The sequence below is a fragment of the Archocentrus centrarchus genome, chromosome 20 (genome assembly GCF_007364275.1).
Source record: "Archocentrus centrarchus isolate MPI-CPG fArcCen1 chromosome 20, fArcCen1, whole genome shotgun sequence".
Taxonomy (NCBI): domain Eukaryota; kingdom Metazoa; phylum Chordata; class Actinopteri; order Cichliformes; family Cichlidae; genus Archocentrus; species Archocentrus centrarchus.
The window spans coordinates 25,034,157-25,177,941 of NC_044365.1; the positions used below are offsets into that span (position 1 = coordinate 25,034,157).

The 143,785-nt window shown below is 40.7% G+C and overlaps 9 protein-coding genes across 12 annotated transcripts; 5 read left to right on the plus strand and 4 right to left on the minus strand.

Moving 5' to 3' along the window:
* The first annotated feature begins 18,805 nt into the window (after positions 1 to 18,805).
* On the plus strand, positions 18,806 to 25,951 carry agtr1b (angiotensin II receptor, type 1b). Of its 2 annotated transcripts, none has more exons than XM_030756736.1 (2): positions 18,806 to 18,912; positions 23,846 to 25,951. In XM_030756736.1, exon 2 carries the CDS (start codon positions 23,972 to 23,974, stop codon positions 25,061 to 25,063), a length of 1,092 nt encoding a protein of 363 aa, XP_030612596.1. In that variant the 5' UTR covers positions 18,806 to 18,912; positions 23,846 to 23,971; the 3' UTR covers positions 25,064 to 25,951. The 2 variants fall into 2 exon arrangements, with proteins under 2 accessions (XP_030612596.1, XP_030612595.1); XM_030756735.1 differs by lacking the exon at positions 18,806 to 18,912 and adding an exon at positions 19,435 to 19,532.
* Positions 25,952 to 26,230: 279 nt separating this feature from the next.
* cpb1 (carboxypeptidase B1 (tissue)) lies at positions 26,231 to 30,018 on the plus strand. Its single transcript, XM_030756565.1, is given in 12 exon segments — positions 26,231 to 26,382; positions 26,730 to 26,805; positions 26,882 to 27,006; positions 27,103 to 27,202; positions 27,294 to 27,361; positions 27,363 to 27,393; positions 27,502 to 27,607; positions 27,694 to 27,803; positions 27,915 to 28,005; positions 28,106 to 28,308; positions 29,271 to 29,355; positions 29,650 to 30,018. Coding segments are annotated over 12 exon segments (1,248 nt in total). The 5' UTR covers positions 26,231 to 26,317; the 3' UTR covers positions 29,838 to 30,018.
* A 1,782-nt stretch (positions 30,019 to 31,800) lies between these two features.
* Positions 31,801 to 43,551, plus strand: gyg1b (glycogenin 1b). Of its 2 annotated transcripts, XM_030756856.1 has the most exons (8): positions 31,801 to 31,924; positions 34,739 to 34,874; positions 35,340 to 35,514; positions 35,607 to 35,769; positions 39,810 to 39,936; positions 41,069 to 41,285; positions 42,326 to 42,364; positions 42,600 to 43,551. In XM_030756856.1, exons 1-8 carry the CDS (start codon positions 31,918 to 31,920, stop codon positions 42,756 to 42,758), a joined length of 1,023 nt encoding a protein of 340 aa, XP_030612716.1. In that variant the 5' UTR covers positions 31,801 to 31,917; the 3' UTR covers positions 42,759 to 43,551. The 2 variants fall into 2 exon arrangements, with proteins under 2 accessions (XP_030612716.1, XP_030612717.1); XM_030756857.1 differs by lacking the exon at positions 42,326 to 42,364.
* Positions 43,552 to 45,340: 1,789 nt separating this feature from the next.
* Positions 45,341 to 50,899, plus strand: bdh1 (3-hydroxybutyrate dehydrogenase, type 1). Its single transcript, XM_030757134.1, has 5 exons — positions 45,341 to 45,677; positions 45,938 to 46,048; positions 48,682 to 48,823; positions 48,910 to 49,062; positions 49,769 to 50,899. The coding sequence occupies exons 1-5, from the start codon at positions 45,465 to 45,467 to the stop codon at positions 50,233 to 50,235; spliced, it is 1,086 nt and encodes a 361-aa protein (XP_030612994.1). The 5' UTR covers positions 45,341 to 45,464; the 3' UTR covers positions 50,236 to 50,899.
* Positions 50,900 to 54,323: 3,424 nt separating this feature from the next.
* On the minus strand, positions 54,324 to 76,567 carry nck1b (NCK adaptor protein 1b). Of its 2 annotated transcripts, XM_030756608.1 has the most exons (5): positions 76,312 to 76,567; positions 66,547 to 66,597; positions 65,985 to 66,225; positions 55,304 to 56,055; positions 54,324 to 55,213 (listed from the first exon to the last, which is right to left on the minus strand). In XM_030756608.1, exons 3-5 carry the CDS (start codon positions 66,208 to 66,210, stop codon positions 55,013 to 55,015), a joined length of 1,179 nt encoding a protein of 392 aa, XP_030612468.1. In that variant the 5' UTR covers positions 66,211 to 66,225; positions 66,547 to 66,597; positions 76,312 to 76,567; the 3' UTR covers positions 54,324 to 55,012. The 2 variants fall into 2 exon arrangements, with proteins under 2 accessions (XP_030612468.1, XP_030612469.1); XM_030756609.1 differs by lacking the exons at positions 65,985 to 66,225; positions 66,547 to 66,597; positions 76,312 to 76,567 and adding an exon at positions 63,337 to 63,485.
* Positions 76,568 to 78,506: 1,939 nt separating this feature from the next.
* Positions 78,507 to 81,643, minus strand: slc35g2b (solute carrier family 35 member G2b). The gene is made up of 2 exons (XM_030756738.1): positions 81,361 to 81,643; positions 78,507 to 80,195 (listed from the first exon to the last, which is right to left on the minus strand). The coding sequence occupies exon 2, from the start codon at positions 80,167 to 80,169 to the stop codon at positions 78,919 to 78,921; it is 1,251 nt and encodes a 416-aa protein (XP_030612598.1). The 5' UTR covers positions 80,170 to 80,195; positions 81,361 to 81,643; the 3' UTR covers positions 78,507 to 78,918.
* A 28,968-nt stretch (positions 81,644 to 110,611) lies between these two features.
* Positions 110,612 to 115,407, minus strand: LOC115799607 (Golgi reassembly-stacking protein 1-like). The gene is made up of 9 exons (XM_030756835.1): positions 115,208 to 115,407; positions 114,610 to 114,690; positions 113,859 to 114,062; positions 113,445 to 113,531; positions 113,219 to 113,349; positions 112,986 to 113,100; positions 112,470 to 112,581; positions 112,256 to 112,378; positions 110,612 to 111,606 (listed from the first exon to the last, which is right to left on the minus strand). Exons 1-9 carry the CDS (start codon positions 115,271 to 115,273, stop codon positions 111,347 to 111,349), a joined length of 1,179 nt encoding a protein of 392 aa, XP_030612695.1. The 5' UTR covers positions 115,274 to 115,407; the 3' UTR covers positions 110,612 to 111,346.
* A 1,149-nt stretch (positions 115,408 to 116,556) lies between these two features.
* LOC115799531 (elastase-1-like) lies at positions 116,557 to 119,172 on the plus strand. The gene is made up of 8 exons (XM_030756752.1): positions 116,557 to 116,781; positions 116,884 to 116,978; positions 117,166 to 117,272; positions 117,416 to 117,544; positions 118,290 to 118,426; positions 118,515 to 118,660; positions 118,857 to 119,006; positions 119,088 to 119,172. Exons 1-8 carry the CDS (start codon positions 116,748 to 116,750, stop codon positions 119,103 to 119,105), a joined length of 816 nt encoding a protein of 271 aa, XP_030612612.1. The 5' UTR covers positions 116,557 to 116,747; the 3' UTR covers positions 119,106 to 119,172.
* Positions 119,173 to 121,340: 2,168 nt separating this feature from the next.
* Positions 121,341 to 133,515, minus strand: csrnp1b (cysteine-serine-rich nuclear protein 1b). Its single transcript, XM_030756250.1, has 5 exons — positions 133,299 to 133,515; positions 126,908 to 127,106; positions 124,904 to 125,163; positions 124,513 to 124,809; positions 121,341 to 124,396 (listed from the first exon to the last, which is right to left on the minus strand). The coding sequence occupies exons 2-5, from the start codon at positions 127,086 to 127,088 to the stop codon at positions 123,404 to 123,406; spliced, it is 1,731 nt and encodes a 576-aa protein (XP_030612110.1). The 5' UTR covers positions 127,089 to 127,106; positions 133,299 to 133,515; the 3' UTR covers positions 121,341 to 123,403.
* Positions 133,516 to 143,785: the final 10,270 nt, after the last annotated feature.

The following is a 143,785-nucleotide window of genomic DNA, read 5'->3' on the forward strand; positions in this document are numbered from 1 at the left end:
CACTGCACTCAGTTTTATATCTAAACACCACTGGGTGGTGTTTCAGGGGCTGATTTATGTTTTATAGCACAGACAATCTCTTTCATAGTTAAGTAAATCTAACTAACAGTATGCTTTCTGGTGTAAACCACTTTCTAAAGGGTTTCAAAACGAAACATTGTGTGGGCTGCACTCTCTACATTCCTCTTTGTGTGTTAGTTTGCGTGTGTGAGCATGGCTGAAAAAGAGGAAAGCATTTAATTCTCCGCTCGCTCCATGCAACCGTCTAAGAAGCACAAAGAATTAATTCATTGATACTTTTATACGCTGCTAATATATTTGCACTGTTATTTTTTACGTCTCACACTGAGGAAACGGTATCGCATTTCGTTTGGCAGGACTGTTTGTTAAAATGTTTTATGTCATTACAAACTATCTAATTCTCTGGCTCAAGTTCTGAGCCACCCCGCTTGCTTTTGTTCCTCTTATTATTTTTTTTTTTTTCTTTCCTCCTCACTTCACTAAACGTACCCAGACTGGCTGTGATGTGTGTGCTGGAAGTTTTCCATGCATCATAATTGTTTCGCTAATTTACTATGAAGGGGGCAAAAATACAGAAAATAAATAAACAAGTAAAGCGTTGAGTGTTACCGCCGGGGCTACCGTTTTGTTCTGACATTAGGGATGCAAACTGACTCAAATACTCCAGCATGTTTGCTTCCTTTGCCCAAGGCTAGCTGGTTGATGTGCTTGGTGTGCAGGCACAGAGTTAGGATCTCTAACTTCTCACCATGGAACTCACACATATTCATCCACTAACTGCATGCTCCGACACGTCAATTGAACTCCAATGGTGTGGTCAAACTTAATAGTCATCACTGTGTACACATCTGAGATTTAATTGCCATTTCACTGCTGACACCTTAAACTGAACACATAAAGGAGGTCATTTGTGTGTCACAGCAATTTCAAGATTTCTCATTTGCGGAGAAATTTCATGAAGCAGAAAGATGGAAGGTAGCTTACTGTGTGTGACGAACAGACGGGAGGAAACACTTTCTCTCGCTGTATGAAAAAACATGCAGACTTTGCAACCTGGTATTTCACTACAGCAGAAGAGAAATGAGGCTAAAAATCACTGAAACATAAGTGACCTCTTTGTGACATATCTGTAGAAGAAACACATGAAGGTGTCTTTGGTTCAGATAAACAACATTCCTGCTACTCTACGCAAACATCTGGCCCACAGGCTTTTGTATGTTCTCGATCTTTGAGAACCAGCAAACAAAAAGTGTTAAAGTCAATTTAAGGTAAATTACATACTAAGCTGCATCTGGGACTGTTTTACATGAGGACAAAGGCTCATAAATATCTCTAATCATAAATTCTGGTTCTTCATTTCATAAAATGACCTTTCACTTCAAGGCTGTTGTGTAATTGAGACTGCAAACCACAAGATGGCACCCATACAGTTCACAACTTAACCCAGATGTCTGTTTTGCTCCACACTGAACAAAACATTTTGGGGGATTTTCCCACTTTGGATGAAGATTCACCCCAAGCAAGAACTTATCCTGTGTTTTAAATTTACTGAGTGGCAAACAAAAAAGATTTACATGCATAAAGTTGATTGCACTAAATCTAAATATTCTTGAATAACCATAATACACGACCGTATTGTAATGCTTTCTAATGAGCAAAAATGTCTCATTGGTTACACTAAAACAACTGAAGGAAAATAAATGTTTCTAAACATGAGACCTGTTTCATTAGGAACTACATTATTGAAATGAGACAAAATCAGACCAGAAGAGGCATTAAAATTAAGGAGCTTTTATTCAGCAGTTCATTTGTGTCTCCGCTATGGGGCAGAGTGGAGACATGGAAAAGGCAAGTGGTAAATAAATGAAAAGGCGTAGAAGTGCTTCGTTTTCCTATCATCAAATATAACAGTGCTGAGCAATTAAAAGCAGTGCTGTCCAGACAGAGATCATATGAGTTTTATCTCTTTTGCAGCAGCAGATATGATATAAGTGCTTGGAAAATTACAAATCCTATCAGTGGAAACAAGCACAACAAAGTGCCAGATGTGCCTGGAAGTGATCTGGTGCCCTACTGACCCCATGCCAAACAGCAGAGCTACTGCTACTGCTTGATCAGTTGCAGGAAACAAGCTCTGTGTTGTCATCATGTCTTGGTTACAGACAGTTAACAACCTGCCTGGTGATGGCTTTGTTTCTAGGTATATCTGTCCGATGAGTTGGTTTAATGAACGTACAGCGTATTTACTACTGCATGAGAGCAGCTGGCTCCTCTGGTACTAGATTTATGGTATATGAGCCATAGCAAGCATATTGTGATACAAAAGTGCCTGAGTTTTGCCTGAGAATTTTTTTTTAATTATTATATTTAACAACAACATGAAAAAGTAACTCCCAAAAAGCCGAACAATGTATGCGGTGAGATTTATTCTCATTTAAATTTATAATAGATTGAGTCAGTATACTAAGATACCCTATAATTCACCCAACAGGACAGTCGTGTGGAAAACATCTGTTTATAATTTTAAAACATAAAGACAGAGATGAGGTTTGTGTACTGAGTCATGGTTCTGCACAGCAGTCCAAGAAATTTAAATTCCTTCCTCTCCAGTTCCTTATTTCTTCAATTTTCCCTTCTTTCCTTCTAACATAACCTCCTTTATTATTTTTAGACTTACTGCTTCAGTGCCTTATTTGTTTTACTCTCCCATTCCTATAGGCTTCATTTTTTAATCCCTTCCTTCCTCAATTCCTATTTTAATTCCTAAATTTCTTTTTTCATTAATACCTTTATTCCTAACTTCCTTTATCCCTCGGTTCTTAATTTTCCTTTAGTTCATGTCTTTTCCAGAGTTAATTTAGGTCTGGAACATATGAAATTCTGTCTATATACAGACCTCATAATCATATAATGAATCTAACAGACTTTTTCAAATTACAGTCCTGTCTGTTAAGATTACACATGCGGACTCCGATTGTCCTTATTTCACTCCTGTTTGCTATTATCATGGCTGGTCCAAGGCACACTACAAGATCGTGTGCTTCACAGACTCCTCATTTTTCACAGACCAGTGACTGTGATCTTGAAAATTAATCTTTATCATGTCTGGCTTATTATCAGTGTTTCTGTTATGTAATATATTTTATCTTTTGGCAATTACAGGAGAATAATTTCACAAGATTATGGAGTGTGACTCGAAAGATATACCTAAAAGTAAACTGGTTATTTTTAACTTCTTTAATAAAAAAAAAATAAAGATGATAACTTTAAAACAGCACCTTTGTCAGACAAACTAGTAATGTTGTGCTCAGCACTCAAAAAAAAAAAATCACATTAAAACAGAAAAACAACTAGAAAAGAAGATGGAAAATGCTAAATGCAAAATCCATCCATTCATCCATCCATTTTCTTCCGCTTATCCAATTCAGGGTCGCGGGGGGGAGCTGGAGCCTATCCCAGCCATCATTAGGTGTGAGGCGGGGTACATCCCGGGCAGGCCACCAGTCAATCGCAGGGCTAACACACAATCATTCACACCATCAATTAATCCAACGTGCATGTCTTTGGACTGTGGGAGGAAGCCGGCATACAGGGACGACATGCAAACTCCAAACCCAGCCTGGATGTGCTCGCAGTGAGGCGACAGTGCTAACCACTGTCCCGCCCAATACCAGCAACAGAAAAATACAACATAACAAAAAGTCTATAAAAATCTGAAATAGCAGGAAGGTCATGTGAGAATCTGAGGGTGCACATAGTTCACGTAGGATCAACAGTTCTGCTATGCAGCATGGACAAAATGCTCTGACTGATCAGTAAAATATAAAAATCAGTTGTTAAACAAACAGAGGCAACTTCGAATGGGGTGACGCGATGTTGCCGCTAAAACCAGTAAGAAGCCAAGCTGTCACATTCTGAACTAGCCAGAGGTGTCAGGTGACTTTTTGTTTATGCCAGAAAAGAGAAAGTTAAAAATAAGGAATCCTAGAGAAAATGAGCATGTGAATGATTTTTTATTTTTTATTTTTTTCCCAGGTCAGAGTGTAAGTGTGCTGGTTAGATTCTGGACGTTTCCTTTGTTCAAACTGTATTGCACAATCTGCATGAGAAACAAGCCTGGGAAACTTTTTTTTCCAACAAAGGCAGTTTTACCATGGGGGGAAACAATTTCTCCTGAATGGATAACATATGTTCTTTAATCAGTGCAGAGGTCACTGTAAGAAAATCTATATGTTGCCTGTTCGCTGGGAAATAGGAAGATGTCCCTCAAAAGTTTCGTCAAAGTAAATTGCTTTAGGGAGTGTAGCTTATCCTACATATATAACATGAAACAGACACACACTAAAGGAAATGACAAATTAGTAGAAGAAAAGCACATTATTTTAAGTGGTGTTTTTTTTTTTCAGCTCTGAAAAAGAACTTGGCATAAAATGAGTGTGACACGTAAAAAAGAGCTGAAGGATGACTCATTTCTACAAAATTTGACTCCTTGCATGTTCTAAAACCATCCCTTTGAGAAATTAAAAAAACAAAATAAATAAATCAAAATGCATGCAGAAGAAAAATCTTTGGCTTTCTTCCTTAAGGAAACCACCTGCAGCAGGGAATCATCATAGAGTTAATTCAGAGTTCATCCAGGCATGTCACACATGTCCAATACGTAGAATTAGTCAGTGTTTAATTCACATACGTAGTTAGGCCAAACTCCAGACACACAACAATGCCAAAAAATCATTTACAGAGCAATCAGTGACCTTACTTTCCATGTTCTGCCTTGTAATAGCTTTAAATGGGTCTGAGTCATTGCAAGCAATCATTGTTAGCGCTGTTGTCCTTTTTCTAATGTAATTAAACAGGCAACAAGACAAAAGGCTAATTAAGCAGCGGTGTTGGGAGGGAGGTCAGCAGCAAACTAAAGCCTGATATTTGGAAAAAGGAAAAAGGAAAGGGTAGAGGCGTGTGCACGATCTGAACAGTGGGGCAGATACACTCAGGATTGATGTACCAGTGTGGCTCATGTCCATATCTATATGGCCCTTTTAATCCAATGAAAAATGAGAAGTGTGCCGTAACTTTGTTAGAAGTGGATAATGCAGCCAGGGGAAATGGAAACGGGGCCAGATTTGCAGGCCTCCTCTACATTCAGTGTAAGAGCTAACCTGATTTGCAGTGGTCACTCCGAGATCACTATCTGCCTGCATCAACCAAAGCCCATCAGGAGGCATTAAATAAACGTGATGGACAGTTTTCTGAGGGCCTATTAACTGTGGTGTCTGTTTAACATGGCTTATAAATGCATGTCCATCATATTACCATCAAATTAAGGGAATCGGTTTCCAAAAGGTGTAACCCTCGCTCACTTCTTTTCACTTATCCTTACAATATGAAATAGATGCTGTTCAGACATAATAATTCCATCTAATACTATAGAAAATATTAGGAAGCTGGAAAGCATGAAAATGAGATGAATGTTTTCCTCCAAGTATGACAAAGATTCATATGATATCCATCAGTGGTTTGGCCTCCACCAAGTAAAAGACAACTGGCTCGTGTGGAAACTCAACTTCATCAATCAGTATTACTGCCATTGGTAAGTAATGCTTTTCAAATAAACAGCATGACTGAAAGGGTTTAGTCTCTGGAAGAAAGACAGATTCAGCTGTTTTCTCAGCATGAGTGGCGAATTTCACCTGTCAAAGAAGGATTTGATGTGCAAGGGTGTATAATTTTTTGCTGTGCAGACATGAGTCCAAGTATATATCCTGAGCAAACTCAGCACATTATTTCAATAAACGAGTGTAATAATTCATCTTTTTGCAAATAAAAAAATTAGAAGTACTGTACTACTTTAGTACTGCCGTATCCCCTAATTAATCTTTATTAAAGAAAACAGGCTGTCTTATATACAGAGTAGGTTTCCCTGAATGTGATGCTATCAGCAGCATATCGCAGTGACCACTGATACAATTAAGTATTGAATGACTGAGAAAGAAAATATTCGGATTCAAGATTATTATTCACATAATAAAATACCTGTTTCACATGTGTTTGCATGTGAAACAGAAGCAGGTTCACTGTAAGTCTACATACACCAGGCATATCTTTATCTGTGTGTGCTTTAATGTTATAGACAATATACACATACTCCTGACATCATAGTTTATTATCTTAAAATACCTTCAATCATCATGGCCTACTCTCATCACAGGCTATACGCAGGTATAAAAGGAGGTGTGCTCTGGAGAGAAGAGGAATGAAAGTCAGTAGAAGCAAGACAGAATATATATGTGTGAATGAGAGGGAGACAGGAGCAGAGGTACTGAAGTTAAATGAGTTCAAATTCCTGGGACAGTCGTCCAAAGCAACTGACAGTGCACAAGAAAGGTGGAGAAGAGAGCGCAGGCAGGGTGGAGTGGGTGGAGACAAGTGTCAGAGGTGATTTGTGATAGAAGGACAGCAACAAGAGTGAAAGGGAAGGTTTACAAGATGGTAGTGAGACCTGCTCTGATGTATTATTTGGAGGCGGTTGCAGTGACAAAAAAGACAGGCTTCAGAGCTGGAGGTGGAGGTGGCAGAGGTGAAGATGTTAAGATTTTCTTTGGAAGTGACCAGGATGGATAAGATTAGAAATGAGTGTATCAGAGGGACAAGTTAGATGTGCAAGGTTGAGATGGTTTGGACACGAGCAGAGGAGGGTTAGTAGATATACTGAACAAAGGATGTTGAATATGGATCTGCCAGGCAAGAGGAACAGAGGAAGGTTCATGGATGTAGTGAAGCAGGGCATGTAGAGGGTTGGTCTGAAAGAAAAGGATGTTGGAGATAAAGTGAGATGGAGGAAGATGATCAGCTGTGGTGACCCCTAAAAGGAACAGCAAAAGAAGATGTTATAAAAATCCTTAGCTGAGTATTTAAATTGCTTGTTGTGCCTTACCAACAGGCCAAAATTCTATAATTTACTGTTATCTAAAGAAAAAATGTCAAATTTTTACTTCCAAGTGTCTTAACTACTTTTTTTTGTCATATATGAATCTATTTTTATGCCTGTGCTCATGTGCTCAGATGTGTATCTGAGTGAGGAGACTACAGGATCAAGCTGCATACACGGTCTTAATGTGGACAGTTTCCAAAAACAGCCTTGTGTCCACTTATCCAATTCCTCCCATCCACTGCTCAGTGATTAATTAGGAAAGTGAGGAGAATTAGTCTATCAGCAGGCTAAGGGAGAGGATGAAAATATTTACAGAGCTCCCAGGAAGGGATTTCATTAGGAGCTGCCTCGTGGTGAGTTGCCTCCTTTTTGTTCATGCCGACACAGAGTGGGAGTACTTTGAAACTTGACCCTATGTGTCCAGGCACTCGGTAACTGTGTTAAATGCCATAATGACAAAGACAATAACTCAATTACTTACAAATTTATAGTGACCAACATGATTATATCAAGTAGAGCACATAGTAAAAATGGGAATTGAAGTCCCTCAGAACACAAATGACTAAACCACACTACACAGGCTTAAAATATTCAGGGAACTAAAGCATAAAACCACTGAGACAGCACGACTAATGCTTCAGGAGGCACATTAACCAGTCCCTCCTCTCAAGGGCAAAACCATCCACCCACGCAGTCTGGGGAAATTGGTAGGCGTCCTTCATCTGGCTGATGTTTCTTCCTTTACTGTATGATGATTGGCGTGCGATATCCCACTGATGTGTTATTTCCTCTAGCTCTTTTCCTTATATCCACTCCAGCATTCTCAGCAGGGGTTAACTGACCTCAGAAACACACAGTTCAATCACAACTGTGGGACATAAATGCTTCTGATTATCAGAGACGAAAAAAAAAAAAACTACATGCATTATCTGATCAATTTAGAAGCCTTGGACTTTTGTCCATAAAAGCTATAATGTAAAATATGACTGCAAATATGTTAAAAAAAAAAAAAAGTTTTTGCATCTATAGTTAATAGTCACCCTTGGCTTAAATTATTTATTTAGATAACATTATAGTTTAATTATCTGATGTTTAATAAAGCCAGTCAGTGAGGCATTGGAGTTTAATGAGATATTCAATGTGAAACACTAAAACTGCAGGAAAGTTACAATTCATCTATTAAACACTTGCAATGTACCGTAAAAGAAAAAGTTATTACAACAATTATCTGTATTTTCCTGCATTTATATTAGTTTAGTAAAGTCTGGTGCCTTGATATTTGGGGGCATAAAAATGCTTGCTGCCTCTGAAAAAAAAAAAAAGACAAAAATTTAGATAAAATAAAACACTTCATGATTTTGGCTCCAGTTGGGGAATTCCTTGGCTTGAATCTCAAAACTCTGACAGTTATTCACTGAAAGGAGGGGACTTACTTCATTATGGTCAGCAGCATATTGTTTAAACTCGAACAATAGATGTCATCACACATGCATGTGCAGCCCTGAACTGTTGCAGACGTTACCCCCCCACACACACACACAAGCTCCCCAGTGCTCATGTAAGAATAGTGCAATAATAATTCACAGCGAGCGAACAGGCATCATGTGTCCTGCCTCCAGCATATACTCTGTGAAGGTAGCTACTCTCACCTAAACCAAACAGAATATTTCCAGCGTGACATGTGAGAAAGGGCAGCTTCAGAAAACATCCTTATCTCACTACTAATTAATTGTGAGTGGCGTTTTACATTAATTATTTGTAGCATTTATACAAAATGCCTCATTTTTTCATTTCACATAAGCAAACAAAAGTTTATGCAATCTAATCCTACTAATTACTGTATATCTTGTGGATTGCTGTAGTAATTTGGCTCACAAGTTTATGTACAGCTCATATGTTGATGACATTTAAATAAGCAAATGTAAGAATTGTTCTTTAAAAAAATAACTGTCTAACTTCTGATAAACCGAATATAATACCCTCAGGCACTATATTATTCCATTTTCTTCTATACTAGGAAACGGGTCACATTATGGCAGCTAACAATGCTCCCATTCCCAGATATTTATGTATCCACATCCAAGCGCCACACAATCAGCAGGAAAGAAGACTAAATTAAAAACCAGCATGAGTGCCTCCTTTCCGTGGACTATGTGCTGATTATAAGACCTTGGTGCCATCCGATGACTGGCACTCCTTTAAAACACAGTCGAGACAAACTCCCTAAGCAAGGCCACCTCAGCAGGAAATGCTCAGAATGGGCAGCCAGACAAATTGTTTTAAAATTGCGTTTAAAAAAAAACCTCAGCAGACACCCCAGGGATTAGCTGGAATTAAGTCGATTGCTCATAAAATAACTATACTATATTTTCTAATGTGCCTGTTATCTGCAGATCGGTGCAGTGGAGGGATGGAGAGATGATTGGAACAAAGTTCTTGACCTGTTGTTTACTTTAGGTCAAGTGAACCCAGAATTCCAGAGTATGCAGCAGACTTGCAGGAATAGGATGACGAACAGAGATGACTAAAAAAAAATTCAAGTGACGGCTGTTTGTCTGATTTTCAGATTGTACGCTGTTGTTAGTATAAAATATCATTGGTACAGCTCAGCTAACAGCAGTGTTAAAACAAAACAGTATGTTATCATAAAAAGGTTATTGCTTCCATTTACTGAGTCATGGCTCTTATACCTCACCTCAAGGGACAATGACGTGAAGCGTAAATATACCAGCAGCAATTCTATGGAGTTTGTCAAAGTGCAAAATGTTCAAACGCAAAAATACACAGAATCATAATCTTATTTTATTGCTTTCTGGGTATGCATTTGTTATTTTTTTTTTTTTTAATACCTTCCCATCCCCTCTTTTCCCAGCTTCCAGTTACTATTTCCCCAAAGGACAGTCCGTCACTGGATAGTCTTAACAGACTTACTGTATACACTCATGAGCACTTTATCTGGAACACCATATGGATACTGGGCAAACTGTTCCCTTGAGCTCAAAACAGCTTTAGATGGTAGCATGGACTCACACAATGCTGGAAACATTCACTTTACTTCTAACATGTTAAACTAATGACAAACTGTTGTTATAGACAAGTCAGTCGAGCACATTCACGCTGCAAATCCACTGTACCAAATCACAAGAGTGTTATAATGTACCCATAAGAAGATGGCAAGTTAAGGTCACAAAAGGATGCACATGCACTATATACAATATTCACATAGGCTGTGGCATCCAAACCATGACTGACTATTATTAAGATGCCCAAAGCATGTCAAGAAAACATGTGTTCTTCACCATTTCTAGTACAGCTGGTGAGAGATACCTCTGGGAGTTTATTTCCAGCTTCCAGCATAAATAGAAAGTGAGACTGTGACAGCTGAGAGTCCAAGTTACAAACAATGATGAATAGTTCAGCCTAAGATGTGTTAAGGTTGACAGGTCTCAACAACTGTGGCCGTTTACTCAAATCTTGTGCTCAGTCCAGTATTTTATTTTACTTTGAATACGTTTTTACAGGCAAAGCAGAATGTACTGCATGTAAAGATGCTGTGGTAGTTCCTGTTTCTAAATCCAGTTATCCTAAAACTAAATGATTTCAGACCAGTTTGAACACAGTGAAAATCCTTAGAAAACTGGTGAGGTCAGAGTTGTTGAGAAACAGAGTGTTTTTGACCCCATGCGGTTTGCTTACACATCAGAGGAGAAGATGCCAATTGTTAAACACTTGGAAGGAAAGGTTCTTATGCTAGACTCCTGTTTGTAGATTTTTTTTTTTGTCCAGCATTCCACACAACTCAGAATTTCAGAACAATTAGGCCTGAATATAAAATCTTGTTCCCTGGATTGTTAAATGTAATAGAACTCAAAAAGTATGGATAAATGGAATTCTGTCTGATCGGGTTTGCTCCTGAACTGGCTTCCCACAGGGATGCGTGCTCTCATCCTTGTTATTTATCCTGTGCACAACTATGTGTCAGAACACGTATGAAAACGGGACCATTTTAAAGTAAGCAGGTGACTCTGTTATTATTAGCCGGCTCCAGGATCATTGGAATAGCCATGGCCTGTTCCTAGATGATTTTTTTGAGTGATGTGATGACTCCTATCTTCAATTATTTATATTTAAGAAAAAAGATATGATCACCAATTTGTGAAAGGGTGAATGTTTCAGCCAACAATTTTATTTTCTTAAATATAACAAAATAGTTTCAATGCCTAAATCAAACAGCGAGTGAAAGTGAAATTGAAGTTTACAAAATAAAACAGTAGAAAGTCTAAAATATGGTTCCATGTTTTTTTTTTTTTTTCTCAATAGTGGTGACTTGACAGTACAAAACAGCAGCTTCCCAAATCCAAAGAATAAACTGTGTTTGAAAAGTAATTACCAACAAAAAAACCCCCACAGGACAGAGCTCTCAGAAGCAGGAGACTCTTTAGCTTCGCAACAAAAAAATTCTTGCAAGTTTGGCACAGTCACGGCAACAGAGAATATCTTGTTGGAAATATAACCGTTTGGAAGGCTGTCAACGAATATTGAAATTAAATTATATAATCGAATATTTTAGAAAATTGGACATCTGATTGTAGGGAAAAAAAAAAAACAGCACTATCAGCGACTGCCTGTCTCCCATGTGGCCTGGAATGGAAAGCCGGGCTCCACCAGAAAGGTTGTTTGACAGAATGCTGCTGGGGAGTTATCAGGGCAAGAGTTTCCACCCAAAATATCACATTGTGTGTTGAAAAGTCAGAAGAGCTGCTTGGCGTAGGCCTCCGGCGCAGTTCTCACTGCTTCAGACTTCAGATACACTACATAAAGCCTCCTTTATGGACACGTGTAGTTCGCTCCCTTGCGGTTTGGTGTTGGGGTAGACTCGTCCACATGGTCACAGACGACTGAAGGGCGTATAAATACCGACATGGAGCCTTGCACTCACCTTCTGATGATGAAATTTGCATCACTCATACCCAAGCCATCCTTGTATACTGGCAGATGCAAAAAACAGAATATTTAAAATGTTCAAACCCATAAATTCTGAGTAAATTTTAATACCACACTTGGCTCCATTCAGAGTTAGTAATAAAATTCAAAGTTTTTGTTTTTAAATAGATTCTATACTGCTTAAAATGTCTCCTCACATATTTATATGACAGAATCGTCAAAGGCTGAACCATTTCTTCAAAACATAAGTCATATACTGATCTGTTTGTACTACAGAGATGAGGACTTGACAAAACATTATCAGCACAGTTCGAGTCACCCTCTTCCTGGAGGAAGGGGGTGTTTATTCGGTTGGAAGGGGCCCAAGGCTGTTGACTCAGCTGAGCCCAAAACTCCCAAGCAGCTCCAGAGAGTACAATGTGGCCTGACGGTGTTAGAGGGGAAGTGGGCACAAGCTGAGATACCTCACCTTCCTATTTATACACAAATGGATCTTACGAAAGCTGGGTGACTAATATTTTTTTTTTTTAATTTAAATTTTGCATGTAATTTGGGTTGCACGCGTATTAGCGTCTCCTTTTTGGTTAATGACTCTTTTACAAGAAAGGGTGATGTGTGAGAAAGACCATTCAAAGCTGTTAACATGCTGTTTACATAAGGAAGGCCTGGTAGGGGATAAGAACATGTTCCAGAACCTCAGTGCGCCAGTGTGCTTGTGAAACATCTCTGTCCTGCACGCACATAATCACACGCAAAAACACAAATACACACACAAAAACCCTATGCTTTCAGCACACATACATACACAGTGAACTTTACAATAGCAGCCAGAAAGCACACAACACAGCCTCATATGGCCACACGCCACAGAACTTTCTTCATTTTAGATTAGCACAAAGGAACAGAGAGACAAATTTATTTGTTTATGCTCTTACAATTTGTGTCTGAGATGTCTAAATGAAATAAAAAATCCCTTTAATAAACACAAACATTTAGCGCGACATACTCACTTCCTCGCTCGAAGGCAGCAGTACCTCATCCTTGTCTAGGCTACAAAGCTCCTTTGGCTGAACAGATAGCACTTTAAGGAAGTAGAATGCATCTGCATTACAGCTCACTGTTCTATTAGAGCCAAATGTCATCCAGCTGATAAACCTCAACGAACTAGAAGGAAGTATTAATGCATTTTAATCCTCCATAGATCTAATAAAAAGCTCAAAATATTCATGGGAGCGGTTACACTAAAAGAGTAGTAGCAAGCCTCCCTCCATTAGCCCCCCTTCAGTATTTTCCCATCCCTCCCTGTGTAGATGCAAAAAGGCAACCTTAGAGCACTTAGAGGCCTTTTGAAGGCCTTCCCATCACTTTCCCTCCAGTCTCTGATGCTTCCTGTTTGTGTAAAAGATTTGTTGTCTTTTACATATCTGTTCTTTTGCTCCAATTTAGAGGAGTGTGCAGACCACATCATTTTACATATCCAAGGTCAACCTCCGGGTGACCGATTTCCATGACATTAAAAAAAACGTGAAACTTAAGGGTAATGGTCAAACCGTGGTGGATACAGGTTATATAAAAGTTAATGTGACAAAACACACTTTCTGTACTGTTATTCTTTGCCAAGACCCCACCCCCCACCCCACTACTATCCTCCTACACAGCTTCTGAGTCAGGCTCATGCGGGCAACGACACTAACAAGGCAGGTCCATCAAGTGTGAGAGATGCAGTAAATATTTTCTGAGCCTTGACTGCCCCAGAGGGATGGTGTGAGAGCTGTCCTTGACACTTACGCAGCACACTGACAAAAAAAAGGCTTGTTAAAGTCACACTGGACAGGCCCCTCTTGGCCCATCTGAGGGTGATGTATGTAGTACTGGATGTTAAGGACTGTCAGGAGTTCAAATGTTAGTTATGAACAGATGGATGTTTGTTATATATATATATATATATACAAAGCATAAACACACTAAGTGTATACTAGATAAAAAAAAAATGCCATGTACTTTGATGGAGTCCAGCACCCTTCCTATCACAACCAAAAATCAGAAAACATCTTTTTAGAGATTTTGTAGCTGCTACTATCCTCCTACACAGTTTCTTTGTAAAACCATAATCAGTGCAATATCATAAAATCAGTCACTTATGTTAATTAGGCAGATAATTAAACTGCCCAATATATGTTCTGCAGTAAATAACACCCAAAACCAAAGTTAAATGGAAAGGTGCTCAAAAAAAAAAATACTGGTGTAGCAGAATGTATCCACAGAAGAGAGATAAACAGCACAACGATTACATGCCCTGCATACCGCGGTTTGGGGACATTAAGATGGTATAAATGGGATGGCTCTGTAGCCAACTAGTACAAGAGAGATTTATGATGTGAATTCAGAGTTCATATTTGGCATCTAAGTTCTGACCTCATCTCTGCCAGCATCCACGAAGTTCAGCAAACATGGATTGGAAAGAACAAAAATAAACTTTCTTCACCTCAAAAGGGAAAATTAGTTTGCATGCTTAAAAAAAAAAAAAAACACTGTTTATAAGAAGAGTTTGCAAAGCAAAACCACTGAAGCACGAAAGTTATGCTATGTAAAACTGATAAGCAGCACTCAACCATCAGGACGTAGTAGAGCTGGGCGGCAGCATAAAACTAGCAAAAGAATGTCAAAATGGTGAAGGTTATGCAGTTGAAATGTCTGTGACTAGTGGCCTTGTTTAATGCTCAGTACAACCAAGATTACATTTGACTATTAATTGTTCAGTGCACACTGACCTAGGCTTACAGGGAGACACTACAGAAAAAAAATCATCCAAGAATAACAGCAAAAGAAGGCAAATATGGTGCAATACATCCACACTGCAACATGCATCCTCATGGCAATCAAGACTGACCAAGCAAAAAACAAGAACTGAAGCCATGAACACTGGACATGCAGTGAGTGAAGGACACAGTAACAAATGCCAGGATATGGGCCACAAACGCATCTGTCGGAGAGAAATTCAACAACAAGCAGATATCAGGAGAGCGCACAAAGAAGAACCAAACAAGAAGGAAACTCAAGTTCTTACCCTGCTAGGGTGAAGCAGACTTCTGGAAGAGTCACAGCAGCCTCCACACAACTTAAGCCTCCCTTGGATTTGAAGATCAAGGTCAATGCAGAAAGTCAGGTCAAAAGAGGTGCCAAACAGTCATTTGCCTGAGGAATATGCCCTGAAACAGCAGAGATAGACCAAATACCATGTGACTTAGCTTCCAAATGCCTTATTGGAAAAAGCAAAGAAGCAGAGAGCATTTTTGTTTTTGTTTTGTTTTTTGGGGGGGTGGGGGGGCAGAATTAGCATCACTGCTCAACACCGGTGCCATTAATGTGGGCGTAGAATCACAGCTTAAATCAGAAGATGTCTTATTATTTGAAGACTATGCATTTGGTGTAAGTCAGAGTAGTATTGTTACTTGAAGTGGTTCTCTACATTATTTCGTAACTTGACTTCAGCTTATAATTATTTCCTGGCTAGCATATGTTACTCTTTTATGTTATCTTTACATTTGAGTCACAGAGCAGCTGTTTTTCTAAAAAAAAAGCAAAACAAAAAAAAAAAACAGTCCCAGCGGGTCACCCAAAGGTTTAGGTTTAGTCCGCCTTACTTTAAAAGGTAATGTTCAGCTCTTGATGTGTCAAGAGGGGTGTCTAATAACATTACCTGCTGCTTAGCATTGAAGTGATTGCGGGAATAAAGCTGCCATTAATATATTAGTTCCACCTGTGCTTGTCGTGCCACGGCCGGTCCAAATGTCCAGAGAAACGCTGAGAAACATGTCTTTGGACATTTTGTGATTACAGGTCATATGGGAATGATGGGGAAATTACAATTTCAAAACAAAGCATGGTACAGTATGGAACAATTTTAGAACAAAGAAAAAAAACGTGGTCGGGTTTATTAAGACAATATGTCCATCAAATCCCCAAACATAGAGGCTTGCACATATTGTCATATTGCTCTGCCCATGTTGTTTTGTTTTTAAAAAAAAAAAAAAAAGTATGATATTTTGGGGTAGTCTGGGTACAAACTGATGAGGAACATGTGTGAAAAGAAACATGTAGTTCTTGTTCTACATGTATTTTACTTTTTGATCACATTCAACTGGCTCCTTGTTGCTAGTGATTGGCTTTGATGGAAACATGCAGCAGGAACCCGTCAGAAACTGAAACCGCACACTTTGTTTTGGATGTTTGAAATATTTGTACAGGGAGATAAGGCACATGGGTGACAAATTAAAGGAAAATCTTGAACCCTTGACTCAGTATTGTGATGGTAGTTTAGTTTGAGGCTGCTTCTCTTATGAGGGATCGTTGCAAATTAAGACTCTACCTGGACTTCCATAATAGCAATCCATCTACACTCCAAGCCTTTGGAACTGACCACATTCCTCTTTCAACACAAAGAGGTGACAAAAAGTCTTAAAAAAGGGGAAACTATTTTGTATTTATAAACTAGAGGCCATTAAATATCCTAGTTTCAATGACAACTTTGATTTTACTTCCTTTTTCTAAACTTTATTTGCTTTTGAAGAAGCATTTCTGTTGTCTGTGGTTGCGTGTGTTTTCTTTCTTGTCTGATTTGGACTGAATTTAGTGAATGCTTTTGGGCTTGGTGTTTCTATCCTTTTCGGCTCTCGCATCCATTCATGTTTTAAAGATTCTTCATATTGATGGAGCTTTATTGGTGGGATATTCTGCTCTCACCACAGGTGGAAGCTTTCTATTGCTGGAACACCATATGTGGAAGGTCCCTGTTGGTGAAAAGATCCAGCGTGTTCATAGACTCTGTTTTAGTCCCTGATGAAGGTTTTTGTGCTGAAACGATCAGTTTTATCCTAAGAACTTTTAGAATCAATAGTAAGATGCATTTAAGTTGTTCTGCTGGTATGTGGACCATTTTCTTACTAAGACACCTTATGTCGTTTGGGTTTTTTTTCCTCCACTTTATCACCCATGTGCATTTTACGGCCCGAGCTCTGTCTTTAGACCTCACAGAGTATTGTCTTTCTTCAGCAGGTGGCTATGTACTGGTTTGGCATTTTACTGCCTGTGTTGCTGTGGTGTAAAAAATCTCTTTCCCCGCAGTGCTCTGCTACCAGTAATTACCTCAGTCATCAATTCATTCTACTGCAGCTTAAGTGCTAACACAGCTAATCTTGTTAGAGTGATTTGATTAGCAAGAACATCGCCCATGATCACACCTCCAGGGTATGAGTACTTGAGATGAAGCCTTGTCCTCTTTCTGGCCTTGTCTAGCCCCAATCAATGTATTACTCAGTAAACAACTGCATTTACTTGGATTTTACAATAGTTGCATGGGTTCCTAAAAGTTGCACAACTATATCTTAGTAATGATCTTGGATTAAATATTGAGGCATTTACTGAGTGAATTAAAGAGGTCACTGTCTAGACATGGAATTGTACCTTTTTTAATTCACCAACTTCAATTAAACACACCCTATTCATTGTAAAAAGGTCCCAAAACATTTATGATGTCATTTCACTTCTAATCTGTTCTAATTTTCTGTTTTAAAATAATCAACATCTGGTTCTGCTCGTACCCAGGGAGTGTAAATTATTGCTGTAGTGTGGGGTGTTGCAACAACATCCTGTCCCTACTGAGAATTATTTGTTTTGCGGAAAATACGTGTAGGGATTCTTTGCTCGATACATAACTCTCTGCTGACTTCCTGAGAGGTCTCAAGGGTCAGATATAGACTGTTGATAATTCTTGTAGCCGCGAGACCGTGAGTGTGAGGACAAAGTGATACCATACAGATGCTCATTGCTGTGACAGGATACACAATAAGATAACATTCACCTAATGGATGATTCTTATCATTTGTAGTAATTGAAGACATAATGGAGCCTGATCATAATCCCCTGGAGGTGTAAATGGCTCTGTTGCTGTGCAAAGTGAGTTACTCTCCTCCGCAGCCTGCCCTTCCTGAAAAATGGCAGTTAAAAAGAAAGAAGAGCCATTTGCCGCACGTCACGTATTTTCAAAATGTTTTACAGACCTTTGCACCTGTTGCCTTTTGACCCCTTGTGACCTTTAAAAGAGCTTCCTGCCATAAAAACGTTGGTAAATGTGATAATTCTCAAATGACCGGGTCACACCTGAGTGAGCTACCAAACAGGACTTCCACTTGGCCCAAAGTGTTTGTTTTTCCTTTCTTTCCTTGTTTGTCTTTAACCCAGGCAGTGACTTTCTTCACCGCTTGGATTTAGGGAGTGGCTGCCACATCGCCTCATCCATCACTTATCCATTTCAGTGACATTTGCAACGGGCTGCAGCGGAGAGGCGAGGATGTGACCTGCTTCTCAACACCTGTCAAGACCTTGAGAAAGAATAGGGAGAGATGAATCACTTTAGCACCAAGCTGTGTCTGATGGTTTTGTGCAATCCCTAAAAATAGACATTCCTTCTTAATGCAGCTGGATTACACAAGTGTAAAATGTGCAGGCAGTTTTTTTTCACTTTCATGCCTGAGGCTTTCTTTCTTTTTGATCCAGTATGAACGTAACAGTTTAATAAGTCACTTTCATCGTACTTATTGCCTCAATAAAGTCAGCTGGACCAAGTGGAACTGTAAGATCTGTGGCGTGCTTGCACATAGATTTACACAATGGCAACAATAGCTCCATATGTTTAAAAAAAAAAAAAGTCTGAGGCAAATGAATGACAGCTGAATCACACGCTGAAACGCAGGAAATGCTTTGAGGAACCCCAGCAAGGAGTGTGGAAAAACAGCAGTATCCCAACTCTCAGGCTCCACCCCACTGATTCCCCCCCCTCTTTTTGAGCCCCGAGTGCATACTCATTCAAGGGGATCTTGTGGCATCTATTAATAACGTGTGTTGACAGGCCCAGTCATAATCAGTGCCTGGCCATACCCTTCATGTTGCGCAGAGGACAAGTGTCGTAGAATGAGAGCTGACATAAGTGGAAGAAGAGAAGTGGCCAAAATATTGAAGTAAGAATTGACCAAAGTGCTATCTATGATTATGACCATTATTTTCCGCAGTCAGTTAAAATGCAGCGCTGAATTGAACACCCTTAAAGGATTATGCAACAGGCCTAGATTTGGCGCTTTAATCATCTCTAGCTGCAAAAAGTTGTCAATTTCATAAGACAGAAAAAAGTTGGTGATTAAAAGCAGACGTTAAGGGAGAGGAGAGAGATAGTGCTGGGGGAGTGGGGGGGGGGGGGGGGGGGGGGGGGGGGGTGGAGGGGGGGGGGGGGGGGGGGGGGGGTAGGAGTGCTATTGTGTAAGATCTTATGTGTTGGTTGTTTGTGTATCTGCAGAGTCTGTTGGCCAGAAGAGAGAGACAGAGATGGTCAGGACATATTAGCTGACTGGCTCCAGTATAACTCATTCATCATTGCAGTGCATGTGTGTGTATGTGTGTGTCAGAGAGAGAAGAGAGAGCAGTGGTGGGTGAGGAGGGTTGTGTTTGTCAGATGGATTCCTGCTCGTCCCCTCCACCGTTTAAGTTTAAATCAGGCAGTCAGTGGCAACGCTGTGGGGGTCTCTCTATCTCTGTGCCTGTGCTGCTCGTAAAGCATCAGCAATCTCCTGGTTCAGCACCACAGGTAAGATCTTACATTACCCTCACTTTTGGGAAGATGGTTTCATCACCAACTTTTATTTTTAAGGTCTTAGGTTTCATAAGTTTAAAGTTTGAGGTCTACCGATTAAATTAGAGAACTAATTAGAAATGTTGTGTTTTTTGGAGGTTTTATAAATATTAGCTTGTTGGAACATTACTAATATTACTTTCAGAATCTGCATGTGCGTGAAGAACATATAAAAAAAAAAAGAAATACAGCAACATCTGGATTTACAAATAATCAGTGCAACCTTTGCTTCTGCTTATGCTGTCTATGTGAAATCCTGGTGTGTTTTAGAGCCCTTAAAACAACTACAGTAGATCTGCAGTAGGACTGCGAAGAAAATCCAGAACTGTGATTATCTGGTCTACACACACTCAGGTCTTCTACGCCTGCTGAAAATCTGATCCACTTCCTGATAAACAGTAGCTCCGTGCGCTTTGAAAATTCTCACTTATAAGGAATTTAATCACAAAAACACACATTAAAAAAGGTGAGAATGAAAAGCAAGCAGAAAAAAGCTGCTTTGCAGCTTGCGAGTGAGGAAAAAAAGATAATACTACTGAAGGGAAATAAAGTGATAATGAAGAAGTTGAGGAAGAAAGTAAAGGCTGCAGACCTGTCGAGTCTTTAGCACTTTATGTTCTCAAGCCAAACACAAAGTTTTTACAAGTTTCTTTCCCCCCCCCTCTAGTGTTTCCATATTCAAGGGCACATGTGTTATCATTCTGCGTGAAATTCTTCTTCTCTTCTTACTGAACTGCCAAAAACAACTGGAACTAAGTAGGACAGAATGGGATTTATAGGCTGCTATGTTTATGTGTAATTAAAAAACATGGTACAGGAATGAATAGAAGCTGTGCAGCCATAGGTTTGTGCTGTTTAATTGTTAAGTCACGTGAAAGCTCAGTTCATATAAACAAAAAATGTAGGCATTGCGTTCTGGAGCCAATATTTCCATTAGCTGCCCAGCTGCAAGCCATAAGTCAAGGCCTTATTAGTTCATGGACATTGCTACATTGTCACATATACATGATTTCACATGCATATTAAAAAAACTATTTTTTATATTTTTATATTTCTGGCCTATTTTTAAATGAGAGCTTTACTCTATTTCTTCGTTTTAAATTTTTCCACTGGCATGAAGAGATTCTTCTCAGCATTAGGGAGGCTGCCTCCTTAAAGAAACCTCATGAGCTGAAGTAATACCCGTAAGCTGAGACGAAGGAGAAGTGAGTTGTAGGAGGCTACGGTTGAGGTGCACCACACAATAGACACCCTTGTATTAACCTTCAACCTTCAAGGTGTAAAGGTTCAGGTCTCGCTGTTGGTTTAATTAACTTGCTTGTATAATCTGCACTCCTATAACGACTTTAGAGATACAGGATGCACAAATGTTGGAAGTGCTCATTTTGCAGAGCAACCTTCGACCAAACAGGGTTGAAATGAGGAGTGGGGTGGGGTGGCGTGAATCCAGAGATGAACCTCACTTCGTAGTGGGCTGAAATAAATCATTAACTCCATCAACCCACATTTTAGTGGCTCTACATATGGGCGGGCCAGATGTGGTGCTCCGTCTGAGCAGCCAGGTTCTCAAGCTGCCCTGGATAGCCCTGGATCCTCAGTTGATGGGAATGTTGTTGTCCCAATTTTAACCCAACATTTCTAATCCAAACTAGAATTTAATTTCCTGTTTTAGTTGGGTTTTTTTTTTTGTTTTTCTTTTTAATCCGACGTTTGCGGGAATGAATCTACTTTTAATGCCCCAAAATAGGATTGAAATGGTTTGCTACTCAGAGTCAGCCAGTGAGCTGTGGGAGCAGAAATGTCCCAAACTTCCTGCAAACCCTGATTTTTATCATTCATGTAACATTTTGTTTTTGCAAAACCAGCTGAACTTGCAGTCTTTTGTCTTTTCTCAGAGGATGCAGCTTGCTCACGGGCCTTGTGTAGGAGCTGTTTACCTTCCTGTCTGTGCTCACCCAGTTTATGGTGGCCATTCAGTAATGTGCCATCTCCCTCGAGCTACAGCTCGCTCGACAAAGTCTTACTGTACCACCTTATCTTTATTATAGATATCGTCACAGCACATTCAGGCTTGTTTATTTTAGCTCGCCACACATTCAATTCTATTCTATTCTATTCTATTTGTACAGCAACAAATCACAACAGTCACCTCAAGGCGCTTTATATTGTAAGGTAAAGACTATACAATAACACAGAGAAAACCCCAACAATTAGATGACAACTGAGCAAACACTTGGCAACACTGGGAAGGAAAAACTCCCTTTTAACAGGAAGAACCTTCCAGCAGAACCAGGCTCAGGGAGGAGCAGCCATCTGCTGCAACCAGCTGAGGGTGAGGGGAGGGAAACAGGATAAATGACACACTGTAGAAGAGAGCTTAATAACAACTAATGATTACATGCAGAGTGGTGTATAAACAGTGCCTTACTATCGTCATCCCCTTCAAGGAAAAATACTGGTTGTTAATACTGCATCACTAATAGTAAAAGAGTGTCCATTTGTGGTAGTCAAAAATCTTCTAAGTATCAAGATTTTCCTTTAACGGTTTCAAATCCCCAAACAGTGAAACTAGTATTTTGTTGCCCTGTTTTTTTTTTGTTTGTTTGTTTTTTTTTTTTTTTTTTTTTTTTTTTTACAGGGTTTGATATTACAGTCGCTCACTGTTACAACCATTAAGGAACAAAACACATGCACTTTGAATCCAAGCTGCGACATCTGTGTTGGTGCTTTACCCTACCTGTTACACTGGGGCCTGTGCAGGAAATTCACAGAGATATTTCATTATTCTGTTGCCCTTGGCACCCACAGGTCTTCCACACTCGAGAGTCCCACATCTGCAACCGATAGGGTTGTTGCTTTAGTGCACGCAGACCTTTTTTTTTTTTCCCCCAAAGAATTCCCCAACTGAAACCTGCTGGAAAATGTGGAGCTTTTGATTCTGAGATAAAGTAGTTGTGCTGCTGGGGCTCAGACTGTCTGAGCTCAGTAGATGTGCAGATGAGGTTTTAAAAGTTCCTACAATAGGTTGTCCACAGCAGCTTTAACTATAATAAGATGTTACAGGAGCTGCTTTTAAAACATCACCTTGGCTGAATTCATCAGTAGTATTTCTCTTAAAATGTACTGCGTCTGTACTGAGTCAGCAGTGAGACGTAAAGAGTAAACTCTTAAAGCTAGAACGCCACCTTGTGGCAAAATCCTGCTCGGTTTGGCGAAACTGCTGATCAGAAGAATTCCATTTCTGTCCCGACAGCTGTATAACAAGAAAAAAGGGTCAATTTCTCATTCTAAAAAGACTTTATAATTTTATTCGCCCACTTATGAGCTCTAAATTAAGTGTATGTTTTCCTCAGCATCAGATTGGATTTACTGTAACCACAATTTTTGTGCAATTTTGTATAATCTTTTCAGCTATATTGCTGTATGAGGCTTTTGCTAATGTTATCACATCAGCTCCACAGACGACACCCACAAAGCTATTCTATTAAACATAAAGCTGATCAACAAGGAGGGGGATTTGTTTTTTATATTCCCATTTCACTCTAAGCTCGTACAAATCAAGCCAAAATAAATAAATAAATAAATAAATTAGCCCTGAGGCCAATTTTCCACAGCACGCAGGTTTGATTTTCTCACAGAGCAAAGTTTCCACAGAGCTGAATCCCTGCTGTCCTGTTTGTTTAGGTGTGTGCTGATTAGAAGTTCTCATGCTGGGTACAATGTATCTCAGCGCACCGAGGGTTTGAAACGTGACGTGTCTTTTACAGTGACTGGAGCCTCGAACCCCTTTTCTCGCTCAGCGCTTTAGTGTTTAATGGTGTTGTTATCCAAGCTCGCACTTTGCCATGCGGCCTTCATTAACTCAGGTCATAGCACAAGGCATAAATGTTCTCCTTCCGGGTGCTGACAGTCCACCCAGATGGACCGAGCATTTGATAAACACTGTACAGTTTTACTGTTGCCCTTCATTAGCCGAGGGACGATTTTAAGGAGAAGGCAGAATGCAGGCTGTCTGAATAATGACGTTTTTAAAGGGCATTTTTGGAATATTGAATAACATGCAACATCTGTTTTTCATGGCTTCTTATTTTACAGAAATAACATAAAGCGTCAGGATGGCTTTAATGTGCAGGTCTTTAATGAGCTGGTGTAGAGTGAGCACTTTCATGGGTGCTCGTGTGGATTAGCGTTTATGGGCCATGCGAGCAATAATGATGGCTCCTCTCCTGCGCTGCCTGTGACATTTTTTTGTTGTGTTTCTTTTATAGGACTCACTGCGGCCCTCTCCCAAGGCCTGTATCAGTCACCACAGACGCACCCTGCCGACAGGGCCCCTCCATTTAAAGGTGCTGGGATCTGGTGCCCCCCCAAAAAAAAAAAAAAGCCGGAGGGAAATGCAAAATCTAACGACAGAATCAACAAAAGGGATAGGACTGAAATGTGGCATGTCTGGAAGCCATGAAATAATTTTCACCCTGGTACCCATCGTCTATGGCTGTATTTTTGTCATCGGCATTGTCGGAAACAGTATGGTGGTGGCTGTCATCTACCGCTACATGAAGCTTAAGACAGTGGCCAATATTTTCGTCCTCAATCTTGCTGCGTCTGACCTCACGTTCCTCATCACTCTACCAATGTGGGCAACCTCCCCTGCCACAGGGTATCGTTGGCCCTTTGGAGGATTCCTGTGCAAGGCAAGTGCAGGACTGGTGATTTTTAACATGTACACCAGCATCTTCTTCCTCACGGCACTCAGCCTCGATCGTTACCTGGCCATTGTGCATCCGGTGCGATCACGGCGCTTCCGCACTGTGGTGTACGCGCGTCTCACTTGTGTGGTGATCTGGCTTTTTGCCTTTGTGCTTAGTATACCTACTGTAGTGATCAGGGATCTCCACGACATCTCAGACGCCAACACTACAGTGTGTGGCATTCTGCACCCCACCATTGAAAATGCCATATGGTTGGAAGAGCTCCGTCTGGCCAGCAGCCTTATGAAGATCCTGCTGGGTTTCCTGGTGCCCTTCGTCATCATCCTCACCTGTTATTGCCTCATAGGGCGGGCGCTGCTGGGCGCCAGACACATACAGAAAAGCTCTTCCTCACGCGATGACGAGGTACTGCGCATGCTGGCGGCAGCCGTCTTGGCCTTCTTCTTGTGCTGGGTTCCCCATCAAGTATTCCACTTTATGGAGGTGCTCACCCAACTGAAGCTTGTAACGAAATGCGCCATCGTGGAAATCATTGACACCGCCATCCCCTTCACCATCTGCATTGCCTACTTCAGTAGCTGTGTTAACCCTATTGTGTACAGCTTTGTGGGCCATAACTTTCGCAAAAACTTACTGCGTCTGCTGTGTTGCTCCCCGGGTGTAGGTCCTGGGCCTCACCCGAGCATTAGCTCCAAGATGAGCGCGCTCTCTTTTCGTGCCTCGGAGGCGCTGACCCTTACGGTCAAAAATAATGCCTCCTCCGATGTGAAGTAAAGAGAGAGAGAGAAACAGGGTACAATTTACCTCGCCCCACTCTTTCAGTTTGTGGTTAAAGTGCTGAGGTGGAGACATTCCATGCTTCTTTTTTTTGCTCCATGCCCGACTGTATTACTAAGCACTGAAACATGCACAATGACTGTAATGCTGTGTACATGTTCATCTGTAAAGACTACCGTGTACAATGCTAAGCTGCAGGATATTTATTCATATACATTCCATGTCACATAGCATGCTGGCAATTCTTCCCATCTAAGCCTGTGAAATGAATGAGAGTGTCACAAAAAAATAGGGGGAAAAAAGAAAAATAAGAAGCAGTATTAATATAGTATGGTTCTGCTAGTAAATATTATACATAACTACTGAATGCTTATCCCATTATTTATACAAAATATGCACATTCTGCAGAATTATGTCAGCATTGTGCCTTAATGATTCAGTGCAGTACTATGTTGTCTAGTGATAACTATTCTGTGCTCTCAGCAGGTATTTCACAAGTTGGAACAGTGATTAAAAAAAGGTCCTAATCCACCCACGCATGCTCTGCCAATGACTGTATACATGAAGTAATTGGAAGTGTATTACAAAATGCCATGTAACATATCTGACATCAGTAACTGTTTTCTGTATATGTTTTTTGTCAAATTATGTCCTCTTTGTGAAAATTCATGTGTTTGCATATTAAGACTGAAATACTACCAAGTCTGGGAGTGACATGCTATCAAAATCAGAGTGCTATGTAAACGCTCCAGGCTGGGAGATTATTGTCAGTCTTTGGTGGTTCTCTTTGTGGTATTTAAACTTGACAGATTTTTTTTTATATATATACTGTGTAGGTGTACATTTTGTGAATATGAAAATATAAATAAATAAAATGAAACAGTCCAAGGTTTATCTTTTTTATTACCTCAGTATGAAGTGACAGATCATCCTGATTAGTCATGAAAGCGTGTCATTAAAAAAAAAAAAACACTTCTAATAAAAACTGTTACTCTGCAGTTAGGAATCCAAATCAAATGACTTTGGTTTAAAGTTGCCCCCAAACACTTCTTGAATCTATTAATCATTGACCATACATCATCTATGCACTCATTTTTCCATGTGACACCTACAAAAAAAATAACTGGCACAGCAGAGAATATTTTAGGGAGGACGTGACACATCGTTGCATAAAAGACTGGGATTGGTGGATGAGCGGCAAGCTGTGAGGTATAAGTGCTGTCCACAGGTGAGGTCAACTTCACTGCCAACATGAAGGTCTTCCTGTTTTTCGGATTGGTGGCTTTTGCCCTTGCTGACGTCACTCGCTTTGAGGGGTAAATTTACACTTTTATTCACTTAAAACAGCTGCATTCCTGTCAACTACAATATGTGGTGACAATAGAAATATAAAATAATGACAAAGTTCTAATAATGGAAGTACTATATAAGCCAACATTCTGGTTCAATGTAATGTAATCAAACTGATTTATGTTGATTTTGATTTTAGTAATACCACATGGCATCATAACACGGCATATAGAGGATAAGATTTGTATGTTCTGTAAGTTTGTGGCTCATGCAGACAATTTTACTGTGTACTAAAGGAACTGCAGGAATGCAGCCAAAGTGTTTGTGGATGTTATTTATATGTGTGGTCTCTCCCCCTTCTTTTTTTAAATAGTGATAAAGTCCTGCGTCTGAAGCCTGTGCTTGATGAACATGTGAAAGTCATTAAGGAACTGGCTATTAGCACTCAGGTACCTATCTGCTTTCACACATACAGGCACGCGTATGTTTCACTGCTCAACTCTTTGACTTTGCTGCCATCTGCAGCTCGACTTCTGGAGCCCAGAGAGCCCTGAGCTGGTGACTACCAACACTGATGTGGATATCCGTGTGCCTGCCATGTACCATGACATGGTGTTCACCATCCTGCAGCAGAGCAACATGAAATACGAGTAGGTTGCTAGATAGATATGATATTAAAACATTTTGAACCCCAGGTTTACATTTTTTCACACAGCATTATGATATGTTTTAATTAAATTATTCAGGGTCCTTATTCAGGATGTTCAGGATGCTGTTGACAGCCAGGCTGACAGCAAGGGTTCTCCCAGAGCCCACGGCTACACCAAGTACAACACCTGGAGTGATGTAAGAGTCAAAAACCACATCAGTCCCAATCTCAATGCTGATTTTCTTTTCTGATTTTCAATCATTTCCATATTTGTCCTAATAATTTTAGATTGAGTCCTGGATCACCTCCATTTCTTCCTCCAATTCTGAACTGATCAGCACGGAAGTGATTGGAAACATATGAAGGCCGCCCCATGACAGTTCTCAAGGTATATCAGGCTTACTGAATGTATATCGATTTATTAATCCCCATGTTGAAGAATTTAAGGGAATTCATATTATAATTGCATGCAACTAATTCTCTTTACCTACCACAGATTGGTAAGAAGTCCAGCTCCACCAAGCCTGCTATCTTCATGGACTGCGGTATCCATGCCAGAGAGTGGATCTCTCCTGCTTTCTGCCAGTGGTTTGTCAATGAGGTAAGGAAGACACCCAGATGATCACAGCAAGCATTTGCATCTAACAGATATAACTGATTACATCACTGATTTATTTTTTTTTTTCCTCAGTGTCCACCTATGGCAGTGATGCTCAGATGACCAGCCTGCTCAACCAGATGGATGTCATCGTTCTGCCCGTCTTTAACATTGATGGCTACGTATACACCCACACAACCGTACGTTATAATCAACTCAAACTTAAACTGCTTAAAAGAAGCTATGATTTGCTGTTTATCTTAAAGAATGTGTTTAACGCACATGTGTCGTATGTACTTTGGGAACTTTAGGACAGGATGTGGAGGAAAACTCGCGCCAAGAACTCTGGAACCAGCTGCATAGGAACCGATCCAAACAGAAACTTCGACGCTGGCTGGTGCAGTAAGTACACATGATTTTTTATTTTATTTTATTTTATTTTACAACTTTAAAAGTTTAAAAAAAAAAAAACTTTCATTTGTGGTTTTCTGGATCATTACAGCCGTTGGAGCTTCCAGCAACCCTTGCAGCGAGACTTTCTGTGGCTCCAGTGTTGAATCTGAGATTGAAGTCAAGAATGTCGCTAACTTCATCCGCAAGAATAAATCCATCATCAAGGCTTACATCACTATCCATTCCTACTCTCAGCTGCTGCTCTTCCCCTACTCCTACACCTATGAGCTAGCTGCAGACCACAGTGAGCTGGTAAGTCAGCGTCATGTGCCTCAGTATTGTAGTGAGTATTGTAAGAAAACTTACCTCAGAGTCAGGCTATGTATAATTATATATGATAACAGTTTCAAATGCGGGCAGTGGTCAAGCAGCATCAGCAGGAGATATTTTTGACAAATCTGGCCCCTCTAATAATCAGTTTTAAATATAACTGTACTCTATATGAATTAAACTAACAGCAAATTTGTCATATGCTAAAAAAAAAAAAATTTCCATCTATGCCAGAATATTTTAGTCAGAGGCAGACTGTATGCTATTCCCTTATCATCGAGAGATTTTAACTCCATTCATGGAATACGAACAAATGAAAAGTTTTATAATAATAGATCATATAATATAAAATATAACCAAGAACTCTACCCAGCCCCATTACTATGTTACTCTTATCTAAGGGCCACACTTAGCTGCGGCAAATCATTTACTCCCTGCTTACACTGCTCATTCTCATGGCTCTTTTACCTCTCACTGGGGTGTCCGTGGTGCTGCACAGTTAACACTCACACCCCTGCTCCAGCTCTCGCACTAACTGAGGCAGATCACACATCTCTGCCTCTCTATTACTCACTTGTAATTTAGGCTCTCTTCTGACACTTTACAGAACAAAAGAACTCCGGGGATCTGTCATAACTCATCAGTCTGGCCTGAAATATCATTTCCTGCTTGTGCGTTTCTCTTGGGGTTTCATTTCCTCCTGCAACTCGCTGATGCTTTTACTGCTTTCTATAATATCAGGAAAAATGTTACTGAAAGCCTGCAGGGTGAAAGGCATATATTTATAACACCTAACAGCTGCATTTTAAAGGTTGTGCCGTTCCTGTTTGAGCTCCGTTTGCTTTAAATCCAGAATTTTTAATGTAAAAGTCTTCCACTTCTAAATCATGTTATTATAGACAATAACACACAATTTCAGTCTGATCTTGTATTTTGTGTTATAGTTGGAGGTCGCTGAGGGAGCCTCTGCTGCTCTGCGTAGTCTGTATGGCACACGCTACACCAGCGGACCCGGCGCTTCAACTATCTGTAAGTACAGCAAATATTCCTGCAGGAAGATGGTATATTCATTGATAGCTTGGTAGTCTATTTCCACCTCTGTTATTATGCATTACGGTGTATTCTCAATGCACCCATCTCCACTGAGAGATATGGCCTCTAGAGACAACAAAAGGCAATCAGGAGCCACAGCCATTTCAAGCAAAAGGATTATTTTTTGCCCCCCTGAAGCAATATGTGTATAAAAACACATCCAGACTGTCCCAGGTTGTCAGAATATCCACATCTCAGTGATCTCCCCCCCCTGTCCTCATCTGCCCTTAGACCTCGCTGCTGGAGGTTCTGACGACTGGGCCTACGACCTGGGAGTGAAATATTCCTACACCTTCGAGTTGCGTGACACTGGTCGTTATGGCTTCCTGCTGCCCGAGTCTCAGATCAAGCCCACATGCGAGGAGACCATGCTGGCCGTCAAGTACATTGCCGCCTACGTGCAGAAGAACCTCTATTAAAATGCGGAACTGCCAGGACCCCTGCCAACTCGGCTCCTCTGTACCAGCCCCCACCCCCTCCAACCTCTCAGCCATCTCCTGCCCGTATCCATGGATACGGGCACCACCCGCCATGTTTCCTCACTGTGCCTGACAGAATGTCGAGATGAGTGCAAACAATAAAATCAATGATCCATCCCCACATGCTGAATCAATTTTTTTTTTTTTTTGTGCATACGGTAATATTGTGTCTGGTACACAGATCCTTTACTTGTCTATGAAAATATACAAAACAGCAATAATAACACTTTCACTTTAGAGCTCATCATCTGCTGCACTGAATGCAAATTAAGAAGGAAACATTTTAGAAATGTATACCGCAACCTTTAAGAAAACATATTGCGAGACTGAAATGCAACCATGCCAAACACTTAGTGTTCTTATGGTGTCTGTAAAGGAGACGTTACCTCGAGAAAACAAAAGAAAGACCCACAAATTCATTGTTCCTGTTTGAGTCGCAGCGATCCCTCTTCAGATGGCACTGTTCCAGTAGTGGAGCTTAGGTGGGTGTGGGTGTCTGTTGTTAGGGATTTTCAAAACAGGGGCGCAGTATGTGACCAGCAAAGAGCACTTCTTGGCAGCATCTCCATTCTGCCAAGCAGCTGCCTCAGTGGAAAAAATAAGGGAGCCAAAGACCAGAAAGAAATGTTCACTTTTTTTATTGTTCCAGTTTTTTTTTTATCACTTTGTCAGTTAGTTCTTTCTTAATGATGTCACATCACTGGTTTCTATTTCTGCTTTGATTAGTGCTTTTGTTGGTCCAGTGCCATCTATGCAGTAAATGGAGCTATTTATTCAGTCAATGTTTGCCATGGGTCCTAAATTAAAGAGACGCTCTGTAAGTGATTTTAAAGAAGAAAGACTCCACTGCTGCATTGGCGTCTCATTGGTGAGGTGTTCCGAGCATCTAATGGAGGCCCTCACACACTGGAGAGCTCATGTCTCTGGGGTGGTTGGTTGTGTGTTGATTTCAGTTATTTTATTCACAGGTGGGTGATGGGTTTCATCATACAAGTACAACACAAATAATCTTGAAATTTCTGAAAATTAAGTGATGCCAGACTCAAAGGATGGTAATTATATAATAAGAATCTATTTTTTTCTTTAGATGACTTGATAACATAAATAATAATAATGCTTTTAGAAGATTTTATTCGCCCTATGACAGCTGGGATAGGCTCCAGCCCCCCCGCGACCCTTAACAGGATGTGCGGAAGCGAATGGATGGATGGATGGATGGATGGATGGATGGATGGATTATTTGCTTCTTGCAGTAAGCTATTCTTGATGGTTAATATTCCTATTTTTATGCTTTGAATTTTGCCACGTGCTATCATTATTTTGTTTAAATGTAAGCCATTAAGAAGACATATCACCTCCCCGCATTAACTATGACATCCAGCTCTTAAAGTACACTACTTGATCTGTTTAAAATAACTTACTGTTGTGTAATACAGTAAGAGCGCTGACCTCTTAAACTATGGTTTGTCTGGTAACTCTTGCTATAGCGTCTGCAATCCACATGGTGGCGACAAAATGCCAAATGTTTATTACAGGACATCTTGTTCTTGGACTCTTTACATTTTCACCGGCTTTCAGTTGTCATTATAACTAAAGATTACAAGAGTCAAGGGAGCTACTTGGCAGTTGTTTGAAAGGTCAAAGCTGTAGAATGATGCACTGGGAGTGTAAAGTTATCTCTGGCTCAAAGCCCCTCACTTTTTCAGAGTTGGGAACTTCCTGTGAATTTAGTGGGGGGAAATATAATGCATAATGTGTTCCGAAGTTGTTACTTCTCCATCTATATTTACACTGTTTACCTGTAAACTTCGTGAGAGTGGACCTTCCTGAACTGGTGCTGTGTAGAGGTGGGTCATGTTGAGAGCAGGTGGGTGTGTGGAGGCTGTCACGTGACGCTGCGTCTGCCTGCTGTCATCTCGGTATTTAAACCACCTCTGTATATTTAGTCGGTCCTTTTCGCCGCTCAGAGCTTCTGTCTTCAAGTCCAGGCTACAGAGTAGCTTCGACTTATTCGTCAGTCATGGCTGGTAAGTAACATTTTAACTCTTCAAGCGTCCATAGTCCATCTTATTTTTCAGACACATTTATGTTTTCCTCTAAGTTTGAAAAGTAGAAAGTAGCGCGGACTTTGGTGATATTAAATTTGATTATGTAGCCTATATGTCATAGTGGTCGTCCTTTGTTACTGTTACATGCCGTGAAGAGTTTGTTATTGGGTTATTATGTTAATGACAAATCTTAAAGTAGCTTCATTAGTAGTCTTTATTGTCTTTATGTCTGTACACTTGTTCACCAGCTAATGGTATGACATAATTACAGTGTAACTAGGTTGTGTGTGTATATATATATATATATATATATATATATATATATATATATATATAAAGTCTGTCAAAAGTAGCTGCAGTGGAAACAGTAAAGTGAAATCATTTCACAGGGTACCTTTTTTGGCCCCATTTACAGTCCAGACTTTAGTTTGAGACCCACTGTGCTACTCTATGTCATGATTCTCCATAACTCAACTCTCACTAGTGGTATAAGCTTACTGGGAACTGCCCCCTCAGTCAAAATAGAAGGAGTCTGCAGCCTGGACAGTGACTTCACTGTAACTTGGGTTGTGGCTGAGCTAATTCTCATCTTTTAAGTCTTTATTAGTCATCTGTTACTTTTTAAATATTAGATTTATACTAAAGTAAGGTTTCTACCAATTGAAAAGGGGGCGTGAGGGAAGGGAGGTGTGGCACTGTGTAGAGGCAGTGAGACAGAACAAATTTTCCTGGCGAGCCCTGGTATTTGGAGCCATTGTTCTCTGGCTGGCCCAAACTTATAGAAACTTCAGTCTGTTAACACGTCGGACATGCTCTACCTATTGTGCTGTCCTTACCCATTATTCGTAGCATACTGCCAGAGGGTTAGCACACAGTCCAAGTGGGATTGGTGTTGGCCGGATTCTACAGCCACACAACCATCCCAGCTGCCATGCTCATTTCGTCATCTCAGTTTATGTGTCCTCTCACAGGCAAGCCGTTGTTCCTAAGATTTGACTTGGCAGGTAGCTGACAGATTTTCCTTCCAGCAGCCTGAGGTGGTGTTACAGAGTAGATGCCACACTGCAAATAAAATTCACCTTAATGACACATTTAAACCTTTACTGGGTACTTTGTGAGAAAACTTTCATTGAGGTTAGATCATATTGCTTATTCAAAAGCATTTGAAATAATAAACATATGAATTGTTTGGAGCAGTTGTACTTCAGAGAATCCACACAGAAGCACCTCATCTAAAAGGGAACAGGCAATAACTGCAGTGTAACACTTGGCTAATGTTGCTTTTGGTGTTCATCCATCCATCCATCCATCCATCCATCCATCCATCCATCCATCCATCCATCCATCCATCCATTCATCTTCTTCTGCTTATCCAATTCAGGGTTGCAGTGGGGCTGGGCCAATTCCAGCTGTCATAGTTGGGGTACACCCTTGACAGGTCACCAATCTGATTCAGGGCTTGGGAGAAAATAGACAAACATATTTCAAGTGTTTTTCAAGGACTTTACTTTCCTCCCTGAAATCTCAATTCTTGGTTTTGCAGTCATTCTTTGAAATATTCTACATGCTAGATTACTGCTATTGTGCATTTGCAAATACAATAAATCAGTTCAATTAAAATAGCAGACACAGCCAACCTGAAAATAATAATCAAAAAAGACTATTGATAAAGATCATCACGTATTTGGTTGGGAAATACGTGATGATCTCCCCTCAGCAGATGACTGCCCCTCCCTGAGCCTGGTTCTGCTGGAGGTTTCTTCCTGTTAAAAGGGAGTTTTTCCTTCCCACTGTCACCAAGTGCTCATAGGGGGTTGTTTTGACTGTTGGGTTTTGCTCTGTATTATTGTAGGGTCTTTACCCGCAATACAAAGCGCCTTGAGGCGACTGTTTGTTGTGATTTGGCGCTATATAAATAAAATTGAATTGAATTGAATTGAAAAGTAATGGAGATTCTTTAAATGGGATGCATTTGTTAACTAACACATCCAGCCATTTTATTCCACTTATCCAAGGCTGGGTATGGGGGGCAGCACCCTGAGCAGAGAAACCCAGACCTCCCTCTCCACAGCCACCTCCTCCAGCTCAGCTGGGGGAACACTGAGGCGTTCCCAGGCCAGCTGAGAGATATAATCTCTCTGGCATGTCCTGGGTCTACCCTACCTCACCCAGGAGGTGCCCAGGAGACATCCTAGTCAGTTCCCCAAACCACCTCAGCTGGCTTCTTTCAATGTAGAGGAGTAGCAGCTCTACTCTGAGCCCCTCCAGAGTGACTGAACTCCTCACATATCTTTAAGGGAAAGGTCAGCCACCCTTGGTGAAAGGTCATTTCCGCCGCAGTCTCATCCTTTTGGTCACTAACCAAAGCTCGTGACCATAGGTGAGCATATGAACATAGATTGACCATGACAGTTTCACTTTTACACTCAGCTCTCCCTTCACCACGATGGACCAGTGAAGGCCACCAGCTGATGGAGCCAACAGAACCACATCATCCACAAACAAGCAGAGATGAGATTCTGAGGCCAACGAGGCAGAAGCCTTTAGCCACTTGTCTCTGCTCCATAAAAATTCTGAACAGAATCTGACTAACACATATTTTATTAAATTAAATGAGTGTGAGAGTGTTCATAGATTATACGTACCATATTAAGCAGCAGCTTTAACCAACTTTCGCTTACAGCACAAAGCACATCTGATCTTGTCTGATCTCGGAAGCTAAGCATGGTCAGGCCTGGTTAGCACTTAGATGGGAGCAGCGTTTAACTTTAATTCAGGTTTCTTTCTTTACAGATCAGGCCTTTGTGACGTTGGCTACCAATGACAGCTATGCTCGGGGCGCCATGGTTTTGGGCAAATCCCTCCGTAAGCACAATACATCCAAGAAGCTGGTGGCACTTGTTGGGCCGCAAGTATCAGAGCCTTGCCAGTAAGAAACCTTACACACAATCAGTGTCACCACATTTCTGAATCATACCTGTTACCATTCCTGTGAGCTCTTGTTTTCCACCTGGCTTGTTGACTGGGGTGGCTGTAGCTCAGTAGGTAGAGCAGGTCACCTACTGATCGGAAGGTCAGCGGTTCGAATCCTGGCTACTCCAGGCTACATGCCAATGTATCCTTGGGCAAGATACTTAACCCTAAGTTGCTCTCCGACCGTTCTGTCGGAGTATGAATGCGTGTGAATGCTAGTTAATTAAAAAAAAAAAAAAAAGCACTTAGCTTAATTAATGATGGAAGTGCTTGTATGAATGGGAGTGCATGGGTGAATGCAAAACAGGTTGTATAAGCGCTTTGAGTGCTCTGATTGAGTAGAAAAGCGCTATATAAGAACTAGTCCATTTACCATTTACCATTTGACGGTGATTCATTTCATAGTATTGTAAATCATTAGGTCTGTGCTGAAGAGGATCTATGATGAGGTGAGGGTGGTGGATGTGCTGGACAGTGGCGACACTGCACACCTGGCCATGATGAAGAGACCCGACCTGGGCGTGACCTTCACCAAACTCCACTGCTGGACCCTCACACATTACTCCAAATGTGTTTTCATGGATGCGGACACTATGGTGGGGAGCATTTTGCTTTTTTTTGCAAAGAAAATCCAAGACGCTGCACATTTCTGGTGTGTATAAACATGTGCTTTGTTTGTGCATCTTAGGTGCTTTCAAATATAGATGAGTTATTTGACAAAGAGGAACTGTCAGCTGCTCCTGACCCTGGCTGGCCCGATTGCTTCAACTCTGGCGTTTTTGTTTTTCGTCCTTCTGTGGAGACTCACGGCAAACTGCTTCAATATTGTACAGAACACGGCAGCTTTGACGGTAAGCCAAGAGTGATACAGTTTTCATTCCTAATATTCACTGCATGTTGTTTTTCCACTAAAAATTACCAATAGTTTGATCTGGTAGAAGATTAGTTTTTAAGTAATTAAAAAAAAAATTACATTTAAGTTAAATATCTTTGGATTTTTGGGGCTGTTCTTTGGACAAAGAAAGTAATTTGAAGACCTTTGACAAATACTCAGGTGTCATAATAATAATTGACTGATCATTACCTGCAGCCTCGGGGTGTTTATTCTAGCATTTTCAGGAATGCACTGATTTATGCATACTAACGACATTTAATATGTTTATTAATGTGTTTTGGGGGTGCAGTTAGTTAAAAACTGCATCCATCCACTTTTCACCTTATTGGCAACCATATAGCAAGGGTATAACCTCCTTTTTTTTTTTATTTGTTTTTCTGAGTAAAGCATTAAGGTTTTGAGAAAGCTCTTGGTAACATGATGTTAAACTAAGCTTGTTTGTCTTTTGCTCTAAGTACGGTCTTTATCAAACCCGGTGCCTGGAAACAAGGCCCTCCTGTCAGAGACTTTCTAGCTCAGCTGAGTTATTCTCAGGGGCTCACTGGGGTGGGGTGAAGGTTAAATTTGAGAGGCCCTGTTTTGCACAGAGCACCAATTGACATTAAGTGACTCTTTTCCGTGGAGTGTAATGTAACTGAATTGTAGTCATCGAATGGCTGCATATCTGGTTCAGTAAAGAGCGCCATAGTTCCATAGTTTGTGCAAAGAAACTGTTTAAATGTGGTTGTGGGTTATTAAAGGTTTCTATATACACATGCACAGGGTCTGGCATATTATAGCTATCCAAAGACAGTCTGGTGGACTGAGACTAAGACTAAGCTGCAGAGTTACTTTTGAACTTATTTATGAATAAAATTTCTGCCATGTTACTTATTGTCCAGCATGTACAGATGATATAATGCCTGTCCCTGTGTGTACCTGTGTCAAAATCATTTCAAGTCATTGTCCAGGAGATTTAACCACATGTGATTGTCTTCAGTGGCAAAAAGAGTTCATTTAAGAATGTGTATGACAGCTGCCTCACATGGCCAAAGTTACGTCATGTGCTTTCTAGGAACCCGTCATCCGAATCTTTGGGGATGAGAGAAAATCTAGAAATAGAAATCTATCTATCGATCTATATAAATCTTTTTGATCCATGCAAATAATGATGGATTTTAAAAAGCAAATTAAAAAAAACTCAGTTATCTTCAGATGATAGCAGATACTTTTGAGATTGTATTCCAGGAAATTCATTCCCTCCTTTCCTCTTCACTGGGGCTGTTTACCTACATGTATCCAAAGCCTTCTGATTGGCCAGAACTGCTTAGAACTACAAGCAGCTTCTGACTCCAAAAACCTCGTCCATACAAACTGACTACAGATTCATGTGCAGAGTAAGGTAATGTGATGAAATTACAATTTAGAAATCTCCATTAAGTGTTCTTGTTAAGGGCTATATTTTGATATGTGATATCCCCAGAAAAAGCTCAGAGTTTCATTCTGCTGTCAGTCCTCCTGATACATGGGCCAGACTCTAGACAAACTCATAGTTTACACAGCCCCCTCTGACCTCAAAAAAACCAACAAACAAAGAAAACAGTCGTGGGATAAACAAAAGAGGAAGGAGTTTATAGTTAGGCTCGGAAGTGCCAAAACATGTACTTGTTAGTGTCACTGAATCTGTGTCCCTTGTGATGCTGTGAGAGAGATTCCATCAGGGATGGGGGGCACTGGAAAAACCAATTAGTTTGCTCAATATGGGCCACTGCTTTCAAGTGCCGACTCATTCTGCCACAACAAGATTTCACATCACAGTTTCAATCACATACAAAAGGCATTATTTTATTTCTTTACAGGAAAGACTCCCTTTCTAAACTGAAACACGTTTATTCTTTAGTGTCTTTTTGTGGATAATTTTAAAATCAGTATTTCAGTCTGATGCCACTGTCTGAATGCCTGATGGCATGCTAATGAGTAAAGCTGTCTTATTTATAGCCATGGATGGTCTTTTAGTGTGCACTGGGGCTTGAGGTGATGCTACTTTGACCTTTAGCATCGCAGTTCTATTATCCTGCATGGAATGCGTGATATACACATGTAGCTCTCCGCCTCTCTCTGCAGAACACGAGAAGAACATGTATCGAAAAAAACTGCAGAGGAGGAAAGAAAATAAGTGGCCGAACCCAGAGGCTCTATCTCTGCATCTGTGGCTCCAGTGTTATCTGCTGCCAAAACAAACTGGCACCGGTTAGATGCACATTCTTGCTGCGTTCTGCTCATCCCCTCAAAATGAAGATACTCAGCTCCATATTAAGTTTTGAAATCTCCAGTGGAGGCTGAGGGTTCAGACAAACGGCAGCTATGTGTGTTATTTTAAACTGAAGCGGTCTGCGTTCCACAGACTTACAGTCCTCTGCTTTTTTAGGAGTTACATGTGAAAGTTTTGTTAACAGCCAACATCTCTTCTTGTGTTAATGTCGTTTCAGTCACTTATTCACTGATTTAATGAGCTTGTATCATATTTTCTGGCTTGTCATTTGGGCTCAGATCTGATCTGGTTGTGGACCTAACCTGTCACTGACCTACAGTAACATGACTGCAAAATGTATCCCTGCCTCCAAACTACTATAAGTTGTGTGTTTATGTAAGTTATCGCTGTGAGAAGGGCTGCCCCAGTTTCTAAACCAGCCAAACTGAGGGAGGGCAAATGGCTGTAACAGCCCTCCAATTGGACTCGTAGGACCCCAGGCAACTTAGATGCACCTTGCAGTCCATTTACTTAAACCCCAGAGGCCAGTGTTAATTCACACACCAGCACAGAGAGAGACAAAAGTCTAAATGCTAAATGCTTGTGTCTGTTTGTATTATTTAAAGTTGACCGGTCATGAATGGAGTGGGGTAAGTTTGAAAATAGTCAACGTAATTGCAGATACGGCGCCTCATTTTTCATACCGACATTAAAATGAACCCTTTATTAGGCCTTTTATTCAGAGAAATATAAAATGTTTATTTACAAACGAGGTTCATTTATGTAATAAAAATAATCCAAATGACATTAACATCCTGCCCCCTCATGGCCAAGAAGCTCTGACCCATCTGGGAATGAACATGGGAGTTCTGGGGGTGTCCCCTGGTATCTGGCAACCGGGACTTTGGCAGCAGATCCTTTGGGTCCTGTGGGCTTTCTGGGTGTCTCCTCTTTGATTGGGCTTGTTCAGGCGCATCCCATAGATGGTGATAAGATTGGGATCCGGGAGGTTTTCAGGCCTGGTTAATGCCGTAGGCTCTTTGTTGTGTTTTTTCAAACTGTTCCTGAGCAGTTTTTGCACTGCTGTGCTCTAATGACACCATCGACACTGTTCACATTAACTTCGGTGGTTTTAATGTTGTGGCTGCTTAAAAATCTGCCACAACCTGTCTGCACACAGTGAGGCAAAATCAAATCAACTTTATATCAGGTTGCAGTGAAAGAAGGAGCTCTAGTTGTGTGTATTAAATGTGTGAGAACATTTCTATAAATGCTTGTCCGGACTTATATCTCAGCAGATGAGCTGAGCAGAGAAATAATGCGGTTTGTCATAGGTGTGTCCTTCATTTATCTCACTCTTTCAGTGAAAAACAAAACCTGACCTGGAGCGTTTTGGTAGATCCAAATTTACTGTGATGCGACCATAACAGAGTTTCTCACAGCATACGAACACTACCCAGGCCATTGATTCAACACAAAAATGTGTTTTTTATTATCTATTTTAATTATCATTACTATAATTTGCTTTCATTTTAATCGTGTTTTTTGTTGATGTGAGTTTGTTTTATATTTATTGTGATTGTTAATACATCTGCCTCAATCTGGGAAGCACTTTGGGTCACCTGCTCTTGTTTTTAAATGTAGCCTATAAATAAAAGTGTCTTATTGTTCTGTCACACTTACCTTCTGCTTTTTCATAATTATTAAGTCATATTGATCCAGTGTTTTTTGTTTTGTTTTGTTTTTTTACAATTCTCTGTTGCAAGGAGGAGACCAAGGGGTTTTGAATGGCTTCTTTAGCAACTGGGCAACATCTGACATATCGAAACATCTCCCCTTCATTTACAATCTCAGCAGCATAGCCATCTACACTTACCTTCCAGCTTTTAAGCAGTGAGTGTCCATCTGCTAAGCACACTTAAACTCATGAAGTAATTGCGAAATGCTCAAAGTCACAGGTGCAATTTAAAATTTTATGTGACCCTACTATAATTATCTGCTTCCATGGGACATTTATATTACACAACAGCAGTCTGGCCATGTGACTAAAATCTTATGTCTTGGATACAACGCCAGATGCAAGTAGATACGTGTCACATGAACACGTAGTCACATCGTGACATGACATCAGGTTACGGTGAGATGAGCAGTGAGATTCCAGCAGCACAGTTAGCCCCCCCTCACAGCAGGCTCTCAGCTCTGGGTTGGATACCCATCCTAAGCTCGAAGCAGCTGATACCCACTCCTAAAATAGATCACTTTATTTAAAGACCTTTTAATGTTTGCCTCCAGGACCGGTCATTGTGTGCTGTGTCCTTAAGCTCCCCTCTCATCCTCATTGCATCTCTATGTCTTCACCTCTCGCCTCATCAGCAGGCTTTTTTGGTTTGGCATGTCCTGGCATCCATCTGGATGACAGTGAAGATAAACATGTCTTTAGCTGTTTGTAGTTGTCAGCAGTAGTGCTTAGAGGTCCGACCAACACAACAAAACAAACCAGACGGTGTCAGGTTCAGGTTTATTTGTGTACTTGTGCAGATTGCCAGTGCTAGGAAGACATCTAAGCCTGTTGAAACTGGGTTGAATTAATTTTTTTTTCATTCATATTTCCTCTAAAAGAATTTGTTTTCATCCAAACTAGCCCAGCTTTCAAACACAGATCCCCAAAATGTTTCCTGGAGCAATAAAAGTTATGTTAGCATGGCCAGTCCATTTAATATAGCCAATCCAAATACACAAGAGTGTTTAATAAGATTTTTTTAAACAAACGCACACTTTGGCAAAGTAATAGTAATCGTGCGATTTTATTTGACAGTTATTTCTGATGACTGATTTTGTTACAGTGTGGATTTTCCTTTGGTTCTCTCTAAAAAACCCATACAGGGTTTTTCTTCTATACAGAAACAACCTGCATAAAAAAATTTTATGAAAGGGTGGACTGCTAAGTTTCATTTAGTAAATCCAACCATAACCACATTGCATCTACAAGACAAATTCTCCAAAAATGGTATATTACTCATTTCAGATATGGTGGAAATGCCAAGGTGGTCCATTTCCTAGGGAAGACCAAGCCATGGGGTTACACATTTGATCCCAAAGCCAAACAAATTTCAGGGAGTGAGCAGGATGCCACCACACACTCTACCTTCCTTCTTGACTGGTGGACCCTGTACTCTGGTGACGTGGTGCCCATGCTGCAGGAGCAGTATGGAGACCAGCCTTTCCACTCAGGATGTGTGGAGGTGAGTCAATAGTTTAATTGAACCTGCACTGTTCACACTCTTTGTGACTTCTTATCAGTCATTTTCAATTGATATTAGGCTGAGTTGCAGATTACCTATAAAATAGAGCTGTTATGGTTTTCCTTATTTTCTGTCATTTATATGTACTGTTAGAATGGTGGATAGATCATAATTAAAAGGTACTTTTGGCTGCTTCCTTATTTCAAAAGGGATGACCAAAGATTTTACAACAGATGCCATTCCTGACACAACCATTTTTCCAGGCTTCAGACCAGCACTAGCAGCACACGAGCTTGTGACCCCCTGGGGCTGGGTGTGTGTCTCCTCCCAGTCTTGAAGCAAGGATCTTTTGCAAGTAATGCTAATGTGTTAGTCACTAAATCCATGGAGCCACTGGATAGCTCATAATAAATGTAACGAGTATGAGCGTATGTGTAAATAATCCCTGAGAGCCAAAAGTTGAGGCTTCAGACTGCTCTAAGTACTCTTGGATATCAGTGAGAGGGAATATCCCTAATATAGTCATCGCAGACACACAGTCTCACCCACCTGCTGATCTTTCACACAGTCAATCTCAAAAGAGTCGGCTTAAAGGAGCTAAAAGAGCATCTTTCACACAGTGAGTGAACTGAGACTCCACCGTGGCTCAGTATAAGATTAGGGTTATTCTGAAACATGAATCATGCAAAGCTACTCTAATACAGTACAAGAATAAAAATATAGAATTTTAAGTGAGAGTCGTAGGTCTTCTTTGTCTTTGAATCTGTGAATCTGTAAAATAGTTCCATTATTTTCTGCTGGACGTGCCCTTTTTTAAACTTTATTTTATGAGATTGGCTCCAAAGGACTAGTACTGCAAAACCAGTGGTAAGAAAAGAGCTGCCCTTGGAGTAAGTAATGATCTGTTGATTGCATGCCTAAAACAGAAACCTATGTTTGGAAATACAGTAGGCTATATATTCGTGCACTGCATATATTATAAGCACATAATAGGTAGAATTTTTAAACCTCTTTTCTGTCTTCTTTTTCATCTCACAAAGATCCAACACAGTGATACTGTCACTTTTGAGAGTGGACAGGTATGGAGACACATATTTGCTCAGCAGTGATTAAGCATTGATGCTGTTGCTGCTCTTCCCCTAAAATCAGAGCTTTCGCATGTGTTTGCCTGCAGCCATTAATTTGAAAAGGCTAAGGCTAAGTATGGCGGTTCACTGCTTCCAAAAAGCAAAAAGCACAAACGGCATGTTGTGTGCAGGCTGTGTCTGTTGTCATTTATTCATTTCCCTGCTATTATTTTCCATATTCCTTCAGGGCGTGAGCAGGTCTTCACATGCACATGCACAGGCATCCCGATCCCAGCAGATGTCCTCAGAAGAACGGAAGGAGAAATGGGAGCAAGGTCAGGCAGACTACTTGGGAATGGACTCATTTGACAATATCCAGAGAAAGCTTGATACTTTTCTTAAATAAAGGATGTCAAAAGAGCACTTACAGTTTAACAAACTGTTGCCAAGAAAATACTGCAAAAAAAACAAAAACAGATTGCAGTTTTCTTTCCTGCCTTTATCTCAACTAGAAATAAGCCAGGTCTCTCTTCCCACAAGCACTACCAACTCCATACTCCAAAGACAGCCCAATTTGAATGAGGAAAGTAAAGTGAAATATTATGAGTGGCTTTATTTCTCTCTGCAAAATTATCATGATTCAGTTTACCCAGGCACCGATGTCTGTTCTGCTACAGTGTGAAGAAAAGCAGGAAAGGATTATAACATGTGTGCTTGTTTAAAGATGATTATTAAAATTTTGTTTTCATGTTAATGCTTCTTTTGTAAAAAGGAGATGGCAACAAGAGTTCAACAGGGCCATTTGTATCAGTGTGGTTAAGATGTGTAGTCACATTGTCATTTTATTTCAGTATATTTTCCTTCTTTTTTGTACTCTGCAGTCACCTAACAGTTTTCTTAATATTTTCTTTGCTTCATTTCTCAAAAAATAATGTTGTTTTTAAATTAGAAGTCTCTCTTTTACATGGGTATAAAGATATGTTTACAGCACTTCTAAAGGCCATATTATGGTCAGTTAGCAATGCACACTAGATCCTTAGTGCCTTAATGCCTTGCTATCTTTACAACTATCAAATTATGTTATCTCACTCTTGGCCAGCAGCTTCTTCAGTAGGTGATTTGGTTTTAATTTTACTTGACCAGGATGTTGGCTGGAAATCTTTTATCTGGAAGCAATAAAAAAACATCCTTAAAAACTGTGGAGTCGCGCAGGTTTTTTCTTCAAAATCTAAGTTCTTGCTGGAAGTGAAGGGGTGTTGTGTTGCACTGGTATGAATAATAACTGTGACAAAAATCCCAAATAAAGATGAATTAAACTAAGTTCTATATTTTACATACAGTACTATGCAAAGGTCTTGAGCCATGCATCCTTTGTTTGTATTGTGCTAGGAAAATGGGAAATAAACCTATACAAACATAAATGGAAGTACAGTATTTAAGGCAAAAAGAGGGTTTGTAGAATTCTAATGAGACTGAAAGTCAATATTTGGACCATCTTTATTCCTCAACACATCCTGAACTCTCTTAGGCAGCTTTCTTGTCATTTCCTTAGGTAGTCTTCAGAAAAGTTTTCCAGGCTTCTTGAAGGACATTCAAAGTTCTTCTTTAGCTGTTGGTTGCCCTTTTTTCTGTTTTCTGTCAAGTTGATACCACCCTGCTTCAATGATATTGAGGTCCAGGCTCTGGGGAACCTCAATTCAGGTACTCTTTCAGTGCATTGGCCGTGTGTTTGGGATCACTGTCATGCTGAAAATTAAGTCGTTGCCAATTAGACGCTTTCCAGATGGTATTACATAGTGGATCAAAGGACATGACTTTCAGATGCTGTTCCTCTGCTGTGGATACTGAGATATGCCATGTTTTTGGCTAATAGCTCTTTGGAAATCACCCTGTTGGCACAAAAATACTATTTTATGTCTATCAAACTGTTATCTTTGTCATTTTTTCATAGATTAGAAATAGGAATAGTATAGAAATAGAAACTAATTATGTGTTTTTGTGACAGGCTGCTACTAACAAAGATACAGCTTTATTTATTTATTTTGCTAAGTTGTCTGCTATGTTTAGACACAACACTGGTTCGTTTCTTGAATTAGATGTTTTTTGTTTTTGTTTTTTTGTTTGAATGATTCATAGGTCAGTGTTAAGCACAATAAAACAAACAAAAATTCCTCTGAAAATGGTCGGGTACAAAAACTGGACTGAAAATGAGTGAAAAAGCAGCCAGTGTCCAAAGAATCCCATTAGAAAGCCTGGAGAAGCAATGAACAAGAAAATCTGGTTCCTTGGAAGCAAATGATTAAAGAAATGAGGCGTGGGTTAAGACTTTTGCACAGTATTGTATATAATATTATCAAGTCCTTTGGCCAGGATAATTATCTTTTCAAAGAAGGAGGAAAATTAGAGTTTTTTCATATATAATTTGTTTTTTAAAATACGATGGCAGGTAGTAAAATATCTCTCCAACTTATTCTGTGGATATATGCTCACCCCCACTTCTGCCCATATTAACGTACAGAATAACCCTACAACTTATTTGGGCTTTTGCGGTATTGAAGTCCAATACCACTGATTTGATGAGCGAAATGATGCTAATTCAGATTATTCTCAGATTTCCAAGTGTGCTTGCTCACTAATGGAGTCTTTTTTCAGACATATTTATTATGCGAGTGAGAAATCCCTTCAAAAGCGAATTTGTTTTATGGCAAGAAAATTCCCTCCTTGCTACTTCCGGTTTCGCATCAGTCCCGTTGAAAACCAAACTATTTTTTAAAATAAAAAATAAAAAAATCACCAGAAACATAAAAATTACATCTCACTGTGATTTGCAGTGAGAGCTGCTACTTGCTCCTGATATATATTGGCTGGGCATCGCTGAAGTCAGGGACTTGTTCGTGGACCTCAGCTTGCTCAGCTTAACTTCTACACGATTGAACACAGTTACCTAGCGGAAACACGAGTGTATGATTAGCAACCGGATGCGTTGCGGTTGTTTTTGTGGTTACATGTTAGAATAGGCAACTTCCCGTTTTCCGCGGCTTTTCGCTGGGGGCGTGCCGTCTGAAGTGGACCGCTGTAACAGGAAAGTAAACACACCATCCAGTCCGCCAAGATGGCCTCGCTTCCCGCGGTCCGAGTGGTACTTCTGGTTGCATTTTCAGTTTTTCTCACGGTTGTGTTGGGTTTTGGACTCCCTGCTCTGCTGAATGCATTCATGAGAGTCGTGGGGTTGCCGGAGACGAGCGTGACCGAGTGCATAGTTGCGCTGTATGGAGTTTTTGTGCTGTACGTCGCGACGCCTCGAATTCCAAGGGGGTTGGTGGAGGTAACGTCACAGTGAACACATCGTTGTTTTGCATTTTATCATGTAACACACTGAATTGTGAGACAAATGTGATTGAAACACCGCAATATACTTATACCTCGCCGGAAATTCTTTATAGATACGCTGCCGTAATGTGGGGCTTGGCAATATAACTTTTGCTTATACTTAAAGGCATACTGCATAGAGATAAGAGCTGCCTTGGATATGTTCAAGTGAGCTTTTTTAATTTGTTTTGCGTGTTTTTATGAACTGTACTGTAGGTGAGAGGGAAAGCTGTGCTTATTACAGGCTGTGACAGTGGATTTGGTCATGCACTCGCCAAACATCTGCACAACCTCGGCTTTACGGTCTTTGCCGGATGTCTTCTTAAGGTAAGGATACAGCTCAGTAGGTCTGCGTTGTTCCCAGATTTGTTAACATGAAGTGAGCATAAACATCCATTTATGCTGACTGGTCTTAGCTGATTGATCAACATGCTGTATGTATACTGTATACTTGTCACTGCTGCGCTGTTGACAATTACTTGTTGTTGAAAACAATAAATATATAATGTTAACATGAAGTGAGCAAAAGGTTTTCCCAAAAATCCCATTCCTAGGGAAATATGTTGATTGCACAACTTAGGTGGGAATCCAGCACACAAATCCCACCCACATGAAAATCAGACTGCTGACTCTAGTGCATCCTGCAGGAGTCACATTTTCACACTGTAGAAATCAGTAAAAACACCTTTTCTAACCTGACCTCCACTCTGCTTTCTGAGTCAAAAAGTGACACATATATAACATATCCTTTTAAGGTAAGATTTACTTCTATCATCTCAAAATATGTAAAATGATTTTGTCACAGCAGCCGGTGTCAGCAGAATAAGATTTGACAAATCAGTCGTTTCTTTAGATTTGACTTCTGAACTTCTGTGGGATTGAATAAATAATATTAATAAAGCTCATTCATGGAGCATTGTTTTAACTGTGTTACAAAGTGATTTACCTTAGGACCAAAAGAGGAAATGATCACATCAAGTTAGATTACAGAAACAGGATAAGTGGAAGAGGATGGATGGATGGATAAATGTCTTAAGAGGGTATTTCAGAAGTCACTGACTCTGCTGACTGGATTTTTTGTTTCTCCAGGTAGCTTGATTCATACCTTCAGGGGCTCAGTTGCCTCAGAAACACATAATCTACAGGCTCAGAGTTCAGATGTACATTCACCAGCAACTTCATTAGATACCCCTATTCAACTGCTTGTTAACGCAAATATCTAATCAGCCAATCACGTAGCAGCAACTCAGTGGTTTTAGACATGTAAACATGGTCAAGACAACCTGCTGAAGTTCACACCTAGCATGAGACTGGTGCAAGAAGGTGATTTAAGTGACTGTGAACGTGGCATGGTTGTTGGTGCCAGATGGGCTGGTCTGAGTCTCATAATCTGCTGATCTGCTGGGATTTTCCCACATAACATTTTTAGGGTTTACAGAGAGTAGTCTGAAAAAGAGAAAATACCCAGTGAGCAGCAGAGGTCACAGGAGAAAGGCCGGACAGCTGGGCAACAGTCACTCAGATAATCACTCATTACAACCAAGGTATGCAGAAGAGCATCTTTAAATGGACAACTCGTTAACCCTTGAAGCAGATGGGCTGCAGCAGCAGAAGACCACACTGGGTTCCACTCCTGTCATCTAAGAACAGGAAACTTGAGGCTATAATTGGAAAATATAGTCTTGATTTCTGCTGCCACATTTGGATGGTAGGGTCACAATTTGGCATAAATAACATGAAAGCATGGATCCATCCGGCCTTGTATTAGTGGTTCAGGCTCCTGCTGATTGTGCAATAATGTGGGGGATATATTGTTGGCCCAAGAAAATACCAACTGAGCATCTTTTCAGCACCACAGCCTACCCAAATATTGTTGCTGACCATGTTCATCCCTTTATGACCCCAGTGTATCCACCTTCTGATGACTGGTGTTGGGGATTATTTTTTTACTCAATGAATAAAATGACAAATGTTTAAAAGTAAACTCCAGTAAATTAATTAATAAACAGTGGCTGAAGCAAATAATAAACAATTTAATAATACATTAGACAGAGAGAGACAGATAGATAGTGCCGGACCAACTTCACGGCCTTTGGGCGATATGTTTATCTTATTTATGACCTTCTCAGTCTCAGAGAGGAATATGCTTATCTTATCCTCACAGGTTTTGCCAAGGTTTTTGCATGTGCATCTGTGTCTAAGGACGGAAGGGTGTGTATAGGTCATTGTACTCTGTTGCTACGGAGAACAAAACTGCCAAGTCATGATTAGGAATATGTGAGAGGGGAAGGTGTTTGTGAATTGATAGCGCTTGTAGTATAAATGTTATGTTTCGCTTAGAGCAGTGCTGTTCTGGGGAGGGAGCACAGGCAGCTGGTTGGGAAGGCCTGTGTCTCCCTCAACAAGATTTGCCCACTTGTACATGTGATATCTTCTGATTCTTTAATAGATTAAATGTCATAATTGTTTAATTAAAGTGTTTCAGGTGTCTTCCATCACAAACAAATCACACGGCCTCTCACTGGTTCCAGCAGAATAAGGCACCATGTCACAAAGCTCAGATCATCTCAAACTGATTTCTTGAACATGACAATGAGTTCACTGTATTCAACTGGCCTTCATGGCCAGCTCTGAATCCAACAAAGCACATTTGGGTTATGGTGGAATTGGAGAGTCTCATCGCGGGTGCAGCAGCTGTGTGATGCTATCGTGACAATATGCACCAAAAGCTCTGAGGAATGTTTTCAGCACCTTGTTGAATCTGTCATGAAGAATTGAGGCATTTCTGAAGGTAAAAGGGAGTCCAACTCAGAAGTAGCAAGATGTACCTATGAAATAGGCACTGAGTTTCTGGCAGACAGACAGCAGTCTTTATATCGGTTCTTGTTAAAAGACCTGAAGCTGATTCAACTGGACGCCTTACGTTAAGGCAGTGAGTTTAACTGATGTCCCTCTTGCAGGATAAAGGTGGAGAGGGTGCAGGGGAGCTTGAGGAGTTTCATTCAGATCGAATGAAGGTAGTGCAGCTGGATGTCTGCAGCGAAGAGCAGGTGAACAAGGCTGTGGAATACGTCAAGGAAAGCCTGGGTGACACAGACACGGGTAGGTCACTCAAACAGAACCTGTATGAAAGCAGATGAGTTCACTCATACATTTCATTCTCTCTAACTTTCTGCTCCATGTCTCAGTTCTTTGGGCTGTGGTGAACAACGCCGGTGTGTCAACATTCGGAGAGGTCGAATTTACCTCCATGGACACCTACAAACAGGTGTCAGAGGTCAACCTGTGGGGCACCATCAGGGTGACTAAAGCTGTTCTGCCATTAATCCGCAGGGCGAAGGGTAAGCCACACTGTGTATTACATTTTTCTTCACTCTGTGACATATAAACAGGAGTCGGTTTCACAGTGTCCAAAATGACGGGGTGAAAGTGCAAAAATCTAAAAGTGATGACCACCTTTGATTTTTGCACTTCTGCAGCAAACCAGTGATTCTGTGAAGAATCGTGGGTCACAGCTCACTGGTGCAAACACGGCCGGGACTGAAAGAAAGTGTTAATGCCTTATCACATTATGTTAAATAACACCTTTAATGTTGATGAGAATATTGGTACCAAGCATTCCTGAATGTGATTTCAAGTATTTTAAGAACCACAGTTATACTCTAATAAATATATAATACTGAGCTGGTGCTTAAGAGAAAATACAAATGCATGGGGCCAATAGTAACTGATGATGTTTTGAAGTGAAGCAAAAAATCTGCATTATTGAAGTTGTTCTCCCCAGAAGCAAAGAGAACAGCACCTCTGTCAACAAGTTTGTAATGAGTGACTGATTAAGAAACAGTGAGCTGGCCAAATTATTTGCTGACTAAACAAAGATCCAGGAAATGGTGCTAAAGACGGCTGAATTTTGGACCTGGAAGCTTAGCAACTTTAAAACTGCACCGAAGGCTCTTAATTCAGTTTTCAATCATGATGCATTTATTCAGAGATGTATTCCCAGAGCGTTTGAGTCTAAAATCTGATGCCTTGTGTCTCTGACTGCAGGTCGTGTTGTGAACTTGGCCAGCATGTACGGGAGGATGGGCAACATCATGAGGTCACCGTACTGTGTATCGAAATACGGCGTGGAGGCCTTTTCCGACTGCCTCCGCTATGAGATGAAGGCGTGGGGTGTAAAAGTGTCCGTAATCGAACCGGGCAACTTCATCGTGGCCACCGGCATCCTGACCCGTGACATCGTGGCCACCACGGCCAATAAGCTGTGGAATGAGGCGCCCTCAGATGTGAAGGAGGATTACGGAAAGACCCACTTTGAGCAGAACATGGCTCTGATGCGCTCTTACTGCGGCAGCGGGCAGAAGGATACAGTCTCCGTGCTGGATGACATCACAGACGCCATCATGTCCAAGCGCCCTTACACGCGGTACAACCCCATGGAGCCGCACTGGTGGATAAGAGTGCAGATAATGACCCACCTGCCTGGCGCCATATCTGACCTTCTTTACTTCTAAAAGAGAAGCTGTTCCTGTGTTAGCGCCCTCTGTTTCACTCTGAGCTCAGATAGCATAATATTCTATGTAGCAGTTACACAGATCTACAGACTTTAAGTGTAGCGCTGGCCATTTATTCCTCAGCATTTGAAATCATTCACTGATCGATAAACAGTTAAAACAAATTTTCTTAATTGTAAGTAAATTATTGCACTTTGCTTTATGTGTCTAGCAAGAATCATAACTTTATCTATACAGATATTCTGTTAAGTAGTAACTACTTTGTGTTTGGTATCACCAGAGCTATAAATGCTGCATCCATATTGCTTGCGGGGCCCCTAGTGGTATGAGGACCAAAGCTGGCTCAAGAGAAGGCTCTTGCTGTTCTGTTGTGGCTGACAGCGGAAAAAAACCAGGGTCAGCTACTGTAGGACCATGGTGAGAATTTGGCTCAGCTCGCCCCCGTGTTGCATAACGACAACACAATCCCACTTTGTCTCGCATGCTCTGCAGCCACCCTGCGTGGATTGGGTTTTGGAGCATTTCAACACCGACAACACTGTTTGATGTGATAAATGGGTACCCTGGGAATGAAAAGTGTTGCCCTCCCTCCTTTCCCTCGTGACAAAGTATTTTGTATAATGGAATGATCCAAATAAATAGAGAATTATATTTTAAAATATTACAATCATGGTGTCTTTTTTTTTTTTTCTTCGAGAAATACGATTGTGCTTTGTTGAACGTATTCTTTAAGATTGGTCTGGCTGGTTAGGGTTAGTGAGTGTAATTCTACTAAAGGCCACCAGGTGGCATAAGTGAATCATTTAAAAGTGCTTTCCTCATGCAATCATGTACCGCTGTTGAAGCAGTAATCACATTACAGCACAGCTATGACAAGAGAAAAATCATATAGTTATGGGTCATATTGTATGTTTTGATGTATTTTGTCCCAGATTTAACAAACGGTAACAGATTATAAACAGACACGATCATTTTTATGCCTTTTATTACATCTTTTGAACACTCTAATAGACTCTCCTAAATTATTACACCTGAAGACGCTCTCCCCTCCATAGAAACAGTATTAAGAGCATGACGTTAAATTTTCACAGCACTGCCTTTATCATCGGATTTCTTCACTCTCTCGTACAGGGTGGGGGAGGGAAACAGAAGAAAAAAAAAATAAGCATTGTGAGATATAGAACATCATAGAAATTTAAGCAGCACAAAGCACCAAAGTTTAACACGGGCCACTTGTTCTGAATATTATCAAGAAATTAAGAAAATTCAAAAAGTGATCTCAGGCTAGTTGAGCAGTCAGGACAACGCTTCTGCTGCACTGTAGTTTTCCATCGTTAATAGTTTGATAGACAATCTCTTGATAATACGTCACAACTGACTTCAGTGTCTCTTTATGCAGATTTCAATCCGTTTCTGTACAGCTACGAGGCTCTGCTCATGCAGCCTCCATTGTTGTAAAGTGAGAAAGATCCCAGTAACAATATCTATGCAGGGAGATACTGTAGTTCTGTATTGGAATATCAAGTAAAACATTTAAGTATTCAGCATTTTTTTTTTTTTGCCTTTTTTTTCCCCATATGTAAAGTGGATAAACTGTGAAAGTGGATGTCTTAACACTAGTTTTACATACAGACATTAAAGAAAAACTATATCCTTAGAAACAGAGTTTCTTCACAACCAACAATAATGTGATACCGTTTACTTGAGGTGCTCATACATGAGATTCAGGTCATGATTACATCACACCTGGTGTTATGTTTCTGAATGAACATCAGCACATATTTTTATACTGTACAATGTAGGCATTCACTTATGTTATACTTGATTAAATCAGCTACGGTAAGGTCACTTGAAACTACACACGATATCAACTAATGGGCATTTTATGCATGACAAAACAAAACAAAACAAACCCCCCCCCCCCCAAAAAAAAAGCGAGACAATGACATTTTCAGCCTGCGTCATCAGGAAATGCTCTTCCCTATAAGGAAGGACATCCCAAAACATCGCTCACTATCACTTTACTGATGCACATGCAAAGCTTTAACCAAATAGGTTGCAGTAGAGAAATGGGAAGCACAGGATGAATACATTAAGTAAAAGTTGGGGGGGCACGAGACCTTTGGTAGACATGAAGTTGTGAAGGCACATTTAAATCTCCAATCTTTCAAATTAGGGCACGCTGCATTTGTGTTTAATGCCGCGTAATTTCGCAGATGCTTACAGAACTGGAAGTTGGGGAGGACGTATTTGCCAAAATTGATTAAAAGTGTAGGGAAATGCTATTTTGCGTAAAGCAAAATGGCAGCTATACAACATATGGGTGTAATAAATGACATGTAACAGGATTCTTACAACCCACACACTAATCTGGTGGCTGAAAATGAAGCACATACAGGCACTAATGTCCCTAACACGACTTGGTATAAAAATAATTTGGGACCCAAAAATCACTCAAGCCACGCTGATAGACAATCCTGTGATGAACACTTTAAACCACGCATTCAGAAATCCTGCCAGAAGCTGCGTAATCCTGGAATGTTGTTTTTCCCCCTCCTAACATTTAATAATCTGACTTCAATTTGGATTTCAAGTGGTGCACTGCAAGTTCAAAATTAGCGCTTGCACTTTTCACCCATCATAAACCACACTCAAAGTCAATTGTTTCACTGTTTATAATTCATCTTATACAGCTCCAGAATAGAGGAAAGTCTGTACACAGTTCTCTGTATGAATAGCTCAGTCAATCACCTGGGGAATGGGGGGCGGGGGGTGTTCACACCCATGTTGTGTGTTCTTTGTGGCATGACTGATTTCTCCCCCCACTCCACGCTTGGATTAACTCGACCTCCAGAACCCTCCCATCTCAACTCCTTTATTTTCTGCTATGATACATCAGCGTTGGCCTCTGTTCATTTCCCTACCCATCTATAACGGAGTGTGCAATTCCAGATACCCTTATCCAATGGAAAAGATTCTCCAAGTCTCCTCCCTAGTTCCAAATTCACTTTTTTTTTTTTAATGTCCATTTTTCCTTTCCTCCTCTTCCTCTCTCTTTCTGTGCTCGGGTCCAACTGGCCACAGCTGGAGAACTCATCATCGCAGGCATCGTGATCACCATCATCTCCCAGAGCACACTGCTGAAGCGGCTCCCTGCCAGCACTGCTGCAGCTCTGATTGCAGGCAGCAGGCAGCAGTACTTAGCTGCCCCACAACATTCAGACACTACTTGGTCCACTTTCACTTAAAAGCACCCATTCGCTAAAGTCCTTCGCTGTAAATATACACCATGTGTGCTGCTGAAAACATTTTGATGTACTGTCACTGAACATACATTTGGTGAAACAAGCTTAATGTGCCAAATTTTGACCGTATGTACATTTAAAGCAGCTCTTCAAAAGAAAACAAGCATTTTCTTTTGACATTTCTCCAGCATTAGGAATTGTTCTCCGACAACCCCTGGTGCTGACTTAAGCATGATGTGTACGCTTTGCAACCACAGAGATGCGACCCCTGGGTGACCCTCAACTCCTCCATTCTCTCCAGTGATCACCAATTCAGGAGCAGTGACATCATCCTGATGGTCTGGACTGGCCGTTTCCCCTCTGAGCTCCAGTAAACCAGCACTGTATAGTTTAGAAGCTGCGTTGCTCAACCCAGCTCACTGCCCATCATCCTGAGAGCCGTCCCCTTTGGCAACACTGTGAAGACACATCTGCTGTCACCCACACACTGGGCCGGGGGTGGAGGAGAGACCCAGGAGGGAAAAATACTGAGTCTTCACATGACCTTTATACGCAAAGATGAACTCCCCGTCACCCCTGTGGACTGACTCCCTCTCCTTTCAGAGATAGACGGAAGGTGTTAGGACACTATTCGGTTTGTGCGCATCCATGCAAAGTTACAGGATTTAAAGCCCCTATCTACGCTGTATGGCCTTTGTAACATTCACATGATACGGATACAGCAATGTCAGACAAGCAGTACTGTTGTACAAAAAAGGAAGACCACTATCGAGCTGACCTTTTACAAGAAGAGGAAACCTTGAAATCCTTAAAAAAAAAAAAAAAAAAAAAAAAAAAGTACAGTGTGATATTCCAATCTCTACAACATTGATCATAATAGAACTGTATCAATAAATATATTTTGGTCACTTCATTTTTATTCGGGATTAGCAGAAGTTGTGAATAGTTTGTCCACAGCTACAAAGAACGCCTTAAGACAAAAAGACAAAAAGAAATAAGCTGAAATGTAGACCTACAGGCTCGGCTCCGAGTTCGCTAACATCTGAAAAACAATGCCTCAGTCAGGTGTTGGTTGAATATTGTGTACAGTTAAAAATCACATTTTTCTTTAAAAAGAAACCGTTAAAAAGATTATATATTAACAAACACAACAAAATAGAAAAAAAAGGGAAAAAAAAAAAAGGAAACTAAATGCAAGTAATAGATATCAAGATGGAAATACCATGGCATTGCCTATGACCTAACACATCTGGATAATTTAAAATAGGCAACCAAGAGGTCTGTAGTTACTCTCAGGAGTCCACCGTATTGTCTCCCTCCTCAATGTCTCTCCCATGCCCCCCCCACCCCCGACACCTCCTCTTGGAATGCTCACAAATCTGTGACAAATCACGTATCATTTAAGTCCTGATGATGTGTTAAGTCTTCAGGCTTGGAGCTGAAATGTTAGTGTGTGTTCTCATGTAAGTATTATATGTTGATGCAAATGTGTAGGTGTGTGTGTGTTTGTGTCACTGTGTGAGACAGATGGATCAGGAAGCAGCCAGGGCTTTAATCAGGTACAGTTTGTCTCCCTGCTCACTGGTGAAGATGGGGGCCTTTTTGTAGTGTTCAACAAGCTCTTCCATAGAGTTGAACTTGCGCTGTCCTATGCAGTAAAGGTTTTCCTTCAGCTGCACTTTGAAATGCTTGTTCTTGCTCTGCGCCTTCAGGGAGATGGAGAAGTCGTTTGGCTAAAAATGAAAAGAGAACCGGGGTTACTCACAGTATTTCAAAGCACCTACAGCTACAGATAAATCAAGGAAAAGGTGTAGGCTACTGACCGATGACTCGCTGTCTCGGATGAGGAAGTCTCCCTCTGTGCCTCTCTGATTGAGGGCCACCTCTGCCTGGTGGCGTGTCACCTTTCCGTAGTACCACTCCTTCCCTGCAAAGCGCCCGCTGCCTGAAGGCGAGATGTAGTCACAGTCAGGTGTGGGTGGCCCGGCGAGCCCCGCTTGCGGTTTATGGGAGGTGGACTCCAGCACAGTGACATAGTTCTTGGGCACCAAGCCCAGCTGTCCATCCGCTTTGCGGCACTTCCACCACTCTGGGTCATTCTCGGGCTTCTCCACCACCTCCATTACCTCGCCCTTCTCAAAGTTTAGTTCCTCGTCGTTGCCTGAGCTGAATGGGTAGAGCGCCTGAACCGTGTGCAGCACTCTGTTTCCATTTGCGGTGCTGTTCACCACAGCAGCCAGTTTCTCGGTTAGTGATCCAGCCGGGTCAAGCCCGCCCATGCCCCCTCCCCCCGCCGTCCCATCCACATCCTCTGTCACGTAGTTGGATGGAAACCAGCCCGACCGCCCGTTGTAGCTGCCGCGCCACCAGCCGTCGCTGCACTTCTCCATCACCACCACGCGTGTTCCCTTCACCAGAGACAGCTCATCCTCACGCTCTGCTGTGTAGCTGAACTTGACCAGGGCGGGAAGGTTGAGGTCATACAGCCTCTCTCCGTTATCTGAATTCATATCTGGGTCAGCATTAGGGGCCGGATCTCTCACACCCCCCTTTCTGCCCTTCACTTTCCCAATTCCTAATAAATAAATAAACAAATAAATGTGTTAGGATTTGCAGAGAGATTATCATTCACACTAAAATTAAAGCCAGTGAATTCAGTCAAAATCTGAAATGTTTCTGAAGCCAGTTCTTTGGAATTTTATTTTTCCACAGTGGTGTGGAACAAGTCTGAACAAAAAAGGAAAACTGCACACACACACACACACACACACACACACACACACACACACACACACACACAAAACATGAAATTTTAAGGAAGAAAAAAAGAAAATCCCAGACAAATACCAGGGAGCAATAATAAGCATTATGGGCTGGGTGGGTAAGCAGGGCTAAATATCATTCCTTTTCAACATTACATTCCCATAACTCCCCCCACACTGCAAATCCAAATACATTCTTGGGGATTAGGCCTAGGTGCTGAGGAAACAAGGGAAAAAAAAAAAAAAAAAAGCAATGCTAGGGTGCTGAAAACACACAAAATAAAACTGAGCGGGATTAAAACTTGTTTTGGCATGGACCTACAAACCCTGTGGAAACTAAACATTTTAAACTGCTGCTACCCAACACTGAGACTGCTTACAACTATTGGAGCTTTGAACTTCACATGCAAAAAGCTGTAGTTCATTCATTGCTACTAATCACACTGCACCAGAAATCACTGACTCAGCTGCCCCCACACCTGCGGTCTGGCTTGCATTGCAGCTTTACACAAAATAAAAAATTATTATTATTATAACAACAACAACAACAACAACAACAACATGTATGCTCACACCTTAGCAAGAGCATTAAAATATGGCCTAGAAAGCAGAAACAGCTCGCCAAAGGTGAAAATTTCTGCTAAGTGTGAGCATTACAAAGAACTCATTGGGTTCAGAAATCTCAAAATGCTCTGCTGTTTGTGGTGGAGGATGCAAGCTACACAGAAGAATGGAAGTTAAAGGTACTTCGAACCTGACATTCAAAAAACTTGTTGCAAGGTTTTAAAAAAAAAAAAAAAAAAGTTGTTTGATGTGATTTGTTTTGTCAGTGAAAGTCTTATATTTCTTTAGATGTATTTCATAGTTTTGCTCAGGTCCAGCTGGCCACGACGCTTCTCTGGTTCACTTGGGATTAAACTGGGCTGCATTTTGGCTATAGACTCAACAGAGTTCGTCTCCTTTGCTCTATAGCACTCTTTTTAGTCTCCATCCACACCATCACTCTCCAAAACACCCCATTGACCTGACCAGTGTGGACAATAAAGAGCATATTCACCAAGGCATTATCAACTGTGGGCTATCAGAGAGCAGGTTATTCCTTCCTGTATTTGATGGCAACCTAGCCCACACCACATTTCCATAGGTGACCACTGGCAAAAGAGCAACTTTTATCAAACATCCAGTCACTCTCTCTCATTGTCTAAGACCTACATCAATAATAGAGGCCCAGAGGGTAACAGCAGAACGGTCACCATGCCCGTGAACCTTTTCCTGGCTTGTGAATGCCTAAGGTAATTGTTTAACTGGACAAGAATTTCCACTTGGCAGCCATTTTGCTACTTTAACAGAGCCAACATGACATTACTGTAATCATGACACATCTATGCTCTTACTGATGATGTGAAGGCAAACCAGACCGAAGCGAAGACTAACCAGACACTGATATCAGAGTAAGCAGATGAGGGACCCCATTTCTGATTACGTTTGCAAGGCTTTTGCTTGCACAATCAAGACAGCTGGGTGAAATTATACACTAAGGCAGGGTGTAGTCTCTAGGACGCAGTGGAGAACGTGACTAATGTGTCACAACGCCATACTGAATATGCTTTACCACACATAAATTGTTACTGAAAGGTGTCTCCGACTCAAGAAGAGCAGACAAATTTCACGGTAGTGCTGAGAGTCCAACGTCAAATTGCTTCCAGGTAGACCCTGTTATTAGTCACACCACTGTACATAAGTACAGACTCCAGACAGGGTGTTAAGAGCTGATGTCTGTAGGTGGAGGTTAAGTGCTGCACAGATGCTAGTTATGCATCTGTGCAGTTTTTAGAATTTGAAGGCAAAACAGCAAAAAAAAAAAAAAAAGCCTCAAGGGCATAAATGAACTTCTCTTCAGTTTTCAAAAATGTACAAATATGACAAAGATTTACAACAGCTTAAGTAGCTGCATTTTTATTATTATTATTTTTTTAAAAAAACAATCACACAGATAGCAATCATGCAGATGCAGGCTCCAGGTGTCAACTCTGGTTAAGGGTCAACTCTGTATAAATAACGTATCTTTTCCCTCCGGCTGACACCAGAAAAAAATGAGTTTATTTATTTATTTATTTATTTATTTTATCTCTTTGGCCAGCTAACAGCCATTATCAGTGTCCCTGTCAGAGTTTTTATTTGCCGCTTCCTGCTCCTGTCGCATGAACGCTTTGCATTAAAAAACACAGAGCTATTAAATTTGACTAGATGCTCAATGTGTAAAAGTAGGAAGTCAGGATTTGCTTGTACAGCTACAGGTAGATGATACTAGAAGAAGATAAAGTTGTTACTGAGGGCCCATCTGCAATGCTGCTGCAGGCTGATTACAAAAATTTATGTGCAACTGTGTAAAAAAAAAAAGAAAAGAAAAAAAAAACCTTAGGGCACAATCACTGGACCTTTTATTATGCCACACACAAGGTATGTGCAGGGGAGCAAAGACACCACAACAAGCGTGTAGAGGTAACAACATCAACAGCAATAAAGTGTGTAGAAGTATTTTCCAACCTGTAGAAATTCCAGATTATTTTGACATAGATAGCAAGAGGTAGCTGGATGTAGTGCCTTATTTTTTATGACGTAATGGTAGCTTATTACATATTGGTAGCATAAGTTAGGGCAGCCTGAGGTCAAGCACTGCTGGATTATGAGGACTGAAACTGGAAATCTTTTATCTGACCAGCATCCCACTGAAACATCCAATAATGAAACCTTTGCCACAAAATGACCAACATTACGAGGAGCAGAATCATTCAACTGCAGACATGAAGTCAGAGTACCACAAAAATGAATCTTAAAACCCCAAAACAAGTTAGCACTTTCACCTCTGCTTCGCTCGTCCCAGAGTCAATTATTTTCTTTTTTTTAAGGGGTTTCTGGTTAGTTGCTGGTCTGTGTTTACCATGAGTTTCAGACACCTTTATGTTCTGCAATATGAAATATTACTGAAGCTTGTGTGTGTCCCAGAGAAGGTGCTCAGTGACTAAATGAGACTACAGAAGTTGTCAAAGCCATTTATCATCACTTGGAACACAAAAGCTTGCTGGTTGTGACTTCATGCAGCTGTGGTGAGATTGTTTATAACCTCAACTTAAGGGTTTTATTTTGGTGATAGCATTTACACTACAAAAGAATAAAATAAAAATCAAACATTAATATACAGTTTATTCGTACATATACTGACTGGCGTGTGTATATTTCTTTTATTTTCTTTAAAAAAAAAAACAAACTGCTTTTGGATTCAAATACATGTACACTGAGAGCAGCAGATTAAAATGTAGAAAGCTAAAAATAAACACCATTCCACCACCAACAGAGCAGTTTCCTGTCATTGCCGACATTTGTTCTCTTCACCTGAAGTTAACTAGAATTTCTGCCATCTTGAGTGTTGCTTGTGTACATGCAGTGCGGGACTCCCCACCCCCACCCCCCACAAAAAAAAAAAAAAAAAAAAAAGTGTTACTCTACTGCTACCAGTAAAAGGATAAGAGAAACTGATCCCCCCCCCCCCCCCCTTCATTTGACGTCACATGCTTTTTCCTGTGCATTTCCTTAGAGAAGGACCCAAAGGAAGGAAATCATATTGCATCAGATGGCAGTAAATAACAATGAGGAAGACTACCTCTGAAAAAGTTTTTTTGGGGGGTTTACATATGAAGTACACCCAGCAGGAGGAGAAGAAAGTGCTGGAGAGTTTGTCCAGCTACCAGTGGCAGACAGGAACTAGTTTTGTTTTTTAACTGTGGCCTCCCTTCGCTGGCTGGCTGTCCCATTGTCTGCTAGGACCCTTTCGACCTCTTTGCTTCCCTCCATTTCACGACTCTTCCTCTGTGGACAACAACACCCCGCGTCAGGCTGTCTGAACATCCTCCCGCTTTGACAAGGCGCACATTTTACATTTGAGCCCTATTGCTCTAGTCACTACACTTCTAGTCAGTAAATTATTGCACAGCAACATGTGGTAACAACACAGAGCTTCGGAAAGTGCTCTATATGCTTAAAGCAATTCAAATCCCGACAACAATGTGCGTACCGCAAAACAGCAACTCTCAGCCGTATGGTTTAAGCACTGAATGACAGCATGTGTCGTTGAAAATCAAACACACTAAAGGATAGACACACAAGAGTGAGTTGGCTGTTCTTTAATGGGGATGACTGGGGATGCCTTTTAAGACTACAGCTTCAATCAAGCTGCCAACGTGGTTGAAACACAGGAAACGTGAAAGCTTCTTTCAACTTCAGCTGATTCAGAGATCAAAAGCAGGCAGCCATCGATCTCTGTGACGGAGCAAAACTGAGCAGGAGTACAGCTCTCTGTGCTTTCGGCACCTGGACAGCGCATTGTTACCGTCAGGTTATTTGGTTAACATTTATAATCACCAAAATAAATAAATAAACTAGAAGCACTCAGAGAGCGCAAACCTCCACCAAGGCCATAGGGTCACTGACACTGTAATACGTGTATCTAAATGCTGTGAAATAAGCTTGCATTGTTCCCAGACGCTAGGATCATCTGAGCAGTAAACGATAAAAAAATGATCGTCGCCTCACTATGTTGTTTGATAGAACATGTGACTATGTTACACTCTAATCTTTTTCAGGCTTTTGTGCCTTGTGTTTCGGAGTTAGAAGCTAAATTATTAAAATCCCCTCTTTCCCGCAATAGTGAAGAATCATTAAAAAAATTCCTGGATCCAGATTGTGATCCGGATCACCGCCAAAATTTAATCACTTGTTCCTCTTGTCATTTTCAACCACTCCACAAAATTTCATCGAAATCCGTTCATAACTTTTGGAGTAATCCTGTTGACAAACAAACAAACAAACCAACGCGACCGAAAACATAACCTCCTTGGCAGAGGTAATAAAATCCTTCTGCCAATAAAGCAGCAAGTGTTATGATGCTGGTATGCAGCACAATGAACAACAACAGATCTTCAATTGTGGGCAGTGGAGGAAGGACAAAGAGATGCTCTACTGGGAGGTGATATTTATATTCATTCAGCTACCAATACCAAAATGATACTTAATATCAGCAAAGTTTAACAAAACTTTTTCTATGTAACAAAAAAGGAAAAAAAAATTTTATTTTGGCTAAATAAACTATCAGGATCTAAACCATAATCAAATGAGTAACAATTACAAAAAGAGAAAAGCGATCACTCACTCACTCAAAAATTAATCAATTTTGATCATCTTTTGAGTTTTGGATTATTAAAAACCAACGTTTTAAGTGACCATGAGACTCCGTGATCTATTGATTGAAACTTTTGACATTTACCGGTACCCTACAGCCCAAACAGTGCTTTTATTATAGAATAATATAAGCTAATAACCAATCATCTATAGCAGACCATATAATTCAAGTGAGCGGGGGGTTGGTTGGTTAGTGTTGGCAACACTTCAACAAGCCCAAGCCCTTGCTCACTTCCTCTTAAGTAATTCTTAATAGAAGAAGATACGGGAAAACAAAGGACGAGTACATGCCTTTCACAGGAGGAAAACCCATCTAAAAGCCCGAGTAAACTTGACAACTCCCCTTCCAAACTCTTAATTATGATTACGTCTTTTGCCTTTGTGGTCTGGGAAGAGCGATCAGTGGTTTTAGAGGAACGAAGCCGGACTCTGAAATGAGGGAGCGTGTGACAGAGCTGGCCAGAAAGTGCGACAGACAAGGTCCCCCTTGCAATGATTCAACTTCCTTCTAACTTCTTGTTTCCTCCCTGGTTTTACTTCTCCAAAAGCTCGGAGAGAGAAATGTGGCTCAAATTAGAGTTTCCGCTCACTGGGGAGGCTGAGAAACAGGAAAACAGAGGGAGGGGAGAGAGAGACAGAGAGAGACAGAGAGACTAACAGCTCTCAGTTTATACAAGCAAAACGTTTGTTAGCTCATCTCTGTGTTGTTCTTATCCCTCTACACACTCTGGATCCTTTAGACAGCAAGCAGACTAGTCGGTGGACTCACAAACATGCACACACAAGTAGGGAAGATAGACAGAGACAGGAGATATCACTCAGCAGTTACAAGGTGAGATTACAGCGAGCGTGTGCACCGGGGCCTTTTGAAAACGAGTGTCAGTGTGGCTGTAAAATATCAACATCGCACGGAGCTGCCCGTGTAACGACATTCCTCTGATAACCGAATGAGGTGCGGGAGATGGGAACCCAGGTCCCATCAATCAGCAAAGACCCCTTCCTCCTCTTGACTACAATGACTACAGTGTTCTACATAAGCACCCCGTGTCCCTTCAACTGTAGCTCATGACAGGGGGTGGGGTGGGGGGTGGTGGGGCACTCCCAGAATGAGTGAGCGCACCCTTAGGGTAGCATAAAAGAAAACACACACTGGCTATATGTTAATATATTCCTAAACATGGTGGAGAAGGGTCTTTAAGCATGATAATATAATCCACCAAGTTGCATCCCACTCACTGGGATAAATGGCAGAAAGAAATGGAGTAGGATTACTGTGTGCATGTATGTGTGTTTAACAGAAAGAGGCAGAGAACGATTGCTGGGGCAATTACAGGCTTCGGCTCAGCAGAAGGCTTTTCAAAAGCATATCCACCCAGTCTTTGCAGCTGCTCGCGCACGCGCACGCGCACACACACACACACACACACACACACACACACACACACACACACACACACACACACACACACACACACACACACACACACACACACACACACAGAGCCTCAAAAGCTGTTAAGACACCCTCTCACCCTTTTTTACCAGCACAACATGTTAGCACAGAAATCAGTTTCCGCCTGCTCAAAATATGACACATTCAGTTGGCTAACTTGAAGATAAAACTAACCAACGTGAGAAATCAGAAAAGGAAGATGAAGAGAAAAAAAAAAAAAAGACCTGACAACTGCTGCTGCACAGTTAGAGAAAGAGAGAGCGAAAGAGAGCGAGAAAAAAAAGAAAGGAAAAATTTAAAAAAAACGTTGCTTAAACTTCAGACAAAACATTTCCGGACCACTTGTAAAACAACAAATGAGTCACTTAAAAGGAGCTACAGAAGGCTAGAAATGTTGAAAACTCACGAAAGAAATGTTTGAATAGGTTAGCCATGTCCATTTTGGGCTCGCCGTCTCCCTCTCTCTCTGTCTCCTTCCCGGCCCCTGCTCTCTTCCCACTGCAGCTGTAGAGTTATTCCATGTGAACACCCAGAGAGTTGGGAGGATTGCAGAACAGGGCAGCCCACTTGTGACCATGTGGTCAGGCTTACCCAATGAGAGCGTAAGGATATAGAGGCCTCCAGTCCAGCTATGGAAGCCAGAGTACAGAGGCCTCATGTAGAGGGGAAGAAGAAGAGGGGGGTAGTTGAAGCTTATACCAGAGAGAGAAGGGAAAGAAGAGGGATATAGAAAGTGAAGGAGCAATTTCCTCAACATATAGAAGCAAGAGGGTACTGTCTTTAGAAATAAGTAAAAACATATAAAGATCTGTGGGAATATGGCAACAGTTGAGTGAGTCATGAACACTCAGAGTTACATGACTGCAGTTGTTTGGAGAAACACACTCATAACTTTTTAACAAACTCAGGAAACATGAGTCCTCAAACACAAAACTCACACACACACACACACACACACACACACACACACACACACACACACACACACACACACACACACACACACACTCATAGAGCAAAACACATTCATCTGCAGACAGATCATACATCACACATTCTTTCGAACGATGATGGTGCTCCACACCTAGCAACGGGAGTGTCTGAGAAAGCGATAAAAAAAAAAAAAAAAAAAAAAAAAAAAAAAAAACAGATTTTCCCTCCTACTCACATGTATAGTAATAACACAATCAGGCAGAAAACTCACAGCTGAAATGTCTTAATATTAAAAACAAGAAAAAGTATAAATCTCACAAGCGTTGGCTGCATTAGTGTTTAACAAAGTTTGGTTTTTGGTTAAATCACATTTGTTCCTGTTTTACATGTAAGTGAGACATGACTTGTGTTTAATGCCATTCTTGCAGCTGTTCCTGTGAACTATTTTATCAACGGATGCAGCGACAGGTGGGATGTTACGGGGAAGCTCGTCGCTGTGGTGCATCACATGCACGCACAACATAAGATCTGCAAATAAACCTGCACATCTACAGCATAAAGACTGGGGAGACCTAAAATGCAGTAGTTAAAAAAATATATATACATACAGGTCAACCCATTTCAAAACAAAAAAAAAAACGGGGGGGGGGGGGGGTCCCTGCTAATTAAAGTGAGTAAAAACAGAAAACAAATGAGCTGTATATTAAAAACAAGAGAGGCCGCTTCCTGTCCTTACATGATTTTTCATCATAAGAGCATTTGAGCTGACAGCCTCATCTAACCACAGCACCCACACACATTAACAGGAAGACACATTTCACGTGTCCAACAGATAAGAGTTTTGCAAACACTTGTCATGTATAAACTTCTGACATACTTTTGGTTAGAAGCACAGAGAACAGCCCCATTCTTTCAATCCTTTCTGGTGGAAAAGCCCCTTTCGGGCCAAGGGTTTCCTCGCAGAGGTCCTCCTACGTAAAAGCACACTGTCATCGCGTATCACTGATAAAATAGCCTAAAGGTACTGGTAATTTCTTTTGCAGTATGATGTAGCATATTGTGACGAAACAGCACAAAGTGCAGATGATGACTAGTGTACCACGTAATGGGTTAAAGTATACCGACAACTGCTACGCCATTATGCTTTTGATTAGGATAATGATGGCATGTGGTTCAAACAGCTTGAAGATAAGTGTATGAAAATCTTCTGACACTAAAGACGATGCTTTCATGGGAAGTATTTTATAAAACAAGTAAGAAAATCAAGCAAAGGAACACAAGCAAAATGGATGTCAAGCTAACTGGCAGCATCCCAGACTGGATGCCAGTGGTCAGTGTACACGACAGAAATGATCATGAATACATGCCATCGAGAAGAATTAAGCTAAGATAAATAGTAACCTTGGATAGCATACACAGTTTAATTTGGCTTGCTGCTGACAGTACCCAGAAACATTACTATGGTGCAGACAGAGGAAAACACCTGTGCTGTATCAGTTCTAGACAAGATAAAGGGTAAGGCGCTGCTCACATAGAAAAAGAAACTGGAAATGACCTGATTTCCCTCCACATAACCGACATACAGAGGAAAGAAAAACACCAATTCTATCGACATTTAAAAACACAGATCACTGCCTTACCTGAGTAAATGCTTCAAAACATGGACCCGTGCAGACAATGCTACGGATACAGAAAATCAGGTACTAAAGTTTCAGCTGAAGTGCACAGCGAGATGAAAATTGATTTCTGCATTTCAACCAATCACACATCAGCCTGTGACCCTCTTCCTGTGGTGACTGTCACAACATTCGTCACATACCACAACAATGTGGTCAGAAACAAACCTCTACTGTAGCTGGCCTAGATAGACAATGCTCTGAAATGCTACTGGTTTTTTTTAAAGCGTGCAAAACCCAAAGCACATCAGCCAACAGCTGTAACGATGCTGCGAGACACTGAGCATAAGCAAGTGTTTCAAAAACAGTTAATATATCTTCAAGCTTAACTAAGAAAGAGTGATATCTTCCATAAATCTCAACAAATTTGTGGAGAAGAGTGTAAACTTTATCAGCATTAAATCCTCACAGATTCAAGTTAAAAAAAAAAGCATATTATTTTTACCAAGTGTGTCTTTGAGATTCTTGACAATAGATGCTTTCCTAGCACTGTTTTTCCTCTCCACGTAGTTGGATGGCACAAAGCCTGTTTTGTTGGTGGCATTTCGAACCCTCCACCAGGACTTGGAGTCATCGAGAAGCCAGAGACGCTCGTTTTTCTTGATGTCCAGCTCCTGGTCCTGCTGGGCCATGTAGTCGAACTTGGCGATGACAATCACCTCTTCCGTCATCTTGCACTAGGTACACTGAGAGAGCAAGAAGAGACATCAGAGTGGCCAAAGGGTATATTCTACATCATAGACTCTTTCAATCTTTTATAAACTAAACTATTTCTAAACCGTGTCATCAAGACTACTGTTATCTTATGAGAAGCAGAAGTAGTTAGTTTAGTTTTTTTTTTTTTTTTTTTTTAAGAGTCGAGTCTTCATATCTTGCCCAAGTATGGATTATGAGCATCTGTTTCCTGCATTTCATGTCCACACTGTGGTGTCTGCTCATGTAGAATGATTATTTAGAAGACACAGCAAATGTAAATTTAGAAAGTGTCTGGAAACAGACAACCATACCTGCACTGCATCAAAGCTGAGAACTTCAAGGGCTCTGACAATTCTGTTGACCTAGAAGAAAAAAAAAAAAAAAAAAAAAAAAAAAACAGGAATGATGCAAGAGAATTACTGCTTGTGTCTTCTAAAAAAATATTCTCTACAAATTTGTCGAAGAAACTTAACTCTTTATACAGTTTCAGGTCTTGATTTTTTTTTTTTTTTTTTTTTTTAAATATTGTCCATTGTCCATACAGCCGTGTCCTTGGAGTACACTGCTGCCAAGATATGGACAATGGTATCCAAACACACTAGTGGAAGGCCAGCCACCATTTTCCACAGTTTAGTCTCTTCAGATATAATTTCCCTAAATGACTGTTAGCTTCAGTTTTCCTAGCCCACTGCTGTCACTGTGCAGAATAATTCTCAATATCTACATTTTTTATGAATTTACACAGGTTGTTAGGATCAGTGCTACAACTGTCTTTTCTCTGAGGCATCAAATGTGAATCTGGAAAACCAGGGCGCTGGTAAAGATTACTGTAATGGGGAAGCAAAGAAGAGGGGTACTGTGCGTCAGCACTGTGACTACGTCAGTGAGTGAAGCTCTCAGTGAGCACTAGCGATGAAAGATAGTTTTAAATTTAGCACTGGCCTATAAATATTCAACTGTGTGCAGCCCGTGCAAATGCTCTGCTTATACGAACAGCAATGTCTGCAATCTTTCATGGGTTTCCTGGGCTATGTAAAATTATGATTTCAGAGGACTGGGATCCACTGTGAAGATTTCATGTTCAACAATGAGCACATTCACAGCAACTGGTCTCATGACCCTTACAGCCATCAGCACAATCAGAATATGCTTAGATTAATACGGCAGATACTTGGGTCAACAGTGAGGGAGTGGGGCACCACTGAAGCATCTGCTTAGCTGCTTTGATGTCACGGGAGTGGATGGAGTTTCACCCCCCCAAGTTTAGGGACCAGACACCGACCTCATTGATAGAGATCTGGGTTTTTATTTGAAGCAGCAGCAGTGTCTAGGTTTCCTTCAACAGCTGGCCTTGAGATAGGCCTAAACACAAGCAGGAGGAGGAGGAGAATAAACAAAAACTAAATAAATAAAAATAAGGAAGACCTTAAAGTTGGGGAGAACTTGGCTCACTGAGAGAAAGAAAATCAGACAGTTACTGCAACAGTGCACAATGATGCCACATTAAGACTACAGCAAGTTTGGAGTCAGAAGCTAAAAGGTGTGATAGAAAAAAAGATGCCCAAGTGTAACTCATGCAACATAGCTTCTATAAAATGCTGGGTGGGGGGGCACCTGTGGTTTGAGCTGCATTTCCCCATTTGCAGTGTTGCTGACTTAATTTAACATTTGGGTGTATAATGTGGTTTAATCTCATGGCTTGTTATTGCATGCTCCTTTTCCATCCCTAATTAAATTAATGAACACTGGGAGACATGTTAGGGAGTGGCACAAAAAAAAAACAAAGCTGATTTACTCTCCTCAAGAGCCTCTTTCACCCAAGACAAAAGCAACAATCTCTCCACTCCCAGGGCTGGGCTGGATAGCTGTCTGCCAAAGAGGAATACAAGAGTGTACACGTGCTCCTCCTCCATTTACAACATCCCTCCCTTAGTATCGTTTTTTCCATTTTATATTCTCTCTAGCATTTCATGACAGAATCACAAGTGTAGGGCTATTCCTTTCCCAGCCATCTCCCATTTTCAGAAAGCGCATACTGCATCCCATCACCCCTACATACAGGGTGGCTAAGCACTAAGTGCACATTAACACCGCAGTGACTTACGATGCAGATGTGAGGGAGGATCAAAAAGTTAAGCGACAGATGCCCTGAGCTAATCGCGCAGCTGCAGACTGAGCCGAGGCCGGCCGCCTCGCCCCAACGCGCTACATGAGAGGTCAGACGGGTCAAACTGCTCAAATGGTGTCACATTAACATCCACTGTGGATCTTCACTTACCCTGCTGCCAGGCAGAATTAACAGGTAAGCCCAATCCACCAGCGGCCTACAGCACGCTCCCATTGTATTGCCTTTGTGAGAACATCTTGATTACTTTTGTTTTCACATTTATCTTTCTGACTCACAATAAAAGACTTCTCTTAAAATTATAAAAGATATGGGGAAAAAATGCAAAAGCATTAAACCGAACAGCCACAAAGATTCTTCTCTGCATATGTGAAATAAAGACAATTAACAAAGCTCAGATATAACAAAACTGTCTCTGTTCAGAATTAAGATGGATTAGTAACACAGGCACAACCACCTGTAGTTTGTGATTTTGCATTTACAAGACAAAGAAATTCCTCTTTGGAGATGTTTTTGCTTCTCTGACTATTCACAGTGATGTGGAGTAGAGGAGAGGCCAAGCAAGAAAAAAAAAAAAAAAAAAAAAAAGCACGATGAGGGCAAGGGATGCCGAAGCGCAACTGTTTTGTGGACAAGATTATCAAACGCAATGATGTAATGACTCACTGCTACCAGACAAATAGCCTGTGACCTTTATAATGAGTAAGTAGTTGTATAGATGTTTTCAAGAAGCCAAGTCGTCTGAAAACAATGTGGGTGCCAAACATAAAGCAAAAACAGGAGCTTTACGCGCAAGCCTTGTGGTCGTCGACGAGGGCACCCAGATCGCATGAAATGGGTTTGAGAGGTGGCCAAATCTAGTGGTCTGTGGTAAGTGCAGGATTTTCCCTGCTCATGGCAGCTACTTTTTTCTCCACGTACCATCCCTCCCTTTTAACATTCAAAACTGGTCTGCTGATAATAAAGCAAAAAAGTTCATCCCTGCTTTTCAGTAGTTTTTCAGCATTTTAAGCAGCAGAACCCTTCCATTAGTGATAATAATAAGGCCTAAATTTTTAATTTAGATTAACAGAGTAATTGCTGAACAAAGCATCCTAAAAAATATTCCATTTAAAATCATAACATTTAAGAAGACTATCTAGTGTCAATTTGAGCAAGAATACTAATCAGATATGGTGGCAATTTATACACAAATAACAAGCTGAACCTATGCTGAAAGACTTCACAGCTGAAAGCACAAGACTGAACTTTGTGTGGGGGTATTACCACAAGCGGAATATGTGTTTATAGACAAAGTGGGCCTGTTTGTGTCATGCAAACATGCAGTATTATAAACCAAGTGGTTAGTTTGGCTCCACCTTATCTGCTGTCACAGCAGGCCAGTGGCAGGTCAAGCAGGGTTACTATCAGTGAACCACTCATGTTTTCAAGAGCACCAACTCTAGACAACTGTTTTACATCAGCAACATGCAACTAATCCAAATCACACCACTGCAGTATTAAACACGGGCCAGCAATGCTTTATTCAGAATTTTCACATTAAAAATTTGAAGCGGCTTACATAAACCACAAACTGCAACAACTACAAATCAGCAGTGTAATGAAGATGCACAGTGCAACTTTGCGACTTGCATTCTTACATTACTATAAAACAACACCAACGTGAGTTCACCACATCCTGCAGTCTACAGCTGCTCCCTAGTCTTTGCATGATAAAAAAAAAAAAAAAACACAAGTGAAGAACCGGTCAAAGAGCACTCCTAGTGGACTATGTAGTAATGGATTTCATAGGGATGCTATTCTGGGGACATGCATGAGTAGAAAAGAGCCAAACTGTACTAATGCCCCCCCCCCCCCCCCCCCCCCCCCCCCCTTCCCCTTCCCCTTCCCCTTTTACAAGTGATATGAGAAGTTCTTTGTAAATAAACAACTCAACAGATGGATACCGTATAAGCTAAAAAAGTCAGAGAGAACAATTCTTGAACGATCCTTGTCTATCCTCACTATGGGAGCATACAGTGTACCACTGCTTGGCAGGACTGCTGAGGCGCTGAGACAGCAACAGCATGAGCTCACAGAGGCAGACAGAGTAACCTAATCCCTGTGACAGCCTGCTAAAATCACAGGGCTCTGCTGCCTTCTGGAATGTGCTCTTTCTGCTCACTGCTCACTCAGCCCCTCTGGCACTGCTACACTTCCTCCAACTTCCACCAAAATGTGCATTTTACATACAGCACAGGTCTGCTTCACAAACTGACAGCACAGGATGGAGATGAGCTGATGAACACATGAACCACAGCAGCTGAAATCCCATGAGACTGCAGCTCATCCCAGATGTCCCAGATTCTCTCTAAACAAAACAGAAGCAGAGCAGCAAAGGGTCATGGGAGACTTGGCAGACCAGTTGTGAGACAGGAAGTGTGGACACAAGGGTGACCGGATGATGGGAAAGTGATGCAAGCTGACACGGAGCGGGCTTGACCCCCCGAGTTTAGATGAGTTCAGATAACTTATCTTTGCACTGATGCCTGTAATGTGTCTCATTAAAGAGATCAAAGATGAATTGCGGAACTGGTTTAAACTTTAGCACCAATGCTGCTGAGAGATCACATGATTTTCCACTTTAGAAAACCGTATTGTTCCAGTATCATATTAAAATTGAATTAGGGGCCCTCCAGTGTTTTGGGCTAAGCATATAGGCTAAGCTACACTCATGACTGTGTGAAAGCAGTTGGTTCTCCACCCCTCGGGATCACCCTCAACAGTTGGGAATGGCCTAAAATAGACCGTGGCTCATGTCCTTTGAGAACTGCCAGAGATTTACTCTCACAGCAACATCCAACAGCAAAAGTTTCAAGCTTTCTTTTAAACTAACTTCACATCAAAAGGCGCACTCTGCACTCTAAACAACTTTGTGAGAGGCCCACATAAATGCCACTGTTTGAAATATGTTGCTTAGCAATTTAGCCAGAAGGTCCCATGCAAAAAAAAAAAAAGTAGCACCATTCTTATAAAAGAGTGTTTATGAAGCTTTGGGAAACAAAATGTCTTAAATATTACAATAAAGCTGCATACTTTAAATCAGAGCCAATGCCCTTTTTCACATTTTATAGCAGTAATCTATTATCAAACAAACATTCTCACATAAGCATTCATCCACCCATATGAGAGGATGTTCATTGTAATGTCTGACAAGAATATCGGTTCATAAAAATCTAATAAATATTACTGTACTCTAAGACATTTTCACTTCCTCATTTCACTTCAAATTTCATTACAGCTGAATATTCACATCTAGTATGGTTGTAGTGTCTAGCCCACAGAAAGATGACACTGGTGAAGTGACTCGTTTTCTGTGGCTGGAAGAGAGGACCAGATTTCCAACAGAATGCAGATGTCTTTGTCTAAGCTGTACAGAAGTACACCTATAATAACGTCTGCAAAATCAAATTCAGCAAGGTTGAAATCACTGCTGCAGAATAAACCAGTTTACTAAGCAGTGCTTCAGAGGATCACATTAACTTTGTTGAAATGAAAAGGGAAGACAGAGACATAAGACAAAGGTGATCTTCACAGTCTCATGTGGGTGCTTGCTAATAAATGAAACAAACTGAAACCAAGACTTTGAAAATGAAATAAATAATTGATCTGTATCAGCCCTGAAAGTCTGATCAAAGCTTCCTTATCATAAATCACAGCAATTTACTTAACCAAAGTGCATGTAGAAAGCCTATAATGTAAAACAGGCCAAGCATAGAAACAATGAATAAGTACTTGCAAGATTGCATGAGTCACACTTTACCTGATTATAATTATTTACAGTGAATGCATGGACTACAGCTAGCCTTAGGACGGGGTGATCCACCAGAAGCATGCTTTCATCCCATCTATAAGCAGACACCTGTCAGAGCTTAATACCTCTATTTAAGAAGAGATATAATTCCTTAGACTACACCTAGATCAGCAGCCTACACCTCTTCATCCACACCCTCAGGTTGCCAGCTCTTGTTCTGGCTGGCCTGCCTACCAGATGACGGCCACATCCAAACAATCTTGGATCATGGCAACAGTGCAGCACACTTTCAGATTACCTCACAGATTCCGAGAGCTCCAGGGGATTTCCCAATGACTAATCTAAGTTTACAAAGCATAAGGAACTCCAACACTGAGCACTGCAGTATAATAAAGCTGCTCAGGGTTTGGTTTTGTGTACTGTCATGCTTCCTAAACCTGCTAGAAGTCAGTAAGAGATCATGTACATGAAATCTATATAAGGCCAGGTAACACAATGAAGCAGAAGGCCTTGTTGCTTCTGCAGCTTTCTGAGGAGGAGGAGAAAAAAAAAAGCTATTGTTGCAGTCAAAATAGATTATTTGTAAACCACGCCATAGTAATCCCAGACAGCCTGTGCCAGAGAGATGAAATGGATACCAGCTTCATCTTAGTCCTCCTACATCCTGGCAAATATGAGCCCTAGGGTGCCATCACAATAGCTACTTGGGGCAGATGTTTGAAGGCCACGTGTTGGAGCTTGCATATGAGTGTCTTGAGAGCAGGAGGCATACCAGATTGTACAATGATGCCACAAAAATCTAGGATCTGCATAAATTTACATCTACACAGATGGGAGAGAGACCAAAAACAACATTGTCCACAGAAAAATTAATTCTTTTTGGGTATCATCTGAGCGTAAAAATCAATCTTCTTGTGCATTTTTAATTAAATGTGGGGTCTGTATGGCAACTCTGACACCATTCTCCGGGTGTGGCAAATAACACTTGTCATTTATGTTGCTAACCCCTTCAAAAAGATCCAACCCAATATATTTATACATCAGTGGCAACACAGCAGACTGATTTGTATTAGGGTGGTCATTTTTTTTTCTAAACTAAACAAGAAATCAAAAATGATTTCCTTAATATGCTTAAGTCTGAAACCAGGTCAATAGTTCAGTAGCTGTTTGAGGGTCAGTTTGAGGGCAATCAAATCCCCGATTCTCAAATTACTGTTAGGATTTCTAGCATGCTGGAGTTTTTAATTATTTTATTCTTGCAGTTTTACAGTTTGCTTTCCCATGAGATTGCAGTCAAAAGATCTCTTATAAACTGCATTTACCTTGTTTTATTATTACCAAACAAATATTTTCCATGTTGTAGTTACAGCCGTGTTACTAACAGAGACTGCTGTCACATAAAACTGAAATTTGCTCCTAGGGTTGGGTGACAGGGGTGATATATTACTAGAAGCCACCCAAGAACCATCCTTTCCTGTTGAGAGTACTGTGGCAGACTGAGGCACATCTATAGAAAGGACCTACTCTTGGTTTAACAATTTCACAGAAAATATGACAATGTGCTCGTGCCTGAAAAGTCTGCTTTCACCAATAAAGAAATGCAATATTTTTATAATGCAATAAATGTGCTTTTTTTAATAATTCAGTGCTACACAACTGCTGTCATAACAATGAAAGTCGTGGTTGCATGAGTACACAGATCCTCATTATCACTTTGCTAAACCCACTAAAAGAAAACCCCGAACCATAATTGACTAACAAAGGAAAACACCACTGAAACTGCACACTTCTCCTACTCCAAATGAGGAACTCAAATCACTTAATCCAAATGAAAAATGACAGCAAATAGCTCACTTCATAAAGCCTGGACAGTAAACTTTTACAGAAGTTAGAAACCTTGGTCCTCACTGCAAACAATAACCGAGCACTTCCTTATAACTTTGCTTTAGCAGCTCAAGAAAGCCTTCTCTCTCTCTCTCTCTCTCCCTTTTTTAATTTCAATGCATTCCTCATTACTCCCCTTTCTGCCCTTTGTCAGGGCACAGCAGCCATATTCTGTCACAGTTAACATATACAAAAAAAGTCTGTTATTTACCGTTCAAACATATCTGCATGCATGAGCTGTCAGGCATTAAAAAAAGAAAAAAGAGGAAATGGAAGCAAATGTATGCAATAACTGCGATTAGACTGATAACGTGGGAAGAGACAATTGCAGAAAAAAGAAAAAAAAAATCCCCATTTTCTCGACTTCATTAGAAAAGTGACTTCATAAATTAGTTTTCTGAGCTGGTCATATGATGATGGGAATTTCTGCCACATTTTTTTTTTTTTTTTGGCTATTGTGAAAAGCACAGTTGGTATTTTCCCCTAAGCTGTGAGGACAGATTTGGCTGCTGGAGGCCACTGGGTAGCACTTAGCCAGACAGTAGAAAAAGAGGCAAGGGCAGAGCCTTACGAAAAAAAAGAAGAAGAAGAAAAAAAAAGAAAAAAAAAGGATAATCACTTCATATGCATATGATTTTTGTGTAATAACATCCAAACAAGGGTGATGTTATAGTGCAGGATCTATGACAAGGACAAGAGTCAACAAGGCCACATCACAGTTCAGTTAGAGTCCTCAATCTTGCACAGAAGCTCATGACATGGCAGCTGACAGGTGCAAATTTTTAAAATAGGTTGCCTAATTGCAGTTTCCATGTGTCAAACACAAAAATAAAATGTCAGCCTTCAAGTGCAAAATGCTGATAAGCACGGCACCACCATCTCTGCCTGCAAGCTGTGGCTACCCTCCCTGTGACTCCAACTGAGAAGAACCAGCAGAGCAAATGTCTCTATTCTTCTCCTCCTCCCGTCACCTCCCTGAAAACTAACTTGTGACAATAATTACAGAATAACTCTTAACCAGTCCCTGGTATTTGGTTGGAAAGACACGCATGCTAGTCCCGTAAATCACTCGGATATTATTAACCACATATCAAATAAATACCTGTGAGACAAAACATTAAGCTGGAATAATCTGTTGAGTGCTGCACCAAATTTTGTAAAAGGCCACACAAACAAACGCCACAAGGGCTCGCCAAAATTACACAGACAAACTGCCCCATTGTGCTTCTAAGAATGACATTTAGTCTGGTGTGATTTGTGTAAGGTAGAAACAATGTTAGGAGATAAACAGAGCAAGTACCTAAAATCCCGCCCCCAAACAGATGGTTTAATGTAATAGGAGACTGGCCTCCCCCTTAGTGATCTACCTAAGTCTATGTAGGCTTGCACGCATTTTTCCATCTAGTATACAGTTAGATATTTGTCAGAAAATTTTGTTTAGTCAGCTTTTGAGCAAAACCACAACTATTTCATTGCTGCATGTTCTCCAATGTGATGATTTCTCCTGCATTTTAAAGCTCTGTGGCATAATACCTTTAAGTTGGGGACTACTGGTCCAAATAAATGGGTGCCAAACAAACCTGGGTGTCACTGCGTGAAGATACAGAGGTGATGGACTGGCTATAACTAATTAACTTAAGGCTACTTAAAGCAAGCACAGGGAAGCAAACCCCAATACTGGTGAACGCCTCCATCCTGACTATGACGAAGCTGGGTCAAGTCGGTACACAATCAAAGACTTAATCTTGAGACATAACAAGAGAATGAAAGGGGGGGGGGGGGGGGGGGGCTGGCGTAAATTATACACTGTAATTTACATGAACGGTTTATCATCACTGTGGCTTCAGTTAAGGCGTCCACTGAATTGTCAGTCTTAGAAATAAAAGTGTTTACGTGGTGCCTACGAGAACGAAATGAGGTCTAGACAAAGAAAAGATGTGCAGCAGTTATAGTTGAGTTTTTACCTTATAACTTGAGCTTGACAGCGTGTCACGCTAAGGCGGCTAACATTAACCTGGATAAGGAAAATTCCCCGAAAATGCTTTTAGTGGTTACAACCAAAATCACCGTCCGCCAGTTGGGTAACAGTATACTGGCCATGCTGGCAAGGAGACAAGCTGTTTTTTAATTTTGTTTTGCTCCTTCTTCTTCTTCAGTCTGGGTTAACATTTAGCTGTTAGCTTGCGTGAGCTTTGACGCTGGAGAAACGTTAGTGCTGCAGTCTGTATCATAGCTTCACCGTCAGCGGCAACTCACATTCATACCACGTCTCACCTGATTCCCGACGGCCACCTCTTCTTATGTCCTTCTGGAAATATGTTAAAGTGTTACACACAGCAGCACAAGATGCACGCAAATGACATCCAGACTCCTAGCTAAGCAGCCAGATTTTTTTTTTCTCCCCCACTCCAAGAACCCTAGCCTAGCTGCTTAGACGCCGTGCCCCGTTGGAATAGCATTTCTGCATCAAAGCGTGTCATTGCTCAGCAGCACGGCTAGGCCAACTTAGCCGCAGCTACACAAGTAATTCAGAGCCCCCCTCCTCCTCCTCCAGGTCCCGCCCGCTGCCACGCGATTGGTTGAGGGAGAATTAGCACTCTGTGATTGGACCATGATGCTGTCAGTCAATCCCTCTGCAGCTGCTGATGCTTTGCGTTCCCTTAAGCATTCGTCATGTTTTTTGTTGTCTCTGTGAGGGTAAAGAATCGATCAGATCTCAATAAATGTGTGTGTGAAAAGAGAGATAGAGGGACCCTTATAACACTCTGCTTATTGATTCATGTTTGGTATCCAAAAGAGAGATGATTAGTACTTTAGCACACGACTCAAACTATAATTTAGGCTAGTAAAACTGTTGCTTCGTAAAATAATAAGAATAAATATGTGTAAAAAATGGATAAAAAATTTTTTTAAAGAGCTATTTATATTAAAAAAACTGATGGTGTTTGGTGCAAGTTTGTGCTTCAGCAATTTTGGTGTTAAATGATGTATGGGTATGTTTAGTGTAAGAAAACTGTAGTCATGAGCATTTCAAAGAATGCCCAGTCATCTCCAACCGTACGATACACAAACACGAATGTACATAAAATAGAGTGTCATCAAATCCCATTCAAGCTCCTCCTGTGAAATGATGATATAGCTATCTATTAAACGTGTCTGTGGTGAAGAGAGTTGCAGAGTAATTTGGAAGGCTGTGCAACTCGCTGCAGGATGCAATCTGTTTCCTGCTCAAACAGATGGGCCTGCCCAACATGTATTCTGTGATCTGCACCCAAAAACCCCAAAACAAGACTATAATTCTGCATGTATGGTCAATTGTAAAACCCACTTAATATACTTGCATTCACTTTATAATCTTGAAAAGCATAAACTTTGACTATTTAAAACAAAATATGGCATGGTGGAATGTGTTTTCAGTCATCATATCATTAGTTTAAGAAATATTTAGTTCACATTTAAGCTGTAAATGAGTGTAGCTTGTAGTTTAGTCAGCATTTTATTTACTGGGACATCAGTAGTAGCAGTTGATTGTCATTACACAAGAGGCTATAATAAAGTTATAATACTAGTATTAAGACAACTATCACCAATTTGTGTGCAAATAAGTTAAACATTCAATAGATTGACATCAGTTTATAATATCTGGTATAGTGTGTACACAGTCAGATCCATTTATTCCATAAATTTGCTCCTATTTCTACTGAATACACCACAAATTCACGTCATAGCTTTCTGAAGGAAAATAATCTGCTAGCTCTAGCTGTCTAAGAAATGAAGCGGATCCTGAATGCCACCTGCTGGGCTGATAGTGAATCATGCATTTGTGTCAGCTGTGAGCAAGCATCATGTCCTCTTTTCATCCACTCTGCATCTTCATTTTTTACTTATTTCATTCCATCACTGTTGCCTTGCCTTGGGGACACACGGCGCTTGACTAGGCTCAGTTTTTTTTCAACAGAGAAAGGAGATGTCACTGGTGAGACACTGAATCATCCACTACAGAAAAAGCAGATGGTCTCACGTTGTCAAAGGGGACTTTAATTTAATACAGTGCACCCGCCTCTGGGCATTAGTTTGATACGCATCTGACAGTAAACAGAAGCAGCACTGAGGGTTATAATACCAGTGTTAAATATCAACTAACGGATGGGGCCAGGCTATGTGTGAGAGGCAGCAGGAATAATAAACTATCAGTTTGCGCACAAAATGTAAGGAATTACAGAGAATACTTTTTACTTTATTCAAAGCAACATTTGATCTCCGGTAAATGTGGAGTTTGTGATGTTAAATATAAATGTATCAAGAACAATCTCACATAAACTTCACACAACAGAGGCTGAATCCTATCACACGAAAGACGTCATGTTCCACTTTGTAGCTTTGCTGGCTCATCGGTTTGTTTGAAGAAATGACACTTTCTTGGAAAGCAACAGATTAAGGCTACAAAAATCAGTGGCAGTTGTTTTATGAAAGGTGGGTTGTATTTAATGTTCTTATCTTTTATGTGATACGAATCATTTATGGGCTGATCTTTACAGACATACACCACACCTTTGCTGATTTTACACTGACATTCACAAGACCAGATTCCATATTGTCAATTTGATTTCAAATGTTAGCGCATGGCAAAGCACACATTTTGGCCAGAGACACAATGAATTAGACATTAAAGCAGTACTAGTGGAGGAAAGTGGTCACAATGTTATATTTGTTTTTGTTTTTTTTATTTCACACACAAATATTAAGACACAATTTTTTATTAGTTACACAACTGGCACTCGTTTGACAACACAACAATGCAAAATCATCAGATGACGATCCAGACATTCTTTAAATTGCACGACCAAGCAACATTGTAAACAATTAGACTGACACCTAAATTCATTTGATGGGCGAGTCCAGGATCTCTTGATAATCCTGACGAATAGCTCTGCTTACCCTGTACAGCTTGACTCCTGTCAGAGTAAACACACTAATCATGATGACTAGGCCCCCAATGACGTCATAGACAGAGGGGATCATTCTCAAAACGATGAGCTGGAGAAACATGGCAACCACAATCTCTAGGTGCTGCACGGTGCTAACTAAGGCTGGATGAAACTTATTTAGAGCATAGTAGACTCCGAGAAATGCCACAGTGGAGCAGATACAAATCCCAATTAAATAGCCCCAGGTCTCCGCATCCAGAGGAATGATGGGCTCCTGCATGATAAACATGGTGGAGGCACCCCAAACTGTGCCCGTCCAGCCGAATGTAAAGAGTGCCGTCCACATGCTGACGCGCTCCTTAATGGCCCTGTAGACGATCATGGAGAGGGCAGCGGTCATTCCAGCCATCACTGTCATTGTGTAGCCAAAGGCCTCCTTCCAAAACCCCAGCCTGGATTTTTCCTCATCTGCTACATTTGGCACCATAACCAGGCACAGGCCAAACACGCTTCCTACCACGGTGACCACATCTGTGTAGCCCAGCCTCTCATCCAGCAGTAGGAAGGCTAGTATTGCACTGAAGACTGTGGTGGAGGCACGCCACATGATAGTGCCATTGCTGGGTGGTACTATGGCAAAGGATGTGTAGGCGCAGGTGATTGAGATTACATTGCAGACACCATAAAAGAAGAGACGCAGTCGATAGCCCTTAGGGCCAAAGGGGGCCTCATGGTAGTAGAAGACCACCAGGATGGACAGCACTTGGATCACAGAGCGGATAAAGAGCAGCTCAAGAGAGGGAACTTTAGAGCGGTCAGCTGCTAAACGAGTAATCAGTGCCACACAACCATGAGCCACTGCTGCTCCAAACAAGGCCATCCAGGTCACCCTGGAGGCCAACACATTTGCCTCGCCGAAGCTGGCCAGCTGCCCCTCAACGCCCTTGTCTCTTTGCACACTTGGCTGCTTAGGTTGGGTCTCCATGGTTCCAAAGAAAGTCCTGCCACCTTTGCTGTCTGACACCAGTCTCTTTCCCACATTGGCTTCAGCGAAGGCGCCAAAGTCCTCAAAAGAGGGTGCATCATCATAGCCCTCATCGCCAGGCTGAGGGAAGTGAGTGGCATATTTCACTGTCACTGTGTTTGGGTGAATCTTAACCCGCTTTTTTGATCCATACTGAAGCGAAGATGACGATATATCCATGTTTTCTAGGCGTCAAATGGGGCAATCTGAAAAATGAAGTGAAATCCATGACAGTGTAATAGCAACTAATATGCATTCAAATATTTGGATTCAACACCCCCACCCCCACCCAGGTTTGAGGTTTACTGTTTGCATAATTCATCTTTTTAATATCCAAACCCCACACTCACACATCCAAAATACACACATGCCGACACACAATGAAAATCTCCCGCTTATCACCTCATTCCAGGTACCTTATACCCTGCCTAGCTTTACACTGGTGTTACATTGTGTATATAGGTTATGTATATCCCATGTGAGCTCATATAAGCCAAGCAGCAAACATTCTGAGGCTGATGCAGTCTGATGGGGATGAAATTACATAACAGGGATCCACCGGGGGATGATACATGAATGTGGGCCACTTATGAGTTGAATGGAACCGCACACCATAAATAAGCAAATCCTGCAGCTATGAAGGAGTGTGTGAAAGGGTTAAACGGTGGTGAAGAGTTTGAGTTGAAATATTTCTATTTTGTTTTAACAGCACAAGGATTTGGTTTGAAAGAGCCAATTACTGAGTATTGACTCAGACTCAGACTTGTTAATTAAGTATAAAATTACATTTTAAAATGTAAACCCTACAGATATTAGGAGCAAAAAGTAATACTGCTGATGCTTTTTTTTTTTTTTTTTAACTCTCAAATTTATTGTTACTGCGGTATTCATTTGGGCAATACACAACACGGATCAAAACCACAAGGGGGCAGATAGATACTCTTATTTGCCGTCTCGCCTCTTCCTCCTCTTGCTCCTCCTTTTTTAAATATAGATGAATATAACTTCATTACTGATAATTAACGCCAGCTATATTTATTTAAGGCATTAAAACCAAAGAAAAGCTTAAAACAATGCTTTTTAGCACCTACGGGACAGCGGTTACTTAACGTTGTATTTTTAGCTGGCCAAACCAATCAAAAGCATTTATTTCGCAACGATGTACGAACAATTTGAGAAAAAACATGTTTTTAATCCGATTATTATTTAGTAGCCCATCTTAAATACCACCTTTCCCCCTCCCATGTTATTCAATCTAGTTAAATCAGGTTAAAATGTATGTATACAAATTGCTACCTGTATTTTAACAAGCTCCTAGGTGGAACAACTTATTGTAGAGAAAAAAAAGAAAATTATCGGTAAACGTCTTACCTTTTGTTCTTTAAATGAAGTTCCTATTGGTGCACGGATCCGGGGTTTTGTCATAAATGAAGATTTTGTCGGATTTCTTGGTCCTTACATTCAGTCATCTGGAACTGCCATTTCCCCATCTTCCGCCTCAAGTGGAGCACCTTTTATAAAGATGCGGGCTGCTTTGGTTATTCGTTCTCCACACAGTCGACGGGCACTGCTTCTGCCTCTGATGAAGCCGAAGCTGCTGTTGCCGAGGCGTGTGATGATGATGATGATGCTGATGATGATGAAGTTGAAGGAGGGGACCGAGGAGAGAAGCAACTGTCACTGTCACAGCCAGCGGTTACTCTTCCTCATTCCTCCTCCCCGAGACTCCTTCCCACCTAGGCTTGCTCATGTCCGTCATCCCTCATTTTCATTAGATTAAATCCCCATCCACCTTAAGAGCAACATTTGAATTTCCTATCTACGTTAATTAGTGTAACCACATTATTTTTTATTTCGTTATTCTCTATTTTTAACATGTATCCCTTTAACCGCACTTTAAAGCGCTTTATGTGCGCAAAATGTGCATAAGTGCTTTTTATATAAATTACGGTTAAAGGGATACAAACATAAATAAATAAATAAAAAAACTATATAAAAACGTAAAACAACCTGAAAGGACAATTAAGGTATGACATATGGTGGTTGCAGCTTGATGAAAAGCAGGAGTTGATTTATAGTTTATAGTCACATTAAGATGGAGGAAGTTAAAAGCATTTAAATTAGAATGCCAACTTTACCCCCACAGGCAATGCAACAGGAGCCTCAGCTGGTAATATAGATCATATTGCCATTAGCTGCCACTGCCTGTGTAACATGTCTGATTTTAATTGGTACAGAGCACAGAGGAAGGTGATTTGTGAGGCTGTGGCAATTAACTCTGTGTCAACATTTACATTAAGCTGTTTACAGACGCTCTAAATCAGGCAGCGGGGAATTGTCATTTTAAGAGTTATAACTGACCTATTAGGGGAGCGAAAATGATTGCTGTAAAGATGCAGCAATTATGTTATGAACGAATAGGTCAACTAATAATGTCCATATGTTCATCCAGTATATGAACACAAAACATCCATTTGCCTTATAGCTACATAAACCCTATTGTGGCAAAGTCTGTTTCTAAATGAAGTAATGAATCCAAATTTGTTGCACTGAACAGTCATTTAACAGTATGAGAAGTACATGTTATACCTACCACCCCATGGTGGTAGACATCTGTCTGTTAAACATTAATCTTCAGGAAGGGCTGAGAGGCAATTAAGTTAGCTTCGGTTAAAGACAAGAAACAGGCAACCCTGTACGTCTCCATGCAACATAACTGCGCCCTCATTACCTTGCAAGGGCAGCTTATTTTATCCCAGATTGCGTGTGATGTGATATATCTCAAATGATTTTCCAACCAACATATCTTTTATTTGCTTTTCCATTGTTGCTCCTTATCAGGCAGCCAGTCGTGTATTAAATAGGGTGGGAGTCCTCACCCTGGTAACCCAAGAAATGGGAGAGAAGCTTCTTGAAGTGAAAGGGTCTGTGTGAACCCAAATCACTTTTTTAACCTTAACTAAGATGCTTTAGTGCCTAAAGCTAAACCAAACCTTAAACAGACACAAAACATAATATCAAGCTAAGTAGAAAGAAAATGGTGCAACTCATGAGATTATTAATTACTGCATAACTTTTGCTGGAAGCAAAATATAGGAAGAAATACTGCCACGTCTTCTCATGTTACTGTTGAAGATGCATTATTTTTATAATGAAAACATGGATGAGATGGAAGATTTTGACTATTGAGGAGGCATTGAAAGAAGTGAAATCCCAGAGGATTTTTTTATTGTCTCATTTAACTGGAGAATGGCTTTGTTCTATCAAATATGTCCAGGGAGACAGCAACATGTTAAGCTCCACTAATCCTGACTGCACCAATATCATGTCTGGCATCTCGAGGAGGGGGTCCACAAGCAGGAATATCTTTAAAATAAAAGCATATTGACTGCACACGGTCTAAGCTAAGAACATTCTGTGAATTAATAAGACTCTATTCAAGTTAGGCAACAATAAGCACATAATGACAAGACCTCAGTGGTGACAGCAAATTGTGTTTGTTATTGTGTGCTGCAAGGTGGCAAGTTTCAGTCCAATGTCTTTGCATCAGCAGAAAGATTTCAGGACAGTATAAAAATCAATACTCAGCCTGCACTACATGTACATGTGGTTAATGAATACAAAAATCTCAAGAGGTGTGCATAAGTACTTGTTTTAATAACTATTTCTTCTTCCAGTTGTCCCACTGGGTTTGCTTTGTGCTTGCCAGGTACGCAAACAAACTGTGACTGGGATTGCCACATACAATGCAACAGTTACATTATACTGAAATGTGACAATATTTACACTTACTATCCTGTTGGACAAAAAAATTCAATGAGTAATGAAAATAGAAACGCTTTCACACATACTATAACACTGAAGTATAGTTACTCTCAGTTACACAAGCTGTAATATCATTCCCGACTCCACCACTGTCACCTCATATGCCTCTTACTTTTCTCATCATTTTTCTTTCAAAGAGGTGTTCTCTACTGAAAATGTATTACCCCCACTTGCTTGTTGTTGAGCATAGTGGAGAAAATATGAGCGCCTCAAGGTTTTTTTGTGTAGATCACCAGTTGGGCTCATTTATCTTCCATTTTTGGCTTAAGCAATTTCTCATTGATCAAGCAATCATATTTCTGTTTTCTGAAGCCAAGAGAAGATGAGAACAAACTATACAATCCCTTCAACTGCTACAGGGAATATGAGAGCTGCCTTATCACTGATATACAGTGAAATAAGCTGAAGTTGGTGCCTGAAGGAATATGTGTATTTCTCTTTTCATGCACCTTTAAGGTATGAGGAAACCAAGTACTAAAAAATATATGCTCATCCCAAACATTTTGCATTACCCAGCCAGACTAAGGGTAATTATCTACATAATTATTTACTAATTTATGAATAGAATAAAAGCAATTTTAGTTTGTGCCTTTTTTGCCAGAAACACAAGTTGAATATGGCAATTTCCATTTATTGTTGTTCGCTTCTAATTCAGTTTGATTGAGGGAACACATTGTTAATGTGTAGCCAGCTGTCAAAGACCAAGTCAAACTGTTATCAACATGATAATACCTACAGACATTGTTCTGAGAATAGCTCATCCCCGCCAGCGAGCTTTCGGCAGTTTCTGTTTTCGGTCTATTTACTGAACCTAAAATCAAATAGTGCCCCATACTTCCATGAATCATAAACAGGGCAACTCAGAAGTTTGTTCTAAATCGAGCCTTTTAAATTATGCATGAGCATGAGAGGTTTCCCTTCTGGATTCTGGACACTCACCAAAAAAAAAAAAGAAAAGAGGAAAAAATAAGACTGTTTCTATGTATCAAGTAAAAAAAAAAAAAAAAAGTAAGAATTATATAATAACAGACCCTAATTATCAATGTGTTATTACTGATCAGATATATATTATAGTAATATCATTATTCATGAACATCGACATATGCTTTTAGAAGAAAAGCCCACCATACACTCATCCAAAAACCAACAGCTTCAGTAACACAAACAAAAAATGATTCATCTCGGAAAGTTATAATTTCACCTGGAACCCAAACATACACCGGAGGACAACAGCGCACGGAGGAGTTAACTGCATCCATTTTAATCTGTCAGCATAATGAGCATGTACTGTACCTTTGAAGATTATTGCTTTGATATCTGCCAAAGATCAAATATAGCGATGTACCACTTAAACAGCTGCAGTCATCACTGCAGATATTTGAGCAATCATTTTTCCTATAAGTGTCTTCAGTATTATTCAAATTATGTCAGTTTTTTGGGGGATTTTCCCCACATGCCTTCCACACTCCTGCTCAAAGGTGTATCTACTGTAGCAGATGATGAGACCTAACACATTTATTTATTTTGCATACTGTGTTATTATCAGCTCCTCAGAGCAGTTGAGGCTGAGAATAATTGGATCCTAAAGCTGCAGCAGCTGTTAATTTTTTTAAGCTTGTTTGCTGTAAGAGTTCATCCCTCTTTGAGAACGTTTAGTAACTCAGCAGTCAGTAAAGAAAGCTGCGATGACTTTCCTTTGGGAATTTTTAATCACAGCATAATTTGGGTGGAAGGTCTCATGGCCTGTCATTACTTTCAGTTGTCTTGCAGTCGGCTTACACTGCAGTTGGTATACTTTATTTTCTGTGGGTAACTGTCACGTGGAAAGTTGCTTTAAACACTTATAGCTGTATGCTCACAGGCCACTTCATTAGATACACCTGTTCTTCTTCTTGTTAACGCAAATATCTAATCAGCCAATCACATGAGAGCAACTCAGTGCATTTAGGCATGTAGATATGGTCAGGACGGGCTGCTGGGGTTCAAAGAGAGCATCAGAATGGGGAAGAATTTGAGTGACTCTGAACATGTCATCGTTGCTGGTGCCAGACCAGCTCATCTAAGTATTTCAGAAACTGCTGACCTACTTGGATTTTTCCCCACACAACCACCTCTAGGGTTCACAAAGAATGGTCTGAAATAGAGACGATAGCCAGTGAGCAGCAGTTGTGTGGGTCAAAAATGTCTTCTTGATGTCAGAGGACAGAGGAGAATGCCCTGACTGCTTTGAGCTGATAGGAAGGCAACAATAACTCAAATAACCACTTGTTACAACCAAGGTATGCAGAAGAGCATCTCTGAATGTACAACACCTTGAAGCAAATCAGCTTCAAATAGAGCAACAAAAAACAGGCCACTGCTTTTAGCTAAGAAGAGGAATCAGAGGCTACAGTTTGCACAGGCTCACCAAAATTGGATAATCGGAACAATTGGAAAAATGCTGCCTGCTCTGGCAAGTCTACATTCTGCTGCAACATTCAGACGGTAGGGTCAGAATTTGGTGCAAACAACATGAAAGCATGGCTCCATCCTGCCTTGTATCAGTGGTTCAGGATGGTGGTGGTGGTGGTGTGATGGCATAGGTGATATCTTCTTGGCACACTTTGGGTCTCTTAGTACCAACTGAGCACCGCTGAAATGCCACAGCCTACCTGAATGTCAATACGGTCCAAAATCTCTGAGGAATGTTTTCCGCAACTTGTTGATTCTGTGCCACAAAGAATTAAAGCGGTTCTGAAGGCAAAAGGAGGTCAACCCTGTACTAGCAAATGTCTGTTTCTCTGCAGATTGATTAGAGCTATAATAATGCGTTTATACATTTAATAAACAATATTTCATATGCAGTCAGTTTAATTCAAACAAGTTAATGATTATTTTTTTCTATTAATCTTTTACCTACATACAGCTGTGAAAAAAAAATAACCACTTCAAAATCATGAGACCATCAATTCTGGATGCAACCAAGTGGGGTTAAGACACTGTTTCCATTAAGGTTAGATTACTTTACAAACCTTTTGGGAGACATTTTCCTGTTTTTCCCCCATTGCTCATGTTCTGAGGAATTTACTCTCCAAATCCCAACACATGCATTATATATTTGAATGGCTTCCTGCTATGCATGTCTGCTATAGTGATAAATTCAAGAGTCAGCAAGTTTCATTATTCCCATAGTAAACAACATCAACAAGCAGATTTACTGGTAACGTAGTGTCCATCTGTCAACTTTACTACACAGCTTTCATCTTTTGAAGCACCTTAATTTACAGGCATGAGGCGAATGGTTTTTCTAGCTGCAAATGGTTTGAAGTTATACAGTTTCTAAGCTGGACTCAGAGATAATGCTGCTGCAAGGGAAACAGTAATGTAGGACACCTCTCCTTAAGAATCCAAATATGCAGCATACTGATGCACTGGCTAAAACGTACACCCAGATCAGAAGACATGTGAACAGTGCCTTACTTTCCCAGGTGACACTTTATATGAGCAGCTGTGGCACATTCTCTAGAACACCCATCATCTTAGATTCAAGCTGAAAAGGGTCTTCTAAGATTTTGAGGTGGGACAGAGAGTCCCGAAGTGACAGACGTCATTCTACGCAGCGAGAAGTATCATTTTACACTGTCGTGGCACACGAGACATCTTCAGTTTTCATCACGGATAGAAATAGTTACATTAAGTCAAGCATATGAATGACTACGCGTGCGGCCTCTGTGCTTGTTCAGCACGGTGAATATTTATGCCTTGTTGCACAGGAGAACCTTATTTAGGTTCTACAGAATCAAATCAGTTTAATCTTGGAATAAAATAAAACATAATAGAAGAACAACCACAACCATAAGGAAAGGTTCACTGGAAAAAATATAATTGGAAAGCTCATCTGGAACAGAAACATCCTTTTTTTTCTCCCCAGATGACTTGACCTTACGTCAGAGTCTGTGATTAAGACATGGTCATTTCTGGTTTTGATTAGCCTATGCCTCAAACCCTGTGGCCTTCTGCCACACACTGTCCCACAAGGCCTGATGCAGCAGCCTTTGTGTGCGCCAGTGTGTGTGTGCACTGATCCATAATGCATGCGGTGATTTTTGCTAGACATCCCCCTCCCTTGAGAAAGGCATTTACTTTGCATGTGTCTACCCAGTAGAAGGCCACATCTCCTCTGATCGCAATTCAAAAATAAATGTTCAACTGAATTTATTAGATTAACAATCACAAAAATGTATTAATGACTGCACTGCCAGAGTTGCTGTTTTATTTAATGCACTGGCTGTTTTCCAGCAGATTTCAAAGCAAACTAGAGAGCAGCATAAATCACACTCACTGTGTGAGAGTGCTACAGGCAGTAGTTGCTAGAAGCAGGGAACAATAACAGCACTGATTAAAGTGTTTTGTAACAGTGGTGCTGCTGTACTGTGATGCTGTAAATTAGCAACTTGCACCTTAAGTTCAAACTGGATGAAACTAAATCAACAGTGATATTGATTAAAGAAGTTGGCTCAAAAAGGGTATCTATATCAAGGAGATAAATCTGAGGTCAGCAAGTGTTGTAGATCAAGCACCACTTAGGGATCTTAATATCTTTGGATCTGGAGCTCATTTCCAGACACCAGACCGTGCCCGGGGGCATTTTCACTGTTCTGTGATGTCTTAATATCTTATCTTAAGTCAGTTTCACACATGAACTCCATTGTTGGGAGTCTCAGGTTGGGACACTGTTGATTTCACTCATACAGCACACAACAGGACATATTCTGTGTCAGACACATTGTCACTGCTGGAAAAAGCTCTGCTTGGTTTAGATGAGTGGGTTTCCTTTGTAGAGCATGCAGGACGCAGGACACAGCGGCAATTGGTTGCTGTGAATTTCGAGATAATTACCTTCAGTATTCTCACAGGGGTGCCAGTGAACATCAGACGGACTTTCTACTAAGGAGTCGCCAGGACCATTTAACATCTTATCCATATTCTCACATGTACTCCTGACGAATCAATGCATGTGTGACAATGACTATAAACTGTATGCAAAAGATGGACATACTTTTGTAAAATAATGCCAATGCAGAAGTACTGTAAACTAGCATGTTGTCTGATTTCCTCCACTGTTTGCAAAAGATGTTGGACGGTATAGAAATCTATGAGAAAACAATTCTCTTGCTCACTTGATTTATGACTTTAGGAAACACCTTCCCATTAATTTTATATTCTTAATTACTAGTTTCAAGTCTTATTTAACTCTCTATATCCTGACAGATTTCTATAGAGTGTTCCAGAAAGAAAGGGGGAATCTGATGGGCACTAAACACCTAAATTTAGCTTTAAAAAAAAAAGAATTATGTTAGTTTTAATTTAAAGATCACAAATGGCTTTTTCAAGCTATATATCACCATTTAATATTTGTACATTTATATTTTCATCATCTCTTTTTTTAATCTCCCTGTTCCACCACTGCTGGACTCCTCCCTTATTTTCACCTCATTCTCTGAAGCCAAGAGTCTAACATAATAAAACATGCATAAATATGCTTATTTGTTCTTGAGATTGTTGCACTTAGTTATTGTCTGCCAATTAGACCCTCCTGTCTCCAGATAGCAGACAAAGAGCTGGTTATAACATCAGGAGCTAGTTGTAAGCTAATGATATGCCTGGTAACATTAAGCTTGAGAGTCCTAAAATTCACATTTTCCCTCTGATAAACAGTTTGATTACATTCTCACATTGACTGAGAATTTAAACGCCAATTGTCCAAATCTGACAACATCATATCCACTTCAGTGAAAGCTTCAGTAACAATGGTGAACAGCGGCTAACACCTGCAAAAAGAGCAGTTCTTACCGACATAAAAGTTCAGGATAACCTCAACAATAACCTCTGTTTTGCTGTCATTGGTCAGATGGGGTGCAAATGGGGTACAAACGGTTAAAAGCAGGCAGTAAAGGATATTTCCAAGTAGCTGACAAGTTACCTCACGAGCAGTGGTCAAAATGCTCAAGCAAAGGCTTTAAAATGCAAATTCACAAACAAATCAGTGGCCACAGCCATCTTTTACATACAGTTTATGCATTTTATAAAACAAGCCACAGTAGAAATACATATCTCAGCCCAGTCACAGGCAAGCAGGCAAATCATAGCCTATTTTGCCCCTGCGACATTTAAATTCAAAACATTCCTCAGTTAGAAAGCTTCACTCACTTTGATTCTGGGTTTCTTGACTTGGAAAGAAACTGTGAAATTGATGTGAGTGGTATGCAAATGCATTTGGCAAGAACACTTCACACACCAGACAGTATCCAGTCAGAGACATTAAGATCACTGGTTTTATCTGAAACTCTTCTCCCTGACTGCTTTATGTAAAGGTGAGAGATGATGATGCAGAACACAGTACCTAGGACTCTTAAACATTTTTTTTTTAATCTCATTATCACGTCCAACAGTTCTCACTTGTGTCTGACATTTAAGGAATCAGTGGAAAATGCAGCTATTATAAAATTTTCAGTTCAGATGTTACAGGCAAAGGTCACAAAAACCTGAGGGATTACTTCTGTTGCTGCAATTCCAGAGAGGTACGGATGAAATTCAGTACAATGATACCTGCAGACTGACACTAGAAATGTCTTTTTTTGGGTTGAAGAGGTGAATTTAAAAAGTGAAAAGTCTGCCACCTACCACCAGGGAGATCAGCAGTCACAGTCAGATCAGCAGAGATTGCTTATAACCTACTCATGCTGTGGTATCAAGAATGAAACAGCAGTATCACTATTCTATAAAAGAATTAAATCAATAGGATATTTAGTTTTACACCTCAGTGGTCTCACAGAAAAATCCACTGGGGCGTACAACACCACTGCCGAGGGCCTGAGTAAAATCAATGTCAAACAATAGCAAATGGAAATGAGATTGACTGCAGCACCTGAGAATAAACGTGTCCCTCAAAGTCCTTTGTGGAGTCAGAAGTCTGCTAAAAAAAAACAAACACAAAAGAAAACAAAAGTTGTACATTGTTGATTGCATTTAACATGTTCAATACCTGCTGTGCTCTCTTTGTTGGCAAACAGAATGGAGACGGAAGAAGAGATGCTTTATGTGATGACTCCCTTCACAATCTGGCATATAACCGCTGTGACGGTGCTGAAAGACAATAATAATTATGGTTTAAACTGGGGCAAATATCACAGAACCACACTCTATTATTTGATAGAGAATTAATCATCATCTGCATCAGAGCAGTGTTGTCTAGAGAAAGAGTAAAGCGGTTTGTAATGAGAAGGGTGATGCCCAAGGCTAGGGTCGACATATGGAACAGACACTTAAAAATCTTCCCATTCATTATTGCATGCTCTCTCACTGATATTGCAGTTCTATAAATAGTTAACAATAGTTCACACCGGAAAATCCAAGCTTGCATTGCCAGTGAAGCTTGCTGTTAGAATGTGGTTTGGACTCCTGGCAACTAGTTTATTTTAAGATTAGCTCTTGTGCTATTTTTCTAAATGAAAAGGTCAAACTGAAACAATAATTAGTCCTTTTTAAAAGGCACTGCCCAAATAGCCAGGGGCTCTGAGAGAGTCTTGTGGATTTTAGCAGACAGTGGAAATGTAACACTATATGAATATATATGTATATGTAGAGAGGCAGCCATATTGGTGCAGCATCTGTAGCGATGTTGATGAAATGACTGTTGTCGATCTATGTTCCCACCCTCATCAATGGGAACGAACTGTTCGAACGAGCTGCTACTCCACATTGAAAGAAACCCATTGAGGTTGTCAGGCATCTAACAAACATGCCTCCTGGGCATCTCCTAGGTGAGGTGTTTCGGGTATGTACAACTAGGAGAAGAGGTAGACCCAAAACACACTGGTGAGCTGAGCTCTTAGCTGTCTTGGGAATGCCTCGGCATCCCACCAGCAGAGCTAGAGGAGGTAGCTAAGGAGAGGGAGGTTGGGGTATCTCTGCTTATACTGCTGCCCCCTGTGGCCTGGATCTGGATAAGTGGCAGAAGATGGATGGATGGATGGATGGATGGATGGATGGATGGATGGATGGATGGATGGATGGATGGATAGATGGATGGATGGATGGAGCATTAGTTTTGCATAAAAGTGATCATAAACCACTTTTGAAGGATCAAAAGTTTTGACCTGATGATGACACTAGATGAAAGGTAAGAGGAGCATGTCATTATTATAAGTTACTGGTATTTAATCTTAAAGGGGCAAAGCTGTCAGCATTGCCTGGCAATCCATCTGACATACTTCACTCAAAACTATAAATATGAATCTCACAAGGAGATTAAAAATGTCACTTGATATCCTCGTCCAAGGCCCATAAATGTCACGAAGCTCAATCTAACAATTGCTGAGATATTTCAGTCTGAAAAATGACCTATATAGCCATCCACAGAGCCATGGCATTACACAGAAATACACAAGTGAGCCATACCCTTGAATTAAGTGACACTTTTCTTTTTATTATTATGAACACTGGCATGGATGCTGCAGTTTATATTCTGCAATCTACTACACAATCTTTTTTTTTTAAATCTTTTTTTATGAATGTTTGATTTGAAAAATTTTTATTTATATTGTTTGTATTTCATGACTTGTTTTAAAAGTTTAGCAGCGAATGAGCTTTGGGCTGCATGCCAGATATGAGTTAGAGAGTCAGGAAGTACAGAGAAACAAACAAAAAGAGTGCCGCTTTTTGTTTTTCATGAGGCTGAAAGAAAACCCAACACTTATTTATTAAATGTGTCACAGAAAAAACCCTCTTTGCTCTCATTTCACAGGCTATTTGCCTTTCAAGAAAAATGAAGACAGAGTCGTAATATGCAATTTTCCTCAGTACTCCAGACTACAAACATTTTCAATTAAGGACTTAAATTGAGCAATGCTTCTTGCCCTTGGACCGCCTCCTTAAAGTACCCATCAAGATGTTCCCTCGGTGCATCAGACCTTGACCAGGGGCACTTTGTTTTGATTTTGGTGAACATTGATCTAAGCAGCTCAAACCCATCACATTTATCTCTGCAAACACAGTTGCCATGGTATAAAAGCCACTGAGGAACTCATTTTTGTATCAGTGCTAAAAAGGTAGACAAGAATCAGATAATGAGAAGGAGAAGAGGAGGTAAATGATGCGGGATAACACAGCCGCTGTAAACTGCTATATTTCAATCAGGCACAGTAAGAACATGCAGCATCTCTTGTGTCAGGGATAATATAGTGGAATAAAATACTGCTATGAGTATGTCAAACTGAAACAGATCACAATAGCTCTGTGCACTGATGCATTTTAATCACTGAATAATGGCATGGAGCAAAGACATAAATCATACTGAGTAAATGTTAGTGCTTTATAATAGCAGGGTTTCCACGCATATGCCACAAGATAATAGATTGGAGAAAGTTTCAGCATGTGGAAAATACTCTGAGGTTATCTGCCAGTATGAGACTTTGCTTTAATGAGACTAAAAATAGGTGATATTAAAGAGTCTCAGCAGCATTTTTCACATGCCTAATTGATTCCTTCTTGGCTGTGCTGGGAATTTGTCAAGTCAATTTGAAACTGAAATAAAGATGTCGCCCAAAAGTTTTTTTCTGTATCTGTACAATTTGTGCGTCTGTATAAATTGCCACTTGTGCCCTCTAGCAATTCATTTTTCTGCAGTTTTGCCATCAATCACTGAAGAGCCACCCCAGCAACTTAATATGTGTCACTGCTCATACACCATCTTCCCCAGAGAGAGAGAAAGCAAAAAAAAACCTTCATCGACCCACAGTACAAGCTATAGACCTTATTGACTGGCTACCTTTCTCACTGGCCAGTAGCTTCACTTGTTACCAGATGGAGCCGGTCAGCACTGGCTCACAAAAAAAAAAAAGAAAAACATAGACAGCCTTGGTGTGAACAGATGGGTGACATCACATGCTGCAACGATGCACAAATTACTGAGGAAGGCTTGTTGACTGTGTGTAACTAGGCAGCACAATGAGAAAAGACGAGGGTAAATGCAGTGCAATTACCTGTTCAGATGAGGACTGACGGGATATGGCTATATGTTGAGAAGATGCAATTTGGTGTAGACATTTTGATTGTCCAGGAGGACCTGAATTGGCTGATTTTCACCACAATTTTAATCTTACCAATATTGTAATCCAATATATACAAATTGGTACTGACACTCCCATCAGTTTCTGCTCAGTGTTGAGCACTAATCATATAAACTGCATATAGATAAGTGAACCCTGAACTTCTGAGAAGTGAAGTCAGTGCAAAGCTCTCGCTCTGTCTCTGTATCTCTCTCTCTCTCTCTCTCTCTCTCTCTCTCTCTCTCTCTCTCTCTCTCTCTCTCTTTATATATATAAAAAATTTAAAAAATAATCCCAACTCACCCTGCGGGTGGTCTTTTGTCCTCCAAGCTCAGATCCTCTACCAGAGGCCTGGGAACTTGAGGGTCCTGCGCAGCTGTTCCCAGGACTGCGCTCTTCTGGACAGAGATCTTGTTCCTGGAATCTGCTGGAGCCATTCTCCGAGTTTGGGGGTCACTGCCCCGAGTGTTCCAATTACCACTGGGACCACTGTTACCGTCACCTTCCACATCCTTCTAGCTCTTTTCTGAGCCCTTGGTCTTTATCAAGCTTCTCATGTTCTCATCTTCCTGATGTTGCCGTCACTTGGTATTGCAACGTCTATCACTACGGCTTTCTTCCTTTGTCCACCACTACTATGTCCGGTTGGTTAGCCATCACAAGTTTATCTGTCTGTATCTGGAAGTACCACAGGATCTTAGCCCTCTTTGCTCTCATTTCACAGGCTATTTGCCTTTCAAGAAATATGAAGACAGAGTTGTAATATGCAATTTTCCTCGGGGCGTATTCCATTTTGACCTTGGGACTTCCAGGTCATACTCGGCACAGATGTTCCTGTATACTAGGCCGGCCACTTGGCTACGGCTTTTCATGTATGCCCTGCCTGCTAGCATCTTACACCCTGTTGTTATTGTTGGATCATCTCAGGGGCGTCCCTGCACAGCCTGCACCTGGGGTCTTGGCTTGGCCTCCTTCCTTCCTCTTAGCGTACAGTCTCAGGGTGCTGGATTTAGGGTGAAACCTTCCATGCATGGTAAGGAGCTTTCTTGTCTTGACATCACTGTCTTCTATTTTCTCCTTTGGCCAGCTTATTATCCCAGCAGTTTATCTGACAACTGGCAGGGCATGGGTGTTGATTGCCCGGATCTTCCCATTCAGTCTTTAGAACTTGCCTTACTCTCTGCAGGTACCGTTCAGTTGCAAGCTTTCCTAGCGGCCTCTTCATGGTTCCTATTTGCCTGTGGGATTCCAAGGTACTTGTAGCTGTCTTCAGTGTCTGCAATGTTGCCTTCTGGTAGTGTAATCCCCTCAGTTCTGACTACCTTCCCTCTCTTTGTCACCATCTGACTACACTTCTCCAGTCCGAATGACATTCCAATGTCATTGCTGTAGATCCTAATGGTGTGGATCAGTGAATCAATATCTCATTCACTCCTGTCATACAGCCTGATGTCCATGTACTAGTAGACTTTCAGACGTCACGTTGTCTTGGTAGTTGGCCTTGTGTTCCTTGGCCCAAGCCATTGTCTCCCTCTTGTTGTTCTTCCTTAGAAGTGATTACTTTGCAGCAATTCAACCATAGAGTCCAGATTCTCAGTCCAGTCTTCTCTGAATAGTTGATGCTGAGATGTGTGTGCTACTCGAACTCTGTAAAGCATTTAAGCAGGCTCTTATCTGCTGTTAACTTGCGGTTTCTAAAGCTGGTAACTCTGATGAACTTATCCTGTGCAACAGAGGTAACTCTTGGTCTTCCATTCCTGGGATGGTCCTGAGACAGTTTTATCATAATGTTTGATGGTCTTTGCAACTGTATTTGAGGATACTTTCAAAGTTCTTGAAATTTTTTAGATTGACTGACCTTCATTTCTTAAAGTAATGATGGACTGCCGTCTTTCTTTACTTGGATGAGTAGTTCTTCTCATAATATGGATCAGAACATTACTCAAATATGGCTGTTCACTGTATACCAACAATACCTCTTCAAAACTCAACTGATGTTCTCAAACACATTAAGAGGGCAGCAAATTCAAGAAATTAACTGTTGACAAGGCACAATGTTAACTGAAAGCCATTCCAGGTGACTATCTCATAAAGCTGACTGAGAAAATGCCAAGATGTGCAAAGCTGTCATCTAAGCAAGAGGTGCCTACTTTGAAGAATCTAAAGTATAAAACATATTCTGGTCTGTTCAACACTTTTTTGTTTACTAAATAATTCCATATTTATTTCTTCATAGTTTGGATGACTTTAGTATTAATCTACGATGCAGAGAATTTTTAAATAATGAAAAACCACTGAATTAGAAGCTGTGTCCAAACGTTTGCATTCTGCACCTCACACTGTCCAGCTCAGTGATGCCCTGGCCCAGATCCCCCAGGACTCCATTGTCCCATTAGGAGCATGCCCCAATATTATCAGGCATGCATACAAACACATGGGGGGGGGGGGGGGGGGGGGGGGGGGGGGGGGGGGGGGGGGGCATACAAACTACCGTTTTGAGCTGTAATGAGATTTCAGCAAAATGGACTAGCTTGCTGTATCACTTTGCTTTTCAGGGTGTCTTTGAATTCAGCCCTCTGAAGGTTGATCATTTTCATTTCCATCAAACAACGTGACAGCCTTTTGTTACTGACACATTAACCAGTCCATATCATTATAGATATCCAGCATATTTTTTGCCATTGAGATTTGATGTGTTTTCAAAGTGTACCTTTAATTTTTTTGAGCAATGTAAGACCATGAAATGACCATACTTATTACTTGATTTATGACTTTAGTAAAAACCCTCTTCTAATGAGTTTATAGTCTTAATCTGCAGTTTCAAATCAGAACAATGTGCATTTAGTAAATTATGGTCTAATTTACAAAGAAGAAAAGTTGATGCAGCATGGTATGCTTTAGGAGATGGATTCTCTCTGACTGACAAGTAGCTAACCTATTAGTGAGAAGTGGTTGTGGTGTCTCTGTCATGGTCCTGGGTCAGTTTACACAGTGTTTTGAGTTTCTGGAGTTTGAGGTTTTACTTAGTTAAATTATATATTTAATTCCTGGTTTGTTTAGAGTTTACACTGAATTTTTGTATTGTTCTTAAGTATATTTTTACATAATTAAATTAAATAGATCTTTAACTGCTGCTTTGTCCTATTGTAAAGAAACATACTTATGGAATAAATGGCTATTTGGTACTATTTCCTGTTAGCACATTTGTTTTTTTCTTTTTCTTCTTCTTTTTTGAAAGAAATCCTGGTCACAGGCTTTAGTCAGCTCATCAAAGGACAGTCTGTAGGTCTCAATGTGTGTGGAATTGATTAGCTCCTTCCCACTCATTCACATAAAATCTGCCACTGATTGAAAACATTAGTCACAGAGAACCATGTCCAGATTTCCACCTAATACTGTTATCACTGGGGAAAGAAATCACTTTAGAATATGCTTAGAAAGAAGAAATTTTAAGTTTTTCACAAGGACAGATGGAATATTGCAGAAGACATTGTTGCTGAAGTTCCTGCTGGATCTAACATAACAGTATCTGCTGTTTGTGAGGGGATTTGTTGATTCATCTGCTATTTCATCCCAAGATGGCTTCATAAGAGAGGATACATCTCTGGCAGAGACATTTCTCCTGATACAGACTCAAACACAAAGAGGTGTTGAGCTTTATTAAAAAGGTTTTTGAAGTATTGCCTGCAGTCATTTCCAGTACATGTCCTCACGGTATCATGGACTGACCTGAGTGCATGTTAAAATAAGACAGATCTGCACCCTACCAGAAGTTGTCATCCTCATCCTATTTCTCTGTCTCTTATTCTCTTGCTCTTGTGTGGGTCTGACTTCGAGGATCCTATTTATGTGACCAGGCAGCTGTCAACAGGACAGCCTGGCAGACTGCAAAGCAGCCTGAAATGTAAAATGCTATTTCTAGGACTCCACAGAATACAAATTTGAAGCTCAGGAGAGAATAAATCATGCCATATACTGAACAGTGGATGCTCAGTGGATGTGTAATCAGGTCATGCAGCTTTATTGTGTTTTCACTAACAAGGGAACAACACATCCCTCTGAAAATGCCATCAAATACTATTACATTCTCATTTCAGAACATCGATTTTCTCAAATTCACAATTTTGTCTTTCTTTTTCTGATTAGCCCTATCTAAGATATATTATGAAAAAGAAATGAGAGGGAGGTTGTGTCAACACGTGCAGTGTTTGTGAGGCATAGGGACTGAGCGAGGAGAGAAAGGGGAGGGGGAGAGCAATGAGGAGGACGGGATTGAGAGAGGCAGAATAGTCACACAAAATGAGACATGAGTCATGGTGATGGTGACGCAGATGGATGGGTCAGGTAAGCAGCACCCATGCCATGTAAACACAGACCCATTGGTTGCAGGCAGAAAGGAGATTTGTCACATTATCCAAACAATAAGGTGAAGCAATAATCCCCAATCAGTGACTGCTGTAACTCTCCCTGTTATGTCATTTTATGGTGCATTTTACTGCTGTTTGATTTGGCATTATCCCCAATCAGAAATCACTGAAGTCTTAAATTCATGTCAGACCTGCAAAAACAATAAGAGTATACTGTAGGTTTAAGATAGAAACACACTGAAATTTGAAAATGTTTTGTGTTTAAAACTGCTCCAGTGAATGTTTTAAATAACAGTAAATGACTGATGTACTGTGAAAGACGATGCTTATGGTGACAAGTCCACAGAGAATTATCTCTAACAGTGCAGCTGCCTTCAGTTTTATGGAGCATTTTGCATCTTTTATGTGTTTCAGTTTTATAGCGAGCAACTTTACTGTCTTAGAGTGCTTGTCAACCTTCTCACCCATATCATGAGGTGAATTATCACAAAAACCCTCATGAATCCATTGTAGGCTACATGTTCAGTACCAGAATAATGAGAGATGGATTTAACGCCTGGTTAATAAACATAGCTTTTAGCATCTGCAGAGATATTTTTGCCAGGAGCTGGTGAATACAAAAATTGAGCTAAAAGAAGAAAATCTTTATTGGGCTTAAAGTCCCAGTCTCCATGTTATTGCACACAAATGGTAATGATGCGGGCATCAGCTGGATGGGTAATCAGCCATTTTTCCTTAAAATATTAACCACATCAACTTTATAAGATGACAGTATAAACTCACCAGCAACTTCATTAGGTACACCTTGCTAGTATTGGGTTGCCCCCCAATTCTATGTCTGTGCCAGACTACCCCCCCAGTAATAGCATCATGCAATTACTGCAAATCCATGATAAGAACATCCTGCTTCACCACATCCAAAAGGTGCTCTACTGGATTGAGATCAGGTGACAGGAGGTCACTGGAGTACAGCGAACTCATTGCCAAGTTCAAGAAATCACTTTGAGATGATTTGATCTTTTTGACATGGTGCATTATCCTTGCGGAAGCAGCCATCAGAAGATGGGTACAATGTGGATAAAGGGATGGATATGGTCAGCAGCAATACTCAGGAAGGCTGTGGTGATTAAACAATGCTCAGTTGGTGTTAAGAGGCCAAAGTGTGCCAAGAAAATATGAATCACACCATTACACCACCACAAGTCTGAACTGCTGATACAAGGCAGGATGGATCCACATTTTCATTTTGTTTACACTAAATTCTGACCCTAAAATACAATTGTTGCAGTGAAAAACAAAACTCATCAGACCAGGCAATGTTTTTTCCAGTCTTTTATTGTTTTTTGGTGAGCCCATGCAAAATGTAGCTTCAGTGTCGTTCTCAGCTGACAGGAGTGGCACCTGATGTGGTCTTCTGCTTCAAAGTTCAATATTGTTGTGTATTCAAAATTGGTCTTCTGCATACCTTGGTTGCAAGGTCTACATGCTTAAATGCACTGGGTTACTACCATATAATTGGTTGATTAAATATCTGTGTTAATGAGCAGTTGAACATGTGTACCTAATGAAGTGGCTAGTGAGTGTATATCAGTATTTGCAGCTTGCCACAACTCTCTCAGTAAAAGTAGATGTGCTTCTAGAAGAACTCCCGTGAGGAGTCCTGTTGAACTAAAGCAAAACTAAAGGGAAAGAAAAGATTAGTCTTTTTTTTCTGTTTTTGTAAAAGAAGTGTGAAAATGGGAAAACAGAATTATGATTTTAAATGCACTGAATTTAATGTACTGAATCATGGGACAAAAAGCAAACGGACTGGAAAACATGGAAAACCGATGGACTGTTGCATACAGAAATAAAAACATAACTGCTGAGAGATGGTGAAAATATGCCTTAAAATGCCAAGCTCTGCAGAAAAAAAAAATCAGCTATCCCAGCATTTCTGAAGTAAATGTGTGCTCATACTGTTTATCTTTTGTTACTTCATGGCTATAGTGTATTTTTGCCCTTGTGCTCCACACGTTACTTTTACGTTTGAGGCACAGATATGGATCATCTTGTCCGTGCCAGTATTTTCATGCGTGCAGTGGTGAGTGGACATTACAGTCATTTCTTTATTAAATCAGCAGGGAAGATAAAAGGATCCTTTAGCCTAGACTGAATTGCAGATAAAAAATAAATAAATTTTAAAAAGGCCCTTAGCACAGTCCGAAAGCAACATTATCAAAAATGAAAAGTCCAATCATGGGGGCAAATGAACAATACAGGTGAAGAACCTGTATTTTTATACATCATAACCTCCATATTAAGAATGTAACAGCTCTGTTTGGTTGCTGTTTCCCAAGATGAAATTTTTACATTTTATCTTATCACAAACACATGAATATTTTTTTCTTGTTCCAGCTTTGAGTGTATAATATACCCAAGATAAATAAACAATATCACAATGTGCATAATCTACAACATGGAAGCCAGCTGACATCTTTTTGCATCATAAAAGGAAAGTAACTATGTTTGCATTTCTGATGTTCTTTTTCACTGGAATGCAACTTTGAAAGCATCTATTTTGAACCTCTTTCTACAGCAAGATCTATTTGTGATTGATTTTGTGAACCTCTTTTAAATGCTTAATTATTTCTCATGTACCAACACCTGACAGAACTGCAGTTAATGGCTTGCTGTTTAATGTATGAGCACAATTTACTTGATCTATATATCTGCATAAAAAAAATGTTTATCTTGTTGGATGAGGTATCATTTTTGGTGTTTTTATGCTTTATGCCAGTGATGTTCTGTCAGGGCAAGCAAGGCAGGCAGTGCTTGCCCAGTGGAATCTAAAAATAGAGATCAATTAAAGCCTACCAAAGTGAAAGTGATCTCTCTCCTTGCATCTCAAAGTTTTGTCATGAAACTTCTAGCCTATTTGTATCCATTCTTTAAATGACTGCCATCACTTGACTGCAGTTAGCTATTGTCTCTGAGCTTTTTCTTTGCTTGCCAAGCCATTAAAATAGTACAGCATTAGCTGTTTTCGTGGGTGTGTCCATGTGCCCTTAAAAAATGCTGGAGATGGGCAAGTGGAGACACCACCTGACAGGTTGAAGTTTCTGCTCATCTTTCTGTGAAAGTCACCACAATCACCGCTAAGCTAAGCTAGCCAGTTGCTAGCTACATACAGTACATGAACGTTGTTTTTAAGCTACAGTGTAACACAATGATTCAGATTAAAATTTCTCCAAAATTTTTGAACAGTTACTTTTAAAGGGATATGAATTATGCAAGATGCTTTGCCAAGTTCTAGCTGAAGTAACACTATGTGCTGTTGGTTTAATTTGTATGTAAATTATAATGTAAAAACCAAATACTGATATATATATATATTTATGTATATAGTGCTTATGTATATGTGTATAGTTTTTTGCTATTTTATTCTATTTTATTTTATTCTATTGAATTTTAGTTTTTAGTTTAGTTATTTGTTCTTACTCATCCTTTTCATTTTTTCTCTGTATTGAGCTGCTGTAATGCACAAATTTCCCCGTCGTGGGATTATTAAAGTTTTTTATCTTTATCTTTATCTTTAATGGCTGAGCAAACATACCATTTTCTGTGGCATATTTTCAGTCTTTGTGCTAAACTAACTGGCTGCTCTCTAGCCTACATGTTGTATTTATTCTGTAGACACAGTAATATTTTTAATCATCTGATTCTTGTAAAGAAAACAAAATGTGAAATTTATGGCTCACCATGCTTCATTTTTAGCCACATGATTGTTCACTTATCTTGTCCAAAAGCCTCTCACTACTGTGGAACATGCAATAAGTAAGACCACTTCAGTCTGACAGAATCCATTTGCATTACTTGAATGCAAATGGATCCTACTTATTCTTTTCAATCAATTGATTGTTTCAGGCAAGAACAACCTTCAGAGGTTACCAGTGGGTCAGGAGAGTGGGATGTATCCGGAGTACAAATGTGGTCAAGGTTGGAATTAGAAATGCAATGTAATGTAATATAATGAATTTTTAACTGAGCAGAAGTTTACCTTCTGTATTGGTGGATTTATTGTATATGTTTCCATTATTACAGATTTTGAAGGGTTACGTCTGGAAAATGCAGCACTTTGAAAATATAATGTCTTAACATCAATTTACAACTTAACAAAATAGAAAGCAAAGTAGAGTTATTGTTTTTCAGTTACTGTCTGGGGAAGAAGTCTTCAATTATTCTGCCAGCTCATTTAGTAGACAGAGGAACACGACTTTGTGAGGCTTTCCTTTGTGTAAATTCTCTACCCTCACTTCATGAATTTAAATGTGTGGTGTCATTATGCTGTAACTGCTGGTAAAGACTGCAAACATAAGTATGGGTTTGTTTTCACATATCATACTGGAATTGTATGCTGCATGAAATGTCTTGGTGGGAATCTAGGGCAGCAATCTAGCAGTGGAAAGGAAGAGAAGAATCAGCAGCTGCCAGCTGGCTATACTTCAGGGCAAAGTGCTGAAGTCACGCCTACCAAATTATGGTAGGAAAAAAAAAAAACTTTAATCGCTGCTTCCTGCTCACCACCAATACCTAGATCTTCATGTGTTTCTTTTTCTCTCAGGAGGCTGATATTTGCTGATATAGCCCAGCACAGCTCAAACCTTGAAAAAAGCAACAGTTCAGTCAATTTGAATGTAACTGGATATAATAGGGGCAAGTTAAAAATAAAGGGAGAAATTTCATGGATTTCAAGAGATCATGCTGAACCCTGTGATTGTGTCCTTCTGGCAATTTCTAGTTGCCATGAGAACAGAGACAATGTAATCAATTAAGGCACACATGCTGGTCTGCTGGAAAAAGCAATGTTTAAGTAATTATTTAAGAGACTAAAGACAGAAAACAGCATTTCTATAATACAGAGAGGGCTTATTGCAGTTTTTTTTTGCACTGGAAAGCTGCACTTAATCAAAAAATATTGCAATTATGCATGCACAAAACAGTTTCTTTTTTAAGCTTTGAATAATTAAATCAGCTTCTTTGACTTTCCTGCCCATACCAGACAGGAAGACTAATTTAGATTACAGAAAGTGATTAAGGTAATGCTAAGGTATTAATTAACCTCTTCACTGTTCCATATATGATGGAGCCTTGTCTACTAAAGTGCACACAGAGAACAAGGTGTACAGAGGAGAAATTCACCTCTAAATCGATGGAACACTCCTCCCAGGCCTTTGTTTCTTCAGCTTTATTTTTGTGAGACACGTGGATCTGCAGGCAGATATAAAACTAAAGAGACCACAGTCACATTGTCAAAGGACACTGGATAACCACTGTGGAAACTTGCCATCAGCACTTCTGAAACACCCCACCCACACATATGTGCGCACACACACAAACACACAGATCCAGAAGCATACATATGTGCGATGCTCCCTCCAACTGATGGACTGGTGTTGACAATTTGGGCTGCTGATGACTCACAACCAGATAAGTGATTGCCCAGCCCTCTCTGAGTCACCTAAGTGTTCTGATCTCCATCTTTCACAGTAATTGCAGTCATAGGTGGAGGCAGCAACCTGAACCCACCTGACATTTCTGTTTGCTTTTCACTGGGTAAATACAGCGTTTGGTTTATATGGGCCTCTGCATGTTCCCCATGGACTCAGGAAAGCTGCATACTATCTGCCAATGCAAAACCTGATCATTCAAGAGTCACCATTATTATGACAGATGGTTAATGTCATCAAGCGATAGCTCTTCATGTAAATTCTAACCACAGCTTGCTGATATGCATAACAAATGGCATTTAAGGTTGCATTAGTAATGTGAATGGACATTTAATGGGAAAGCTCTTGATAGAAGTCGAACCATTTAAAAGCAGGAGGAAGATGCATGTAAAGCTTTCAGAGAGCAGGAGAGAAGCACACACAGCATCGCCCTGCTCTGCAAAGTGATTACAAAAAAAGGAATCTCAAGGGGAGGCCGAGTGTTTGTGCAGCTCAGCTGCTATTGGGGAATGTGGCTCTGGCCTAACCTGATAACAGCACATTTTCATTTTAGTACACGAGCAGTACATTTAATACACACTCACTCATTTACACTTACTCACATACACATACACACACACAATTTTCCACTTTTTGCCATTGTTTTGAAATGCTCCTCTGCACATCCCCTGTCAATTTTCACCCCCTCACTGCTCTGTATAAATGCTGTTACACTCTCCATGTCTGTGGGCTCAGGGTTTGTGAAACTAATGCGGCACACAGAACAACAGCAAGCAAAACCTAGCATTAGCAAACTAAAGTTATTCCAAAAATAAGCATGAATTCTTCAAAGGGATTTCTCAGATATTCTGCTGTTTGATCAGGTACAACTGAATGAACCAAGAGAGCAGAGAACTCAAGACAGTGATTTTGTTTTAACTGTATTCATGACACTTCTGTTGAGGTTCAGCAAAATGTATGTGTCTACCAGATTAAGAGCAACGTTCATTTGTAACAGAATAAATGTGTTGAATGTTTCATATTTTATGTGTGAACTGAATTATTTAAATTATTTTTTTACCTTCAAAAATGAAAGATTTACAACTGAAGTGGCAGAGAGGCAGTTTTTCACTTGCCCTCACTCAGCATCACACCTCTGACAGTGCTACAGAATCATTTTTCCATATTTTTAATCTCTATGCGCCACCATTCCCTCTAATCTCCCACTCCCTGGCATAGTAAGATGGTGTTTCTATTTTGCTCTGAAAAGCTGACACACTTCATTCTCCTCCATCATATTGCCAGCACTTCCCTGCAGGAACATATTTCTTTACCCCATGCCTCTTTCTCTTAGGTAGATTGGTGCTTTTGTGGCTTTTCACAGGTGATGCTGCTGTTGTCAAACTCAGGTTGTGGCCTGATTATGAACGCACACATACATGCAGAGAAGAGCCAAAGCTGATTGAAGGAGCTCCAGTCTGACACTTCTAAAGCTGTTCCTCTAAGTGGGTGATAAATCATGCTATTGAGGATGTTGTGTTTTATACAAGTAGGAGAGTTTTATGTGTCTATAGTTCTGCAGGCCACTTAGATAAAGGTTGTGTTGTGCTGTGGTTTCACAGCCGTACCTAACAATGATATTTAGATGACACAAACATTGTCCTATGTTTCTGACATTAAAGTTAATCCTTGAAAAATAGTTTTTCAGGCTATGCATGCATTAATGAGTGGCATGCTATATTCTGTGCATGTGCATGTTTATACATCCTGACTGAGGAGGGCCAAAACTCTGCATACATTACCCTGTGGGGTCATAGTTAACTAGCAAATGAGGGTAACTCTAAGAGACAGCTCCCCATCGGGTCAAAACTAAGCCTGGGTGGTGGTGGGGATGTCACAGCAAATATGTCAGACACAGAAAAGCAGCAGGCAACGTGCTAAGTTGTGTTTCTTCATCCGCTCATATTCAAAGTGAGAGGCTGAGCTAAACCTTTATCCCTCTGCCTCATCTGCTGCTCACCAGAACAAATGGGCTTCCAGATCAGTCAGACAAGAAAGAGAGAAAAGATATGCTGCACAGTCTTTATTTTTATATATATATATATATATATATATTATTTTTAACATTGCTATAATTTCAAAGAGGCGCCCCTAGGAAAGAATAGAAAATCAAATTTTGCATTTTAAAAAAGAAATGTAATAAGCATCTGCTGGAGAATGACTTATGACTTAACATCAAACAAATTTGAAAATTTGAATGATGATTTGAATGAATGCACCTGAGGGATATATATATATATATATATATATATATATATATATATATATATATATATATATATATATATATATATATATATATAAAAGATAAAAAGATATACATACACACACACACACACTGAATATGCAGCAATAACATAAAAGATGGCATCTTCTCTTCAGGTTCAAACAGCCACACTGGCAGATGGGTCTAGGTCTGGTATCAGCAGGGTCATTTTGGTGAAAGAACAACATGTGCTGTCTTGTGTGGCCAGCTCCTCACCCCTGCTGAGTGGCAATTAGTATGGGAAATAAAGCAGGGCACCCTCACTTATCTTCTTAATGGCTGTGGCATCCTATTTGCCTTATCTCTGGTTCTGCTGTCATCAGGAAACCATTGCAAATTGTACAAGATTAAATATCTATTTACTCTCAAAAGGACAGGTGCAAAGTTTTATGATTTTTAGAATATTTGCCATAATCACTTTGGTGGCTCCTGACCATTCACTGGCCATCAATATAAGGTTGACTTTCCTGGTGAACTATCTTGTCAACTATTAAAATGATTGCATGGAATTTTGTCATTTCTTGTATGATCATAAATGCTTAACTAATTTTTTTCTGCTTTACATTTTTGTGCACTGTAGGAATGGTTAGCACACTAATGTACTGAACAAAGATGGTGAATATACCAAGATACCGGAAGAATATCGGCACATTCATTTTGAGTTGTTGCACCTTGAGCACGTGTCGCCTCATAGAGGTGGGAGGATGGCTGCAGACTTCATTAGAATGAAACTGACATTTGTCAAATATCTACTTTTGCTTTTCTGGTTAACAGCCTCCTGTGTTTATGTGGCTGATAGCTGTCATTCCTCAGAAGCAATATGGAAACATTGGGCTGGTATTAAAGTGCCACAAAAGCTCTTGAAGGACTGTTTCCATTTTCATAACTACAGACAAGTGCCAATTTAAAGGTGTGATATGTGAAATCCAGAGCCAGTGGTTGCAAAACAAAAGGGTCCATTGGCCACAAAGCTTGTAAAACTGGAGCCACCGACTGTGATCCCACACTAGCATTATACACTGTGATATGCAACAATAAACCAGCTGCTTTTGTTGCTGTGCTGTGTCTCAGAGCAGCAGAGACCCACGCTGAGCTAAAACTAGTGCATATAAATTGGGTAAATAACATGACCGAAATACTTTGATTTTTAATATTTTTACTGCAGCTGGTTTTTATTTTCACACTTGTCGCTTTGTAATCACCCTGTTCTCATTCAAAAGTTGTGAAATACTGTTGTTTGCCCAACCGACTGTTGTGTCATAACTGCACACATGGTTTCCTGTGTCACTGGTGTCAGGACGTATTGAAACAGGTTTCTCACTCCCAGCTTAACCCCTTTACATTTAAACCCAGTGGCCAAATGTCATTGAACAATACGCAGGATAATAGTGTGTTCCTAAATAAACCAAGTGCCCAAAGCTATCAAAGTACCTTATAGTACCTACACCTAATCTGTGAGTAAAAGTGAAAGTGAAAAACAAGTAAAAACAAACAAGGCACAATCACTGGTACCTGGCTGACAAACCTGTGACTTTCGCCACCAACCACCAGTGAGAAGTTTTTTCTCACGCTCCGAGCAAGCGCTGTGGTTTCTATGCATCACCGTGAATATACCTCTGAGAGGCCAGTGACCTCATACAGAAGAGCAGCAGATGATGCCTCAGGATGAGAACACGTTAGAAACGTGGGACGTGAACAGTTTCAAAGGGAGGAATTCAAGCTCCCATTGCGGGTCCACTTCAGCGTATGTGTGACCAGATCAGCTAACCATTACTCCACAATCATCATTACAAAGCAAACAGCAGTTTGCTGTTTCAATGTTCAAAGTATGAACACTTCATCCTCTGGCTCTATTTGAGCTTTGGGGGGGTTTTTGTTTGTTTGTATGTTTGTTTTCCTGGCTTGGGTCTGGACTGATTGTCCCCTTGAAGGCTTGCTGCAAATCAGTATGAAGTTGATTAATTGATGACCTTTATCCAATGATGAAACATTTCTGTCCTGAAAGGAATGGTCTCTTCAAGAGGTCACAAATGCTTTGATGAGAATGTCAATGATGCAAATCATATGGTATGGCTTTTTTAGCCCCACAGTTAAACACTTATAAGAGATTTTGGACCGATGTGTTTCCATCACCACCATCTAATAAGGGATTTATTGTTTAGAAGAATAGCGTTACATTTTCCCGGTGAAATTTGTACTGGAAAATCAAGGCCATAGTGCATAAAAGGAGTTCTGGCAGCACCTTACTCAGACACTGGATGTGGATTTTCCTCTGTATGTAGTTCATACAGACTAAGCTTGAAATATAATCCACTTGTGTACAGAAGATTGCATTCTGTCCAAATGGCTAAAGTATGTATTGAACCATAGTTTACAACTAAGTCTATTGCAGTGTTTACTGAGAGTAATTCTAATCTCCTGCTCAATTAGAAGGACAAAGCCAGTCAGTAATGACAGCAAGAGGTGGAAACAGCTTCCTAATGAATTCAGACCCCTCAGAGTGACAGTCCTCTTGCATGAATGAATGTAATTACAGCCTGTACATTGGTGGTCTGACACATGGGCACTTTCTAGGTTTTATTCCCAGGCTCTGAGACTGCACACTGTGAAGAACACCGCGTGATGCTTGTATGAAAATACACCTCACAGCACTTCCAAATATAGTCTCCATCCCGACAAAATATTGGTGATTAGGGTAGGAGGGTGATAACAGCGGAAAATACTGTGGAAATCGACGAGTGTGGTGGCGGTGCTGGGGATTTGTGCCCACACGTGAACAGAAAAGGAGCTGTCGTTAACTTTTTATCTTATTTTTACATAAATAAGTCATTATATTTTACTTCACTTGAACATCAGCACATGCAAATCTGACCTACTTCACGTGACAACACTGCACATTAACTGAGCCACGTAAACAGTGTTATGTGGAGATGTGTGACTAATGTGCTTGCAGCAATTGCGTGTTCATTTGTCAACACTCTCTTCAGCCTTGTATTTATACCTTTTTCATCCTTTCCTTCCATCCACGCCCCCCCCCCCCCCCCCCCCCCCCCCCCCCCCATCTATCCTTCTCTGTAGTTATTCTGTTTCATGATTTGTCATGCTGCAACGATAGGCTGAAGCAACGGGCACTATGCTGGTGCCTGTGAGTCGAGCCTCCCTCTCAGGGGTTGAGATAAAGTTAAGCTGACGTGTGGGTTCAGCTGCGTCAGTGTCCTTTGAAACAGTCTTCAGAAAAAGGAGAAAAAAAAAGCAAGGCATGTTCCTCCAGAGGTGGCACCTCCTTACTCTTTACCTCTTGGCTCCTCCTGGCATGCAGCTGCTGGCATTTGCCTTGGGCTGCTTCATCTAACAGTGCCATCTTCATGTTACAAACCTCACATGGAGGAGACTTAAAATAGACTCCCACAAACACTATCCAACCCTGCACATGCTGATTTGACAAGCTTGAGATTTCTCAGAAATTTCCCCCATTGTTGCTATTAAATTTCAACCCACAGCTGGATCCAAAGGCACTGAGTTACTTCATATTCACATTAGAAATAGAACAGATTCACAGGTGTGCCAGAGGAAAGCTTCCTTAAGAACACCACTTCACCACTCATTCTGGGGGGAAAACAGACAAATCCATCTCCCTCTCGTCTTTTCTTCCCCCTCATGCCCATCCCCCTCTTCAGCTGAGGAGTGGAGTACCCTGGTAAATAATTGAGGCATATTCCCCATCTGCTACTGCAGCTTCCTGCCTAATGTTTTTGTTTGTTTGTTTGTTTTTGGTATATTTGCAAAGAATATTTGGTTATCTTACCTAGAGATAAAAAAAGGAATACAAATAAAAGATCAATGAAAATAAATTGCCTTGTTTTTTTTTTCTGATTAATAGCTTCCATAATCCACAGATCACCACACAAGAATTCTTGGGTATGGGATCAAAGAAAAAATGAATCTTAATGGACTAAATAACTATTCTATTTTACATCAGTAAATGTCTATTATTTAACATCTGATACACCAAGGTATTTTTTTCCAGCCAAGTAGGTTCCTGAAACTGGAAGGGTATTTATTCTTAATACACAGTATCTTTTCTGGGTACCAAATATGGCAGCACTGGATTATACAGATCGTATGAATGCATCAGCGTTAAGCTTCCCTCTCTAACAAAAGCAGCTGAGTCAAACAACAAATCCAATCCTTCAGCTTCATAATTCTAAAAATGAAATTTGATTTAAATAAAAATATGCTCAGAAATATTTTGACTCCTTACTTATATGAAAATGCGAGCTCTAATCTGACAGAATTTTTGAAGCTGCAAAGGCAGAAAAACTGACGCTAGCTCAGCTGAGATCAATCGCGAGGTGTTTGCTGACACCTGCTGTCTCAAAACATGAACTCCGCTGTGACTCGTGTTGAACACAGAAAACGCTTCTCATATTCAACATTTAGATTCAAAACTATTAGTATGTGTGAGCCGCCATAAATATTTGCAAAAAAGAAAAAGAAAAAACAGACTCCTTAAGTTTTATCTTGAACTTATTTTTATAAATAGCTGCATATATTCCATACAAATCAGAAACATAATTTAACTAAAATCCATATAAAGAGATTAAACAGAAAACAATCAGAGAGCTGCCACGCAGGGCCCACTCATTCACATTACACAGAAGAACATTTTGACCAAGATAAAGGCAAAAAAGGCTTAAATGGTAAACGCCTGAGATTAAATCTTTCTGTGTGGGTACCCACCAGAAAATAAAAACATAAACTGTAATTAAAACATCTAAAAAAGTCCAGCTGTGACGTCCAGGTCAATCATTAATCTACAGTGTTTTGTACTATTTTATGGTGATTATTTTTAGAGAAAAAAGGTAAAGGTAAATATTTTTACCTGCGGCTTTTATGTGCACACTAGGATGGTTTTTAGCAGCATGACAGCTTAAACTCCACCATTTGGTTGAGAACTGAAGAAGCCTTTCGGATGAGAGGTGAAACGTCTTCAAGAAACAAAAAGAAGTCCAGTCGCCTTTTTCAAGCTCCAGAGACTAGCTTAAACTAAGGCTTAATCTTGTTTGATGTTGAAACATACACTCTGTCTAAACTACAGAATACATTCATGTTGTGTCAGCTGTAGGTATCCTGATCTTTCAAGTCAACATAAATGTGCAATTTAGCATGCAGCATTGGGACTGGTATACAAATAAAATTCTTGAACATTAAAAAAAATAGCCCCAGTGACACCAACTTTTCTGTAACATGGTGTGCTCTTAGATCTGATTTTATGCAAGCCAGCTAACTGTCCGGCCCTGCAGGCTCCAACATCTCTTCTCTTACAACCTGAATTGAGCTTAAGGGCTCGGAATTAGTATCTTGTATCTCGGGGATACTTGCGATACTCGGGTTTTCTGGGGTAATTTTGAGGCCAGCCATGTCATCAGCAGTCTCTGTGATGAGAGAAGTGCTGGTAGTAAGGTCGATACCAGGCCTCTGCTCAGTTTCTGGTTCTTCTTGCTTCTCTGGAGATGAAGGTCTTTGGTCAACAGATGAATTATCTGAAGAAAAAATAAAAAAATAAAATAAAATAAAAAATAAATATTATATATATATATATATATATATATATATATATATATATATTATATATATATATTTATATTATATATATTATATATATATATATTATATTATATATATATATTTATATTATATATATATATATATATATATATATATATATATATATATATATATATATATATATATATATATATATATGATAATAAATAAATAATGATAAATAATGATGTTATGTGTGGTGAAACCACAGGAAATTGTTAACAGTCTCAGTCTGCATGGAGATATTTAACAATTAATAAATGGATAAAGTATTCTTTTTGACCGTTTTATTTGCAATAGAGGAAATAACCCAAAGCACAGCCTGTTGCATTTCAGAATACACTGACAAATACTTTTCTGCTGCTATTTTACCTGTGTTTTAAAAAAAAAACTCTAATGGAATAATTAATTTTGCAGTGAAAGTGAATAATACACAACCACTGCATTAAATGAATCCCTAACTGTGAGGCATGTCAACAGTAGCTGGTTTTAATCGTGCTCATTTTTCTTGTCAAGCGGGATGCCACTATTAACACATAATTGCTCTATTCAGCCACACAATTTAATCATGTGTAGAGTGCTTACCCAAGCTACACTGATCACCCGAGTCATCTCCAAAATTAGCAAACACAGAGCTGTGGCCTTCCTCATTAGTCAAAACCGTGGCTGATAAATCTGAAGTCGTCACTTCAGGTACATTGAAAATATCTGAAAATAGCACAGACAAAATGTCCATTATTCTGCATGAAAATGCATAAAGTGTCAAATGGATGAATATGTCCTGAAGTGATGCGGTTACCTCGGTCTGGTGGCTGTTGAGTGGGTGAGACTGCAGACAGATCTTGCATAGCTTCCTCGTTCTGATTCAGACCTGCTTCAGTAGATGGGCTATATTCACCTGTAGAAGGCACCTAAGGAGAGGGAACTACAAGTTCTCTAGCAAGTCACAGTTACAGGAGCAGTGTGTAGGATATAGTGGCATCTCGTGGTGAGGTTATAGATTGCAACAAACTCAATACACCTTCCCCTCACGTTCCCCTTCCCCTTGAGTTGTAGTGGGCACCTACAACTGAGGTTAAAAAAACAAAAACAAAAAAAATGAGCTACTGTAGAAAGCGGATCCACTCTTACAATAAGTATATAGGTCTCATTTTAAGCAACAAAAATAGAATTATACTAGTCATACATTAATAAAAACATATTATTATTCCATTATTACCAATAGATGCCCCTACAACCTACACAGTGGAGCTTTAATAAATAATCAAAAGTAAGATTCAATAACCTGCACATGAGTGCAGTCATTTGTAGCTACCTCCTCACTGCTGCCAGTGAGCACTGGTTGAAGAACACTTTTGTTCTGGGCATTAAGCTGAACTGGACGAGTTGGAATCCTGTGCAAGTAGCCATAGCCGATACCACAGCCTAAGCTAAAAAAAAAAAAAAAAAGAAAACAGCATAAAGAAGACATAGGTGTTGACGTGTTAGACACTGGCAATAAGCTGAGTTTACTATGTACTTCAATTTAGTGTAAAAATCAATGCCAACCTTCCCTCTCCTCCCCATGCTCCATTGGGAGTCACCACTACCTCTCTGCACTGATCTGTCTTAGTGTTGTACACCAAAAGCTTCAGAGGTTTTCCCTCGTTGGCTTCAATCAAAGAAAAGAAATCCTCGGACTGCAGACACAAAAAATAACGGTCTTGTCATTTTTAAAATAATTTAATGAATGTATTTCTTAATTCTAATAAAGGTTAAAAACAAGAAATCTTACATCTTGTAACACCTGGTCAGCTCCAACAATGAAGTCATTATAAGCATTAAGGCCAGCCAGAGCTGCAGGAGAATTTGGTTCCACATCCTAACAAAGGGAAAGAAGGTTTGTTTTGGGTTTTTTTTTTGCTTTTTTTAAAAGTCTGAACCTATGTAAATTCTTAACATTTTTCAAAACGCTGTAATATTAGCCTACAATAAAACGTACATTTCTTAAATAATCAGAACTCTTTGGAATTATGTAAGCTCAAATAAAGGACTGATACTTTGTTTATATACCTATCCACTTTTCTATCTTACAAAATGACACAAAAAGAAAGCCTTTTGAGAACCACTCCACAGCTGTTTATAATCTGTTTAACATGACAGCCAGCAAAGGGTGCAACCTAAGCAAATACAGGTAGATTTGACTTACCAAGACATGCCACACGTTCTCATTGGCTCCTTCAAAGCTGCAGAAGCGGACGCTAGCCCCCAGCAAACCCTGACCCCCCCACATGTTACTGGGTGTCACCTCCAGTTCCCTCACCCGCTGAGTTTTGGAGTTATAGACTTCAAGTTTGACCGCCTTTTCAACATTGGCCTTCAGAAGATCCTTCAGCAAGTCATTTTCTTTATTCTGGAGAAACAGGGGGATACGGGCTGTTGCAGCTGCGACAGTGCAGATGTGTTTTCTTTTATATAAAAGAACATGAAATGTGATTACGGCAGAGGACTAATCACAGCCACTCTTCATAACCGAGGCTATGAATTCAAGAGATTAAGAAAACACTAGGAAACACACAGCGCTGCATTATCTCCTGAAGGTAGTGCCTCAAAAGTCACCTGAAAATAATGCAAATCAGTGTTTGCCTGAAGTGGCGAACCTGCCTAACATTTTTTTCACATACACAAAAATGGATATTGAAGGCCCCAGAAGATGATTTCAAAACTGACTACAACTTGCTTTTGTTGTATGCAGTCGGTTCAGATCTATAGATACTGTATGCTCTTTTGCTTCATAACATCTCTTAAAATAAGTTCAGCCTATATGGGGGGCATTCACAGCTGCAAATTTCATAAAGATAAAAGAAGTCAAACTTTGAAGCCTAGTTACTTATTTGGTGATATTTTTTAACTATCACCAAACCAGTACAGGAGTTTAGTATTGCCACAGGAGTACTCACAAGTCGGGTGTTTCCTATAGAGAGAATGAAGTCAAAGAAGGGCTCCAATCCAGCCTTCAGTGCAGGCGAGTCCTCCTGAACCTGAGAAATAATAAAAAAAAAACATTACATAAAAAGAAAAAAACTTGACATGTGGTTTGAATGACAATAAAAGGCACAGCGTTATTATCGCCTCCGTGTGTCAACTTAAGATATTGCAGTGTTTAGAATTTGGGACTCCTCATTGAAGCGAGGTATTGCCTTTCTCGCATGGTTAATATGTTATATGTAACTTTATAAATTACCCTAACTAAAACAAGTTTGTGTAGCAACTGCTAAACTATTGCACTTCCCAACAAAGGTAAGCGGGATGGAAGTATGCCAAATGCCACCTCATCATCATGGGCGGACACCATTCAGGCTGACCACAATTTTACGAGTTACTACAGTCACTTACACGATAACCTGTCAGTTACCGTCAGGCCTTTCGTAGATAAATGCAGCAACAATTATGGTTCATAGCCTAGGTACCAAGTCCCTAAGCGAAAAATGCGTAAAAAGTGAGCAGTAGGGACTAACATGCTGCGTGAGAATAACCTTGCACTAGTTTATAACGTACCCCATGGACATGATATCCACTGTTAGCGCCTCCGTCCGAAAGAAACGAGCTCTGCGGTAGCCCCATTGCCTTCAGCAGTTACGTTATTCTAGTTCTGACTAAATGTCACTAATGTAGACTTATTTCAGGAGTCATTACTGGAAGTATGACCCGCGTACAAGCTAGCTAACTAGCAGCTGAGACAGGTTGACAGCAGGCGCTGGAGGGCTAGACAAAGCTTATAAATAATGATGCCAGAAAAATCGAACTTCTCTGTCTTGAGCTCCATGTCCACAGCCAGAAAACGTTCGATTAGCCGTCCTTCACAGGATGTTCTATGCGGTTGCATAGCAAAAGACAACGCCGAGCTCATTCATAAAAAAAATCCAAGTGTTTTTAAAATATTCGAATATTTTTTGATAAAACATTGGAGTTTGTTGCCTCACTGCGCATGCCTGGGGAAAGTAAAGAACATTTATTGAAGTCAGTTCTTAGTTGTTATTTAGATGTAGCTTTGAGCTTTCGTGATTTATGTCCTGAATCTGTTATTCACCTGTTTTAACATTGTCCATTTGGTAATTTGTCAGAAACAGTGTGACTTTATTCACAATAACACTTAAAAACATTTTTGTCTTATCGTGGAAGAATGTGTAGTTTGGCCTCTTTGAAAACCACATACAAAAACCCAATTCTGACTACTTGATACTTTTTCTGTTGTTAATGTCAAAACATGACATTCATTGTAACAAATACTCTGGAAGGAAACGATGCTTTACTGCTTTTCATAATGAGGTCAAACAATATATCCAGTCAATTAAAGAGCTGGGATAGGCTCTAGACCCCTGCAAACCTGAAAAGGATAAGTGGAAGACAATGGATGGAGGGATGGATGGATGGATGGATAAAAGGTACTTAAACCCACTGAGAAATGTATTGCTTTGAATGTGTAAGAATCAGAGTTCTTATAACCCCTAACACCCCCTAGCATTTCCTTTTCTTTCCCTTACCTAAAGCACTCATTGCTTTTTTGTTTGTTTGTTTGTTTGTTTGTTTGTTACAATGAATACACATCTATATTTTGCATTAAAATAAGAGTATTCTGTTTTTTCTCAATTTTGGTACTGAATAAAGTTGTGTGCAGACAAGGCTGTGGAACTTTTTTTTCTTTGCCTTTGTTGTTGATCATTTCAGACTTTTATCTGCTGGAACATTTGTCTTGGACGCAGACTTTTCACAGGTGGTTTGGCTGACTCTGTCATCCTTAGACTGCACCTGTTCTTTTCCCACCAAATAAAATGCAAACATGTTATGTAAAAATAGGGATGGATTTTTAAGGGCTTTATATGGTGGTTTACTCCCACATAAAGTCTCACACTTTTCTAATTTGTTCCCTATTCTTTAACACAACTTGGCATAGTATTACATTTGATGTGAAATGATCCACATGGAATACTGATATTGGCAGGTAACATAACAGTTGCCTAATTTGGAGGACTTTTTACTTTCTCCCAATCTCAAACTGATATAAAAGCAAGCTGCAGCTGGTTCTCAGTGCTCCAACATGATTTGGCTTGTGGTTCTTCTGTCCTGTGTCGGTAAGCCTGCTTGAATTAAATAATTTACCATAGCCTGTGCTTTGCCTGTGAACATTAGAGTTACCACCTCTGTCCATGTTCATGTCCATGTGTGTACTGAAGGGCTGATTTGTGCCAAAGAACCTCTCAACTACAAAGTTCACAATGAGAGGGTCATAGGGGGCAGTGATGCTAAACCCAACACCTGGAAGTGGCAGGTAAATTCTCTGAGCACTGCTTTTTTCTTTCTTACCTGAAAAATGTGTCATTTTAAAATAGATTTTGGAGCAAATATTTTAAGTATTGTAGTACTGAACTGCTAGTATCATCATCATACAGTCTGTAGAATTCGATAAAAACCCTTCGACCTCCACTCCCTTTGTATATTTGTATTGCATTTCACAGGTTTCTCTGCAGTATGATTCGTACAATGATGGTTCATTCTACCACATCTGTGGAGGCTCTGTTGTTCATAGTTCCTACATCATGACTGCAGCTCACTGCATCCTCAGGTTTGAGCTCTGAGCAGTGACACCTATCTTTTGTATATTTTTCTAATATTTAGAAGTCTATCTTGGTGTATGCTGAGCTGAATAAATGAGTGTAAGTAACCACTGTGTGCTGTTTTTTTTGTTTTTTTTTTAATGTCCCTCAGCATGGTTGCTCGTCAGTACCGTGTGGTGGTGGGTGAGTATAACCTGGATAAGTACGAGGGCAGTGAGCAGTTGATCCGTGTGGATAACATTGTAGTCCATCCCAACTGGAATGGTGATCTTGCCCACGGGTAAGGTGGCAGCATGTCACATCATTCCTATTCAAGATTCAAGATTCAAGAAGTTTATTGTCATGTACACCGCAAAACACTGTGGTTATGCTGAGCAATGAAATTCTTACTTGCGACTGCTTTACAAACAATTGAAATAAGCAACTAAGTTAAAATAAAATTTAAGAACTAGTATATTAGGAAAGTAAAAGTAGAAAATAAAAATAAATAAATAATAAAGCAAGTGCAATATATACAGATATATACAGATGAAAGAAAGGCAGGTAATCACAGTTTGGTAATCAGTCAGTGGTTCAGTAGCCTGATGGCCTGTGGATAGAAACTGTTTTTTAGTCTGGTTGTTCTTGCTTTTACACTCCTGTAACGTCTGCCAGACGGCAGGAGTGTGAACAGTGTGTGCTGTGGGTGGGTACGGTCCTTGATGATGTTGTGTGCCCTCTTTATTACCCGGGTATTGTAAGTGTCCTGTAGTGATGGGAAGGCAGCTCCACAGATGAATTGTGCTGTTTTGATGACACGCTGGAGAGCCTTCCTGTCCTGACTGGTGCAGTTTCCATACCACACCGTGATGGAGTTTGTCAGGATGCTCTCCACAGTGCATCTGTAAAAGTTGCTGAGGAGCTTGGGGGATACTGTCTTTTCAAGTCAGTTTTAAAAGTGGTCTGCCATCACTAAAGCTGCCACACAGCAGTTTCAGCACACAACCTGCTACTACATTATGCAGCTTTATTCTTTATTTTTTTAGAAATGATATTGCTCTCTTGAAACTGGCTGATCCCATCTATAACAATGGTTACGTGGCTATAGCTGACCTCCCCTACCCTGACCAGACGCTGGCTAATGGCTTCACCTGTTATATCACCGGCTGGGGATTAATGGACTGTGAGTAGACATGGGTGCCAAATGCACATTCATGACCTATGGGTGCATGTAATAAGGAAATGCCTACATTCCTTCTCCACTGACTCAGATGGAGGTAGCATCCCTTCCATCCTACAGGTGGCTGCCATTAATGTGGTAGCGCATTCAGTCTGCTCCCAGCCTGAGTGGTGGGGCAGCATTGCTCTGGAAACCATGGTGTGTGCTGGAGGGGATGGAATCGTATCAGGCTGCCAGGTAGAGGAAGGTTTTCATTGTTTTCCACATGTAGCTACATGTGTTAAAAAATTAACACCGTGAGCTTCAAATTGTCAAAATTCAGTATTAGTTTCATTGATGCTATTACTAGTAATCTGCTAACAATAATATTATGTTAAGAATGATCTGTTTTCCCAGTCAATGGGTGCTCCATTCTTATTGCTATCTGTCCCAGGGTGACTCTGGAGGTCCTCTGAACTGCTATACTGATGGAGCCTGGAGAGTTCACGGTGTTGTCAGTTACGGCCCAGCTGGTATGTGCAACCAGCTGTATAAGCCCACTGTCTTCACCAGAGTCTCTGCCTTTGAAGACTGGATGTTTTCAGTAAGCCTCTTCATGCCTCTGTGGTTTTATTTGACTAATATAATCCCAGAATGTGACTAATTTATGTTATTTTTTTTTCAGGTAATGGGTCTTGTTTAAGTGGCACCGTGGTACTTCAAATTCTCAAATGAAACCTGCAAAATAAAATTTACATGCATCTCATTCATGTTCAGTGCAGCAGATGTTTGCCTGTAGTTCTTAAATTAGCCAAAGGGTGGCAAAAGCGCCCCATGTCCTGATTTTCTCTCAGAATCGGATGCATTTATTTATTTCTTTGGTCCTCCGGTACTTTCCCACAGTTTCAGAAACATATTTCCTTATTGACTTCATTTGGTGTTGGTGTACTCTGCTTGTGACCAGTCTACACTACAAAGTTTTTGTTTGAATACCAACACAGCGGTTAGAGTCATGACTTTCGGACCTCCCGAGCAGCAGTTTCAGATGATGGAAAATTCCTAAGGAAATATCAAATGGAAATAGAACATTTAAAAGAAAAAAAGGCTTAAGTAGCAGTGATAAAAAAAATTTTTAAAAAAGACAACTGGATGATTCTTGTAAGGTCTACCTGAAAACCCTGTCCCAATAAACAGCAAACTTTTTTTTTTAATTGTGGCCAAATGCAAAAGCTATATGTAGTCACTGACTCAACATTTCCTTCTTGTCTGGAATTTCTGGCCATATGTTTGTGGTAGTAGTCAAGAGACTATTGCATGACATCACATAGTGTTTTTTCCCACACCATGGAAACCAGAAACCACAGATACATTCCAGTGGTTTAGATTAAAACCTAAAAGGAATGTTGTTTCAATGCATTTAAGAAATGTAGATTGTCTTTAATGCAGAAGTAGCCAGTGGTCTTAATGGTTTGCCAAATGGTTGTTAAAACTATTAAAAAATATACATTTAATAAGCAATTGTGTCTTTATGATCTATCGGAATCTCAACTTTGCTTTTTTCAGTTCAATTTTATTTATATGGCACCAAATCAAGCCCTCAAAGTCCTTTATACTGTGAGCTAAAAACCATACAAATTAGAAAGGAAAACCCCGACAATCAGACGATCCCCTACGAGAAAGCACTAGATGACAGTGGCAAGGAAAAACTCCCTTTAACAGGACAAATCCCCAGCGAACCAGGCTCAGGGAGGGGCAGCCATCCGCCTCGACTGGTCGGGGCGGTGAGGGGAAAAAGGAAGACAGGACAAAACAGAAACTGTGGGAGAGAGATGACAAACTGTAATGACATGCAGCAGTGGCATAAACACACCTGTGGAGGGAAAAGAGCCGAGTAGACAAGAAATGCTCAGTGCATCATAGGAAGCTCCCCAGCAGTTTGAGCCCATTACAGCATAACTAATGGATGCTTCAGGGTCACCCGTCCTAACTTTAAGCCTGATCAAAAAAAAAGAAGGAAAGATTTAAGTCTAATCTTAAAAGTAGACGGGGTGTCTGAACCCTGAACTTTAGCTCAGAAGAATTTTACTAAATCTAACAGTCGCTCCACAGTCTGCTTACACATTTGCCTAACGCACAAAAGATCTCCGGTTTGAGACCGAGACACAGATCCCTTGGGGGTTACAGCAGGAAGCAGATCTGGTGTAAAAATCTGTCAAAATCAAATATGTGGAGCCGTCTGCTGTGGTGACCCCTTGTGAATAAGGGAGCAGCTGAAAGAAGCTTCTAGTGTACAGCAGCAAACTGTGGGACAGGAGTCACTGGAGGGGGGACTGCCAGAAAGGTTTCAAAACCACCAGTAGTGTATTTTTCCTCAACTGCACTCGATTTGAAGGTAGATGCACATTAGTATACTTATTTTAAGTCTGCTACTTTCAACTGCTCGCCACAGTGGGTCACCATGTTTGAGTTGACAGTTCCTGCAACTCCAAAGAGGATTTGTGTCTCTGGCTGCAATTGAACCAGCAACCTTTCACTTGTCAAATAAATGTGTGTAAACCACTATACTACAGTAAACCAATGACTTCATCTGTTTTTTGGTTGGTATACCACCTTCTTTTTTTCTTTTTAGCTCAAAGCTGGGAATAATAATGCAGGAATTTTTCCAACTTTTCCAAATACCACACTGCATAAAGTTTACCTTGACAAATGACAAAAAAACAGTCAAGCATTTAGAAAACATTTCTTTTATTATTATTATTTGGAGGGACAGGCTGTCAAAAATGGCGTAGATGAAAGAAACTGTTTTTTTTTTTGTTTTTTTTTGAACAGCAGGTTAATGTGTGAGTATGTAAAAAATAAAGCAGCTTCATTTGCTCTGCAGGACCATTCAAGCAGAAATATGTACAACACAAAAGGCAAAAAAAAGTAAGACAAGTTCTTTGAAAACAATATAAATTGTACTGTAATACATTACATTGAACACTCACTGTTGCCATTTCTTCATGTGATCTGAAGTTTTATACAAGATAAACAAATATTTGCTTGCAAAAATGAGTGCCCTCTTCATGGCATAAGAACATATATCGGATGATTTCAAAGTAATCAAAAAGGCAAAAAAGCGAATACATTTCCAAATGTGCACGCTGCACTTTTTCAAAGTATACAATTAATCAGAACAAGTTTTTAACAAACAGGACCTGCATGCATAATTTCTAAAGGGTCCAGAAAGGCTGTTAAAACAGCTGTAGAAAGGGTGAGATATGTACATCGACTCTCTAGTGTCCCTTGGCTCTTCACACAGGTGACAGCACAATCACCTTTGAAAGGTCTCGCTCAATAATTAATGAGGCAACTCTTCAATTTTCAGGGTTTGCGTGTGCCATAAAAATTGTATAATATATGCAATTTTTATCCACAAAAACCCTTTACATGTGTAATTCATAGCATATTGTAAGCCAAGTCACAGACTTCCAAAAGATTCAGAGTACAATCAAATTGATCTTTGCAATTTACTTAGTTTTAGTGGCATTTCTCTAAGTTATCTAACCATAAGGCTGCCTATGAAAAATACTTCAGAATGCTGGAGAGCAATAACCTTCATAAGTATACATTTCTCTATAATTCATATATTACAAAGGTTGTCCCAGATTGAAAATTACTCATTTTGCTTAATAAAATATTCAATTTGTCAGTGATTAGAATTCTTTTGTCATTCTACATAAATTAGTTAGAAAATATTAGTGTAATTTTCTATGTTTATATTATAGGCAGCGATACAACAGACCCATAATTTAGTTTCAGTGATTAGGGAGATTCCACAGTTTTCAGTCCCAAAGCTTAAATGGAAGCACAGTGCACACATAAGCATGCATGGCTCCGCTGATAAGCAGGCACATCCAGTAAACTTTACAACACCCCATTTTATTGCCAAACATCTTAAATTAAATAACTACTGAAATAATGAAACAATAAGTTACCCAAAAAAAAGAAAATGTTAAACGCATAAGAGAATAGATATTAAATACTTTCTGATGGACTTGTGGTCCCATTTCCCATAACAATGCCTAAATGTGATATGGAGGGAAAAAAAAAAAAAAAAAAAAGGGAAGATTGCACTTTCAGGTGAAAATATCAAACCACAGTGCTGCTTGAGTGAAAGTAGGCTTTTATCAGAAATAAATAAAATAAATTCATAAAGGAAATAATTTAAAACAAAAGTAAAAAGACAATACAGCTACAGCTTTTAATGGTATGAGCATTATATCTAGTTACCCTGCTCATAAATACGAAACTCCATAATTTAGCGTTGAACTGTTGAATCGATCCCATTCGACCAAAACAATGCCTATTCATACATAACTATTTTCACAGATAAAGTGCTGATCGAGGAGATTTTAGAGGGATTTTATTTGTACCATAAAAAGACCCTTGGGAGAGACCTTGAGGAGAAGGAGTCCACTAACTTTAGGATTTAACACAAGTAGGACCCCATCTACTCAAGTCATCTGGGCCCAAAACGAGGGCACAAGCAGGGCTTTGTTACAATTTGACTCTGGTGTCATATGAAGGCCATCAAAGCAAAGGTCACCATACATTGCCTCCAAAAGCTAGAAAAAAAAAAATCCCTGAGGTGCACATTCAGCTGTGTTGAGATTCCCAACCTGGCCCCAGTGAAGGTTAATTCCTGTTTAGCATGCGGTTGGTGATCTTGGTTTGGTTAAACAAGCTTTCTTAGGAACTGAGAGCCACCATTTTTTTAAAAAAAATGGGCCTGGTGAAATGTGATATATTTTTAGTATCTTTTCACTTTTAACACTAGCTGCCATCTCACACAGCGATAAATCCCAAACTGCTTTGACATTTTGAAGGCAAGTCTGGAATTTTGAACATTTATTATTAGGCAAGAGGGAAATCACAGCTTCCTCCATCATGTTGACATCTTATGTGCCTTTTCAAACCTGTGTTTTTCTTTGCACTGTCCACAAATTTTCACGTTGCGTGTCAAACTTTCACAGACTCCATCACAGACAATTTCATGGCTTCCTCCAACAGCTGATTGTCTGTAAAAGTGGCAGGGGGTTCTGGGACGGACTCTGAAAGGCCAATCAGTGACTCCAGGAAGCAGGTGCCAGGGTCACTAGCTGCAGGGAAACTGGGATAACTAGGCAACTGAAACTGAAAAAAGTTGTCCATGTGCTCGTACTCCTTGAGGGAATTGTAGAGGGAGCTGGGCCCCAAACAGGGGAACTCAAAGAACTCCAGGTCTGACTCAGAGGAGAGGCTCAGGTCCATGTTATAGCTAGCTGAGCGATCAATGGTGGGAGAGGGTGTGTGTGGCACACTACTGCTATGGAAGAGGGCGTTTCCTTGGTTGGCATTCTCATCCAAAAGTTCTGAAATGGCAGTTGCCCGATTGTCTGTTTGATCGTCCGAAGAGTCCAACAGTGCAGCATCTATATTGTCATTCTCGTCAGCAAAGTCCACCATGCTAAAGCTACTAAATGCCTCCGTAGACGGCTGCTGTTGCTCTTGCTGTTGATCTGGACAACAAGTGTCTTTACTGTTCTTATCCCCACTGTCCCTGCTACTTGAACAGTTTTCTGTGTCACTGAAACACAGTATGCGGCTCAGGCCTTTCTCATCGACTTCCAGCTGGGCGTGATGCTCACACGGACTCTCCCCTGCCTCCGAATCCTCGCTCTGACCTGAAGAGTCTGACAAGTCCGTCATATCGCTGCTGCAGCTGTTCTCCCCAGCTGCTGCAAGTTCTGCACTAAATGGGAAGGAGGGCACTGCTGGTGGCGGGGTGGCACCTGTTGTATTCTTCTCATCCTCCTCTGTGCTGGACTGCTCCTCCAGCCTCTTCTCCAGCTCCAGCTTCATTATAGTGTGGATGTAATGCGTCTGTACCCTGGTGGAGTTGAACTCAATGCGACCCTCTGTGTTTCCGCAGCCGTCCTTGGTACAGCCACATGGAAATGAGGAATGGTCCATCTACAGAAAGTAAAGAAAAGCTGTTAAAAATCACTTGTTGCTTTCATGCAACACAAAACTCCAAGTTGTATCGTCTCTAGGTGCTCTTATGAGCATGAAATTTCAGTGGTTTTTACCTGACATTTGATGCCAGCCAGGCTGCAGCTGCAAGTCTCAGGTTCGCAGAATCCCTGACAGTCGCAACCACAGTTCTCCCTGGAGAGCCTCAGCTCGTGCAGCTGCCTCTTCTCCTCCTTGTCGATCTTCTTCACACCGGCTGCTTTGAGCAGTGCGTAGCGGTGCTTAGATGTGTAAGGCTGGAGAAAATAGCCCTCGTCGAGGTTGGCTCCACTGATCTCAATATCCTGCTCTGGGATGTCATCCACCGTAAGCCGCTCTGCCTCCTCGTTCTCCTGGGTTCCATTTTTTGTCAGCTAAACACAATAAAAAGGGCAACATATATTATTATGTTGAACTGGGATACTTTCGGAGATTCCTTGACTACTGCATTTCTTTTATGGTGCATACCTTCAGTTTGAGAGCTTCCAGTTTCTCTTCCCTGAGTCTGTTGAGGAGTTTTTCCCGACGTAGGACCCGCTGCTCCACAGCAAACTCTGCAAGTGTGTACGTGTGGAGCGCACTGTGGCGCTGCACCATGCCCAGAGTGCATCCTCCTCGGCTGGGAACGCTTGTGAAGCCCTGGCACCGAGGGAAGAAGAACACCGTCACCTGGTCAAACGTCACATTGCCCCGCCGTGCTCGCTTGGATTTCTTAAGGATGGACGTTGCTGTGGATGGACAAAAATGCAGGATTAAAATACAAATTGTCCAAGTAAGAGAGGGGGTTCAAAAGAGAAGGCGATGCTTTCTTTTGTGCCACTAGATGGCACATTCCCCCAGCACTTGTACTTGAGAGGTGCATAAATGCTGCTGAATAGACTGTAAAAGGACACCCCTCTGATTCATTGCCCCAGCTTTATCATGTACCCAACTAAAAGACCCTGCTAACAGAATTCCAACACACTTACATCCTGTAACATGAAATCTACCCCACCAAGAATCTATTTCGCTTTGTAACTTGCCCTACTGTGTGACAAAAACCACCCAACCCAGGAATTTCCCTTTGTTGGCCAGCAAAGTGGAGGAAACAGAGCTGCTAGGATCACAAAGTGGTGAGTAAATGCTTGAGGCTTCCAGATGGAGGTGAAGGGTGGAAGTGTAGCCCTTAGGGCAAGAATAAAACCTGCCCACCCCGGTCTCACTGCTAGCTGACAATCCCCACAAAAGGTTCTCTCACTGTTAAAAAGCATTCACGAGCTTTCTATACCCAGACAAATACAATAAAACCATACGGGAATCAAAGTGAAACCATATGTGGGGAAAAAGAGCCCAGTTACTCAAGCTTTATTATATATTCCACTTCCTCCACCCAGGAATATTCAACATAACTTTTGAGCCACTTTTAGAGACAAGCAATTTTTTCCCTCTCCCTGAGTCATCAGAGCCATTTTTCTTTTTAAATCCACATGTGTTGGACATTACAATTATTATTTGGTGGGAAACTCCTTGTAGATTTCTAGTACACCCTGAACAACCGCGAACGACACGGCAGTCGAACTGAAAAGTTGGTGTTTTAACAATTGAAGCTTGGAGGAAGAAGAAGCACCTTTTACCTTAATAGAGGTAAGCGGCACACAATAGTTCTACTGTGTTGTCTAATCTGCTGCTTGGGGTAATACATAAGAAAATAAACTACCAGGTACAGCTTCACGTCCATCAAATCCAGTCAGGCTTATGACATGCACAGGAGACAAATGACATCTTCTCGACCGCGTCTAGCAGTCACTTCACAATTTCTGTAAACACTGGATTATAATGATCCAGCCAATCTGCTCCTTTAGATGTGCCTGCACGCCTTCTTTTCTTGATTGTCCTAACCCCCCTCCTTTTTTATCCCTTCACCCACTCACTTTCAGCACCTGTGCTGGGTGCACGCCCGGGCTTCAGACAAGGCTCTGTGTGTTCCCAGTCTTGGCAACCTGCCATGCTTCTCTTCCTGGCTGCCTGCCTCACCATCCTGGAAACCTCACAACTGTTTGCCCTTCTCCCGTACACCACAATCCCTCTCCAAGCCGGTCGGTCCCCTAAAGCCCAGCAGACGCACACAGGTCGAGACACAAAATTGCCCGAAACTGCGTGACCCACATCCCTCTAGAAAAGGTGAGTCTGGGCCTGTATGCAGGGTTTTGGGAAGAAGGTGGAGACACAGCCAAGGTGAGCAGCCACTGCATAATGCGATTAGCCATTTTTCAGCTTTAGGGCATGAAATCAAAAGAGGTATTCATTGCAGAAGTCTGAAATCATTTCTGTGAAGTGTTTCATGGCCTGCCAGCAGCCCAAATTCCTTAACCCCCATTTTTATAATGTGTTACTGGAGCCTCAGTGGATGTTAACAGCAAGAGAATGCATTATTAAAAAACATGTACCATCAGCTCTTTCTATGATTGATTATCACTGGGAAAAGACACTCACTGTTGATATTTGTTGCTGGAGAGCTGGGGTTGCTGGGAGTGGAATCCAGGGTGTCCGAGTAGCAGCTCTCCGCCTCCGAGTCCCAGCCTGAGCAGGCAGAGGAAAGGGAAGAGGGTGATGGTGAGGAGTAGCATGGGTCCTCATCCACCTCCTCAAACTTCCTCTTGAGAAGCCCACTCATGGCGTTAGTGCGAAAGATCTGCAGGATGGAGAATAGAGAGGGTAATTAGCAAATTATTAACACTTATTTTAACAAACACTCTTCTGACTCTTCTGAACTGTATTTTAATACCCCGATAAATTATCATCTGTACATTATCAGACTTTTTTTTTTTTTTTTTTTTTTTTTTTTAAAGTATCAACTGTACATGTGAGTCATGTATGCATGACTCATGCTACTCTCAAGTGAGAGCAATGGCACACAAAGCAATCAGTTCTATTTGCCTAAGCCAACAATTACTGGACCCTTCACCCCTCTTGCAAATCCCATCAGCTCAGCAAATGCATAAATTAAGAAAGAAGACCGAATAGAGGTGACCTGACATTTTATTTTCTAATCACTCTCTTTAGGCAGCCTTTGCAATCAAATATGCAGACCAAAGTAAGGGCAATTTGCCACTTGTCATTAGTAATGCCTGCACAGAAACTCATTGAATACATGCACAGCTATGCATAGGCAGGATGTTTTGTTGTCCGTATCTTCAGAACTGAGTAAAAGAGAGAAGTAAAAAGATTATCACCAGCTAAAGCTTTCAGTGGGAGGAAGTGCTGTCAGCCCTCTAATCTTCAAAAATATTGCCTAATATCACCTTGGAGGAATAAGATTTGTTGGTGTGTTTAACTTTTATTTTTTATCAGTTAAAAACACTTTCAAAATGCCAGTCTTTTTCCAGAAAAAATAAATAAATAAAATGAACCACTGACATGACAAATGAACAGATTTGATAAAAAGGAAGATTGCTGTTTTTCTGTTTTATGGTTAACGGATATAAATGAGTCTTGCTACCTTAACAAACACCAAACGAGCTTCTTCACAACTTTTGAGAAGCGCTAGACGATGGCTGCTGCTAGACGGGACAGTTCATCAGTCTGGGGACGAGCCCCTGCTAACTTGAACACAGAGGGAAGGAGAGGTGGAGGGAAGAAGGAAGTGAAGGGAGAGGTAGGACACAACTTGTCTGTACTCCAACACAGACACTCCTTCTGATGATGTGGAACGGGAAAGGAGGCTTTCACTTTACCCTTAAAAAGAGTATTTCACTGTCAGACTGGTTACAAATCTTTAAAATTTTAGCCAAATCACTTACAGCATGTGTATCCACTTCAATTTGTAGTCATTTTTTGCCATTTTTGCTCAAATATACTGTGCTTTTTTCAATGGCTTGAAACTTTTTTTCTCCCCTGCATAACTGAGTAAAAATCTTATATCAGTTGCTAGATACAATATGACACAAGCACCAAAGTGTCCTTCCAAGGCTAAACTGTGACCGCCGCTCCACAGCATCCAGCCAACAGTAGAATGTGTCAGAAATGCTCCAGTGACTCTAAAGGAACTTTGACTCCATGTGTAATCTGCATGTCTTGCTTGTCTCATCAGGATGTTATGCAAGTGTCAGCACTCGAAGAAAAAAAAAAAAATATGGAAGCTGGCGTACAAGGAAAGGGAGCATTTTCTGCATGCAACAGGAAGCAATTATGCAAAAACCACTCCTCCTTTTGACAAGGATACAGGCAAAGTCAGAGTCAAGGGCAAGAGGCTGACACCTTTGTATAGGCGGTGTGTGCATCTTTGCAGATGTACAGGGGGTTATTGTTATTGCTGCAGTCAGATATTGTTGTCCCCAGTGCACGTATGATGAATGAATCACCTTGCAATAGGTCAAGCCAACTCGTACTGTCTCTGCAACAAACAAAAAGGTTTCCACCACAATGTAGCCTTCACATTACACGACAATGAGGGGGGGGCTCCAAATTCCCCATCCCTCAGTTTACTCAAGCAAGAAATAATCTCAAAATGCCTCCTACACCTACAGCTAATATCATCACATCATGGGATTTGTCTTGAAACAATTTAGAAACACCTGGGTGCAGCATCTGTTGCTTGTGTGTTCACTTATCAGACAACGTGTGTGTTCTAAACGCTGCACCCCTCACGTCTCTGTGTGCACAGAGCACGCAAGGGCTCACCTTACATTTCTGCCACCATTCCCAGCCCAAGTTCCCAGAAAAAAAAAAAAAAAAAAAAAAAAAAGAAAACAAAGCTGTGAAGCATCCTCAAGGGAGTGCATAGCGCCAGCTAAGCAAAGTCTTTTTAATTAAAAGCTGCAGTGAGGCAGAAGGGGAGACGAGCGAGAGAGAGAGAGGGGGGGGGGGGGGGGGGGGGGGGGGGCAGTGGTGGCAGAACTGGGTCATTGTCTCTTGACTGCAGTCTACCTGACACATTGATTTGTTAATCCTGTTCAACGGGCAGAAACAATGGCGAGAGGTTAATCCTGGCAAGGGGACGGCTTGTAGTCAATCTGGAGCTTCTCAGCCTGCTCAGCCACTGCACCCACTGAACAAGGCCAAGAGAGCACACAGAGCGGATGGAACAAGGGACCCAGGGTTTAAAAAAAAAAAAAAAAAAAAAAGACAACATCGCGTAGTGACTCATTTGCAAAAGGGTGGAGGGAGAGGGGAAAAAGAACAAAGATAAAAAGGAGAGGAATTCAGCGCTGGCTCCTCAAGAAAGCAGTGCCTCTGAATGTCTGCTCTAAATGAAGAATGGATGTGATCGGACAGCCGAGCCAGAGAGGGAGCGCAGCATGTTTTCAGCGTGCACTAAATTATGCATCACTGTCATTCCATCAACCGCACACAGGCAGGCAGATAAAGGACGCATCCACTGAGGTGCTCCCCAGCCAGTTGTCACAGACTTGGAAAGATAAATCTCTGGTGAGGAGATTTGTCACCAGAAGCACTACACAGCTCAAGTCAGATGCATAACTATGTCAGTTGAATAAGATTATCTTGATACATCCAGCTACAGGCTGTTTGTATGACTTTAGAATTTCAATTCATTTCTGTTTTAAATCCTGCAGACAGCATCTCTGTAGCAAACCCTTTTATAAGGAACATTAAATTATTTGAACAAGAGGCAAAAAAAAAAAAAAAGAGCTTCAAATTACTTTTAAATCTAAAATGCCATGGTATATCTAATCATAACTTATCAAAAAGCTTTTATTTAGTCAGAAGCACAAAAAAGCAACACAAATCAAGAAAAGCCTTCCTACACACATCCCTGGATGTGCACGGGTATCAACTTTCAGCGTGTTTAAACTGCTCCTGTCTGTCCCACAAGTCACAGTTGACTTTGCCCCCTTGCACTGCCTGTCCAGGCCCTTCGCAGCTGATAACAGAGTGGGTGGGAGCGACAAGTTGCACTAATCTTAGCCAGCCGGGAGCATTTACATGGCACACTGACAGCCTTGTGCAGTGTCTGAACGACTGACTGAGTGCTCATAAAATGTGATAATGATGAGCTTGAGAGCCTTCCCGTGTGTGTGGAACCGTGTCTGGGCAGGCTAGCCCCTGCAGGCTTTCAAGGTATTGCACCTCTCACTTCCCGTTCTGACACTGAGAAGACGGAGATAATTGATCAAAGCCATCAAGGTGACGATGGGCTGGATTCCAGCTCCTGCACAGCTGGGGAAACACTGGCTCATTTCTTATGAACTCAGCTGTTAGTCAGAAGCGCTCCACCTGCTGGAACAATGCATGGAGTGCTCCCGCTTTCTCCTCTATAAGCCTGTTGTTCTCACTGAAGCCCAAAGCTCACCGTGACTGTGCCACAGAAACATTCTGTTCCTCTGCCTCGACCCGTGCACAGCCCGATTCCAAAAAGGAGAGGTAGTGGGAAGAAGGAGGGAGGACTGTACAAAACAAATAAATAATGTCATGTCTCCAAGCCACAGGAATTCCATTCTGGCAGCACTGCTCCCGCAGTAATAGTGGAAGAAGAACACAGGCTCTATCTAACCCAGATGCGTTTTCTACTGCTCACCACGGGAAAGTCCTACTCCCACTAGAAACTCGAGCAAGCCACCTTTCCTAGCCACACCTGACAGGGTATTAGCTTGCACGTGGACCTCACATGCCCTAGGCTGCCATTAATCTGTTATGCAGACTAAACCTGAATGGCCAGGTGATGCCTGCAGAAGACTGTGTACTCACACTGTTTTGGGTTGGTTTACTCCTACTTTAAAAGAGAAGGCTAAAACTGGTTTTTCCACTGTTTTCCTAGAATGACATTCACTGTGCAGATAGAGAAAATACAGAAAATTACATGCAGCTTTGATTTTTCTGTAAAATGATGGCAAACATCGGGAGCTGTACCGAGTGTGCAGCAGCAAACTTTGGGAAAAACCTCTTTAGAATAACAGTCTACAAGTAGAAAACATGCAGCTTTTGGGTGTGTGTTTGGGTGAAGGGAGGGGGAGTGGTTGTGGGTTCAAGGGTCGTGCTCCAGTCTGGGACACTTGCTGTATGGAATGCTGAGAGAGGACAAAGCAGATGGGAGCTCTCTGCTGTTGTGTTGGAGACTGTCAGCAGGCTCCCTGTTTCCCCCCCACACACACACACACACTCCCCACTCGTCTCCAGGCACAAAAGCGTGGGGCCATCCTGCGTGACCAAAATGAAGCAGGCACAGAGAACCTTGTCTGAACCCAGCATGCGGCTGCTGCCTCTCCCAGCTGGGGAGACAGATACTAAAAGTGTGCATGAGCTTCCTGAGGTTGTGAAACATACACTGCAGTGCACAGGAAGTGGCCATCCAGATTATCTGTGCTGTGTCTGACAGCTGCAGGCACCACAAGGCAAACTGAATGCAGGATCACATGATGGAGATGAGGCAGTTAGGAGGTGGGGATGTTATTTGTTGTGCTGCAAATTCCTTCAAATAATTTAAAGAATTTGTATTGCCTTGATGCTATTTACGTTGTTTTAACGAGAATGCAGCAAACCAGTCAATTGTTATTTCAAGAGGGATCTGAGTATAAAAATATGTCCTAAAAATGCAAAATTATATTAAATAAATGAAGACAAAGAGTTATTTAACGCCTCTGAACACAACATGGACATTAAATGCACAGCACCAAGTGTTGTATTCCTTCTCAGTAAACAAAGGATCATTCAGCTCTCTGTAGCCTAATTCCAGAAAACATGATTCCAAAAATGATCCGGGTGAGGTCGCGCTAGAGACGATTAAATTGATTCAGTCGCTTTATCAAAAACAGACACTGTCCACAGATTAAATAAATAAATAAGAGCTACATGGAGCTGTGTTACACCTGGAGGGAAAAAAGCATTAATAAATAAAGACTTTAGGATGACAATAAACAATAAACAACAAGCACACTCGCTTCTCTTACAGTACTTAAATAATTAGAAACTTCAGTCATTTAGGTATCAAAAACAACCACAGATGGAAACAAAATATCCACATACCGTTACTAAAAATTGTTTGATTAAACAATAAAAGGAGCTCTATCTACATTCCTTGTCCACACCTGGCTAAGAGCATGAATTGCTACCTGCATGTGGCAAATTGATAAAAATCAATCACCGATTCAAAATCTATATTTAAACCGGGCCGAACATGCGCGTCGTACAAGGACAGCCGGTGCTCTTCCCCCGCTGACCCGCTCATGCCTCATGATTAATGCTAATTCTAATGACAGCAGCCCTGTCAGCTGTGTGCTCAGATGTAGTGCCTTCAGGAGTCGCTCTAGTTACAAGAGGCGCACCAGCACCGCTGAGGTGAACAAGAACAACTCTGCACGGGCTAAATACACAAAGCCGACCTCATCAACAGTTCAGATAACCCAAATGAATCCACAGCCGAAAACGCACCGCAGCGAGGAGTACAGCTTTCTCGGCGAGAGCCGTGAAGTTTGTAAAAAGCTGATTAATCAGCGATCGATCTTTAAAAAAAATAATAATAATAAAATCAATAAGTAAATGAAGCGGATTGTGGAATCTCGCCTAAAAATCAGCTAATTAAGTTAAATGATTTTATTCATTTCCCGTTATCATTTCTGCGGTCACTCGTGTGTCGCTATTAGGAAACAATTCATTAAACCTCACTTGAACAAGCGGGGCCACAACCGCGTCTATTTCCAATAAAGCGTCAAGTTAAAGGAACACGATGTAAAGTGTTTAAAAAGAAATCAACCCTCAAGATGAGCCCGTAACTGCGTTTCCCCTCCACACACACGGGACATTTAAATGACTCCGACACACGAGAATAAACATTCAAACTATTTGGCGTCCCTCCTCCGCTGAGGTTAAACGCGTAAATTACGGTGTTCAATCACCCAGCAGCGAAACTCCCGATTCTGTTTGCACTCACCACCAATTCAAGTATCCGATCACCATCAGTCACCAAATAGCGCTGGGTAAAACAGCCGATGGGGGTAACAGTGTAAGTAATCCAAATGGCACGAATAAACGCAGCGCTTATCCCCGCGTATACACAGCTTTCTCTGCTATTGTCTGTGCCTCTCTGCCGCACGGGGTCCGTACCAGCTGAAGCGCTTCCCTTGTCTGTAGCAGACTGCCGAGAAGCGCAGCCTTTTTCGTCAGTGGAAAACTCCCTCCTGGCGTCTGGTCTGACGCAGGCGGTGACACAAGGAGGCTGCCCACGCCGCTTCCTGCCTGTCCTCCTGTGTTTGGTTTGTACCCTTACTACCTGCGTGAGAAAATTCATGGTCACTAATAATAATAATAATAATAATAATAACAACAATAATAATAATAATAATAATAATAATAATAATAATAATAATAATAACAATAATAATAATAATAGTCTGGGAGTAGTAGTAATAGTAGTAGTAGATTGGCTCAGATAAATACATTAAAATAAAATTTTGAATCATTTATTTAGTTTTTTTTTTTTTTTAAACAGATACTCACTGTTTTATACTCAAAAGCAAGTTGTAGCAATCTTCAGGGTCTTCTCTATTAGCAGCTGATGAGCAGCCACAAACTCTGCGATCACCAGACAGATAAAGTCTTCTGTTATTGTGACGTGGGTGGTGCCAAAATGTTGTACGGTGTGGCTTATTTCCAGTTAAAGGAAAGCACTGACTAAGCTGCATGAAATTCTGACTCAGTTTCTTTTTACATGGAACACAAAAGTGAAGTATGTTTTAGAGGAAACGTCACCTCTTATCATAACTACTGTCCTAGATTTTTATTTTTTTTTCACATCATAACATTGACAGTTTAGTTTAATAGTGGGTTAACACAATTACCAAGCTCTGAGTGGCTCGGTGTTTATTTAGGGCAGTGAGATGAGTCTAAAAGCTACAGAAACAGCATGTTCATCCTGAGTAATGATTTCACAGCTATCTTTGAGGACGCTGAGCTCACATTTTCTGTATTTTTTAATTAACCTCGTGGAGGTCAGCACTGAAAGTCTGTCTTGTATATTTAAACACAATGTCCTAAAATTAATATGCTATTTATTTTGAAAAGAAAGAAGTTATACTGCTCTATGTTAAGAGTTAGGTTAAATAAGGAGACTGAAACCAGTCTGGATCAGTCAGTGAAACATGGGCCTACAGGTAGCAGCTTAGCACAAAGCCTGGAAACATTGTAAAAATCACAGTTAATCCATAAAAACAGCTCTGTGTCATTGTTGGTCAGTGTATGTGGGATTGTGCTCTGGACATTTGGAGAGTTCTCAAAGTTACTCCTCCAAAATTGAACTGAAAAACAAAACCAAACAACAATAGTAATTATAATGATAACAATAATTGTTCTTGGCCGCAAGTACACAAGTATTGTATATGCTTTTATTTAAAAATTAAATATGTACTTCTTCTGTTCTTTCTTTTTCAGGTCCAACGTTTCCTCATAATTTCTGTCTTCCTGGTGTTCCTTCCTTCCTTCTTTTTTTCAGGTCCAAAGTTTCCTCATAATTTCCTTATTGGTTGCTCTCTTTCTAGCTTTCTTTTTTCTCTTTCTTTCAATCAAATAGAACAAATTATGTAATTGGCTTGGGCCTAAAGGCGGTCAAATTTCAGACACAGTCATTTGTAATAGTTTACTAAGTTGAGTTTCTAAACAGTAGAAGTGCTCTACTTAAATGCATTTAACTTAACAGATAACTCAATAAATTACTCATTCTAGTGAACTCGTCTTTTATCCCCAGGGGTCAAGATTGTATCATCAATGCTTTTACATCATCTCTTTTAATTCTGGGATTACAACACAACTCGCAGTGTCGTAATCACTGATGGGATTAATTTGCAACACTTTTCTCAGGAAGCAGCAGCGTCACGCGCCCGTCCCACCTCAGCTGATGAACTCCTCTCAGGTATTTGCGCGTCTAGCTGCCCACAGCGAGCACGCTGAGACGATTTGCTTTCATTCTCAGTTGGGCCTGAATGCCGAGACAAAGTGTTCTGCCAATGTCAATACAGGTGCTCAACTCAGATATTTGGGGAGAGGTCTCCGAAAGCTGTGTACATAGACTTATGCTGACTGTGTCCTCCTTAAAGAAGACCCTTTTCTCAGCAGTTGTTGTGCCTGAGGGTCTCACTTAGAGCCCCACCCTGACAGGAAAAACAGGCACATCAAGCAGAACGCCATCAGAAACAGCCCCTCCACAGCTCTCACTGAAAACACAGAGTTTCCCTATTCAAATTAGAATAAGTGGTGCTAAAATAACAAGTACCAAATGCAAACGTGGATTTACTTGATGCCAGTCGTTTACTCTGGAGGCAATAGTTTCACCAGAGCCGTAAATTAGCACTGGAACAGGACTGAATGGCTTTGTGGTAATGAGCATGTTTGAAACCACAGATAATTGCTCATGATGCAACTTGTTTGAAAAAAAAAAAAGCAATGTGGAGTTACAGTGCAAATGTGAAAAAAGGTCCAGATTGAAAGACAGGAGATGCATTTCCCTGCTCCACGGGAACTCAAGACACTTTCTCTTATTCTGCCCCCCCAAAAAAATGAATGGAAAAAAGAAAGAAATACCAGGCACCTATAACTTACATCCTTCTAAAATACAAGGTTAAATCACTGAGGATGTAAATAAACATTTAATAATGCTATCTGCTCAGAGAGTCTCTGTTGTTATCTCTGATCAGATTGCATGCTTTATAGTAATGATTGTTTTTGTTTTTATACATCGAAGGTGTGTAATCGAGTGAGTTGAGTGTGTGTGTAAGTGTGTGTGGCGCTCCAGCAGTGCTCCAGTAGCAAGCCTGGGAGTCTGTATGTCCAGACGTGCTCCACCCAATTAGTTTCCCTGTCGCCCTGCAGCTCTTTAAGACACAACAATGAACTGTCCACAGCCCAGAGGAAGAAACTGATAGTCACATGAGCAGAGGCAGAAGTCACGGCCATTACCGAGGAATTCTGCTTCCTTCATCACGAAATACCTAATAATTTCCAACATTCACAATTAGCCCACTGTTTGACAAGCCTCAGAAAGCTTGGAGACATGCTCACTCAGCCACTTCTGTGGTTTGGTTCAGCCTAATTATAGTAGCAGCGCTGGCAAACATCAGATAACTGACACAGGTTCAACAATGTTGTTCCGACAGACACGCATTATGCAACAGGCAAATCTGGGTCACATAAAAAGTTTAGTTTGTAAGTGTTGGTCTTTTTTGCTCTTTGATGAAGTGTCCTTCGTGAAGTTCTCTTGAGGTAAACAGGAAATGTCTTTGGGGTAGAACCCATGCTTTTTATGTCGCTCTTTGAAGTCCCCTGTCAGGCTCATCAATTCCCTTTTCGATAAACAAGAAAAAGTTCCAAGAAACAGCTCAACTCACACATGTTTACCCTCTCTTCTAAGAAAAAGGGTTTTGTGTGTGTCTGTGTGTGTGTAGGCTGGGGGGATGGTAGTGGTGGTGCCAAAGCCACTGTGAATCAGCCCTGAATACATTAAGGCCACTCTCTTTAAAAGTGTGCCAAAGAGTTCATGGTGGAAGACGCCCCTCCAAGAACACAATAATGGGCTTCAATGCTTTCCATCTGCAGAGGGAGAAAGGACTGTGACTGCACGTGCTGTGTGGAGTGGGCTCAACAATGTATCAATTTATGACCATCAGAGGCATCATAAAACTACTTTTTAGATGCAGGTACATTTCATAGGGGTGAAATGCCAAACTCATCAATAAGTACTCATCATTCAGAGAAAAAAAAAAAACTAAATCACCACACCAGAGAACGAGAGATTAGCGGAGCTTTTCCAGAAAGCCTGGAAATAAGCAGAAATTCACAACTACGTGGAAGTTGAGAAGCATTCCCTAGAGGGGCAACAGACCAGATGAGACAGTCTGATGGTGCTGTTGTGGTGGTCAGACCGGGCAGACGGACACAAGGGGGCTCGGGGAGGGGGAGCTGATTGATGGCTCCAGCTGTCCCAGAGGAGAGGAACACAGGCAGACAGCTGGTCACCTGTAGCCTCAGACATGAGTGTGATAGAGGCACATGGCATTGTGTTTCACTGCAGAGGGCAACCAGTGCAAGAGTTCAGGCCGCCGTTCATCACAGCTATGAAAACAAGCAGCATGGCTACAGGGGATGAGACCTGAGGAGCAAAAAGAAGTCTTGAAGAAACAGACTTCACCAACAAAAGCCTGCAAGAGGCAAACTTATTGGATTTGAAGCAGACAGTGCAATTCACCACCTAAGTGTTCAGTTAATAAGATTACTAAAAAAAAACCTGAGCAGAAAGCACACCTCATCATCTTCCAGGGACAACACCGCCCTCTAAATCATCCAATTTTGTATACTTGGACATGACTGCATTAAGGATAATTGTTGAAGTTATATGAGAGACAGAAAAAGAAGTGGCGAGATGAGCTCACTCAGGCACAGGGATTAATCCAGAAGCAAGAGGGGAGGAAGAAGAAGGAAAAAAAAAAAAAAAACACCCTCCCCCTCTCAGAGCCAGTCAGCCAATCAGCACATCGAAGAGCTGGTTTACTTGGAGACCAAAGAATCTGTGTAGTGATATGACATCATCAGCTGCCCATTAAAGGAGTGGTCACTATTTCTTTCTTCCTTTTCCCTCCACCTTTAATGAGGATGAGTGAGAAAATGCAACAAAGACATCTCTAAGTGTGCGGTTCCCCCCTCTCCCTCATAAATTGTTTGCATAAAGGAGTTTGTGTAGTAGTATATTTCCTTTATACCTTGCAGGGCTGTCTGAACTGAATAGTAAAGCAATATTCATGAGTTTCAGTTGTTCAGCTCTGAGACAGACACAATTCATTAATTCAGCAACTTGCCTCTCCCGTCTTCCTTTGTCACCACTACACTGTGACAAGAAATGTTCGCCTTTCAATGCTTCCATTCATTCCCTAACAAACAAGCACTATGTTTGGAATTCCCTCAGTGCATACAGTATGTGCGTGTGCTCTTATGGTGTTTGTGTACTATGTGTCTTTAGCTTTAGGGCAAAAAACAAAAACCTGCCAGTTTGTGTTTTGTTTACTTGGCAACGTCACAGCGCTGTCTGACTAATGCGCCCTGGATTGTCTCTCTCTGACGTTTGGTCTATGTTTTATTCATCTGTGTGATGTGCTATATACTCCCTCCTGACATAATAATATTGATTGCCTAATAGACTATCAGAAAAATGGCTACACTGAGCTGATTAAATCAGCCACTTCAAGAAGTGAGAGCAACTTTATTATTTGTAGATACCTGATTAGGAAAAACAATAGAGAAGCACCAAATGCTGATTATCCTTAGCTATTATTGTGCTGCTTAATTTTCTTAATGATTTGACTAATTGTTTGGGCTAAAAAGTCAGCAAGCCCAGAATAATGTTGTAAAATATCCATCCATCCATCCATCCATCCATCCATCCATCCTCTGCTGCTTTTCTGCGTTATGCAACCTACAAAGAAATTGCAGCCAGATCCTCATAAGTGAGGAACAAAATTTCAAATTTTGTGTGTTTTGAAAATGTCCTGTTTAATAGGAATCCACTCAGTGTTGGAGCTCTAGTAATAAATATTTACTCGCAACACAGATAAACTTTACACAGGAAGAAGTGCCACAGCAGGGGCAATAATTATGTGGGTGTAAACTGTTTTTTTAACAGAGCTAAAAATGATAAAGCAAACAAGAAATTAAACAGGTCCATGTTAAAAAAAATAAATAAAAAATCCTGGTGTCTTTATTGTACATGGCTGTGCATGTACAGATTTACAAGATGAAATGCCAAATAAAAGGTATATGATGTCAAACAAATGGTGAGCTTAGACATGCTGTCGTGGCTGGTTATATGAATGAAGGTAGAGAGCAGTGGCACACATGTTCACAGTATTAATACAGAAAGGAAAACAGGTGGTGAAAAAGTTACGGATGACTGACATTGGTATAAGTGAAGGGGTCCAGGGTCCATTTAAATCACATCAGTCAGCAATAGTCAGAGGTCAACATTCACACACCTGTGCTAAACCACATTTCCGCAAGGGGCTCCCGCAGTTGGCCACTTCATCGCAAAGCTGCCGTGATCATTGTGGACCTCTAAGCTGCCATCATGCTCTCCTCAATTGCTGTGAAAACTACTGTGTGTGCTCAGACAGCAGTGTTGTCAGGACACATGTCTCCCAGAATTTACAGCTCTAGATGACTCCCCGCTTCGCCCAGAAATCAATACATGGCAAGTTGTACTTTATGGCTACACAACAGCTCCAGAAGATGTAGTGTGGGAGTGCACGCAGAGATATTAGTTCAACTGAGTGCCCAGACAACAAAACCGAAACCCCTCATCAGCTTATTTTCCTTTGACTGCAGCACTTCCTCATTCAAATGTTTACATGCAGCACACGTGCTTTCAAAGAAAAGACAGCACAGGAAGGACTTGGCTGCCACTGACTCCTCTGATACTGATACAGAGCTGATAACAATGAAATTGTTAGAATTAACTGTAAGTAGCCCCGTGTAGTTTCCAGCATTACTGTAAAGTCATATAAAATTGTGGAACCCCCTCTTTAGAATATTTTTTTTGCTTTGTTATCATATCTGACCAGTTACAGAGTACTTCTGCTGTTGCATGCCTTATAGAAAGAGATTGGCTTTTAATGAATAAAAAAAACTGTTTCTCAACAACAGAAGGTTACACTCAGCCAGAATGAAATGGAAGTCCCTCATCGCGTCACACTCTCACTGACACAAGGAGAAGGAAATCACACACTGCCCTGTTTCCCGTCACAAACAGAGCACTTCCTCCTTTTTTTTTTTTTTTTGGTTCTCATTGTCTGTGCAGCAGTTTCAGAACACACAGTTTATTATGAAGGTGTTGATGCTGGGAAAAAAAAAAAAAGCAAGCGGGCCTACTGAAATTTAAAGCCATTGCTGGAAATTTAAAAAAGGCAAAAAAAAAAAAAAAAAAAAAAAAAAAGCCAATCATGCTGTCTGGAGGATTCAGAGGAAATTTGAGAGCCGCACAGCTGAGAGAGTTATTTAACTAAATCCCATCCTTACTTGTCGTCAAACAAAATCACCACATAACTCCTAACGAGTGGCGGTTTTTCACTCGAGGCGATGGAGGACAATGTGGTGCTGGTAATGGGGGAACGGCAGGGGAGGAGCAGGTGGGGGTGACTGGGGGCGTGCAAGTCGCTGAAGCTTGGAGAATCAGCATCACAGCGCGTTGTTGTTACCAGGGCTACAGTGACATGCAGGCCAACTGCAGGTGCCAGGCCGACAACAGTGAGGCCCAATTAGAGACCCTGGGAGAGGGGAGATAATGAAATCCAGCCGCACACTGACGTGGGTTAACTAAATAAGTCCAGAGTCATTTAGTGTTAACAAAAAGATGACTAGGTGGATCTCGGGGCAAGAAAATTGGTTACAGACCCCTTGATGGTCATTCAGATTTATTGACTGGCAAATTAAGGAGCCTGCTGGACTTGGTGGAGTCTTGCATATGAATTTTTGATTAAATTTAACACTTGTATGTGATTAATTTTGCTGCTCTTTCCTCCTCACACAAACAGTAATTTCTCCCAAAGCTTCTTAACTATCAGTAAATGTCTGCTTTCCTCCCTTTCCCACTCTGACACTTACACACAGACGCACACTTCCCACCCAGTGCACACATACAACCTCCGGACTAGCCAGCACTGAATGGTTTCAGAATGTGAGAAAGGGACAAGTAGCAGTGTTTACCAAGCACTACTGTCCACACATCCGTTCCCACAATGGCCCCATTGAGGGTGGACCCAGGTTAAAGCCTATTTAAAAGACTTGTTTAACACTGAGAAGAGGGGCCACATACCCGAAACCACAGGGAAGGGGCTGGGGGGGCGGGGGGAGGGATTCACAGCAGGCTCCTCACCCTCCAACCTTAGCGTCTTCTTCAAAGACAGTGCCTCACTTTATCTTTTTCTCCCCCCTCACTGCTCTTCTGCTTTTTTTTCCTTTTTGTAATGTGTGTCTTTTAAAACATGTTTTCCACATCATGCGTATATGCACGTGTGAGAACTCATGGGAACGTGCCACAGTGTGAGCTAAACAGAGGACAGGGTCCAGCGGAAAGGAGGAAGAGGTAGGAAAGGCGGGAGTAGTGGTTAAAGTGGTTAGTTTTAGGGAGGAAAAAAAATCAGGATGGATGGGCAGAAGGAAGGAAAGAGAGAGTAAAGGACAACGAGGGAAAAAAAATTTTCCCCTCCACCCTCCCTCCTTCCCGCCTTTCTCTTCTCATGTGAAGGACAAGCCTGGCGGGGCTGCGGTCTGGCCTAGCGATTGTGTACGGCGCCTTGCGGTGCCTCACACAGGAACCCCATTAATCACTGGAGCAGGTCTCTCACTCCTGGACACAAAGACCCCACACGCCGACTCCACTGCATACACTTGCACATGCAAACACGCAAACACAATGAATACTTGCATATCTGGCTTGTGCATGTGAAGGAAAAAAAAAAAGTGAAAGAGAGAAAGCAAGAAGGAGAGAGAAAGAGATTCCTAAGAGTATTCACAGAAGTACATGTAATTATTTCTAAAATGTTTTGGCAGAACTCAGCAGAGAAAACTGAGAAAGGAATGCCAAATAGTTTGGAGTCACACCAAGAGAGCAGTCTTGAATTGGTTTAGCATTTAGTCATGGAGTGAAGTTGTTCCTACAACACAGCACAGTCCTGATATTTAAGACGTTAAAGCTCCCTGATCTTGTGATGCAGAGAATTCTTATTTCATATTATTCCTTAAAACATGATCAGATTTAATTAAGCAAGAAAGCTTGCAAGCATGACTCCAGAGCTATTAGATCTCACGGCAAAGACATCAAGGAAATACATATATTTTCTTTCCCCACAAGTCAAACAGGCTTTTCCAGGTCATTTGGTGGAGAAATCCCTGCAGCAATTCTATTTCCATCAGCTGCCTTGAGCTCGAGTCCATGTGTGCACAGTCCGCCTATAGTAGGAAATGAGGAGAGGACACTACTGAGGTCATCCCCTATATTAACACCACAGGCTCCTCTTACCACAAACATGCACTGCAAAAGCATATATAAATATAGCCACATTGACAAGTTGTTTACCTCCACATGCAGCTTTAAATAGAAAAAGTAAATTATAATATTTGTTGAAGTGATTGCTTTTGTTTCTAAAAATGCAAAAAAAAATAAAATTAACAAACAACAAACAAACGGCCTCTTCAACAACTTTGTGCACACGTGCCTTCATTACCCAACATGTTCATCGTCTGAACAGATGCACAAATGGTTCTTTTCACCATTAAAATGCATTGGATGCTTATTCCAAAGTGTGCATCTGCAAGCATAAAAGTTAAGAACAGGCAAAAGGAATGATTGATAGCACAATCTGCAGGTGGCAGAGAGGGAGGAGCAGTAAAAATGTGGAGTCGTGTGGCATACGAAAAGACAATCATCTGTGTGAGTATGTGTGGGACCGTGCGCGCTCTTCTCCACCTTGCCTCGCAGACAGCCCCCTCTCGTACTTAATCCCAGCATAGCCACTATAATTTACTGCCCCATTGGTAACTAGCCATCGACAGTGAGGATATGAGGAAGAGAGAAGGAAAGGCAGGAGGCAGAGGCAGGCTGAGGGTCAATGGCTATATCGAGCACATAAACCTCCATGTAATGAGCAATATTTGTGTACCAGGAGGAAGGTCGTCAGGGTGAAATGGAGAGGGAGTTGCACATCACATGCAGAGACAAGACTCCATTTGTCAGGAGCTACAGAGCTCCTGTCTGATGTGTTTTTGTTTGTGCGAGCAAATGCATATGTATTTTTGTTGTTGTTTTAGTACGTATTGGTTACTGCAAAATGTTTTTATTGTTTTCTCTCGTGGGAAATGCTGCAGCGGATCTAAGATCTTAATGAGACTCGTCAGGATAAGCAAAGGTGAAGCGGAAAACAAAACGGCCATTTGTTTCCCTCTGAACACAGGCGTTAATGGTCAACTGTGGCAGAGTGAATCATCATCCTAATAATGTCATTACATAATCAGCGCGTATATTGTGATGAAGTAAATGAATCTTGATCTGACATCCTGCATGTGTTGAGGTTTAAAATGCAAATCGAGGTCGACACATCGGACCTAACTGTCCATTGATTTTGCAAAAACTTGCGTCTGAGCTGTAGATTGAAAACACACAACAAAGTGAATCCAATCAGCGCCGAGCAGCTGACCTCAGCGCGTGTAAACACATTTTATGTTGTTTCAGAAGGAGCCCGGGGTCTTTGTTGATGGAAAAAACTGAGCCTTTCTGGGGAGATTAAGGCACCAGATCTCTTGACGTGTTTGAGATTTGATGTACATTGCGGCTACTTTAATCAGCTCAGCCCTAACATGACATCACACTGTAGCAGCATTCACTGCATA

Coding starts and splice junctions, on each gene's coding strand:
- agtr1b (XM_030756736.1), top strand. CDS start 23,972: ATGCAAAATCTAACGACAGAATCAACAAAAGGGATAGGACTGAAATGT.
- gyg1b (XM_030756856.1), top strand. Junction 35,770..39,809: donor AGAACACGGCAGCTTTGACG/GTAAGCCAAGAG, acceptor CTCTGTTGCAAG/GAGGAGACCAAGGGGTTTTG. Junction 39,937..41,068: donor TACCTTCCAGCTTTTAAGCA/GTGAGTGTCCAT, acceptor TACTCATTTCAG/ATATGGTGGAAATGCCAAGG.
- bdh1 (XM_030757134.1), top strand. CDS start 45,465: ATGGCCTCGCTTCCCGCGGTCCGAGTGGTACTTCTGGTTGCATTTTCA. Junction 48,824..48,909: donor CCTGGGTGACACAGACACGG/GTAGGTCACTCA, acceptor TCCATGTCTCAG/TTCTTTGGGCTGTGGTGAAC. Junction 49,063..49,768: donor ATTAATCCGCAGGGCGAAGG/GTAAGCCACACT, acceptor CTCTGACTGCAG/GTCGTGTTGTGAACTTGGCC.
- nck1b (XM_030756608.1), bottom strand. CDS start 66,210: ATGACGGAAGAGGTGATTGTCATCGCCAAGTTCGACTACATGGCCCAG. Junction 56,056..65,984: donor GAATCTCAAAGACACACTTG/GTAAAAATAATA, acceptor TTTATTTATTAG/GAATTGGGAAAGTGAAGGGC. Junction 55,214..55,303: donor TCCGAGACAGCGAGTCATCG/GTCAGTAGCCTA, acceptor TTTCATTTTTAG/CCAAACGACTTCTCCATCTC.
- slc35g2b (XM_030756738.1), bottom strand. CDS start 80,169: ATGGATATATCGTCATCTTCGCTTCAGTATGGATCAAAAAAGCGGGTT.
- LOC115799607 (XM_030756835.1), bottom strand. CDS start 115,273: ATGGGGCTACCGCAGAGCTCGTTTCTTTCGGACGGAGGCGCTAACAGT. Junction 114,691..115,207: donor GTGGATATCATGTCCATGGG/GTACGTTATAAA, acceptor ATTATTTCTCAG/GTTCAGGAGGACTCGCCTGC. Junction 113,532..113,858: donor AGAACGTGTGGCATGTCTTG/GTAAGTCAAATC, acceptor TCCCTTTGTTAG/GATGTGGAACCAAATTCTCC.
- LOC115799531 (XM_030756752.1), top strand. CDS start 116,748: ATGATTTGGCTTGTGGTTCTTCTGTCCTGTGTCG. Junction 116,782..116,883: donor GGTTCTTCTGTCCTGTGTCG/GTAAGCCTGCTT, acceptor TGTGTACTGAAG/GGCTGATTTGTGCCAAAGAA. Junction 117,545..118,289: donor AATGGTGATCTTGCCCACGG/GTAAGGTGGCAG, acceptor TTATTTTTTTAG/AAATGATATTGCTCTCTTGA.
- csrnp1b (XM_030756250.1), bottom strand. CDS start 127,088: ATGAGTGGGCTTCTCAAGAGGAAGTTTGAGGAGGTGGATGAGGACCCA. Junction 124,810..124,903: donor TGGAAGCTCTCAAACTGAAG/GTATGCACCATA, acceptor TATTGTGTTTAG/CTGACAAAAAATGGAACCCA. Junction 124,397..124,512: donor TGGCTGGCATCAAATGTCAG/GTAAAAACCACT, acceptor TACTTTCTGTAG/ATGGACCATTCCTCATTTCC.